The sequence below is a fragment of the Benincasa hispida genome, chromosome 2 (assembly GCF_009727055.1).
Source record: "Benincasa hispida cultivar B227 chromosome 2, ASM972705v1, whole genome shotgun sequence".
In the NCBI taxonomy this organism is placed as follows: domain Eukaryota; kingdom Viridiplantae; phylum Streptophyta; class Magnoliopsida; order Cucurbitales; family Cucurbitaceae; genus Benincasa; species Benincasa hispida.
The window spans coordinates 12,436,207-12,575,349 of NC_052350.1; the positions used below are offsets into that span (position 1 = coordinate 12,436,207).

A 139,143-nucleotide genomic window follows, 5' to 3' on the forward strand; every position below is an offset into this window, starting at 1 on the left:
AACTATCGGTCTTTAGTGGAATGCCTGGCAGTTAATGAATGGTGGATCTCGTGGCTAAAGAGTTTAGTCAGCTATTCACATACTGTTGGAGCTTTGAGCCATAGGTTCATAAGGTCCCCTTGGTAGCTTGGATTCAAGTTGAGAATCAGTTTTTGGGTCAGTTTGAAATGTTCAAATTGACAAGAGGGAGTTCGATTATATATGATATAATTGAACTAGTTAATTATATATGATATGATTGACTTTATGTATGAGATACATTAATTGGAGGAAAATGGATATAAATATGATTTATATCTAGTGGAGGAGAAAATACTATGGTTGATATATGGTATTAAACTATAGGTTAATGAATATTATATGATCATATTTATTATTATTATTTTTGGCAATTATGAGATAATTGACCGTTGTTTTCTCTGTAACTGTGCGTTAGTGGGAAGTTCCATTCGATTTTCATAACTGAAGAATAAAATGAAATTTTTTTTCATTTTGCAAAGAACACTATTGCTCACGAGGGTTTTGCATCCTATCGCTTAGTGAATTGAGAGACTATGCGATAACTCACTTTTTACTACACGATCGCTTACACGTGTGCGCTTCTTTTTAAACGATCGCCTACTTTTTGCTAAATGATCATCTAGTGCCCGAGCTTTACTAAACGATCGTATAGACGATCATCTACCTTTTCCTATTCAATCGTATATTTTAGCTAAACGATCAAGCACTTTGTCTATACGATAGACTTATCTCTCTCCCACTTGCTTGATCATTGTATACGATCTCTTTTCCTCCTCCCCTCTACCAAATCCGAGCAAAGCCTACTCTTTGGATTCTCATACCAAGAATGCTAAGAGTTCCAAGTGGTGGTGTCATCCTCATTCTTCATCTGTTCGTGTGGAGACCGTTCGTGGTAGACGACCGATGGTGTTGTTGAGCGATTGGCTTGCCGATCCAGTAAGAGCGTGAGGAGTTTGTTCACTTGGAGAGAACGAGCTTTGCTAAAGAGAGTCTTCAACTGGTAAGTTTCCTTATTCTCTTGTTTCTTAATCTTAAAGCATGTCGGTAATTTACAGTTTAATGCATATATGTTTGTTTGAATGTAAATGTGGTAATTCTGTCACAATGTTTTTGGAAAGATCCGCTTCTGCTCAGAAGTACTCTTGTATAAGAGTTCCTTCAGTTTCTAGCTCCTCAATCAGACGAATCCCCAAAATGGTAGGCATATTGAGTTGGTAATCTGACCACTCTCACCCATACAAATCAAAAGATACCTTCATGAGTAAGAATTCATACATCACTCAAGATTTAGGTAATGTCACTTGTGGTCATCTTGGTGAAATGTAAATCTATATTATTAACGGTGTTATATAATGAGACTAATCATTTCATGGTCTGGTCTTATACAAACTCTTTGTATAGGATGCCCCCGCTCGCATGTCTCTACATGAATGATCAGGATTAAATCATTTGTAGCACTTTACAACACTTGTAACAACTACAAAGCGGGTCGTATCCGTAGTGTCACCAGGAAGGTACCTAACCTTATCCATCTACTATAGACCATTTAGGTTATCATTTAAACAAGATCCACATGTATGTATCTACATACTTGTTTATATTACATCAAATAACCTAGGATCTTAGTTTATTGGATTGAGTGTATGCTTACAAAATAACAATTATTTTATTAATAACAATTTGTTTATATAATATTTACGGAGGAGCAGTAGTATGGGTGAACACCAAGCAAGGGTGCGTTGCTAACTCTACCATGGAGGCTGAGTATGTAGTAGCTTGTGAAGCTGCTAAGGAAGCTGTGTGGCTTAGGAAATTCCTGACTAATCTGCTCATCCAAATGCGGGAAGCATATAGATCGGAAGTATCATCTCATCCAAGAGATTGTGCATCGAGGGGACGTGATCATCACACAGATAGCTTCGGAGCACAACATTGCTGATCCGTTTACAAAAACCCTCATGGCTAAGGTGTTTGAGGGTCACCTATAGAGTATGGGTCTATGAGATAGGCCATGTTTAGACTAGGGCACGTGGGAGATTTGTATTGGGCGGGTTATGCCCTATTTTATCGTTTTGTGTACTTTGTATATTAGTTTGACTTTTATATTGTATACCCAACTAGCTTTAGGTCAAGTGGGAGATTGTTGATTGATGCCCTAAATCTCATATGGTTCTATAGTTTGTAATTGTATTGTACAAACATCTTATTTATCTAATAAAATATGTGATGTTTTATTTAACATGTAGTTGCATTAAACCCACAAACCAACAAACTAACATCCAAGGTTATCTTGTAGCTTAAACATATATGTAGAGACATACAGGTAGATCATGTTTAAGTGATAACCTAAATGGTCTGTAGTAGATGGATAAAGTTGGGTACCTTATCCTTGTGACACTACGAGTATGACCCACGCTGTAGATGTTACGATTGTTGTAAAGTGCTACAAATGACTTGATCTTGATCATTCATGTGAAGACATATGAGCGAGGATATTCTATACAAAGGAATTTGTATTAGACTGGATCACGATATGACTAGTCTCATTATATAACCCTGTTCATAATATAGACTTACATTTAACCAGGATGACCATAGGTAACATGACCAGAATCCTGAGTGAGTTGTGAACTCCTACCTATGAAGGCAGATCTTTGATTTGTATGAATGAGACTGGCTAGATCGCCGAATCAACAAGCCTACCATTTTTTGGATTTGTTTGATTGGGGAGCTGGGAATACAGCTACATAAGAAGGAATTCACTTCTTCCCCTATGTCAGGGCAAATAGATAAATTGCTCCCTTAAGGGATGATTCTGGGACTTGAACAATGAAGCGCCACACCCTCTCTTTGCTCAAGAGGGGTTTGGTCATAGTTAGACTATGATTTATTGTTCATTCGAGGGATCAGTGGTACTTAAGGAGTTAGATGTAACTACAGGGGTAAAATAGTAATTTTGGCCTATTGTACTTATAAGCAATTTATGAAGGGTCATTGTCACACTTGGCAGGTTGGCGGATTCACCGTCGTTCATAAACTCGTATCTACCAAAATAATATTTATAAATCACCAAACTAACTACTTATACTAACTGGTAGTACAAGTGGCAAGTCTGGGGTCGAACCTTAGGGAAGCACGAAAGATTAGTTCATTAAGTTTGTTTTCAGCTAAAGTGATAAAATTGGGGAGGGGGGAGGGGGAAGGGGGGAGGGATGGTATTGTTGGATATCGAAATTACTTGAAAATAAAAATGCAAGAAAAGTAAAGATAGAAACACAATTAACTGAGATGTCTTATTTAGAGAACAGATTTGCACAACGTAATTTAGATCATCGACCCAATTTATGACTTAAATTTCTTGTTTATACTTAGCCCAATTGATTAGAATCCCAACCAATAGTCCTAATTATCTAATTAGTCAAAATGCCACAGAAAACGAATCCGTTCCATACAAATTAATGGATCTCATTAAGATCTAAGGATTACGCTAAGATGAATGTTAATTTCCATTGTCTAATTAAACAATCAATGCGGTCTTTTTCTAGGTTGCTAGGAACAATCCTTTTTGCCTAACTATCCTATTGCTTCCAATGGGATTATCCTATAAATACGTGTCAGGTATTACAAGGTAATCTCAAAAGCGTTAAAATTACATGATAAAATTATTGGGCGTTAATCAACAATTAAAATCATGCAATTCATACATATAGATTCAGATCAAAACCCATAAACAAATTCGAATAAATCATTAAATTAAAATCTCATAAATTACATCGAGTTCCTTCGAATGCCTAAACTAAGAAACCAAAATCTTAGCTTCCCATGGGAGATGAGAAGTTACAATCTGGAATTACTCGATTAACTACTAAAGAAACACCCCAAAATACAAGTGGATAGGGAAAAGAAAGGGGAAAATCAGTTGGAAGCCAATGGTGGGCGTCCTTTTTTTTACCTAAAAAGGGAAAAATTTATATAGGGCAGAGTCGCAGCGTTGCAACGCTGCCTAGCGTGCATGTCCGTCATCATGTTCATAGCGTTGCAACGCTACAACGCTGTCCTATTTTGTCCAATATGGGAAGTTACTGCCTTATAGCATTGTGCAACGCTCCGTCTAGGGGTGTTTTCGTCCATTCACGCCTCTTTGAAGCCCAGTAGCTCAAATTAGCTTCTAATTGCTTCAAATTAACCCCAAATAGCTCGTAACGACCGATTCTACCTCCAAGATGCTCAATACCTATAAAATCATCAAATAAACACAGTAAACATAGTAATGATCGAGAATTAAGCAGAAAAAATAGCACATTTTTGGTGCTATCAAATCCCCCAACTTAATTCTTGATCATCCTCGAGTAAGGTAAAATAACATATTCATACAAAAGATTATGCTTGCTCAATCACATGGGTCGTTACTCTAGTTTCAATAGTCTATAAGGATTAGATTTTCAATAAAAAAATATAATCAGATTTCAATCAATCAATGAAATACGTTTAAAAATGATTTTAATCATACTCATGCATGAGTGAGTCGGAAGCCTTACTGTTTAAGCTCGTAAAACTCGGAATGGTTTTATAAGGCTCTCAATTCGTTTTTCCCCTATACTAGCTCGAAGGCTCAAGGGCCAAGCTTCTTAGACTCGATTTTGTAATGACACACTTAAGGAAACCATACTTTTATTTTACCCTTTTATATATATATATATATTCCTTTTTTTTTTTTACATCAAAGGGGAAGCCTTATCCAGACACATCATCTTCATTTTGGCTTGCGCACACGGGTATCATGTGAGTCATCTAACTACAAGCAATGTCTCCTAACAAGGTGTCAAAGCTTACTCAATCCTCGGGGTACTTTAGCTCAGAGGGAAACTCCAGGTGTCATAGCCGCCCTAGTTTAATCATAACCCAAGAAAAAGGAGTAATCCCCTTCGAAAATAACATACAACTTGCTTCTACTTTACAACACACTCTGCCTTTTAAAAACTTGCTATTTATATACTCTACATATGGCTTTTATAATACAAAACAAAAGTTTGGCAAAAACTTAGGCATGTATTACTAGGTTCAGTTTTCAGTCACTTAACACGTATAACCTAGGCCTTTCGGGGTGACAATGAAAATATAAGCCCCATAATACGACTATAAGCATGCAAGTCCTAATTTCGTTGGACAAGGGAATTACAGATGCATGAGAGATAAGAAAATATTTTAAAACGGGCTAAAAATCATGATCATGCTCTTCAAAACATAGTTTCATGTAAATCTAATCACAAAATGGGTGTGTCATCAACTACTTCATCGTAACAAACCAAGCAAGAGAGCAAACAAGCAAATTAAGCACACAAACATCGTCCAAGCACAACGCTTAAGGACCCCAACAACCACCACATACCTCCACCCTCAACTTAAAATAATACATTGTCCCCAATGTATTTCCCAAATAAAGCTCAATGAAATAAAATAGTCAAGGGAACAAAAAACCTCCCCTTTTCTACACATGGGATGGTGGTAAGATGGCGGCATTAAGTTGATCTTCTTCCTTTTTTAGAGCAGAAGGAAAGATCCTACAAAAAAAAACAAAAGAAAGAAAAACTATAAAACAAAACCTACAAAACAAAAAAAGAAGTTAGCCAATTAAAAAAGGAAAGAGAAATAAAAAAGGTAAAAGAAAAGAAAAGAAAATAAAGAAACCGAGGGTATATAGTAGAAAGAAAAGACTAGCCTCAGTCAGAATCTGGAGAATCTGGATCTCTTTGAAGACACTCTGGAAACCGATGCTAGCGTAGTAGAGATGGTTTTCCTCAGCAATGAAGTTCACCGTCCTTTCCATACGCCTCGCCCGAGGAGCAGCCTCATGACTTATTCTCAGCGACTCAGTGGCTACCTTAGTGCCTCAGTGGACATCCTCAATGCCTGCTCCGCATAAGACTCCATTGATATTGAAACGTTAGTTTGATCCTGGCGACCAACACGGGGGATCTCTTCTATTGTGGGAGCCTGCTCATCCTCCTCGTCTGGCTAGTCTACACCTCTCCCATGGAAAGTGGCAACCGAAGACCTGCAGATGGGAGCACGACGCCCCATCCTCTCCTCATCCTCTAGAATCTCCACCCCCGACCTCTAGCACAACTCCGTAATCAGGCTCGGGTGACCTAAGCTACGGTTTGTGGAACAACGTCCACAAAAGTGGATCAAAGCCCTAATGAATCGTCCGACGTTAATGAATATTCCCTGGACAAGACAGTAAAGGAGCTTGGCCTAACCAATAAGAAGTCCCTACTCTTGGTGTAGAACTCCTTAACTAGGGGAACAACTGCCTCACCAGAACAGCCGGCCAAAGACTCCCACCCCCTCTCCTGAATCTCTTCAGTGATGTGTGGGTAGTAATTAGCCTCCAAGGTTAAGGCTCTCTCTGGAACTAGACTCCTAGAAGACACTACATAATGGTATCTATATAAAACCTCATTAAAACTAAACCTAGGGTGCCAAAAGCTGCCTCGTGGTTTTGCTCGGCCCCACTGGAACTCGTCTCACTTCTTCCTACTCTTCTAGAACCCATTCTAAAAGATTTTAACAAATGGCGAACACAAAATTTGGTATCCTAGGCATTCCCACAACTCTCCCTCTAAACTATCAACTCACAAACCACCCAAAAACTCTCACACTCAATCAAGTTCAACCTGCACGAAGAAAAAATCCCAACCATTCACAAATATATTCAATATCCACAACATCCAAATCTTCAAACTATATAAAATCAAGGAAGGATCTATGCAATACCAAGAAATCTCCTACCATTCACTATCAATATGCAATAACAAGCAAGGAATGGAAAAAAAACGTACACTCGAAGTGGAGAAACCTGAAAATGCCAAGAACTTGCTAGACTTTCAAGTTTTGAGAAAAACCCACAACAATGGCTTTAGATCTGAAGCAAAACGTGGGGATTTGGAAGAGATTGAAGGGGAAAATGTGTTTTGGAAGTAAAATGATGAAGAAATGGAGAAAAAAACATGGGTGAAGAGTGCTTGAAATCGAGAGAAAATGGAAGAATAATGTGGAGCAACAAAGCAACACAGTGTTATAACGTTGTTCTGCTTCACAGCGTTGCGATGCCATGCCTTAATTTTTTTGAATATATATATACATACACTTTAATTAAGACCTAGAAATTTTAAAACCTTAGAATTTAAAACCCTAAAAATATAATAAATAAATAAATAAATCTAACCTAAAAAAAGAAAACTTTTAAAACCTGGTTGCCTTTAGGAAGCACAAATTTTTAACATTGGTTGCTCGACGTAATCTATCTCTCTATCAAGGTATAAAGAAATTCTCGTATTTCTCTGGTCCCTTCTTGGATGAGTCAAGATAGCTTGTAGGGGCTATAAGGTTTCTCATCTTTTGAAGAGAACCAGGAAGGTTGAATTTGGGTTTTTTGAAATATGGTAAAAAAGAAAAAAAATTAAATAATCGAAAGACTCAAGTGACTCAAAAGAATCAAAAGAAAAAAAAGACATAACTGACTCGGGAGGACTAGCGGAACAAAACTCTAGTATATACGAAATACCAGAAGTTAGAACAGGGCGAGGTCTTTTCACCTCTAACTCTATCACTTGGGTGTCGTTAAATGTAGGCATAGAATTCTCCTTAGCCTCAAAAACTGGCAAGCATAGAGGGACGTCCTCATCATCACTAGAGTAGTAGCACTTTGTAAAGAACTTGGCCTTTGAGGTATAGACGATGCATTGCTCTAAGGTGCTTTCCAGTTCCTACGTGGTCTCTGTTAGCTGGGCAACATGGATGATCAATCCTTGCTGCTGAGCTTGAAGATCCTGCTAAGACTGAAAAGAACTATTAGCAAGTTTAGAAATTGAAAATTCCAAATTCATCTTGGGCACGAATCTTTAGGAAGTGGTTCCTACTCCTCCATCGGGTCGATTTGGACTTCCTCATGCCTATGGGTCTTTAGAAAATCAAAGGAATGGTTTGGCAACAGCTCGTCCGGCCTCCCAATTGAAGTTGCAAGCCAAGCAACGAAGTCATTTAGACTTTGCAAGTTAGTCTTAGCCTCTGCCTTGGGGCAAAGACTCTCCTACTGGATGCATTTGAACTCTTGCTGCCTATGGAGGTTGTTCTGCTCAAGCTTAAAAATTCTGTTAGCAAGCTCCATATCCAAATCCTGTAAAGACATACCTGACCTCGAAGACTGAACGTGAGTCAACTCGTGTGGTATTGTGAAATCTTGGCCGCCAAAGCCCTGTTTCCATCCTGAGTATCTATGGTCAAAGGATTCACCCCGCAAAGGGTCGTGAGGTTCATAATCCCAAGGACCATAACACCCCTCCTCGGTAAATCCATGTGGTGCTGGCATCCACTGCAACCTCGGGCATGCTTGCGTGGAATGCCCTTCAAGTAGGCAAATCTCACACACCTCTATTTGTTGCGATCTTCTTTTCACCAAGTGGCCAACCAAGGAAGTCAACTCGGTAAGCTCGTGGCAAAGGCCACTTACCTTGTCCTCGAAATTTGCAACTTGACCTTTGGACGTCGAAGATTGATTTAGAAATCCTACCATGCTTAACTGACACAAAAAGAAAAGAAATCAAAGCAAAAGAAACTTTAACTAAAAACTAACTAAGAAAAACTAATTTCCTTCTCCAGTAACGACGCCAATTTGGCAGGTCGATGGATTCACTATCGTTCGTAAACCCGCGCCTACGCAAATAATATTTATAAATCACCAAGCTAACTACTTATACTAACTAGTAGTGCAAGGGCAAGTTCAGGGTCGAACCTCAGAGAAGCACAGAAGATTAGTTCATCAAGTTTGTTTTCAGTTAAAGTGATAAATGGGGGGATTGGTATGATTCGATAATTGAAATTGCGTGAAAATAAAAATACAAGAAAAGTAAATTGAAATGCAATTAACTGAGATGTCTTAGTTTAGAGGAACGAATTTACCCAACGTAATTTAGATCATTGACCCAATTTATGACTTAAATTTCTTGTTTATGCATAGCTCAATTGATTGGAATCCCAACTAATGGCCCTAATTATCTAATTAGTCAAAATGCATAGAAAACGAATCCACTCCATACAAATTAACGAAACGCATTAAGATCTAGAGATTACGCTAAGATGAATGTTAATTGCCATCGTCTAATTAAACAATCAATGCAGTTTTTCTCCAGGTTGCTAGGAATAGTCCTTTTTGCCTAACTAACCTATTGCTTCCATGGGATTATCCTATAAATACGTGTCAGGTATTATAAGGTAATCTTAAAAGCATTAAAATTACATGACAAAATTATTGGGCATCAATCAAGAATCCAAATCATGCAATTCATACATATAGATTCAGAACAAAACCCATAAACAAGTTCGAATTAATCATTAAATTAAAATCTCATAAATTACATCAAGTTCTGATAACTGGTAGAAATACAAGTTATTAAAGCTCAAATTATTAAAACAATGGGAGAAAACGATGATAAAATAGGCAATATTACGATTGAATGCGCTAAACTAAAAGAAAATTGTGATCGCTAACGATCATCGCGTAAAAATAGTTACATTGCATTATTCTGTGCAAGTATAATGCGATGGCGCGTTTGAGTTTGCGATCCAAGGGTACCTCAAATATGATCGCGTAAAGACCTTACATAAAGGCGACAACATAATATAATTATTAAAACTTGTATGATCATCGCATCCACACATCCCTACATCGCATGATAAACCAACGCATAAAGTTTTTGGCACCGTTGTCGGGGATTATGGTATAGATTGCACTAACATCAAACCTCTTGATATTTGTTGCTTTCGATCTTTGTTGTATCACCATTCCACTTGCGAAGGAAGAAACAAGCATCGTATGAGCAAAGGACATACTCCGGAGCTCAAGTACGACTCAGAGATTGAAAGAACTTTTCGCGAAAGGCAGAGAAACAGACGTAAACGACAAGGAAGAGGTTACAGAATGGCTGAACAACCTGAGGAACGAGTAGCAAATGAAAACAAATGATGGAAAATCCTATCCTATTGGAAAATTATCGCAATAGACCCATCCGGGACTATACGTGACCAAACTTGTATGATTTCTCCCCAGGAATCATGAGACCATCATTGGATGGATCAAGGTTCGAGATGAAGCCAATAATGTTACAAATGATACAAACAGCAGGACAGTTTGGAGGACGGCGTGGTGAAGATCCGCATGCCCATCTACGAAGCTTCATTGAAATTTGCAACACTTTTATGTTCCCTAATATTTCCCCAAAAGAGGTTCGACTTACGTTATTTCCATTTTCACTATGCGATAAAGTAAGAAAATGGGCTTACTCTCTCAAACCAAGAGAGATAACATCATGGGAGTAAGTTATGGAGAAGTTTATGAAGAAATATTTTCCTCCTACAGAAAATGCCAGAAGGAGGAAATTGATCCCCAATTTCGAACAAGAAGAAGATGAATCACTCAGTGACATATGGGCGAGATTCAAGAGACTAGTACGCGATTGCCCACATAATGGATTGTCGGATTGCCTCCAAATGGAGATTTTTTTATCATGGACTCAACTCTACATCGCAGACAGCTGTCAATGCGGCAACAGCAGAAGGTCTGCTGGACAAAACATATGATGAAGCAAAGAATATTCTTGATCGCATCTCGAAAAACCACAAAGATTGGCAAGAAAGCGATCAAAGAACAAAGCCCATAGAAGATAATGCGAGGGTGCCATCACATCATTACAAAATCAGATGAATGTGATGATAAACTTGTTGCAAGGCATCACAATAAACAATTCAGGAACTCGAAATGGGCAAGTCAATGCGATAGAGTAAACAAGTACCAGTTATATGAAGAATCACATTCTTTTGAGGAATGTCCACGAAATCCTCAATCAGTTTACTTTGTCAAAAACAATCCTTTTTCAAACATTTACAACCCGAGGTGGCGAAATCACCCTAATTTTTCTTGGAAGAACAACCAACAACAAGGCAGTCAGCCTATGGCTCAGAGAGAGGGACCGCCAAGGTTTTTCCANCACCCTAATTTTTCTTGGAAGAACAACCAACAACAAGGCAGTCAGCCTATGGCTCAGAGAGAGGGACCGCCAAGGTTTTTCCATAGAACTAATGGACAACAGCAACAGCAAGCTAGCATCTCTCAAACACCATCCTCATCATTCCTGGAAAACTTGTTGAAGCAATACATCGAAAAGAATGAAACAATTCTTAAAAAATAAGCTACATCCATCCGCAATTTGGAAATTCAAATAGGAAAAATTGCGGGAGAGCTAAAGAACAGACCCTACGGAACATTGCCTAGCTCAACCGAGCTTCCACGCAATCCAGGGAATACAAGGAAAGAACACTACCAAGCAGTCACCCTAAGAAATGGATCGGCGACAGTAGAAGCCATAAAGGAGCTTGCAGAACCAAGTCAAAGGATTAACATGTAATTGAATCAAAGAAACCTCTATCGCAGATTGAATCAAAGGAGTCCGAAACTACGGAACCAGAAGATGTGATCACCTCTAAGCCTCCAGACCATGAAACATTGAAAGTACAGCTACCTCAATTTCCTCAAAGATGAAAAGAAACATAACGATGAAGGCCAGTATCAGTGATTCTTGGAAATATTGAAACAATTGCACATCAATATTCCATTCATAGAAGCGATAGGGTAGATGTCCATGTATGCGAATTTTTTTAAAGACATTGTCTCAAAGAAGAGAAGCACAGAAAGATTTTCCATGGTGGCATTGACACAAGAATCCAACACTATAATCCCACCAAAGATGCTCGGCCCAGGCATTTTCATAATACCCTGCTCAATAGGAGGAATCTATATTGGTCAAGCATTATGCGATCTTGGGGAAAGCATAAACTTAATGTCCCTTTCAATCTTCAAAAGATTGAATGTAGGACAGCTAACACCCACAACAGTGACTCTTCAACTCGCCGATAGATCCTTGGTGCACCCTGAAGGGAAATTAAAGGATATCTTGGTATAATAGACATATTCATTCTACCTATAGACTTCATTATCTTAGATTATAAGGCAGATAAAAATGTTCCATTCATATTGGGACGACCATTCTTGTCTACTAGTCATGCTCAAATAGGTGTGCACAAGGGAGAAATCACAATGAGCATCAACGAAAAGAAGCTCAGGTTCAATATTATCAAGGCAATGAAGTTCCCAGATGAGGAAGGCTTATCAGATTCTAATGATGAACACACTTGCGTTGAAGATTGGGAGTCTGAGTAAGAAAATAAAGAAAGAGAGGATGTGACAACATTCATAGAGACTTGCCATGCAATAACAGAGATATTGAAGAATGAAGAAATGCTGAATTTGAATGAAGAAAGAAAAGCACAGAAGCCCTCTTTAGAGCAACCACCTACACTGGAACTAAAAACTCTACCAACCTACTTGAAGTACGTATTTCTTGGCCAAAATGAAACCTTATCAATCATCATATCCTCTGCGTTACCTGAAGAAAAAGAAACTGCGCTCCTCAGTGTTCTAAAGAAATATATTAAAGCAATCGGATGGACGCTTGCAGACATTAGAGGTATCAGCTCGATGTATTGCATGCATCGAATTCGGCTTGAAGAAAACCAAAAGGGCTAGATAGAACCTTAACGTAGATTGAAACCTACGATGAAAGAGGTTGTTAAAAAAGAAATCATCAAATGGTTAAATGCCGACATTATCTCCTCTATCGCAGATAGCACATGGGTCAGCCCCGTGCAGTGTGTTCCCAAAAAGGGTGGGATGACAGTAGTTCTTAACGCAAACAACGATATGATCCCCATGAGGACCGTCACGGGTTAGGATTTGTATGGACTACAAAAAACTCAACGCGGCGACAAAGAAAGATCATTTCCCCCTACTTTTCGTTGATCAAATGCTCGACCGATTAGCAGTGAATGACTATTTCTACTTCCTTGATGGGTACGCAGGCTATAACCAAATTATGATCGCACTAGAGGATCAAGAAAATACCACGTTCACATGTCGTTATGGAACGTTCGCCTTTCGTCGCATGCCTTTTGGATTATGAAATGCTCCAAGTACGTTTTAAACGTGTATGATGGGGATCTTCTCCGAGTACCTTGAAGACTCAGTTGAAATCTTTCTGGATGATTTCTCAGTCTATGGGCAAACATATGAAATCTATCTGCAAAACCTGGAGAGAATACTAAAAAGATGTGAAGAAACTAATCTGGTTCTGAATTGGGAAAAGTTCCATTTTATGGTTAAAGAAGGAATTGTGCTCAGGCACAAGGTTTCGAAGGATGGGTTAGAAGTGGACAAAGCTAAAATTGAAGCTATAAAAAAACTTCCACCTCCAGCAAATGTGAAAGCTTTGAGGATTTTCCTAGGACACGCAGGGTTTTACAGAAGTTTTATGAAGGACTTCTCCAAAATCGCTCGACCCTTGAATGCGTTGTTGGAAGCTGATAGACCCTTTGATTTTGATTCACACTGTCTCACTGCATTCAAAACACTAAAGGACGCTTTGACTATAGCGCCAATTTTGATCGCACCCGATTGGGCAAAGCCATTCGAACTAATGTGCGATGCCAGCGGATATGCGATGGAGGCAGTCTTGGCACAAAAAGTAAAGACAATATTACACCCTATCGCATATGCTAGCAGAACACTAAACTCCACGCAAGCGAATTACACCACCACCGATAAGGAACTTTTAGCGGTAAATTTTTAGATTGAAAATTCAGACCTTACTTGTTGGGGTCAAAAGTGATAGTCCGCACAGACCATTCGGTGATAAGATATTTGATGACCAAAAAAGATGCGAAGCCTAGACTAATCTGATGGGTTCTCTTACTTTAAGAATTTAATATGGAAATAATTGGCCGAAAGGGAACAGAGAATCAGGTCACTGACCATTTATCGAGATTAGAAAATCCTGAAGTGGATCGCATCCAATCGAAGGTGAACGCTTCATTTCTTGATGAGTAATTGTTTAAGATTGAAGAACTACCCTAGTATGCATATATTGTCAACTTCTTGGTCTACAAACAATTCCCTGAAAACTACATATCCCATCAAAAGAAAAGGCTCATTCATGAATGCAAATTTTACTACTGGGACTATCCGAATATCTACAAAAGGGAACCAAACCAGATATTGAGACTCTATGTTCCAGAAACTGCTTTCCATCACATACTGTTTCAATGTCATGAATCACCCTATGGAGGGCATTTCGGTGGACAGCGCACAATAGCAAGAGTTTTGCAATGTGGGTATTATTGGCACACTCTGTTTAAGGACGCACGAAAATACTCCATGAAATGTGATAAGTGCCAATGCACTGGAAGCATTTCAGAAAAAAATTTGATGCCAATGAACATCATATTGGAGGTAGAACTATTCAACGTCTGAGGAATAGATTTCATGGGACCATTTCCATCGTCAAATGGTCATAAATACATTCTATTGGCTGTCGTCTATATTTCCAAATGGATTGAAGTTGTTTCATGCATTGCAAATGATGCGACAACAGTCTCTAAGTTCTTGCAGAAAAACATCTTCACTCGTTTTGGTACCCCACGTGCCGTAATAAGTGACGAAGGAACCCACTTTGTGAATTGCATTGTTAGTAAATTGTTGATCAAATATAATGTCCAACATAAGATTGCCACCGCATATCACCCCCAAACAAACGGGCAAGCAGAGGTTTCTAACAGGGAAATCAAGTCAATCTTAGAGAAGGTGGTGAACCAATCACGGAAGGATTGGACCATTAAACTGGATGATGCCTTGTGGGCATATCAGATTGCTTATAAGACACCCATAGACATGTCACCAAATGTGTTAGTGTTTGGAAAGGCTTGTCATCTGCCGTTGGAACTAGAATATAAGGCGATGTGGGCAGTTAAGAAACTTAACTTTGATCTTAAGGCTGCAGGAGAAGAGAGAAAACTTTAGCTACTAGAGCTGGACGAGTGAAGATTACAGGCGTATGAGAATTCCAAAATTTACAAAAAACGCACTAAGCGATGGCATGATAAGCGTCTTTGCGAGAAAACCCTCAAGGTAGGTCAAAGGGTATTACTGTTCAACTCTAGGCTGTGTTTCTTTCCTGGAAAATTGAAGTCGCGTTGGTTCGGGCCTTTCATAATCAAGGACGTATTCCCGCATGGAACGGTGGAATTGACCAACGAAGATGGGACCAACGCATTTAAAGTGAATGGACAAAGAGTAAAGATGTATCATGGAGGAGATTTCCAACGCGAAAAAACCTCCATTGACTTGTAGCCAGAATAAAGAAGAAACATTCAGTCCCTGCGATGATAAGCAACATACATTCATCTGGGACGAAGTATATCCTTTTGAGTATCCTTTTTGTTTTTTTGTCAAGAATCTATTTTACTCTTTGCATATTTACTCTTTATGATTGTCAATTTTTTCTTTCATACTTCTAATCTTTTTGATTTCATCATTTTGATTGCAATAAACGAATGCGATGGGGTAATGTGATGGGCTTAAAACACGTGATTGGTTCAATTTAAATAATAATAATAATAATAACATCAGCCTATCGCAATTACAATTTCAGAGAATCACAAGAAAGGATGCGATCACAATGATGCAGGCAAAAAAATTAAAGGGTTGTATCCTTCCTTGCCTAATCTAATCAATTTTTGTACTTCTCACTTTCAATTTAATATTGCTGAATTCTACTATCGCATTCTCTCTCGTTTGGCTCAATCCTGAATTTTTGATTGCTTTATTTAGTCGCCACATTCATTCTTTGCCCATTATGACTTCATTGATGAAATATATGCTTCTTTTTTTATCACAGGAACTAGTGTCAGATTAAATTTCAGGACAATCGATTCACAAAATATTTCTAAAATTTAGTGGTTTACCAGCTTTACTTCAAAACTATTTTTTCCAAAATTTTCTAAGTCCATTGCATGAATTATTTCGTCTTCAGCAATGAGACATTGCTTCATATTAAATTTGGAGGGTTCTATTTTCAGCCTTGTTATTTTCAGATGTTCAATTTAAAAAAAAAAAGAGAGGAGAAAGAAAAATAATATATAACATTGAGATCGGATCCTGCTAGTAGTTGGATGTTTGCATGACACCCGTGGGGGAAAGCTAAAACGAAGGTGGGAATCGTGATCAATGCAGAAGCTAAGTGATCGCAACTTTGCTACCAAATAAAAAGATGGGCATGAGTTTTGACTGAAAAGAGCGCCTCACTCATAGTTGAATGTCCACATGACACCCATGGGGGCAAGCCAAAACGATGGTTGGGCACTGATCAACGCAAGATCACAAAACGTATATCTAAATCATGTGAAGGCCAAAACTACATGAACACCCTAGTTTGAAGAAATTTGAAATAAATCATGCGATATCCTGAGAAATGAGTAAAGACTTTTTTTTTTCTAAGATTAAGCTCGCGGTCCCTAAAGGTTAGAAATATTTTAGGAAGAGATTAGGATAGAAATTAATAAGGCATTAGTTCAACGATTTGAATAAGGCACCATGAGAAGCCTAGACAGGGTGAAGGCGATTAAAATTTTGAGAAATCTTTAGTTTATGCTTAAGGGCAAGCATTGTTTTAAATTTAGGGATGTGATAACTGGTAGAAATACAATTTATTAAAGCTAAAATTATTAAAACAATGAGAGAAAGCGATGGTAAAATAGGCAATATTACGATTGAATGCGCTAAACTAAAAGAAAATTGTGATCGCTAATGTTCATCGCATAAAAACAGTTAAATTGCGTTATTCTGTGCAGGTACAATGCAATGGCGCGTTTGAGTTTGCGATCCAAGGGTACCTCAAAGATGATCGTGTAAAGACCTTACATAAAGGCGACAACATAATATAATGAAACATGATGGGATGTAAAGCTGATAACGGTCAATTCGAAAATATAGTTGACGGGCATTGAAGACCATACCGTTACAAATACATTGAACTTCAGGTGACTATCAGACGACGCAACAGGGTATGGAAATTAATGTTGCCCATCCACACAATCATTAGTGAGAAGAACTGCTTTTCTTAGAAGTCTATAAATACCCAATGTTACCAAACCAACGAGAGCGCATGAGATGGCAAGGCAGAGCCGAGGGAAGGGAATTCGTAAGAAAAAAATTAATTTTCAGAGAGGTCGAGAGACTGCCGAAAACAGCACGAAGAAGAGACACCCAACCCTTGCAAGAGCAAGATTCTACAATTCGGAAAGGAGTTGAAGTGATAAGAGTAGTGTAAAAAGCCAGAGGAAGCAAGACATAGCTTACCTGGCTTGATACTTCTTACTCCATTTATTGTTTTGTACTTAACACTTTATTTGCAATAATGGAAACTTCATTTCAATTTATGATCAGTTTCTCCACACCATACATGAGTACCTAAATTTGTGAATATGTTGAGAAGTATTTGGAGTACTTGAGAGAGTAGTCTAAGGATAGAATCTAGGCTCAGGAGAGTCGGATTAGATCGCATAAGCAAGAGTAGAGACTTAGAAATAAGTTCTATCTGCTACATTCCGTACACACTGCATGCATTCTAGAAATAGAAGATGTGGTATTATGTATTGAGAAATGTAGTGCTTAATATTTGTGTATATCATGATCGCATGACTTGTACAAAATCTTAAAAAATGTTAGCTAAATCTCTTCTCAACCCCTTCATCGCATACTTGTCACAATACCACCTGTTCATCGCTCCGCATATTCCATCGCATTAAAAAATCTAAATTAAATCACCATCTACTTCTTTATCATCATCGCAATAGAATCATAGAGTCCGTCGCATATCTATTTAGTAATCCCTGCGTTCAACCCTGGGCTTACCAGGATCCTAAGAAGGCTTATACTTGGGCTTTGTTAGGAAAACTTGTATGATCATCGCATCCACACATCCCTATATCGCATGATAAACCAACACATCAAGTTCCTCCAAATTCCTAAACTAAGAAACCAAAATCTTACCTTCCCATGGGAGATAAGAGGTTACAATCTGGAATTACTCGATTAACTACTAAAGAAACACCCCAAAATACAAGTGGATAAGGGAAAAGAAAGGGGAAAATCGGTTGTAAGCTGATGGTGGGCATCCTTTTTTGACCTAAAATGGGAAGAGCTTATATAGGGTAGGGTCGCAGCGTTGCAACGCTACTTAGTGCACGTGTCCATCACCATGTTCACAGCATTGCAACACTACAAGCAGCATTACAACGCTGCCCTGTTTCGTCCAATACAAGTAGCTACTGCCCTATAGCATTGTGCAACACTCGTTTGAGCATTGCAACGCCTGTCTCTTATACACATCTAGATGTGTATAAGAGACAGGTCTAGGGGTGTTTTCGTCCATTCACGTCCCTTTGAAGCCCAATTGCTCAAATTAGCTTCTGATTGCTTCAAATTAATCTCAAATAGCTCGTAACGACCGATTCTACCTCCAAGATGCTCGATACCTACAAAATCATCAAATAAACACATTAAACGTAGTAATGACTGAGAATTAAGCAGAGAAAAATAGCACATTTTCGGTGCCATCACACCCCCTCCCAGATTACCCTCTTAATTCAGAAAAGAATGTGACGATAGCAGTTACCAACCCTTTTGTGACACTTACTACCTAACTGACCTCCTTAACCTGCTTTGGAAACCCTAGAAATATATTTATAACATACAGTAAGCTTTTAGAACTTTAAACAACTTTAACAGTCTCTAGGGTTCAACAAACAACATAGTTACATCTTATATACATAAACAAAGTTCAATGGGTCCCAACACTTAACATTAGTCTCTAACACGAGCACACATATGTATAGACATTTACAAGTAAACACCTAAGTTTCTCTTTTTCCTTGTTCTTTAACTGGAGTCTTTGAGTGGTAGAGCAGTAGTGTAGTTAACCTTTGGGGAATTGATCACTACCTAAGGAAAAGAAAACATTTAAAACGAGTGAACTATTAGCCCTGTGAGTGACTAATAAATCATAAACATCATGCTTTGAATTGAAAACCACCAAGCAAACTTATACTTAATACTTTCTTAAAACATAACATACCTAACTGAAAACGTTATGTAACTTAACCCTTTAGTTGAGAAAGAACCCTTTTGCTCAATCTCTCCATGTCATACCTTAGTTGGTGTGGAGTGTTCTCAACACAACCAACGTCAATTCTACATACGTGCACGTGGTAATAATTAAGTATCGTCATACCTTAGGTACTAAGCCCAGATACCTTCTCCTAGTCCTTCAGTATCGACTTTAACATATTCATCATAAAACTCATTCATTGAAGAATTTATACTCGAAAGCATAGTAGCATGAACATGAGCTTTAATATCTTTAACATATAAACATAAGCCTTTAACGCATGTTTTGTGTAAGTAAAGCACATAAATACTTAAACATGCCTTGTGAACTTCGTTTAGTTAATCATGTGTTAATAGCTTTTAAACTTAGTTTGCTTGGGAAAACATTCTTTAAGTAAACTAGCATGAGTCATAAAAGCATGAGTTATTGAAACATTGAGAAAACATTCCGTTTTTCACTCACAGCCTTGGGCGTTCCTCCTAAGGTTGATAGGCTTCTCCTATTGGCGTTAACCCTGTAGAGATAGTAAACATATTTAGCTCATGCTATTGGTTTACTTGTGAGACTATCTCTCCTAAAGAAGCTTAATATTTATCTTTAAACATCTCTTTCTACCTCAATGCATACCTTCTTATGCGTTCAATGCTTAGGAAAATTCTTGGTTACTTGGGCTAAACCATGTGGCCATCTAGCACCATCCATGCACCAACGCATGCCTCATGCATTCACTCAGTCACGCACCTAGAGAAACCTTACGCTTAGCGCCTCGCGCACCTGGTTGCACAGCCTTGCTCTTACCTACCGCACAACCTATCACCTACATAGCGCCCCCTTGCACTCAAGGATTTAGCACACGCCCGTACCTTCTAACATATACCAATGCATCCTTACGTCCAGCTCAGCGCATGCTTTGCACTCAACCTGCAGCCTGCTTGGGTTGAGCTACTTGCTCGCTTAACGGTTGCAACTGTTTGCTTGTTTAACCAAAATTCCATATTAAACTTTGAGCTTGCATAACTAATTTTTTAGGTCTTTTCTTGGAAAACTTCCTTCTACAAACTTGTTTAAAAACATCTCAACTTGCTTACCTTAAATTTGGGCTCTGAATTCCTCTTGGTTTTGCTGGAAGCCTTCAATTTTCACCACTGGCCTAGATTCATCCGAGAGCCTAATCTTCTAGATGATCTCTTCAGATTTCACTTTGAATCCTTTGGAAATTCCTTTTGACAACCCTAGATCTTCAACTATACTCAACCCTTGCTCAAATGGCTCTGAAATCACCTCGAAAGCATGAGTATTTTGCTCAAACTGACCTTTTGAACTGAGGCATTCCTTTATATACTTGAGACTGCATGCCCACAATTCATCCTTAGGCTGAAAACTCACTCACTAAGTGGGTTTAGTTTTCCTAACCTTGATAGCTGGCCCAGTCAAGTCGGTGGTTAAGCTGTGATCACTTCTTAAACCAATGCAAGGCTCACCATCATCTTACCATCGCATGACACATTCAAACGCACACCCTTAATGCATCTTGCACCTGTCGCATTGCCTAAGGTCATCGCTTATCTTTTCTTGCCTGTAGCCTTTGCCTAAATAATGCATAGCCACATCTATATGTCCAAGGCCTCCTTGTGCTGCCGCACACATCCTTTCCCAACTAACCTCTCATGAGATTTGGCCAACGCATAGCCCATGCCTATCACATGGTAACTCACGGCCAACACTTAGTCATTTTCTCCATGCAACACGGCCATCATGCGCTCAACTAATCTCCAAAGGACATGGCTATCGCACACCTCAATAACCTTCAGTGTATGGGCTTCCAACGTATGGCCACATCTAGCTTCCACACTTAACCAAAATTTTCCTTACTAAATGTCATTAATACCTTGCTGCTCGAGAGCCATATTTCTCAATACTTAAAACTTTTCATTCTTCTAACCATCTTCAAGCTTTCCATACAAACATAATATTGGCTTTTACTTAACCTTAATTAACATATTAATTAACTCACTTAAGTAGAAAAATTAGGGTTCGGGGTTTACAGTCATTGTACTGTTGACTGGTTATATCCAATGGATATAAAGATATATCTGTAGTGCCAAGAGTGCAGTTATTGGTCTTTAGTGGAGTGCTTGATAGTTAATGGATAGTGAATAATTTAATTAAAAGAGTTTAATTAATTATTCACGTACGGTTGGAGCTTTAAGCTACAAGTCCATGAGGTTTCCTCTGTAGTTCAACGAGAATTAATGTGAATCAATTTTGGGATTAATTTGAATTATTCATGTTAATTGAGGGAACTAATTATATGTGATATAATTAATTTAATCTAATTATATATGATATGATTACTATAATATATTTGATACATTATAATATAAAGTTTATTTGAGAGAAAACAAATATTTGAATATGATTCAAATATTAATTATATGAATTTGATTCATATAATTACATTTAATATAAATAAGATTTATATTAAATGCCATTGGTGAGAGAATAGAAATTATAGGTTTTATATTGTATTTGATACAATATAGAAACTATAAGTTATGTGTTATATTTGATATAATGTATAGTTTAATATATATTATATGATAAGGTAGTTATCATATAAATATATATTAAATTGATTTATGGAAAATATATATTATAGTTTAATCTTTTCTCTCTTCTACGTGATAGTGGGGAATGTGGAGTGGGGGTTCTTTCTTCTCCTACTGATTTTCACAAAAAAATTTCCAGATTCACAAAAACGTTCTGAGAAAATCTAAATCCCATCACTTCCTCTCATCTCTCTAAAAACCACTTTTTTCAAAAATAGTCAGAGCCCACAAAACTACTGAATTCTCATCATAGAGAATATAAAGGAAACTATTTTAGTAGTGGCCATTTGGGAAAATTAAGGATTTCAAGTTCGTGTTTTTGCGGAGAAGAGGATACGTGAAGAAATCATTCTTTAAGGGTTAGTTCTCTCACCTTAATTCTCTTATTTCCTTTGTTTGCATGCGGTAAATTTATGACTATGCATAACATTTATACTATATAATTTTGATTCTATGAAAATAAATTTTAGATCGATCTCCACGCTTCCACTCAAGGACTTTCAAAGGTTCCTTCACCTCTAATGGCGATGAACCATCCCTGTGCTGGTGTCTGACATTCTGCTGAATTCTCCAAAGAGCTCCGATGGTGTCCGTGCGACGGTTGGGAAATTCAAACTTAACATGGACACGCGTGCCATCTTGACTTGCTATACATTGGACTGGGTGTTGTGATTCAGGATGCTACAGGGGAGGTTCTTGCTGCTCGAGCCTCTTTTAGTCATGGGTGTCTGTGTGAAAGCAAGTGAAGTTCTGGCTTTATTCGAGGGACTGAAATTTGTTGCTTCTTTGGATGTCTAGGCCTCGTAATCGAATCTGATGCTGAAATTGTGGTACACAATCTCCATTATATGAACTTTCCTTTCTCCACACATGTTGTGATTTATGCTAAGTTCCAGCTTTAATGTCAAGTTTGCACATCAAAAGTCTTCCTTTTGTTTCTAGGCATTATAATAGAGTGACCCATAAGTTAGCCCATTATGCTATTTTTGTCAAAAACTCATGTAATTGGACTTTAGACCTACCCATTTGGCTCTCCCAGATTGTGTGTCTTGGGAAGGTTATGGTGTTTGTTGGTGGTTTTGCAATGAAATGTTATTCTCCTTTAAAAAAAAAAAAAAAATTATATGGGGTTAATATTAGAAACATAGAAATATGAAATATTTGTTCAAGTTGATTGAAAATAAAAAGTTACAAATAAAAATAAATTAAAACAATTAAAAAGGAAAAAAAGGAAAAAAAAAAAAAATGGTGCCGCCTCCAAAGTTTGATCTCTAGGCCAGAGTTAAATAGACCAATTCTTCGGCTCTTGTACCAACTATGTAATCTGTGTTTAACATGAGAAAGCAACTAATATTTAATAAAAAAGCAACATACATAGATGTAAACATCATGGTTTGAGGGGGCATGCCGCTGCCTCTTAATAGATCCACTCTCGAGTCATGGTAAAATGTTTTCACTCAGTTTCATGGTTTCAACTTTGTTTGGAATGTTTTAATGAAAATCATTAAGTTTAGTTACCCTTTCAAATTTATTATTTCTTTTCATCAACATTTTTAGGAGATTCTAAACAAAAGTTTTGTTTTAACTCTCACTAAATTATCTTCACAATGTTTTATTTATTTAGTAAAAAAAGTTTTATCTTAAAATTGTCAAATAGTTTGATTTTTTGAAAATTATATTCATGATAGTAATGAGTCCAATTTGAATATTTTACACCATGTGCTGGATTGATCACAATAATCTATTCTTTCCAACAATCTTACTATCCTTTCCTTATTTCATTTTTGTCAAAAGAAAAAAAAGAAAAAAAGAAAAAAATCAATTTATACCCCTAAATTTGGATGTTGTATCAAATTAAACCATAGACTAATAATTGTATCAATTAAAAACGAGTTGTATTAATTTAAACCCCAAACTAATAATTATATTAATTTAAACCCTCTACTATTATAATTATATCAACTTCTTAAACCCTTTATTATATTTTAATACATTTATGAAAGATTAGAGTTTAAATTGTTATGTTTATGAAAATCAAGGGGATTGTTTTTAAATATAGAAAAATGAATAAAAATATTTACAAAACATAGCAAAATAGACATCGATATACTATCAGTATCTATGAGTGATATTGTTAGACACTAACGGAAGTCTATCCATGTCTATCAACGTCTATCGTTTTGAAATTTTGCTATATTTTATAAATATATTTTTAGGAGTTTTATCATTTGAAATAATTTTTGTAATCTATTGTGTAAATTGATACATTTATAAAATTTAAAATTTAAAATTGATATAATTATTAATTATGATTTAAATGGATATTTGAAGATTTAAATTGATAAATTTGAAAATTTAAAAGAGTATAAACCGAGATACGGGGCATGTTAACGAAACGGCCTCTTAAAGCAGGAAGTAAAAGGAAACAAAAAAAAAAGAAAGAAAAAAGAGCAGAGAAGATTGGAAGAGATAGTAGTGGGGTCGGTAGGGAAGGCATAATTCTGTGCGACAGAAAGAAGGGAGAGAGTGAAAGCGAAACCAGGCAACGCAACCGCCTTTTCGCTTCTTCAATCTCCAATCTCCAACCTTGCAATTTTCTTTTTTATTTTTTATTTTTTATTTTCAGTTCTATTAGGGTTCCTTCTCTTCTTCTCATTTATCGATCACTCAGTCACGAAGAAGAAGATGATAGACTTCGCTCGCGTCCAGAAGGAGCTCCAAGAATGCACTAAAGACATCGAGGCTTCTGGTATTAGAGTCACCCCTAAAGCCGATAGTCTTTCCCATTTGCTCGGCATCATTCCTGGTCCTATCGCTACTCCTTATGAGGGTGGAACCTTCCAAATTGATATCACATTGCCAGGTGCCTCTTATTACCCCTTTACTCTTCTTCTTCTTCTTCCGCTTATTCTTTGCTGTGCGCTTAAGCTAAATGGTCTCGATCAGATTTCTATTAGGGTTTCCATTTATTTATTTATTTATTTTGTAGTGTAGCTAATGATAATGATCTGCTTTGTTATCTTTATGATTTGGTACTTTTCCCTGAAAATTGTCATTGACAAGTTCATGATTCTGTAATTATAAATTATAATTTCAGTTGGATAAACATCTTTTGAATAGCTAAATAAAAGACTATGTAAAATAAAGAGATTTTTGTACGAAACACCCATTCTCAAAGCCTTTGTGCGTTTTTTCACTTACAATTATTTTGTTACACTTCTTTGCTTGTTTAATTTTATTGAACCCGCTTATTTAACAATCCTGTTATGCATTTGAGGCATATATAAAATCATTCTCCTGTAAGAACTTTGTGGAAAGAACCATTCCTTGCTCTATTGAAATTTTGTGGTAAAAGATTGTAAATTGTCCAAGTGTCTTCCGCGACTTTTAATCATGTTCCCTTGGTTTCTATAACATATCATTACTTGTTTGACTGGCTGCTTGCTATAATTTCCATGAGTGGAGTCTTTGAACTCAATGTTTTCTAAAGCTTAAGGATAATAATGCAATAGCACTCTAAGTGAGGTACGTTGTTTGTGAGGTGCAATAGAAAAATATTATACTACATAATATGAAAATGAAAAATGTAAGACATTAGAGCTTCTGAAAGTTTGTCTAAAGAAAGTAACGAGGGATTTTGGAGGATATTTCTTGGCTTTAAAAATAAAAAATGCTGAGGCTTTATGATATGCGCTTCAGTGAACACTATATAACATGGGAAACTTGCCTAAGCACACTTCCAAAACACTGCTTTATCTAACCCGTGGGTTTTTTTTCCTTTTTTTCCTTGCAGATGGGTATCCATTTGAGCCCCCCAAAATGCAATTTGCTACAAAAGTCTGGTAAGGATGATTTATGTGTGACTTCCTCTCTTCTTACGTCTGCTGAGCAGACAATGTTGAGATCTCTTAATTGTGCATAGAATGCATTCGTGTTTAGTGGATGGAGTTGCTTTTTAGAGAACATTTATGCTGTCTCTTATACACATCTAGATGTGTATAAGAGACAGATATATATATATATTTTGGAAGTGGAGATTTTGGAGATCATCAATTGTGCATACGATGTTGTGGTTTTCTTTCAACATGTTGACCTAGCTATGCATTTTGAAATTCTCTCTCTCAAAAATGTTTTAATCATAAAGTAGTTTGTGACTTCATATTAATGGCTTAGTTCTATATATGTATATGAGGTTATACTGAAACTTTAGAGTTTGTTTGATCTATTATGTTTTGAAGGCACCCTAATATCAGTAGTCAAAGTGGTGCAATTTGCCTGGACATTTTGAAGGATCAGTGGAGCCCAGCACTCACGCTGAAGACAGCCCTGCTTTCTGTGCAGGCATTGCTATCTGCTCCTCAACCTGATGATCCTCAAGATGCTGTCGTAGCTCAACAGGTATTGTTAAGTCTATCTTCACTGCATGGATGTTCGTTCTTTTTGTTATTGAAGATATTAACTTTAGATTCTATCAAAATAGATTTTAACTTCAGTATGTCATGCCATTACATATTGCTGCAGTATCTTAGAGACTACCAGACTTTTGCTGGCACAGCACGATATTGGACAGAAACTTTTGCCAAGACGTCATCTCGTGGGGTGGAAGAAAAGGTTAAAGCCTTAACTTTGGTTTTGGGTGTTGTGTGCATGATAAATCATATAGTTCTTTCATTACGCGTGTGTTTTTGTGTTCACTGAAGATTGATGTGAAAGAAATGGCGCAGGTTCAGAAACTTGTGGAGATGGGATTCCCGGAGGCTCAAGTAAGGAGCAGTTTGGAAGCTGTGGGTTGGGATGAAAATTTGGCTTTGGAAAAGCTCTGTTCCGGCTAAATTCTCACTCGGCCACCTACGAAACATAGGAGTACATACTTGATCCAAAGGGTCGCATTTATATTATAGTTTTTTTAAAAAAAAATTTAAAATTTTAATTTCTGTTTCAAGTTGCTATGTCCTCATTTTTAATGTGGAGGGTCTCCTTAACCTGTCCCCACCAATTCCCCTATCATTTCTCTTCACGGATCTCGCATCAAGTTCTGATCTGCTGTTGAGTTTCAGTTTTCATTACTTATTTAATTCAAAGTTTCTTTTCTTAATTTGAAAAAGTACATGGATAATAGTTTCCCCCTAAAATTCAAAACAGAGGATATTATCACTAGAAAAGATTGTCAAACATTTTTCTTGTTCAAAAAGTAATAGGTTGTTTTCTTCCAGCTATGAAGATTGGCATTATTGAAAATGTTATGAGATATATAGTAGTAATGGTATTTTTTTTTTTTTTTTTGTTATGGGTTAAGTATCTTTCATTTTCAGGAAATATTATAATTACACATTTAAGTTAGATAATGGTAGTACTGAGGACTGTTTTTTTGTAGTAATGTAGCGTAGTTTGAGTAACCCAGGACAGATATCATATCTTTTTCTCGAAGTAGATTTTCGAAGTTTCAATCATCAATTTGTTGAGTAAAGAAAAACATAGAAAGAGGCAAAATAGTCGAATAAAGTCGGCTTAAAAAAGTTTCAGGAAAAAGAAGTATATACTTTGAAATTTAAATGGATCTTTTTATAATTAATTGTCATGATCATTTTCATTTCCACATTTCTGTCTATTTTAATTCCTCCATTAATCGCTTTCTCCACGATGTTTTCTTAATCCTTTGGTGATTAATATGAATTAAACAAGTAACTTAATCAGTGCTAAAGAGATAAAAATGTTTAGTTAAAGCATGTTAGACGGAATCTTCACTTGTGAGAGCAAAAGTGAAGATGTATCTGTTGAGAGAAGGTTAGAAGAAGTACTTCCAGAGATGGAAGAAACCTTGCGTTCACTACGTTCGTCCTTATTTCACCACAGAGATGTGGGAAACGTAGCCGATCATTGAGAGGTGTACGGCAAGGGAAAGGGAATTGTACTTATATCTTTAATGCAATTAAGAAACTTGCTCTGTTTATATTAATTATCCTTTCTCTTTCTGCTTCGCACATCAGCCTTTCCATCGCATAACACGATTCTTTGTATATTCTTCACAGTCAGTCTCAACCTTGGTATCTTGTATCATGTAACCTGTATCTTGTATCATCATAGCTTAGGTTTATTTTATCGCACTTTACTTTTATCGCAATTTACTTTATTATCGCATTTTTCTCGTTTATCTTTACTTTTCTGCACAATTTACTCTATCGCATTTTTAAATGCCTGTACACACAACTTTTATTAAATTGAAAAACCCCTGATCGCATATATCACAAATATAACGCAATTAACCTAAAACAATCCCTGTGTTCGACCTCGGATCACATCGAGAAACTTACAGTGAAATTCTACTTGGTTTCAACGTAAGGAAACTTGTGACAACGCATGGTATACTACAAGATTCTCATAAATAACGCATATCTAGAAGTAGTATCACATAAATTAAGTGTGTGTGAATAAGTATAACACAACATCCACATTCCATTTCCATTCCAAGTCATTGAGTTTATGGTAACATGAGCTTGTATGATCCATCATTCATCACAATCTATATGCCTATTTAGAATCACCGCATCTTAAGCGTTGTATGGCATCATCACATTTTATTCTTTCTTGCATCATTGTTTAGTTTATGCCATTACAATATACATAACCCACTGAGTATGTACCTCTTTCGTACATCTGGTTAAGTATACACCCCTTTCATATACACCTAACCTACTAAGTATGTACCTCTTTCGTACACCCCAGATCCTCTCTATAAAGGTAGGGATGCGTACACATAGTTAGGCATACACCTCGTTCGTATACACATAACCGATTAAGTATGTACCTCTTTCGTACACCCAGTACCCTCTGGGTATGTATCACTTTCATACACACCAGCCCTAGTACATATCTTTCATGTACTAGTGCCTTTGAACGTGCATCACTTTCATGCAGTCACATAGTCTGGAAAGGAAAAGAGATTACATCTAACTTCATATTACATATAACATTCACCTAATCATGAATCCTCTAAAATCTCCTGATCAAGGTCAGGCTAGTTAACCTCAACGTAATCTAGTATTAATGGATCCACTCTAGTACATCACTTTCATGCACTAACTCATGTAACAATCAAACATTTGAAATTTCATAATACATCATATAACTTACGCACTTTCATAATAAATCACATCAATAAAATGCTCCAACTTTCACCTAACTTTAAGACATTTCCGTAGTGGTGTTGCTTAACTCATAATTTAGGGTCATGCCCAATCGTCCTTTTAATATATTTCATAAAATTCTAAATCATGCTCATACATTAACGTGCTTCAGTCATATTATCACATGCTCATATATTTTTTTATTTTTTTTTAAACAATCTATTAAATCTCAGAACAGTCAAAATTATCCTTGTAACTAGTCTTACAATCCTCAACATCAACAGATCAAATACAACCATATGGAATCACATACCATTTCATGCTAGCATTCACGTGTCTATGTGCATAAATAAATAATTCAGATCTCGTACCAGAACATACTTTGATCATATTATACTATTAGTCTATCATGCTATCATCCTACCATAACAATCATTTATCATGCTAGCATACATCTAATGCCTGGCCCGTGGGCAGTTCCAGTAGTAAGATTACTTACCTCTAATAACAAACTCTAGAAATTAGAAGCTCAACCTCTTTCCTTGCCCAATGGAACCTTAATCAAATAAACATGTAAAATAACTTTAATCCTTGTTGGTTGTTGTTCGAAATTTGGAGCTATTAAGAAGTGGGTAACTCAAATCTAATGTCGAAATAGAATAGGGAACTCTCGAAAAATTGTCAAAAAGGGGAAAAACGTTGTTGTTAGGGTGTTTTGATCATGCGAGATGTTGTTTAAAGTTGCTAGAAGTCGCAAGCGTTGTGACCGTTGAAGTTGTATGCTGCAATGTCAGAGGACATTGGTTGGAGATCCTAGGCATTGCCGTTGTTCATTGGAAGGAGAAAAAACGAACAGATGGGAGGTGGAGTTTGATTTTTAGAAAAAACAACAACAACAATAATAATAATAAAACAAAAAAGGAAATAAGTATAATTACATTTAATTCCTTTCCGTTTTACTATTAAATTCCATTACATTTAATTCCTTTCCGTTTCAAAAGAAAATTAATTCCTGCCATTAATTTCCAATTTGAATAATTTCACGCCAACAATTAAATTCCCGAACTTACACTTGAAGTCCAAAATTCCAAAAATTTCCTCCAACTAATAACAATTACTGAAGTTCCAAATAATAAAGTTACTGAAATTACATTATAACTAAAAAATGTGCGAGGTATTACAACTTTGCATACCGTTGTTTTCCCTCAGCGTTCCTAGGACTTTCCGAAGATGTTCCTCGTGTTCTGCCTCTGTCTTGGAATAAACCAAGATATCATCAATGAAAACAATCACAAATGTGTCCAGGAAATCCCTGAACACCATGTTCATCAAATCCATGAATACCGCTGGAGCATTGGTCAGACCAAAAGACATTACAATGAATTAGTAATGTCCATATTTGGAGCAGAACGTAGTCTTCGGGATATCACTGTCCCTCATCCTTAGTTGATGGTAACCTGACCGTAGGTCAATCTTGGAAAATACAGTAGCACCTTTTAGCTGGTCCAACAGGTCATCGATCCTAGGAAGCGGGTACTTGTTCTTGATGGTCATCTTATTCAATTCCCTATAGTCTATGCATAAGCATAACGATCCATCCTTTTTCTTCACAAACAACACTTATGCACCCCACGAAGAAACACTGGGTCGTATGAACCCTTTATTAAGCATTTCCTGCAACTGGACCTTTAGTTCTTTGAATTCGATCAGAGCCATTATGTACGGAGCTTTGGATATGGGAATAGTGTATGGCTCCAACTCGATCCCAAAATCAATCTCCCTTGGTGGAGACAACCCTGGAATTTCTTGGAAACACATCGAGATAATCTCTCATAACTGGTTCAGAGGTTAGAGCAATCTGGGCTTCACTAGTGTCAACTACAGTAGCCAAGATACTTCAGACACCTTGGTTAATCAACCTCTTGGCCTTTACAGCTAAAATCACCTTGGGCAAAACTACAGTCCCAACCCCCTTAAACTTAAAACTGGATTCCCTAGAAGGGGTTAAAAATCACCTCCTTACGAGAACAGTCTATGCTAGCATAGTTGGCAGCCAACCAATCTATGCCCAGAATCACATCAAAGTCATGCATGTCTAACACTATTAGAGTCACATCAAGTGTGCGATTCGCTATTTCTAACTGACACACTTTTATCTTTTCACTTGCTATCATAATTTCTCTTGACGGTGTAGATACTGATAAAACATAACCTAAAGGTTCTAAAACTAGCAGATCATGCTTTAGAACAACGATGAAATGAAAGAGTGAGACAAGCTAAATTCAAATAATGCCAAGGCATAGTGCCCCAAGATTGGGAGCGTACTTGTCACTACTGTTCCCGAATGCTAAGCTTCCCGAAGATTGATGGCATAGACCCGACCTTGTTGCTACTGTCGGTTTGAAATACCTTGATGTGAACTCGGAGGTGACCCCCTGCACTTCCAGAACCACTACTAGGGCATTGGTTTGCCGTATGCCCTGCCTGCGTGTTGGGGTTGGTGCCCTAAAGTCTCGTGTCCTGTAACAATATGTATGAACACTGGTGTTGTTAATATATGATATTTACTTCACATCTTGTATTTTGCTCGGTTATTTGTTTTATTTGCTTTACCACAAACCAATAAACATAAAATCCCTGGTTATCTGTATGTGACTCAAGCATGTATATGGTGATATACAAGTGGATCATGTCTTGAGTGATAACCAAAATGGTCTGTAGTATATGTGGATATAGGAGGGAAACCTTATCCTGGTAACGCTACGGACGTGGATCGCTTTGTAGAATGGTCACAAGTGTTGTGACTTGTCACAGATGGTCTGATCTGATCATTCGTGTTGGGGACATGCGAGCGGGGGCGTTCTATACAAAGAGTTTGTATAAGACCTGACCACGAAATGTTAATGTCTCGTTATATAACACCGTTCATGACAGAGACTTCACTTCACTAGGATGGCCATAGGTAACATGACCTCAATCTTGAGTGAGTTGGGAACTTCTGCCATTGAGGGCGGTCCTTTTGATTTGTTTTGGATGTGAGTGCCAAGTTGCCGATTCAAACCTACCATTTTGGGGATTCGTCTGATTTAGAAGCTGGGAACTCAGCTACACAAGATAGAATTCACTCCTTCCCTGAGGTAGGAGCAAGTAGATAGATGGTTCCCTTAAGGGCTGATTCTGGGGCTTGAACGATGTGGCGCCAACACCTTCTCTTGGCCCGAGCGGTGTTCATACATAGTTGGACTATGTTGTATTGTTCATTGAGGAATCAGTAGTACTTAAGGAGTGAGATGTAACTATAGGGGCAAAAACAGTAAATTACCCAGTTGTACTTACTAGCATCTTGTGAAGGGTCATCGTACTCATGATTGGTTATATCCGATGGACACACAAAAATATTTTGTGGTAAGAAGAGTTCAGCTGTTGGTCTTTAGTGGAATCACTGACAGTTAACACGATGTAGATTCGTGGCTAAAGAGTTTAGTCAGCTATTCACGTACCGTTGAAGCTTCTAGCCATAAGTTCATTAGGTCACCTAGGTAGCTTGGATAAGATCGAGAACTAGTGTTTGGGTTAATTTGAAATGTTCAAATTGACAAGAGGAAGTTCAATTATATATGATATAATTGGATTGGTTAATTATATATGATATAATGGGCCAAATGTATGAGATACATTAATTTGGAGGAAATTAGATATAAATATGATTTATATCAAGTAGAGGAGAAAATACTATAATAGATATGTGATATCAAACTATAGGATATAAATATAATATGATTATATTAATTAATTAATTATATGATAATTAACTAATTTGTCCACCTTCGAACGTCGGAAGTGACTGCGTTGGTTATGGTAACCGACGGGCTAAAAAATGAAAATCGTTTTCATTTTTCAATATCGTGCATTCATAATTTCTCCTGCCCAAAAGAATTCGTGAAAGCGATCGCGAGAGCCTATACGATAGAAGCTCTGCCGTCTAAACGATCATCTACCTCACGACTTCTCTAAATGATCGTATAGGGTTTTCCTAAACGATCGTCCAGCCCTTTCCTACACGATCATGTAGCTTTTTTATACGATAAGCACTTTCGCTATACGATAACACAGTTTATCTCCCACTTGCTTATCGTCTACACGACGCGTTGTCCTCCGTCCTTTACCAAACTCACCAAAACCCACTCTTTGGGTTTTCACTCTGAGGATACTCGGGTTTCACTAGTGGTGGTGTCGTTCCCACTACAGTGTTCGTGTTTATTTTGATCATGCTGTTGCAGTCGGCATATAGCCGGGTGTTGGTAGATCCATTGGACGGTTTTCGCTGCTTAGGGTTCAGACGTTCGAAGAGAGTCTTCAATTGGTATGAACCATTTCCCTGTTAGTTATTGTGTTCTGAGCATGCTGATAATTAGGTTTATATGCATAACTGTATGTATTGAATGTATATCTTTTGTATTTCGGTCACTGTGAAATCGAAGCGATCTGAACCCGTTCATGGAACTCTCGGTATGAGATCCTTCACTGTGTACATCTGAAGCAAGTCCCTGTGCCAATCAGACAGCATCCCCAATGCCGCTTCTCACACGACTTGCACACCGGTCTTTCCCTCCAAACTCCTCCTAAAGTAGTAGCTTGCCTTTGGACATGCCCTAGCGACCTGTCTATACTTTGAACCTTCTATGAAGGTCCCGGAGCTTTTTGCTCAGCTTTCCTCTTCTGGCCTAGGGCAGGTTCCTCCGTCAAGGACTTCAGGAACTCTATCCCTGAAGAACAACCCAAACATACTGTCGCTCGGAATGTTGTAGCGTAGATGGGAGGCTCTAGAACTTGCACAATACCTCGCACCCTATCTCGACACTAGATCAGGGGCGAAGCAAGACAACCTGTCAAACTCATCCTCATACTCCTCTACTGTCATGGTCCCCTACTTCATATTCATAAACTCAACCTGCTTGTTGTACCTCACGTGAGCAGAGATGTACTTCTCGTAAAATCACTCCTTGAACTGGTCCCACATGGCTTAGCCCTTACTGGCTTCTATCATTCTTTCAGCTGATCGCCACCAGCGCTTGGCATTATCGATGAAAACAAAAGCGACAAACTGCAACTTCTGCTCCTCCGGACACCTCATGTACTGAAAAATCCCTTCCACAGTGGACAACCACAACTCTGCATTTGTAGGGTCTTTCAGGGACCTATTAAACGTCGAGGGATCATACTTCTTGAAGTTTCATAGATATCCGGCCTTCAAGGAAGGGCTTACCACAGTCCTGTTCGTAGCCCTATCTTGATTCAGAACTTGTGGTAATGGGATCGACGAGGATGGCACCTATTGCGACTGTGTGTGCTGAGTTATCTGCTCGACCACCATATCCCTTCGCCGCCCAACTACGTCCTATGTGACGACATTCCTAATAGTCGTAGCCATGGCCATATATTCTACTAGAATTTCTGAGGATGATGGTCCTTGCGAGGGCACAGTCGAAGTTCGAGGCCCGCTTCTTGGTCTAACCCTTTCTTGGTACTATATGTGAATGATATCCTACTCATTGAGAATGATGTAGGGTATCTGACTGACATTAAGAATTGGCTAGCTACCTAGTTCCAAATGAAAGATTTGGGTGAGGCACAATATGTTCTAGGGATCCAGATCATTCGGGATCGCAAGAACAAATGGTTAGTCCTGTCTCAGACATCGTACATTGATCAAATGTTGATCAGTTACAGGATGCAGGATTCCAAGAGGGGTTTGTTACCCTTTAGGCATGGTATCGTTTTGTCTAAGGATCAATATCCTAAGACACCACTAGAAGAAATCGGGCTTTCATATCGGTTGGAAAAAGTGAAATCGGATGTATAATGTCGGTTTAGAAAAAAATAGATCTTTAATGTCGGTTTTAAACCGACGTTGAAGATGGGCTTTAATGTTGGTTTAAAACCGACATTAAAGGTGTAATTTTTTTCTTATTTTATTAAATAATATATCCCTAAATTGCGCACTCCTTTTCGATTTCTTTATGCCCAAACCCTTTTCTGTCGTGCCGTCATTAAATCTTACCTCGCCCAATCCCTAAACCTTTCCCTCGCCGTCCGTCGATCGTTCTTCAGCTTTCTTTGCTCGTCATTGATCGTTCTTTAGCATTCTTTGCTCGCCGCCGATCGTTCTTCAGCTTTCTTATTGTTTTAGAGGTATGACTTGAAATCATCAGCTTCTATGAAATTAGGGGGGAGAGAGGGGAGAGGAAGTTATTAGAGTGATTTACCTATTCTTTTGTGTTTCTAAATCATTAATTTGTTTACAAGAAAAAAAACATGTTATGTAACCTTACTCCCATTGATTTAATTTGCAATCTATGTTTTTAGTTGAAGTTGATTTTTACTGCAAGGAATTTGCAATCTATGTTTCTCTTAACTGAAGGAACTACATGAATATTGATTGACAGATTAGAAAATTTTTTATTTTGCTGTGCTTCCAATATGACATTCAATTGACAAATTTGAATAGAAGGTTATGTGAGCTCTATTGAAACAAAATATGATTGATTACTTCTGTTAACTTGTGTTGTGGAGTTTGGATTTTTGGTTTGAACATTTTTTCAGTTTTTCAAGTTTTAGAACATGACATAACAGAAGAAAAAGTTACGAGCACGAAAAGAAATAAGTACTTTTGCTAAACTTAATTAAATTATTTTGGTATAATACATTTAAAATAGTATTTTAAACCATCAATATACTTCTTTTCTTTACACTCTTTGTTAAGTCTACTATGGCTTCTATAGTGCAAGTAGGATGTAACTACCAACTTATGTAACTACTAACTTATGGGTCAAGAACTATGGAGTAATTGTTTTGATATGTAGTATGTAATATTTTTCCTATTGTTAATGAAGTTGGATCCTTTGTAACTACTAACTTTGGGTCAAGAACTATGGAGTAACTACCCAGTCATATATTCCCTTTTGTAATTGTTTTATGATATTTTGTGAAGGGATGACCTCATTTTTCTTGTGATTAATAGTTCCTTATCTGACTCTTTGTTAAGTCTACTATGGCTTCCATAGTGCAAGTAGAATGTAACTACCATCTTATGTAACTACTAACTTATGGGTCAAGAAGTATGGAGTAGTTGTTTTGATATGTAGTATGTAATATTTTTCCTATTGTTAATGAAGTTGGATCCTTTGTAACTACTAACTTTGGGTCGAGAACTATGGAAGAACTACTAACTCAATCGTATATTCCTTTTTGTAAATTATCCACCATATGTTATAATCTTTGCTAAGGTATGTAGTTTCGAGATTCTAGTTTAATGGTTTGAGATTATAGCTTAATTATGTAATAGCTCTAAAAAAGAGCTATTATTCCTTGATATTAACTCATACAAAATCGAAGGATACGGTTTATTGTGATATTTGTTTGGATTGATATTTGTTTTGATTCAATTCTTGATTTTGAGAAGTTTTTCATTTGTTAGGTTCAAGTTTGACGTGTAAGGCTAAATTTTGATTGTTGGGGATTTAGAAGGAAGATAAGAAGATTGCATTTGACGTGTTTTAAGAAGGTTGACAAGTGGAGAAGGTGCACCTGATAGAAAAAGGACTTCATAACAACATTAATAACAAAGACAAGGTAATATTTATAAGATGCTTATCTTAAAAGTCTAGATGTTCTAAATTTGTTGATGTTGCATATTTTACAATCATAATTTTATGCTTTTAAATTTTTCCTTGTTATTATTATTATTATTATTATTATTTTGTAGATTAAGTTGCATATTTTGCAATAATGGATAAATCATGGATGAAAATGAATAGAACGTCAGCTGAGTATGGTTTAGGGGTCGAGGTGTTTATTAAAAATGGTCTACAACATTCAAATATACCAAATGTCATGAGTTGTCCATGTTTGAAACGTGTTAATGCAAAGACTCTAGATGTGAACAAAATAAGAGAACACTTGTTTTTTAAGGGTATAGATCAAAGTTATCAGACATGGATTTTTCATGGTAAATCATTACTGATTAAGAGAAATAATGAAAATGTGTCTACTAGTGAAAGAGACGAAGTTGATGAGGATGATGTTGATGTTGATGACACAATTGGAATGTTTGAGGCTGCATACAATAACTATTTTAGTGGAAAATTCGATAATTTTGAAGAATTATTAGATGATGTGAAGAAACTATTGTACCCAAATTGTAAAACTTTTTCCAAAATATCTACATTGGTAAACTTATATAATTTAAGTTATTTTTAATTTTCATTATACACATACTAATATTTCAAATTGTTGCTTATTATAGTTATCATTGGATATTGATTGTAATCAATCTACAAGAAAATTGTGTTTATGTTTTGGATTCTCTTCGAAGTAAGGTTCAAGAGGATTTTCATGGAGTTATAAATATGTAAGAGTAATTAAACTTTCTTAGCTCTTAATTGAAGTATTTATGTTTAACTAATATTTTAGTGGATTGAAAACATGGCAAGCCAAGCACGATCTCCAACACTATCGGTCTTCTCCAAAATGGAAACCTGTAAAGGTAAATTTGTATTCATTTTTTAACAATTTATGTTCATTCAACTTCTTTATAAAAATTTAACAATTATTTTCAACTTCTTTATATGCAGTGCCCTTGTCAATTAGATTCTGTAGGAAGCGGGTACTATGTGCAAAAGTATATACATGAAATAGTGCATAATCCTACTACTCCCATTACTAGCCTCGTACGTAAATTATTATTTTTTTTTTTATAGTACTAGCTTTAATTTAATAAATGGATGTAAACTTATGTTGAATTTATCTTTTCTTTTTTTCCTTTTTGTAGTACAATACAAAAGATGCATATACGCAAGGAGAGATCGACGTAATTCGGACCCAATGGGCAAGTTTTGTTGGCCGATTTGTATAAGGATATAATTTTTGTTTTTTGTCTCAATAGAATGTAAATGCTAGCTTAGAATGAATGTAAATTTATCTAACCATGATCCTTGTGAATAGAATTAGTACTAATATGATATTTGTGAATGAGAGAAATGATGGCTTGGACAAATCTAGATGTGTATAAGAGACAGGTAAATGCTAGCTTAGAATGAATGTAAATTTATCTAACCATGATCCTTGTGAATAGAATTAGTACTAATATGATATTTGTGAATGAGAGAAATGATGGCTTGGTGTAAGTATTCTATGAAAGTCTGGTTGTGGTATTGTGATTCTTGTTTGTAGATAAATTCATAGGTGGAAGACATGATCTGTTTATTATTGAAAGTTATATTCATGGTATTGTGATTCTTGTTTATTCATGGAATTAGTACTAATTGATATTTGTGAATGAGAGAAATGATGGCTTTGGTGTAAGCTGTATTCTATGAAAGTCTGGTTCTAGTATTGTTTTGCAAATTTTGGTGGATAAATTCATAGGTGGAATAAAAATATTGATGAGTATATGTAATGGATTGGAAATATTGATTCTTGTTTGTGGATAAATTCATAGGTGGAAGACAAATATTGATGGGCTCGCCATGCAATTTTTTTATACCTTTTAATATAAAACAATGACGAACATTTCCTAACCCAACACGAGACATATAATGTCGTTTTTAACTTATTTGGCCAAAAAAATGGATTCGGCAACGGAATCTTAAAAAAACGGACAGATTCGGGTTTCAATGTCAGTTAAGAATTAAAAAAAAAAACAGGCAACCGACATTAAAGTTCAATGTTGAGACCTTTAATGTTGGTTGCAACCGACATTGAAGACTATAATATTGGTGTTATTGAATCCTTTTAATGTCGGTTTAAAACCGATATTAAAGGCTTTTAATAACACTATCTTTAATGTTAGTTGCCAAGCAATATTAAAGCCCTTTAATGTCGGTTTTTAAAACCGACATTAAAGCACGAATTTCTTCTAGTGCACCTTAAGAAGTTGAGGAGATGAGACGGATTCCCTATGCTTCTGCTGTAGGAAGCTTGACGTATGCAATGTTGAGTACCAGACCCAACATCTGTTATGTAGTAGGGATTATCAATCGGTATCAGTCCAATCTAGGATTCGATCACTGGATGGCGGTCAGACAATCCTCAAGTATCTTCGGAGAACGAGGGACTACATGCTTGTGTATGGAGATAAGAATCTGATCCTTATAGGATACACGGACTCTAACTTTCAGACCCATCGAGATTCTTGCAAATCAACATCAGGGTTAGTTTTCCTTCTGAATGGAGGGGATGTATTCTAACAAAGCATCAAGCAAGGATGCATCGCCGACTCACTATGGAAGCCGAATATGTAGACACTTATGAAGCAGCTCAGAAGGCTGTTTGGTTGAGGAAGTTCCTTTCAGATTTGGAAGTTGTTCCAAATATGGATTTCCCTATCACTCTTTATTGTGATAATAGTGGGGTTGTGGCAAATTCGAAGGAGCCTCAGAGTCATCGTCGGGGTAAGCAAATCAAAGGAAAATATCACATCATCAGGAAGATTGTGCATCACGGTGATGTGATAGTCACAAAGATCACGTTGGAGCACAACGTTGTTGATCCCTTTACAAAGACCCTCACGACTAAAGTGTTCGAGGGTCACCTGGAGAGTTTAAGTCTACAAGACATGCGACATCTTGTCTAGGACAAGTGGGAAATGATATTGGGGTCTGCCCTAGTTTATTGTATATTGTACATTTTTATATTGTATTGTACATTAGTCTGCCGAGTCATTAGGACAAGTGGGAGATTGTTGGGATTGGTGTTCTAATTCTCCTGGAGTCTCATTATTTTGTAAGGATACACATTGTTTGATGAATAAAATAAATGTTATTTAATTCTAGCATNCACATTGTTTGATGAATAAAATAAATGTTATTTAATTCTAGCATTTACTCATATCCAATAAACAAAGCTCCTTGGTTATCTTATGTGAACTTAAGCATGTATATGTCATATACAAGTGGATCATGCCTTAAGTGATAACCTAAATAGGTATGTAGTATAAAGATTATGGTGGGATACCTGATTCTGGTGACACTACGCATACGACTCACTTTGTAGAGTTTTGCAAGTGTTGTAAACTACTACAGATGGTAAATCCTGACCATTCATGTCGACACGTGCGAGCGAGGGTATCCTATACAAAGAGTTTGTATAAGACCTAGACCACGAGATGCTAGACTCTGTATATAACGCCGTTAATACTAGAGACTTACATCTCACCTAAATGACCATAGGTGACATGATCTCAATCCTGAGTGTTTAGAGAACTCCTGCTTTTGAGGGCGGTCCTTTGATTAGTATGGGTGAGAATGGCCAGATTGCTAACTCAACATGCCTACCTTTTTAGGAACTTGTCTGATCTGGTAGCTGGGAACTCAATCCACAAGATGAAATTCACTCATTTCCCGAAGTAGGGATAAGTAGAGAGATTGCTCCCTTAAGGCTGATTCCGGGGCTTGAACATAGTGGTCACAACTTTTGTTTGGAAGAGATGACTCAGTCATAGTAGGACTATGACTTATGTTTATTAAAGAGATCAGTGGTACTTAAGAAGTTAGATGTAACTACATGGGCATAACAGTTATTGGCCTAGCTGTACTTATGAGCAATCTGTGAAGGGTTGTCGAACTTTTGATTGGTTAAGATGGACACATAATATATCTGTAGTAAGGAGAATTCAGCTGTCAGTCTTTAATGGTGTGTCTAGCAGTTAACGGATGGTGGATCATGTGACTAAAGAGTTTAGTCAGTTATTCACGTACCGTTGGAGCTTCGAGCTACAGGTCCATAAGATCCCCTTGGTAGCTCAATGGGTTCAGTTGAGGATTAGTTCTTGGTGTTGATTTGAAATGTTCAAATTGACAAGAGGTATTTTGATTATATATGATATAATCGGTATGATGTATGAGATACATCCAGTGGAGGATTGATGTAAATGAGATTCACATTAAGTATCATGGAATAAAAAAATAACTATGGTTTATATCTTTCATGAGATGAAAATAATTAAAACTATAGGTTATAAATATAGTATGATAAGTTGGTTATCATTTATACTTATAATAATATTAATTATTGGATAATTAAATCTTTTTCTTAATAACCAATTGAATGGGAGGTTATTGGTGGTTTATGTTAACCGTGAGTTAAAAAGGAAAATTGGTTTTTCCTAATTTTAGTAAGTTTTTAACAAAAGGTCAAAAATTGTTTTGAGATTTCTCTCGGAAAGAAGAAACTCACGAAAGCTTGTCAAGTAAATACAAATTTACTAAGCGACAGCTTAAGCGAAGTAAACGATCGTGTAGTGTTTTGTAGGCGACAGACAGTGAGCTAAATGATCGCTTAGCTTTTGCTAGATGATCGCTTAGCTTTAGCTAAACGATTGGGAATTGACCTATGTGATAGGTTTCAGCCATCTCACCTTGCCTAATCGTGTACACGATTGTTCATTCCTCCCTTCGTCTGTCTCATACCAAGTCAAACAGAGCCACCCTTTGGATTCTCACACCGAGAATACCAAAATAGCCTTCTTGTGGTGTCATACACTCACTCGATGTCGTCGATATTCTGTGGAGGCCGTTCATTTTCTTGCTGAGGAGTTCGTGACCGAGGCAAATCTGAGGACGAGCGTAAAGTGTTCGTGCAGTGTTGTAGTCGTTTTGTTCGAGCGTTCGAGGTTGTTGTTGTTCGAGCGTTCATGAGCAAGGAGCGTAGAGACAAGTTGACAAACGTTCATAGCGTTTATCCTTGTTCATTTTATTTTCATGCTGTAATTTCTGTAAAGATTGCATAACTGTATTTTTTGTTTAACGATTGTAATTTGTAGGTTCATTCATGATTGTAATTTGAAATAATCTATTTTCTTTTCTTTTCTTTTCTCTACACACAAACCGAGGCCACTTAAATCCTCATTTATAACCAATTGTTCCCCTGCTAAACCCTAACTCCTCCCTTTTCGTTAAAGAAATATACATATAACTTTATATATATATATATATATATTATATATAATATATATATATATATATATAAATAAAAGTATCTTTTTTCTTAAACCCCTAATTCCCTCATTTAATTAAATAACCAACCCCGAACAAGGTAAAATCCAAAAATTAACTCAATTCCAAAATCCCAAACCACTTATCACGTATTTTCAAAACCAAAAATAAAAAAGAATAAAAAAAATTTTACTTTACAATTTTTGGGATGTCACAACTACGACATTTATAAAAAAAAATGGAAAGTTTAAAATATAAGTGTAATATTGGCCTATAATTAAGGGTAGAAACCTAAAAAACAATGACCTGACAAGGAATTGGTCTAGAGTGCCTGTAACAACTCATTTGATTTTTTTCTTACGTGAAAAATAAATAAAAATGAATAAAAATGTACTTGAATCTGAATGAAAAAGATAATTAAGTACAAAATCATGCTGAGGGCATTCTCGAAATATCCTTCACTGGGAGTGTAGTTCATGGGGTCGAAAGCGGAAAAAAAACATATAACGATTGACCTTCTCAGTCATTTCCAAGAGGCTAAAGAATTGGTCCAATCGGCGTCAATCCGTATGCTTTATTAAAAAATTATATATAAAAGAAAAAGGTTGTATGGAAATGCTTCGTGACCAAGTTTTTCAATTTCAAAAGCTAGGAATTTTGTTAAGTGGAAGTTTGTAGCTTTTTTGTTCCCTCTTTCCTAAATAGCAACAAAAATTATAAAAGAAATATAATAATATGATAACAGGAAGAAAATTTATAATTATTTTTCAAAAATTAAAATTTTATAGAGGAAATATACAAACCTAAGAGGATTTAGTAATAATTGTTGGAAGAAGAAGAATGAAAAGATGATCTAAGAGACAAAGAATAAAAAAGGGAGAGTGATTTTCTATAAATTCTTAAAAGAGAAGAGAGCAAAATTTTGAGAAGTATTAGAAGAAGAAGACGACCATAAAGAGCAACGGAAGGCAGTGAGCAAGGTGGATGGAAAATTGTGATATGGGAAGCTTATGGTGTGGTTTAAAAAATTGTAGGTCAAGTTTTCAAAACTCAACCCAATTGAAGTTTGACGGACAGATGAGATGTGATTGTGCGTTGAGTGTTGAAAACTCGACATATGTAGGTCGAGTTTTCAACACAAGATCTCACTATAATCTTTATCGCCGAGTTTTGAAAACTCAACTTAGTCCTCTCTCTCTTTCTCGAGTCTGCCAAACTACAATATATCTCTAAATAGTTTTCAAGCTATCCTAATTCTCTAAACATTTCTCAAAACTACAATATTTCAATAAAACCTCCCTTAGAAACATGTATCTTTATGCATCCGACAAAATTGTCATAACACAAGGTGACATGTATCAAACTATTTTTATCTGTTTTTTACAATATTTTAATTATTATTATTTTATTATATATGAGTGATTAGAGACGAATGGGTGTATCTTAAAATAGATTTTAAGTATTACCCTTTTTCAAATAATCCCACGCTGTGACACTAAAACGCGGAAGAAAAAACTCTTGCCTCTCTGCCTTATCTTCTTCAGCGGCAAGGAGTCTCTCGGCCTTCTGCTGAATTGTGTTCTTTTATGGACGAGTCACCACCCATGCTTAATAGGAAAAAAACAATGACCCGACAAGGAATTGGGTTTAAGTGCCTGTAAGAACTCATGCTGAGGGCATTTTCGAAATATCCTTCATTGGGAGTGTAGTTGATGGGGTCAGAAGCGAAAGAAAACAACTAACGATTGACCTTCCCAGTCATTTCCAAGACGCCAAAGACCTGGTCCAATCGGCGTCAATCCGTACCATGTATAAAAGAAAAAAAAGTGTATGGAAAAGGAAATGCTTCGTGACCAAGTTTTCGAACATCGTTTGTTTTATAAGTAGTACTGCTACTTTTCTCTTATTCTTCTTCATTCACTAATTTGGTGGAATTATTGAGATTGAGAATTGAGATGGCTTCCCCTTCCCCTAAACAGCACATTGAAGACATAAGGCGAAGCAAGTTTTCGATAGGAGGTCCGGCGAATCCCTTAACAGAGGATCTCCATCAGGCTGTCAGGAACCTTTCTGCGGAGCTTTACACCAAGGACGTTCACTTTCTCATGGAGCTTATTCAGGTGCGTACTATGATCTATCAATTACGAATTAGGAAGCGCATTGGATTACTATTATTCTGATCATTTCATAATATATATATATATATATGTAATGAATGTAATATGTTTATTTTCTTTAGAATGCTGAAGATAACGAGTATTCCACCTCCGTAAAACCCTCGCTGGAGTTCATTCTAACATCACGAGACGTCACCGCAAGTGGAGCTGCTACCACACTTTTGATTTTCAACAACGAGATTGGCTTTTCTTCTAAAAATATCGATTCCATTTGCAGCGTTGGCCGCTCCACTAAAAAGAACAACCGGGAACGCGGTTATATTGGCGAGAAAGGTACCCCACCCTTAAATTTATTTATTTGTTTATTTATACTTAATGCCATTGTATAAGTAACATGCATATATTTATTATTTATTTTATTTTCCAGTAACATTTTTTTTTTTTGTCTTTAAATGCTAATCTTTTTATATTATTAATTAAAATTACGTTTAATCTTAGTTTCTTGTTTTAAAATAAATAATAGATATTTTACCACCAATAACATAACTCAACTGACATTATGTTCCTATTATCAACTTCGTGTTTGAGGTTTGATTCCCTCACCCTGCACTCTAATCATTGATAGGTTGAATTACGTCTCTAGACTTTGATTTACTTTTATTCTTATTGTTATCCTTTCATTTTGAAATTCGTTTGGGGAGATATAATAAAACCTAGCATAAGGTTGATATTTGGTATGATTTTTAAATATTTAGATATTGACCTTTTACTTTTTCTCAAAATAAATAAATGACTTTATAAATTCAAAGTCCAATAAATTGATGGTTTATATTTGATTGCCTTATTATCTTATTGGGTTGAAGAAATGTACAACTTTAATAATTGAATTTGGTCTAAAAGGCATATCAGTTCAACCCGAACTCAATCATGAATATTTCTACTTATTAAACATAGCAACTTTTAAATACTGAAACCTGAAATTTGATGTTTTTTTTTTTCTAAAGAGAGTTCATGGTTGAACATGCAATTTAACCCCCCAAAACAAAACGAATTTTTATAAATTCCATTCATTATTTGATTATTCACTGTTATATATGTAGTTTTGATCTCAATATCTTCATCAATATCGATATTTCAATGAGTTAATGATGCTAAGCTAAACCTGTGTGGTGTGTTATACAATTTAGAAGTCCCCTGAATTCATAAGTTTGGGATGTTTACGCATTGTGGTTTGGTTGCACAGAGTTTAGAATGGTGCCATCAAATTGATCAATTCTTGATATTGATTGTGGTTTCGTTGTTTGGTGTGCAGGAATTGGATTCAAAAGTGTTTTTCTGATTACTTCGCAGCCTTACATATTCAGCAATGGATATCAGATACGCTTCCATGAACAGCCTTGTCCACATTGTGGGGTTGGGTTCGTTGTTCCTGAGTGGGTTGAAGAGAATCCAATTCTTTCTACCATCAAGGAAATTTACGGTCGACAGTCTATACTGCCAACAACCACAATAGTCTTGCCGTTGAAGGCCGAGAAGATCAAAGCTGTGAAGCAGCAGCTTTCAAGCATTCACCCAGAAGTTCTATTGTTCCTTACCAAAATTAAGCAACTTTCGGTGAGGGAAGTGAATGAGGATCCCAAGTCCAATACTGTAAATGCAATTGCTATTTCAAGTGAGACAAACTTCGTGTCGAGGAAGAACATTGATGCTGAGTCCTACACTCTCCATCTCTCTTCCGAGGAAAATGTGGGTGGAAAAATGGATTCCCAATGCTCCTACTACATGTGGAAGCAGAAGTTTCCAGTGAAGGAAGAAAACAGAGTGGAGCGGAGGAGGGGAGTGGAGGAATTGGTTATCATATTGGCTTTTCCAAATGGAGAACGTCTCAACAGAGGAGTTAAGTCCCCTGGGGTCTACGCTTTCCTTCCCACCGAGATGATAACTGACTTTCCCTTTATAATTCAGGCAGACTTTGTTTTATCATCATCCAGAGAAACTATTCTTCTCGATAACAAATGGAATCAAGGCATTCTCGACTGTGTTCCCTCTGCTTTTGTCAATGCTTTCGTTTCATTGGTGAAAAATTCGAATGAAGCTCCCTTGTCTTCTTTGGCTCTTATGTTCAACTTCTTGCCCACCATTTCTTCTTCCTATGATAACTTGAATGTTGTGAGGGACTTAATCAAGGAAAAGTTGCTCCAACAAAATATTGTTCCAAGTCATTCATTCTTGAAGCAGAGGTTCTTTCATAAACCTTGCGAAGTGGGTAGAATTTTGCCCACCTTTTGGAATATCTTAATGAAGGCACACACTCAAGGGGTGAGTTTGCTTAATCTAGCGTCCCATGGAAAGCACATCTTAAGTTTCTCACTCGATACGAAGGAATACGATCAGGTCCTCAGTTTCCTTGGCGTGAAACTAGTCGATGATGAATGGTATGCAAAGTGCTTACGGGGTACCAACATTGTGGAGGGTGTGTCTGACGATCTTTATTTGGAGCTTCTACAGTTTGTTGCAGAAAATTGGAGTTCAAGATTTCATGTTTCAAGCATGAAGAACGTGCCACTTATAAGATATGTTGGTCTTGATGGGAAAGTTTCCCTCTGCAGTTTAAATGAGTCCACGGGGAATGGTGGAAGAAAGGTGTGTCTTGCTCAACATAGCCATCATCTATCTTGGCTTAGTAAATCGAACATGGAATTCAGATCTGTTTCCAACTGTTCTTTTATGCCGGAAAGCACGCATAAGTCCATCCAATCATGTCCTAGGAATAAGGACATGTTGTTGCAATGGCTTCGGGACCAGGTTAAAGTCGATACCATCACCGTATTTCAATTTGCAAAGCTCCTTGTCTATTCTCTTGGGAATAACCCAAAAAACATAATAACCTATCTTCACTTCCTTTGCCACTCATCATCAAAGCGTTATCTGACGGATATGGAGGTTCAGTCTCTGTGTGGTGCTATGCCTGTAGTAGACACATATGGTGGTGTGATTAAAAATAGGCAGGAGCTTCTCATCCCAGCAGGTGTTAGCAAATGGGCACAATTGCTTGATTCAAATCCTTGGCAAAATTATGGCTATGTTGAGTTGGGAGCTGACTACATCTGCCCAGTCTATTTTGCAGGTGAAACTATGACTAAAGAACAGTTAATACATTTTCTCAAGACTCATATCGGTGCTTCTGATATTCCTTCTATTTCTCCCCCAAATATAGAAATTTCAGTTTTTTCTTCACCACTCACTGTCCAGAATGTGCTTTTGCTATTGAATTGGATTCGTTGCTTGAAAACTATTCCTTCCAAGTTTTTGAAATGCATAAAGGAAGGTTGCTGGCTAAGAACTACTTTGAATGGATCTTCTGGCTATAGGTCACCATCTCAGTCTTTTGACATCTCCTCGTCATGGTCAAATGTTTTGCAACGTGGGTCAGTTCTGGTGGACATCCCCCAAATTGATCACCGATTCTATGGTAATGAGTTAAAAGGCTATTCTCAGGAGCTGAAAACTGTTGGTGTCATGTTTGAGTATGACGAAGTTTTAAAATTTATTGGGAATCACCTCATGTCAGTGGCGACTTTATCAAGTTTGACGAGAGAAAATGTCTTCTCCATGTTAAAATTCATCCGGTTTTTGAAAAATCAATATCCTGTTGAAGGCTTTATTGCAAGCATAAGAGAAGGGACATGGCTCAAGACACGTCGTGGTTATACTTCTCCAGTTGGATCAGTATTGTACAATAAGGAATGGGCGACGGCTTCACTTCTGAGCAACATCCCTTTTATTGACGAGGATTACTATGGCGATGAGATACTTTTGTTCCGGGAAGAACTTAAATTACTTGGCGTCGTGGTTGACTTCCACAAAGTTTCCCAACTTGTTGTGGACAATTTGAAGCCACCTTCTCAATTAACTTGTCTTGGGGCTGAGGCATTTTTGTTGATTCTTTCCTTTATGTTGAAACTCAGATCAGGTGTTCTTGTTAACACATTCAAAAGTGTGAAATGCGTCAAGACAAATCAAGGCTACAAATATCCTGGTGAATGTTACTTGTCGGATCCTTCTTGGGGTTGCATTCTACAGGTTTTCACTGGTTTCCCAGTGGTTGATTGTGATTTCTATGGAAGCCGTATTTTGGTTTTCCAGAAGGAATTGAAAAATATGGGAGTGGTGGTTGATTTTGAAGAAGCAGTCAAGACATTTTCTCAAGTGTTCAGGCAAAGAGCGGCTGCAAACTCCCTGACAAAGGAAAGTGCAATATCGTTTCTGTCAAGCTACAAACAGCTAAAATATTCAACTAAAAAGTTTCCTTCAGATCTTAAGAAGTGCATTCATGAGTTGAAGTGGTTGCGGACTCGACTCGGTGATTACAGGTCTCCTAAAGATTGCATATTGTATGGTCCAAGTTGGAAATCTATATCTGCAATTACTCTTCTCCCTTTTGTCGATGATAGTAAAAACTACTATGGAGACCAAATTCACAAATACAAAAAAGAGTTGAAGAGTATGGGTGTTATTACTGACTTTAAAGATGGTGCTCATATGGTTGCTGCTGGGCTTTATCTTCCACAAGATCCTACTAAAATTACTTCTGAAAATGTCCATTCACTTTTGAACTGCATCCGAACTCTGCTGGAGAAGAATCTTTCCTTGCCAGACGATTTTTCTGGAAAGGTATCTCGGAAATGGTTGAAGACCGCTTATGGTTATAGGTCTCCAAAAGAGAGTTTGCTCTTCGTTCATGAGTGGGATTCTTATCTGAAGCCGACGGATGGGCCATTCATTGATGAACAATTCTACACATTTGACATCAAGTTGTATACAAGGGAGCTCAAAGAGATCGGGGTTGTAGTTGACTTGGACCATGGATGTCAACTAGTTTCAAGATTTCTAGACTCTCAGGGCCAGATCTCTACTATTGTACGAATGTATACGTATTTGAGTGCATTCAATTGGGAGCCAGACACTGAAGCTGCTGCAAGGATTTGGGTACCTGTTGGAGATGCTAATGGACTGTGGATCAACCCAGAAAATTGTGTGCTTTTTGACAAGGAGAATCTTTTTGGCTTGCAGTTGACAGTTCTTGAGAGATACTATGAACAAGAATTACTCGTGTTCTTTTCCAAAGCCTTTAAAGTAAGATCCAATCCTTCCACTGAAGACTACTGCAAACTGTGGAAAAGTTGGGAAAGTAATCAAGATAGACTTTCTGATGACAAGTGCTTTAAGTTTTGGAAATATGTTACCAAGCACTTCAATTCAAAAACCGAGCGAGCTTTCAGTGATGCAATTGTCAAGGTGCCTGCAATTTCTGGCTTAGATGGAGTTTCTTTGTTTGATAAGCGTGACATTTTTATTGGCGATGATCTACAACTGAAGGATTTATTTGAACGAATGTCTCCTCTTCCGATTTTTGTATGGTATCCTCAACCAAACTCACTTTCCTTGTCTCGGACAAGGTTATTGGAAGTTTATAAGAATATCGGGGTTCAGAATATCTCTGAGTCTGTTCGGAGGGTGGAGTCAGCAATCGTTGACGGGGTCAATCTCAAGCAAGTGAATCCAACTGACATTTCAATTGGAAAAGAGCTGATCCGGATCATTCTTGGTTTCTTAGCAGACCCTGGTAAGAAAATTGAAGCAGCGAAGAGGCATGAAATTGTTCAATGTCTCCTCAATCTTACTGTTCTTGAGACTGGAGAACCTGTCATGATAAACTACAGTTTATCCCTAACTTCAGGGAAGATCATCAGTGCTAATGCAACCCAATTGATACGTTGGGAAAGGGAGAGTTCAAAGCTGTTCACTCGGAAAATGGTAATGTCAGGTGGACATAAGGAGATAATAGAGTATGCTACCTACTTTTCTGAGGTCATATCTGAAGGTGTCCTTTGGGAGTACAATGATTATATATGTGCATTATCTGAGCTCATCAAGTTGGCATTTGTTTTGAATTTTGATGATGGAGCTGTTAGTTTCATACTGAAATCCAAGAATCTGGAAATCTTGGAGGAGGATGAGCACTTCCTCTCTTCTGCTTTCAGTGAGCAATCCAATTAATTAGGTGAACTTTTAATTCTGCATCTTTTAATTTCCTTGTGTTTTTATGTGGAATTTTTTTGTGTATCTGTGGTGGAGACTATTTGTGGTGTTATGGAAAATGCTTAAAAACGTGTATATAGTGGATGTGTCACAACGTTTTCTGGTATTGATGTTAAAGAGATGGTTGATGAATTAACAAGGGGTTTGAAATGAATGAATTCATATTACATTATAGGTACAAATTCTACCTATATAAATATGATGGGTTTGATCACATTGAGGGACTAATGACCTAAAAAATCAGCATGAAACCTCCGTTCTCCAACCCCTTGAAATGGAGAAAGGAGGGATACAAACTATCCCTTCCATTGCTAGGAAAATCTTAAGCTTCGGCTTTTCTAGCTAGAAGATTGGCTCTGTCATTTCCCGAACAACTTAAATGATAGCAAGATTTAACATTCAACAGATTCTTCACTCCAACGCCAACTGGTCTTTTTTTACTGATGACTCTATTGAAAGTCGTTCCTTTTTTCCCTTTCTTCATCACCTTGTTCTCCTGGTCCTGTTCAAGTGAAATCAAAATCAATGAGAGAAACACAACAAAAATCCCAAACATCAAATCTTCTAACCCACCTCGGCAGATTTTGCACTAGTGGCGCTCTCAACGCTCTCATGACTTGGCGACTTCTTGTGTGAGACATCTTCAATACCTGCATCTTTCATTTCAACTGAACAATATGTATATGCTACTGTGTTGGTCATAATACACAATGATTTCGATATTTAGCTTCAAAGTTCTGTTTTGTTTTTAGTTTACCATTTGCTTTGTCATCTTGTGTTTCTTCAACAAAATAAACTCTGAAACTGGGAGATCCAGGACAGATGAAGCCTCGATTCTCTTCGTTTTCAGGCCTTCCCTCTTCTCCTTCTTTCTTGTTTTCATCTCCTTGTTGGATACATTTATGTTCGTCCATGGTTTTGTGTTGTTTGAGTACAAGATCAGGAGTGTCATCAGGGTGAATAGTTTTCATTTGTACTTGTGGCAGAGGCTCTTCCGCCAAGAGGTGTTTGGTTTGATCACCATCTATGGTTGCATTGTTAGACTGCTCATCCTTATGGACAATGTTGGTGTGTTCATGTTGTGAGGCCAAGCAATTTGTGGTTTCCTCATGTGAACAACTCATGCTCTTCCTGTTATCAACAAGCATGGAGTTCTCTTCTTCTGATTCTCCATCTTTCAGAAGCACTTTCTTTGACAGCGTTCCATCTCTTAGATTGGTTCCATTCTTACGTCTCCTCAACTCCAAAAATTTACTGCGCACAAGAAGTGGGCGAATCCTTGAAGGAATCAATTCTCCTTCCGGATTAAGCTTGGAGTTTCCACACCCCATTGCCACACAAACACACACAAAAAAGAAAAGGAATGAGATGAGATGGAAGAAAGCGTAGAGAATTTGAAAGAGAATTCACAACTGTTTTTGAAACAAGAATAGGACATGTAGCATTGTGACAGTCTGTTGGTAGAAAATTAGATGCGTTAAAAATAGTTAATAATAAAACCAAAAAATAATAATATTAAGGTGTAAATGAGCTTGAAATGCCACCTCTTCTTCCATTCTCCTGTGATCCTTCCCCCATTAACTACTTCTAGATACTTTGTTATCTTTCCTTCTGGATATTCAACCACATTTTCCTTTTTCTGTTCTCAATTTCCCAAAATTAGAGGCCACACAACATTTCCAACTGTCCACACCTGTTCTTCCATTTCATTCTTTTATTATAAGTATAACCCTAATATTTACGTTCATATTACCTTTAGATGAAAGATTCTAACTTTTTATTCTCTTTTCCCTCAAATCTCATTACTTCCTATTCTTCTTTGTCTTTTCTTTCATTTTTTTTCAATCTTGTCATGCCCTAAGATTGTTAACAACTTCAACATTCTTTCAACTTCAATCTTTTTGAGGTAAAATTTTATGATTTCTTTTTATTGTTATAAATTTTTTTTGGCCCCTCTACTCTTATTCTTATGTCGATGTTGAGTAATGTTAGGTTAATTTTTTTTTCTCTTGAACCTGAACGTAGAATCCTAAATCAATCTTTTTATACTTGTTTTAAGTAATTTTTAAATTTTGCAAACATATTGCAATATCTCGAAACAACTTTTCAACTTTCAAATTAGAAATATCCAACCACAAATCATTATTATATGTGTTTTAGGTGATTTAGGGTGGGTATAGAAATCTTTTAGATTGTATTTTAGGTAATGTTTTTTTTTTTAATCTTGTAACATCTTACAACAACTTTCCAACTTCCGAACTTGAAACGTCCAACTCCAAATCATTTTTATAAGTATTTTAGGAGATTTAAGATGAGTTTAGACATGTTCTAAATAGTTTTTTAGGTATTATTTTTTATCTCGCAATAACTTTTTAACTTCTAAACTTGAAACACCAAACTCTAAATCATCCTTTTGTTTTGGTTTGGGTTTTACAATTGGCCTTCCAATTATGGAATAATACTTTTATTTATTGAGACTCGTAATTCATGTATATATTAGAATTCAAATATAATGTGTATATCTTATCATAAATATCTTTGTCTTGTTATTTGTTTTCCTGACATAGTATTACAAAATCTGAACCAGATGTTAGATATTCAAAATCTGAACAAGATCTTTGTCATATTATTTGTTTCTTGCTTTATAAATACTTTCCAAACTTATTTAGAATTGGCTTACTTTTATTTTGTATTAGTTTGTTTTTTATTTGTTTTAGGTGTCTAATCATGGTCCATTAATTGCCTTTAAATTATGCATGTGATGTATAATTATTTTATTATTATATGTCATATTGTATGTCATATAGTATAAAATCCCACCATAGGTAATGCATTTAATTTCATGCATCATTTATATTATAATTGTTATAATATATGTTTAGATGCATGATTTAATTTTATAGCATGCTCATGCATCATACAGTATAAATGTTATAATATATACATGCATGTATTAAGAACATATACATGCATCATTTATATTATAAGAGTTATAATATTTATTATGTATGTATGTTTACAGTATGTTATTGATAATTTCATTACTTTAGTATATAATTGTTATGTATGTTATTAATGAAATGAAATTGCATAAAGCATACCACCACTTTAGGGTAATTTATAATTGTTATAAAATTACCTAAGCATGCTTTACTTGCAATGTATGGTTTTAATATATTTCATTTGCTTATAATTCTGATAACAAAGATGGAATTAGAAATTAAAATCAACAAATCAAAATTGCATGCAAATCTTAGGTTAAATTCATTTTTTAAAATAGTTTTAAAATATGAATAATATAGACCTAAGATCACTTTTCTAATGAGATTAGAATTTTTAAGTTTAATCTTTTAATCGGTTTAATAGGATTAAATTGATTCTTAATAAAAGATTAACTTTGTAACAAATATATCTATAAGAGACCTTTTGTCTACGACTAGTTTTGTCTAGGCTGAGGTATTTAAGTTGACGGAAGCATAACACCCTTACCTGGAAACTTACTTGGAAAGGTGAATTAGATAGATTTGTAACAAGCATGTACGTTTGATTGAAGTTTGTTAAAGAGTTTAACCGATCTTAATCAAAATTGTTTAACTATACAAAGACAAGTGTTATTTTTGGGCAAATTAAACAATCACTTAGTTAAAATCAGTAACCAAATTTTTCTAAGTTAATTAACCCTAGGTAAAATACTTAGTGGGAGGAAAATGGGTATATGATACTTCATTTTTCTAGAAACCTATTTAGTGGAGAATGATGATTCAGCCTGGATAATTAATCCAGGTTCTACTAACCACGTTTGTTCTTCATTTTAGGGAATTAATTCCTGGCGGCAACTGGAAGCTGGGGAGAGGGTTGGAACTGGACACGTCATCTCAGCTGTGGCAGTGGGAGGTCTCCAGTTAACTTTACAAAATAGATATATTTTGCTAGAAAATGTATATATAGTTCCTGGTTTGAAAATGAACTTAATTTCTGTAAAATGTTTATTAGAACAAAATTATTGTATAAATTTCTCTATAAATAAAGTGTTTATTTCAAAGAATTGTGCCAATATTTATTCAGCTGAACTGAAAAATAATTTATATGTGCTAAGGGCGTTAGCAACTAAATTCCTCCATAATACTGAAAGGTTAAAACTGCTGTAACTCAACATAAAAGACTTAAACTTTTTCCTAAAGAAAATTCCCAACTTTAGCACTTGAGATTATGACACATCAATCTCAATAGAATTGAGAGGTTGGTGAAGAATGGACCTCTAAGCGAGTTAAGAAAAAAAAAATCTTTATGTGTGTGTGAGTCATGCCTTGAAGGCAAAATGACTAAAAGACCCTTTACTGGAAAAGGGCATAGGGCCAAAGAACCTCTAGAGCTGGTACATTCAGACCTATGTAGACCGTTGAATGTTAAAACAATGGGAGGTTTTGAATATTTCATCATTTTTACTTATAATTATTGAAGATATGAGTATGTTTATTAATGCAACATAAGTATGAATCTTTTGAAAAGTTCAAAGAATTCAAGGCTGAAGTTAAAAATCCATTAAATAGAACAGTTAAGACATTTCAATCTGATCGAGGTGGAGAGTTTTTGGATCGAACATTCCAGAATTATTTGACAGAAGATGGAATTGTATCCCAACTCTCAGCACCTGGTACAACTCAACAGAATGGTGTATCAGAAAGGAGAAATCGAACCCTGTTAGACATGGTTGAGTATATGATGAGTTACACTTCCTTACCTAATTCGTTTTGGGGTTTTACAGTACAAACTGCAACATACATTTTGAATTATATTCCATCCAAAAGTGTTACTAGAACACCTTTGGAATTATGGAATGCTTGTAAAGCTAGTTTATATCATTTCAAAATTTGGGGTTGCCCAACACATGTACTTGAGGCAAATCCTAAGAAACTAGAACCTCGTTCAAAACTATGTCTATTTGTAAGCTACCCCAAAGGCACAAGAGGTGGTTACTTCTTCGACCCTAAGGAAAATAAGTGTTTGTATTGACAAACACTATTTTTTTGGAAGAAGACCACATAAGGGAGCACAAACCCCGCAGTAAGGTTGTGTTAAATGAACTTTCCAAGGAATCTACTGAACCTTCAACAAGAGTTGTTGAAGAACCCAACACTTCAACAAGAGTTGTTAAAGTTAGATCATCTAGTATGTCAAATCCACCTTAAGTGTTGAGGGAACCTCGACGCAGTGTGAGGGTTGCGAACCCACCTATTTGTTATATAAGTTTAATAGAAATCCTAACTATGATAACTGATGGAGATGTTGAGAATTCATTGTATTAGAAGAAGGCAATTGAGAATATTGACAAAGATGAGTGGATCAAAGCTATGGATATCGAAATGGAGTCAATGTACTTCAATTCGGTTTGGGATCTTGTTAATCTACTTGATGGGGTTAAACCTATAGGTTGCAAATAGATCTACAAGAGAAAATGGGATGCTCATAGGAAAGTGCAAACCTTCAAGGCTAGACTAGTGGCAAAGGGTTATACCCAAGTTGAAGGAGTTGACTATGAGGAGATTTTCTCACCTGTTGCCATGCTTAAGTCTATCCGGATCCTCATGTCCATTGCCTCATATTATGACTATGAGATTTGGTAAATAGATTTCAAGACTGCCTTTCTAAATTGTAATTTTGAGAAGACCATTTATATGGAGCAGTCCGAGAGATTCATAACCTATGGTCAAGAGCAAAAGGTTTGCAGGCTTAATAAGTCCATGGACTGAAGCAAGCTTCTCGATCTTGGAACATAAGGTTTAATACTGCAATCAAATCTTATGGCTTTGATCAAAATATTGATGAGCCTTATGTATACAAGAGGATCATCAACAGTTCAGTACCTTTCCTAGTGTTATATGTAGACGATATCTTATTCATTGGAAATGATGTAGGTCTACTGACTGAAGTTAAGAACTGGCTAGCGACCCAATTCCAAATGAAAAATTTAGGAGAGGCTCAATTTGTTCTTGGAATTAAGATCTTTAGAGATCAAAAGAATAAAATGCTAGCTCTGTCTCAAGCATCGTACATTGACAAAATGCTTGTCAAGTATTTGATGCAGAACACCAAGAGAGGTTTGCTACCATTTAGGCATGGAGTTATATTGTCTAAGAAATAATGTCCTAAGGCACCTCAAGAAGTTGAGAAAATGAGACGGATCCTCTATGCATCGACTATTGGCAGCTTGATGTAAGCGATGTTATGTACTAGACTTGACACCTACTATGCGGTGGGGATAGTTAGTAGATATCAGTCTAATCTAGGATATGGTCACTGGACCGTCGTTAAGAATATCTTTAAGTATCTACAGAGAATGAGGGATTACATGCTCATGTATGATTCTAAGGATTTAATCCTTACAGGATACACGGACCCTCATTTCTCGACTGATAAGGATTCTAGGAAATCCACATCAGGGTTAGTGTTCACTCTTAACGGAGGTGTAGTAGTTTGGAGGAGCACCAAGCAAGGGTGCATTACTGACTCCACTATGGAGGCTGAATATGTAGCAACTTGTGAAGCTGCTAAAGAAGTTGTTTGGCTCAGGAAGTTTTTGATTGATCTGGAAGTTGTTCTAGACATGTCAAAGCCCATCACCCTTTTATTGTGATAATAATGGTGTTGTGGTTAATTCTCGAGAGCCTCAGTCACAAACACGGGAAGCACATAGAGCAGAAATATCATCTCATCCAAGAGATTGTGCATTGAGAAGACGTGATCGTCACACAGATAGCTTCGGAGCACAACGTTGCTGATCTATTTACAAAGGCTCTCACGGCTAAGGTGTTTGAGGTCACCTGCAGAGTATGAGTCTACAGAACAGGCCACGTTTAGACCAAGGCAAGTGGAAGATTTGTACTAGGCGTGTTATGCCCTAGTTTATTGTTTGTGTACTTTGTATATTAGTTTGACTTATATATTGTACACTTCACTAGCTTTAGGTCAAGTGGGAGATTGTTAGGGTTGATGCCCTAAATCTCATAAAGTCATATAGTTTGTAATTATATTGTACAAATATTTTATTTATGTAATAAAATATGTGATATTTTATTTCCAAATTAGTTGCATTAAACATAAACCAATAAACTAACATCCAAGGTCATCTTGTAGCTTAAACATGCATGTAGAGACATACAGGTGGATCATGTTTAATTGATAACCTAAATGGTCTGTAGTAGATGGATAAGGCTGGATACCTTATCATGGTGACACTACGAGTATGACTCGTTTTGTAGATGTTACAATTGTTGTAAAGTGCTACAAATAATCGGATACTGATCATTCATGTGGAGACATGTGACCAGGAAAATTCTATAAAAAGGAGTTTGTATAAGATCAGACCATGAAATATTTAGTCTCATTATATAACGTCGTCCATAATAGAGACTTACATTTCACCAGGATGACTATGGGTAACATGACTTGAATTCTGAGTGAGTTGTGAACATCTATAAAGGTGGTTCTTTGATTTGTATGGGTGAGAGTGGCCAGATCGCCGACTCAACAAGCCTACCATTTTGGGATTTGTCTGATTGGGGAGTTGGGAACACAGCTACATAAGAAGGAATTCACTAATTCCCCAATGTTGGGGTAAGTAGATAAATTGCTCCCTTAAGGGCTGATTTTGAGGCTTGAGCAATGTGGTGCCACACCCTCTCCTAGACTGAGAAGGGTTCGGTCATAGTTGAACTATGGTTTATTGTTCATTAGAGGGATCAATGATACTTAAGGAATTAGATGTAACTACAGGGGTAAAAACGGTAATTTTGGCCCAGTTGTACTTATGAGCAATTTGTGAAGGGTCATTGTACTATTGACTGGTTATATCTAATGGACATGGAAATATATTTGCAGTACAAAGAGTGCAATTGTCAATCTTTATGGAGTGCCCAACAGTTAACAAATGGTGAATAATTTAATTAAAGAAGTTTAATTAATTATTCATGTATCGTTGGAGCTTCAAGTTACAGGTCCATGAGATCCTCTCTGTAGCTCAACGAGAATTAATGAGAATCAAATTTAAGATTAATTGAAGCTAATTATATATGATATACTTACTATAATGAATTTGATACATTATAATATAAAGTTTATTTGAGAGGAAATAAATATTTGAATATGATTCAAAGACTAATTATATGAATTTGATTCATATAATTAAATTTAATATAAATGAGATTTATATTAAATGTCATTGGTCAGAGAATAGAAACTATAGATTATGTGTTGATATAACATATAGTTTAATATATATATTATTGAAGGAACTCTTATTCAAGAGTACCTATGAGCGGAAGCGGATCTTTCCAATGCATTATGATAGAATTACCGCATATACATTCAAACATACTTTCATAATGCTAAAGAGATCAAGAAATCATACCAAATGAAGATTTCTTCTTTACAGCGAGTCTAAAGCCCAACCGTCTACCTCAAACAATCACCACTCGGACAGAAGGAAACAGGGAAGACAACATCACTCAGAGCCCTTAGTATTCTTGGAGTGAGAATCCAAAGTGTGGGCTTTGTTCGGATTTGGTAGGGAAGGAGGAAGAAAGACCGTACACAACGATCATGGGAGATGCGGTCATCTATCGCATAAACAAGATGCTTGATCGTTTAGGTGAAGTATACGATCGTGTAAGAAAAGGGTGAAGGATCGTTCGAACAATCGCGTAGGAAAAACTAAGCGATCGTCTATACAATCGTTTAGTAAATATCGAGAGCTAAACGATTGCTTAGGAAAAAGGTAAACGATCGTTTAGATAATAGCGCGCGTCGGTGTAATCTGTATGCGATCGCTTAGCAATATCGTATATGTAAGCGATCATCCAATCACTATCGTATAGACACTGATTTTCTAAACGATGACATTATCTTTTTCACAATATCTGCGCACACCGAGATCAACACACCGTCTGCTATTTATAATACATTCATCCGTTATTTAGAACGAAGAGGCGCCTTCCCATTTCCTTTATAACTGTCCAATGAATGTGATCTTATCACATTCATAACTTATAAATTAATATCATATATTAATTATAATATTATTCTTCTACTAAATATAAATCATATTTATATCCAATTTCCTCCAAATTAATATCTAGTAGTGGAAAATATTATAATTAATATATGATATTAATTATATGTTATGAATATGAGAAGATCACATTCATTGGATGGTTATAAAGGAAATGGGAAAGCGCCTCATTTTTTCTAAATAACGGATGAGTGCCTTATAAATAGTTGGATGGTGTGTTGATCTCGGTGTGCATGGACATTGTGAAAAGATAGTGTCATTGTTTAAAATCAGTGCCTATACGATAGTGACTGTACGATTGCTTACATATACGATATTGTTAAGCGATCGCATACCGATTACACTGTCACGCGCTATTATCTAAACAATCGTTTACCTTTTTCCTAAGCGATCGTTTAGCTCTCGATATTTACTAAATGATCGTATAGACTATGACTTAGTTTGTTCTATGCGATTGTTCAGACGATCCCTCACCCATTTCCTACACGATTGTTTAGACGATCGTTTACCTTTTCCTACATGATCGTTTAGACGATCGCTTAATTTTCTTACACAATCATATACTTCACCTAAACGATCAATCATCTTGTCTATGCGATAGATGATCGTATCTCCCATGATTGTTGTGTACGGTCTCTCTTCCTCCTTCCCTCTACTAAATCCAAACAAAGCCCACACTTTGGATTCTCACTCTAAGAATACTGAAAGCTCTGAGTGGTGTTGTCTTCTCTGTTTCCTTCTATCTGAATGGTGATTGTTTGAGGTAGACAGTTGGGCTTCAGACTCGCTGTAAAGAAGAAATCTTCATCTGGTATGATTTCTTGATCTCTTTAGCATTATGAAAGTATGTTTGAATGTATATGCGGTAATTCTATCACAATGAATTGGAAAGATCCGCTTCCGCATGTAGGTACTCTTGAATAAGAGTTCCTTCACCCCACCCTCTCATTGGCCTCAGAGAGACTCGGTTTAGTGATTGGATCACAAACCATTTATTCATTAAAGGATCAGTTGGACTTAAGGAGCAAGATGTAATCTCGAGAATAAAACAACTTTTGACCCGGTTGTTATTACGAACAACCTGTGAAGGGTTAACTTACTAATTATGATTATATTGAGTGGACATAATATATCTACAGTGAGGAGAGTGCAACTACTGACCTTTTAATGAAATGACTTGGTAGTAAACGAATAGTGGTTAATTAGATTAAAGAGTTTAGCCGGTTAATCTCGAATCGTTGGAGCCCATGATCTCTAGGTCCATGAGGTCCCCCTACTAGCTCATATTGGACTAAACCTTAGAATAGTGTGACGAACGAATTTGAAGTGTTCAAATTCGATTTTTAGAGCAAAGTGGTAAATATATACGATATTTAACCTAATGTTTAATTGTGAATTAAACATAAAAAGAGAGAAAATAGGAGATATTTAAATAAGATTTAAATATTAAGATTATGAATTGAGATTCATATTCATTGGGATTATTGTTGGATTTAATATTAAATTAAATTAATTAAACTGTTTAATTAATTATTTCATATTAATTTAATTTTAAAATTGATTATTGGAATTAATTTTGAAATTAAATGGAATTGGTCAAAATTACATTAAATATCAAATTGTTGGATAGGTAAAAAATGCAATGAAAGTCAAATGAATTGACTTTTGACTTTGAAAGTAAAAAAAAAAGTCAAATTTGTTGACTTTGGACTTTGAGAGTCAAACTTTGATTATTGACTAAGTTAGTGGAAAGATCTAACAAATTGTGAATGGGAAATGCCAACTTTTGCATTGCTAAGTGTTGTCTTCATTTGAAGACACTTGCCCCACTAAATCTCACTTTGAGTTAGTGGATTTTTTAATTTCAAATTCTCATCAAACTCAAAGTTGTATGTTTTGCATGTAATGGTCTTTAAAAGAAAAAGTTTATGATTGTTTAGAACTCTTGGCCATAGTGGAAATTGATGAGATTATGTGATAATCTCATAACAATTTTCACTCAAAGACTTAACCTTTTCCTCTTCAAATTAGCACTTACCAGATTCAACATTAAAGATTTTGATGGTTTTCTCGGTTTCGAATAGTATATGACGTTCTAAGGTCGGAGAATAGTCGAGAAGAATCTCGTGGTGGTCTACAAACCATTCATGAGGAGAGTGGAGCTAATTTGAAAAAGATTCAAAGTTTACGAAGATTGTATTTCTACTTCCCCTTTTACTTTATTTAATTGCATGTTTATCCTTTGTCATTAACCTAATTAGAGTACTTTAGATTCGTTTTTCTTCTGCTGTGCATATGTTAGTTCCATCAAGATAACTGTTGAAGATTAACCTAAGAAACTTTATCCGTTACTGGAGTTTACATTGTTCTGAATCTTATGATCAGGCTCTCGGAAGGGGTGGTCACTCCAAAACGACACGCAGATGGACCATAAAAATTTTACGGTGCAACCTAATGGAGGAGACCGTAGGATACGTTGACACTCGTACTTCTCCCACTTACTATGAATACTTTCCTTATTCACCTTGGTATTGACCCATGCAAACACTTTCCGAAGGGAGGCCACGCCCAAGGAAACACAAAGCCAAGCATGGATCTCATAGTATGAACTCTTAGAGACGTGAGAGCTAAAAGTTGCTATATCCCATATAGCATTTTTCTCCCACTAAAGTGTTCTACCATTTTAGTGTTTTATTATACTTAATTAAATTTCCTCTAATGAATCTATCTAAGTCAATGCCTATTATAACTCTTATAATAAGGTCTTTACTCTAATATTCTAGGTTAATTAAACCATTTAATTAACCTAGTGACATTGCATGCTAATAGGACTAAGGTTAATTCAACTCAAGCTTCAGGTCAGTTCCCAGATAAGAGGTGTTCCGTAAATACTCATCTTAAGAACCCTCAACCTAGACAAAACTTCACCGGTAAAGTTCCCTTATAACCTAAAGTCCTATTTGTCCTATTAATCATATTTTAAATCTATTAAAACAAATAGGACATAATTCTAATCTTATTAGAATTAATGTGATCTAAGGTCTAGATTAATTTTAAACATTTTAAATTAATTCCAATTCCCTAAGATTAGAGTTTGCATGCAACTTTTTATTATAGGTTGACGATTACTAAATATCAATTTTACAACTATTACAAAATTAATTATTAGCCTTACAATCATGCTTTCTGTGGTTTAATTCATTAACAATCAAATGCTAATTAACAAGAAAACCATATTACATGCATTTCATGACTTTAATATAACAATTATATTAAACTATGGATGTGTCATGCTCAATGAAAATTGATTTTCAACTTTATTAATATAACACTTATATTAAACAACTCATAAAAATCCACTAAGCATATACAAGACATTAATATATATAACTCTTTATATTTACCTAAGTAATGTCATGCATCATGCTTTTCAAATTTCATATATTTAATATATCAAAATATATTAATTAACTTATGAAATCATATAAACATCATGCATTAAAACATACATTATAATGCTTATAATATATTAAAATGCATGAACATGCTTAACACATGGTAGGATTATCTAAATGACATCCACAAAGCATTTAAATAGCAAATGAACTGGTAATTTGGTCCTTAGGATAAGATAAAGCAATAAATTACAATAAGTATGCTAATTTTATCCTAAAACTGCTTCCACTGCTCCAAAACCGGACCAGACCAACTCGAACCAACCCAAACCACTTCGAACCAATTTGCAATAAATTACAATAGCAAATGAACTGATAGTTACAGTAACAAGAAATTCTATATATTGGTTGAGAATGTCTCATTTTAGAGAAGGGGCACCTAATCACCTTATGTGGATTTTGTCCTACCTCACTGAAATATCATTGAAAAATAGATGTCACATAGGGTGCATTAACTGAATTTGCTAAACTTGATTGGTTTTTCCAAATGAGTGAATGCATAAAATAATAATATAAATAAATTGTATGTTTTTGCAAATTTCATTATGACATTCTCAACATTGAATTTACTCTCTACCGACAAACTTACCGACGAAAATTATACAACACAGAAAAACACAGTCAACACAATACTAATCATCGACGACCTGAGATTTGTCCTAATGGAGGATTGTCCTCCTTTTCCTTCAAAATGCCACTTGAAACGTTCGAGAAGCATACGAGCGTTGGATAAGGGCAAATGAAAAGGCCCAAGCATATATTTTGGCAAGATTTTCAGAAATCTTGGCCAAGAAGCATGAGCCTATGATTACTGTTTGTGAGATCATGAAGTCCCCACGGGGATGTTCGGACAATCGTTCACACAGTTCATATGCGACGCTCTTAAAAACATCTTCAATGCCTGTATGCAAAAAGAGGCATCTGTTAGAGAACATGTTCTTAACATGATGGTCCACTTCAATATAGCGGAGATGAATGGGTCAGTCATTGATGAGGCTAGTTAGATTAGCTTCATCCTAGAATCTTTATCTGAAAGATTCCTGCAGTTCCGTAGTAATGCTATTATGAACATGATTGACTACAATCTGACCATCTTGCTTAATGAGCTACAAACTTTTCAATCCTTGATGAATAGCAAGGAGCAAAAGAGAGAGGCAAATGTTGCCTCATCCTTTAAAAAGTTGTATAGAGGATCGCCATCTGGAACTAAATCTGTGCCTTTTTCCTTAGGCACCAAAAGTGGAAGAAGAAGAAAGGTAGAAAGGGGAAACCTAACTCACCAGTTGCTACCTAAAAGGGCAAGAAGACCAAGGCTGCAAAGGGAATCTATTCCCATTGCAACCATGAAAAATACTGAAAGATGAATTTTCTCGAATACTTGGTAGAAAAGAAGAAGGCCAAGCAAGATAAATATGATTTACTTGTATTGGAGACTTGTTTAGTGGAGAATGATGATTCTGCCTAGATAATTGATTCAGGCGCCACTAACCATGTTTGTTCTTCATTTCAGCGAATCAGTTCTTGGCGGCAACTGAAGGCTGGGTAAATGACGATGCGTGTTAGAACTGGATACGTCGTCTCAGCTGTTAAATGGGAGGACTTCGATGCAGTAACTCAAAATAAAAGACTTAAAATTTCTCCTAAAGAAAATGCTCGTCTTTGGCACCTAAGGTTATGACACATTAATCTCAATATGATTGGAAGATTGGTTAAGAATGGACTTTTAAGCGAGTTAGAAGAAAATTCTTTGCCTGTGTGTGAGTCATGTCTTGAAGGCAAAATGACTAAAAGATATTTTACTGGAAAAGGTCATAGGGCCAAAGAGCCCTTGGAACTTGTACATTTATGTTGGGAATGTCCTAAAACTCGCAATTTGTAAACATTAAGCATATTTATTCACAATAAAGTTATTATTGAAATTTCTATCAATAAAGGTGTTATTGTATTATACTCTTTTATAAATCCAATAAACTAACCCATGACTATAATATAAATACTTAAACTTTATGCAGAGACATAAAAGAGAATCAAGTTTTAGTATATAGTCAAAAAGTTCCATAAATATATGGATAGGGTTGGGTACCTTATCTTGGGGACACTATTGATGCGGACCTCTTTGTATATTGATACAAATGATGTGATCCCAAAACTGTTCATGTAGAGACATGCGATTGGGGATATCTTATGCAAAAGATATTTGTATAAGATCATACCATGAAATAGTCACTTTTCTTTATAACGACCATTTACCATTAAAGCTGACTATTTCAATTCGATGTCATAAAGTAACTTGATCTTAACCCTGAGCTAACTATGAACTCCTATTTATACGAGATTATCCTTTAATTTGCATAGGTGAGAGTGGTTCAATATCACCGCTCAATAAGTCTCCTATTTTAGGGTTAAGATCGGATAAATAGTTGGGGACATAGTCTTGCAAGAAGGAATTCACTCCTACCTATCTTAGGTGCATACAGGTTTTTCCCTTAAGTACTAACTCCCGGTCTTGAACAAAGGGGCCCCGCCCTTTCATGGCAGAGAGGGATTTGGTTTATTAGTTGGATCACAAATAAATTATTCAATAGAGGATCAGTGGAGACTTAAGGAGCAAGATGTATTACAGGGGTAAAATGGTAATTTTGACCTAGCTGTAAATACGAAAGACCTGGGAAGGATTAACTTACTGATTATGGTTAAATCAAATGGACAGAAATATATCTATAGTGAGGATAGTACAACTACTGAACTATAGTGATATGTCTCGGTAGTTAACGAATAGTGATTAATTCGGTTTAAAGAGATTAGCCAGTTAATCTCAAATCGTTGGAGCTCATGATCTATAGGTCCTTAGGTCCCTCTACTAGCTCATGAAAGGATTAAACCTTAGAATAGCGTGTTGAGAGAATTTTGAATATTCAAACTCAGTTTAAGGTTTGGATTATTATTGATATAATCGATGTTTAATTAACGAATTAAACATTACGGTTTTAGTGAGTTGAGAATATTTAAATATGATTTAAATTTTTTATGAGGCTAATATTAAATTAATTTTATTACATTGGTTTAATTATTTTTAAAAATTAATTTATTAAAATTTTTGATTTTTTGAAATTCAAAATTATGAAATTAATTGGATTAAAATTTGATTTATGATTTTTAAAATTATAAAAAAAATTTAATTAAAATTGGTTTTGAAAATCAGAATTTACTTTTAAAAATTTAATCAATTTTATGAAAAACAAAATGGATAATGGGTTTATCCCACTTTTTCTATTGAAGACCACATCATGCCACTAATATGGAAATGGAAAATGAAATGGCTTCTTCTTGTTTCATCCATATGCATGATCATCTTCTATTTATTGAAGTTATTGAACTATTTTTTCTTTATGAAACTAAAACTCTGAGATTCACAAAAGCTAAAAAATTGTTTCTGCCTTTCTTCAAACTCTCCAAAAATCACCTCAAATTCTCCTTAATTTGAAAACCACACTTCAATCTAAGGCCTGAGGATAGTAGAGAAAGCTTTGGTGGTGATCTACTACTGAGATTAGAGAAGAAATTGGAGAAGAATCAAGCAATTTGGTGGAAACTACGGAGGTTATATTCTATAAACCCTATTTCTGTTTTTTAATGAACATGCATGCTTTCCTTCAAAATTGATGTAATTAGAGTACTATCCTTAATTGCTTACATATGTTGAATGCCAACTCCATCAATTCAGACCTTTGTGGTCTAATGAATGTTAAAGCAAGAGAAGAGTTTGAATATTTCATCATTTTTATTAATGATTATTCAAGATATAGGTATGTTTATTTAATGCAACAGTAGTTTGAAGCTTTTGAAAAGTTCAAAGAGTTTAAGGCTGAAGTTGAAAATGTATTAAATAAAATAATTAAAACATTCCGATCTAATCGAGGTAGAGAGTTTTTTTATCTTACATTCCAGAACTATTTGATAGAATATAGAATAGTATCTCAACTCTTAGCACCTGGTACTCCTTAGCATAATGGTGTATCAAAATGGAGAAATCGGACCCTATTAAACATGGTTTGATCTATAATGAGTTATGACTCCTTATCTGGCTCGTTTTGGGGTTTTGCAGTACGAACTGCAACTTATATTTTGAACTGTGTTCCATCTAAAAGTGTTACGAAAACATCTTTCGAATTATGGAATGGTCGTAAATGTAGTTTACGCCATCTCAGGATCTAGGGTTGCTTAGCATATGTGCTTAAGAAAAATCCTAAGAAACTGGAACCTTGTTCAAAATCGTATCTATTTATAGGCTACCTTAAAGGAACGAGAGGTGGTTACTTCTACAATCCTAAAGAAAATAAAGTGTTTGTATTGACGAATTCTACATTTTTAGAATAGAACCACATAAAGGAGCATAAACCCCTTAGTAAAATTGTGTTGAATGAACTTTCCAAAGAAACTACTGAACCTTCAACAAGAGTTGTTGAATAATCCAACATCTCATCAGGAATTGTTGAAGTTAGTTCATCTAGTATGTCACATCCACCACAAGTGTAAGGGAGCCTCGACGTAGTGGGAGGGTTGCGAACCTACTTATTCGTTATATGAGTTTAACAGAAATCCTAACTATGGTAGCTGATGGAGATGTTGAAGATCGATTGTCTTACAAGAAGACAATAGAGGATGTTGATAAAGATGAGTGGATCAAAGTTATGGATCTCGAAATGGAGATACTTTATTTATGTTTGGGACCTTGTAGATCAACCTGATGGGGTTAAACCTATAGGTTTCAGATGGATCTACAAGAGAAAATAGGATGCTAATAGGAAGGTGCAAACCTTCAAGGCTAGGCTTATAACAAAGGTTATACCTAAGTTGAGGGAGTCAACTATGAAGGGACTTTCTCACCTGTTGTCATGCTGAAGTCTATCTGAAACCTCCTGTTCATTGCCTCATATTATGACCATGAGATTTGGCAAATAGACTTAAGACTACTTTTCTGAATCGTAATCATAAGGAGACCATTTATATGGAGTAGTCTGAAGGATTCATAACCCAAGGTTAAGAGAAAAAGGTTTGCAAGCTTATCGGTCCATCTATGGATTGAAGCAAGCTTCTCGATCTTGGAATATAAGATATGATATTATGATCAGATCTTATGGCTTTGATCAGAATGTTGGTAAGCCTTGTGTTTACAAGAGAATCATCAACCGTTCAGTAGCTTTTCTAGTGTTGTATGTAGACGATATCCTACTCATTGGGAATGATGTAGGCCTATTGACTGAAATTAAGAATTGGCTTGCGACCCAATTCCAAATGAAAGATTTGAGAGATACGTAGTTTGTTCTGGGCATCGAAAGAACAAAACACTAGCCCTATCTCATGCATCATACATTGACAAGATGGTTGTCAAGTTTTCGATGTAGAACTCCAAAAGGGGTTTAATCCCTTTCAGACATGGAGTTATATTGTCTAAGGAACAGTGTCCTAGGACACCTCAAGAGATTAAGGAAATGAGATGAATCTTCTATGCATCGGTTGTTGGCAGCTTGATGTATGTGATGTTATGTACTAGACCTGACATCTGCTATGCGGTGGTGATAGTCAGTAAATATTAGTCTAATCCAAGATTTGATCATTGGACCGTCGTCAAGAACATCCTCAAGTATATACGGAGAACGAGGGATTACATGCCCGTGTATGGTTCTAAGGATCTAATCCTTATAGGATACACAAACTTTGATTTCCAAACTAATAAGGCTTCTAAAAAATCTACATCAGGATCAGTGTTTACTCTTAATAGAAGAGCACCAAACAGGGGCACATTGTTGACTCCACTATGAAGGCTGAGTACGTGGCGGCTTGTAAAGCTGCTGAGGAAGCTGTGTGACTCAATAAATTCTTAATTGATCTGGAAGTGGTTCTAGACATGTCAAAGCCTATCACCCTTTATTGTGATAATAGTGGTGCTATGGCTAATTTTCGAGAGCCTCGGAGTCACAAGCGCGGGAAGCATATAGAACGAAAGTATCATCTCATATGAGAAATTGTGCATTGAAGGGACGTGATCGTCACACAGATTGCTTCAAAGCACAACATTGCGATCGATTTACAAAGGCCCACATGACTAAGTTGTTTGACGGTCATCTGCAGAGTATGGGTCTACGGGACAAGCCACATCTAGTCTAGGACAAGTAGGAGATTTTGTACTAGGCATGTGTTATGCCCTAGTTTATTGCTTTGTGTACTTGTATAATAGTGTGACTTTTATATTGTGCACCCCACTAGCTTTAGGTCAAGTGGGAGATTGTTGAGGTTGATGCCCTAAATCTCGTAGAGTCTTGTAATTTATAATTGTAATGTACAAACAATTTATTTATTTGATAAAATATGAGATGTTTTAATCGACATTTAGTAGCATTAATCTACAAAACAATAAGTTAACATCCAAGATTATCATTTGTAGCTTAAACATGTATGTAGAGACATACAGGTGGATAATGTTTAAGTGATAACTTAAATGATCTGAAGTAGATGGATAAGGTTGGTTACCTTATCCTAGTGACACTACGAATACGACCCACTTTGTAAATGTTATAATTGTTATAAAGTGCTACAGATGATCTGATCCTAATCATTTATGTGGAGACATGTGAGGGGGGGTATTCTATACAAAGGAGTTTGTATAAGACTAGACCACGAAATGACTAGTCTCATTATATAACGTCGTTCATAATAGAGACTTACATTTTACTAAGATGACCATAGATGACATGACCTAAATTTTGAGTGAGTTGTGAACTCTTACCTATGAAGATGGTCCTTTGATTTGTATGAGTGAGAATGGCCAGACCGCCAACTCAACAAGCCTATAATTTTGGGGATTCGTCTGATTAGGATGTTGGGAACACAAATACACAAGACGAAGTTCATTCCTTCCCTAACGTCGGGGTAAGTAGATAAATTACTCCCTTAAGGGCTAATTTCGGGACTTGAACAATGTGGCGTCATACACTCTCTTGGCCTAAGAGAGGTTTGGTCATAATTGGACTATGATATATTGTTCACTAGTACTTAAGAAGTTAAATGAAACTATAGGGGCAAAATAGTAATTTTGGCCCAGTTGTACTTACAAGCAATTTATGAAGGGTCATCGCATTGTTGACTGACTGTATCCAGTGGACACAAAAAGATATCTGTAGTGTGAAGAGTGTAGCTGTTGGTCATTAGTGGAATGCCCGACAGTTAATGGATGTTAAATAATTTAATTAAAAGAGTTTAATTAATTATTCAAGTACCATTGGAGCTTCAAGCTACAGGTCCATTGTTGGGTTTTATGTCCTAAAACTCGTGGTTTTGTAAATATTAGAACTTATTCTGAGAATTCAACTAAGTTGTTGATTGAATATATTTTTTTTTTTTTTTTTTAGAAATCCAATAAACCTAAGTCCCTTGACTATTATATGAGTACTTAAACTTTATGTGGAGACATACAAGTGGATCGGGTTCGAGTAAATAGTCAAAATGATCTATAGTATATGAATAAGGTTGGGTACCTTATTCTGGTAACACTATTGGATGCGGCCTACTCTGTAGTTGTTACAAAGTGTTGTAAAGTGCTACATACGAAGTGATCCTAATTCTGCACATTGAGACATGAGAAGTGGGGGTGTCCTGTGCAAATGAGTTTTGTACAAGATCGTACCACGAAATCTGTCACTCTTACTTTATAACACTATTTACTATTTAAGACTGACTATTTCAAAGCGATGACATAGGTAACTTACCTTAATCCTGAGCTAACTATGAACTCCTATTTGTTCGGGATTATCCTTTGATCTGCAAACAGTGAGAGTAGACTAATTTCCTCTGCTCAATAAGCTTACCATTTTGGGGATAAGACCGGATAAATAGTTAGGAACATAGGGTGCAAGAGAGAATTCACTCCTACTTGATTAGGGTTACTAGAGAAGTTGTTCCCTTCAAGTGCTGATTCTGGGTTTTGAACAAGAGGCCTCACCCTCTCATTGGCCTGAGAGGGATTCGATTTGTTGATTGGATCTCAAATCAATTGTTCATTAGGGGATTAGTAGAACTTAAGGAACAAAAGGTAATTTCGGGGGTAAAACAGAAATTCGACCCAGCCGTTATTACGAACAACTTGTGAATGGTTAACTTACTAATCATGGTTATATCGAGTGGACATAATATGTCTACAATAAGGAGAATTCAACTATGAGCTTTAGTGGGATCACCCATTAGTTAACAAATGGGGGTTAGATCGGTCTAATGAGTTTGGTCGATTAATCTCGGATCGTTGGAACCCATGATCTATAGGTCTGCGAGGTCCCCTTACTAGCTCGTAAATGGGTAAGCTTTAAGGTAGCTTGAGAAATTAATTTGAAACGTTCAAATTAACGGAACAAGAGAATAAATATTTAAATATGATTTAAATATATAAAGATGATTATTGTGCAAAAATTAATTTAATATTTGATATTAAATTAATTTATAAAATTAATCTAAGAAAACCAATTTTTGAATTAAAAGGATTTAAAATTCATTTTATGTTTTAAAAAGAAAATGGATAAACAATTTGCATGGTTGCACAAAATGGAAAATGGATTTTCTCTATTACCATCATCTTTAGGCTCACATAAAAACTATTATCTTCTCTACTTTGATTCTCCAAGCATGAGCTGCAAGCATGCACTCCATCACTTTGCATGTTCATCTAAATATATAAAGAAGATTGGAAAGGGGAATACATAATTTTGAGAGAAAAATTACGATGAAGAAGAAACTGTCTTCTTTAATTTGTTGTTGTGAGATTTCCTTGTTTCTTCACATCTTCAAGTTGTTCTTGAGTCCCATAACTCTACCTAAAGTGGGAAGGCTTTGAGGTGGTTCACGTTGATATCAAGTGAAGACAACAGCTGAACAGACATTTTCTTGGAGAGTTCATCAAAGGTATGTTCTGAAAACCCATTTTTTATGAAGTGCATGCTTTAGTTTTTGTCAAAATTAGTGAATTAGAATACTTATGGATCGTTGATACTTCCGCTGCATGTTGTTTAACTCTTACATCTATGAGGTTCCCTCTGTAGCTCAAAAGAGATTCATGACTATCAATTTTGGATTAATTTAAATGGTTCAAATTAGTTAAGATAATTAATTATATGTGATATAATTAATTTAATTTAATTATATATGATATAATTAATATAATATATTTGATACACTACAATATAAAGTTTATTTGAGAGAAATAAATAGTTGAATATGATTCAAATATTAATTATGTAAATTGGATTCATATAATTAAATTTAATATATATGAGATTTATATTAAATATCATACATTGTTGAGAGAAATCAAAACTATAGGCTATATTGTATTTGATACAATATAAACTATAGGTTATGTGTTATATTTTTATATGATCGTGAGGAGTTGGTTTGAGTTTTGACATCTTCATCTTCTTCATAGAAGATTGAAGAAAAAGAGAACTCTCTGTAATTTCCCAAGATTCTTCTTCTCCTCCTCTCAATTTCATTCCCTCTTCCAAAACTAAGAGCTCACTCAACTCCTTAAATATTTGTATCCCTACAGAGAATACAAAGGAAAATATTTTAGTGGTGGTTAGATTGGTTGAAGGGAATGTGTCTATTCGTGACAGATCCGAAGAAGGGGTTTTTTCGTGAAGAAAGGTTATCTTAGTTTTGTGTTCTGTAAAAATCAAAAAATTAAAACGATCCACGTTTCTGCTCAGAGCCTTCACAGGTTCCTTTAGGTACATTCGTTGGTGAATAGGTGGTTCTTATTGACATAACGTTTTGTATTATATAAAAGGATTCTCTAGCCAAAGTGTGAGACGATATCCTAGACTGTTTAGGACTACGAGACATGTCTCTAGTGTGCTATGGGAAGTGGAAAAGCATGTAGGGTATAGTGTATGCCCTATGATACATGTCGCATCGGCTCATATTTTTCCTGCTTTAGTGCAAGTGAGAGATTGTTTGGGTGTGTGCTCTAAAGCCTCGTAGTTTTATGTTAGTTGAATCAATGGTTGATTAATTTTATATTACATGTGCAATAATCCATTAACCTAAGATTCAAGGTTATCTGATGTAACTTAAACATGTATGTAGAGACATACAGGTAGATCGTGTTTACGTGATAACCTAAATGGTATGTAGTATATGGATAAAATTGGGTGCCTTATATTGGTAAACTACTGATACAATCCGCTTTGTAGTTGTTACAATTGTTGTAATATACTACGAATGACCTGATCCTGATCATTCTTGTGGAAACATGTGAGCGGGAGTATCTTATATAAAAGAGTTTGTATAAAGACTGAACCACGAAATGTTAAGCCTCTATTTATAACGTTGTTGCTAGAAAGCACTTACATTTAACCAGGATAACCATATGTGACTTGACCTTAATCCTAAGTGAGTTGTGAAATCCTGTCTTTGAGGACGACCTTTTGAGTTGTATCGGTGAGAGTGGCCAGATTCGTCGACTTAATAAGCCTACCATTTTGGGGATTTGTCTGATTGGAGAGCTGGGAACACAGCAACGCAAGAAGGAATTCACTCCTTCCCTATATTTAGGGTAGGAAGATAAAATGCTCTCTTAAAGGTTGATTCCAGGACTTTAACAATGAGACGCCTCACCATCTCCTAGCTTGAGAGGGGTTTGGTCATATTTGGATGATGGCTAATTGTTCATTAGAGAGATCAGTGATACTTAAGGAGTTAGATGTAATTATAGGGGTAAAACGGTTATTTGACCTAGCTGTACTTATGAGCAATTTGTGAAAGGTCAACACAATGTTGATTGGTTATATCCAATGGACATAGAAATATATCTATAGTGTAAAGAGTTTAGCTGTCGATCTTTAGTAGAGTGACCGCAATTAACGAATGTTGATTAATTTGATTAAAAGAGTTTAATCAATTAGTCTCGTATCATTGGAGTTTTAATCTATAGGTCCATAAGATCCCCTCGTTAGATTAATGAGGACGGGTGGGAATCAAATTAATTTTGATTTAATTTTAATTGTTTAAATTAATTAAAGAAAATTAATTGTATAAGATATAGTTAAATAATATATATTGATACATTATATAATATAATATATGTTGATACATTATATAATCTTATGAGAGAAATAAATATTTGAATATGATTCAAATATTAATTATATGAATATGATTAATATAAAAACTATATGTTATAATGTGAATATGATTCATATTAAATTTATATAGTTTTATAAGAGAAATAAATATTTGAATATGATTCAAATATTAATTATATGAATACGATTTAAATATTAATTATATGAGTATGATTCATATAGGAGTTATATGTCAAAATTAATTTGAATGTGATTCATATTAAATTTATATATTTTATTCAAATGTGTTATAATTTGAATATGATTCAATTATTATTTATATGAATGTGATTCATATATTATAGGTTAAAATTAATATGAATATTATTCATATTAATAACTTAGGTTATTTGAGAGAATAATAAACTATAGTTTATATTATATGTGATATAATATTAACTATAGGTGATATAACATATACTATAAATATATATATTAAAGTAGTTAATATATATATTAAATTCAAAATTTGAATTTGAATTTAATTCTTTCATATTTAGTTAAATAAAGGGGAGGGAACTATAACTCTCTCATCCTTTAATCTCTCATTCTCTCATGTAACAAAAAAAAAAAAGGGCAGAGAGATAAAATGTTCTCTCTTGTGGTTTCTTTCTACTCTCTGTGTTTTTGCAGAAGAGTTTTTGGGCACATAATTTTTCTCTCAATCGTCTCCTTCCCTCCAAAATTGAGTGCAAGCCCACACCTCTGCACGATTCTCGTCCCTGAGAATAACGAAAAAGACCCCATGGTGGTGTCCAGTTGCATTGTTCATGAGATCGGGAGAAAACAACGAGATTTGGAGAGGAACGTGAAGAATTGGTCTTCAACGAGTATATGATTGCTTAATCATTCTTCTCCATTTTCACAATAGTAGCATGCTTGAATTAATAATGTTTATCAATGGTTTTCGTTACTCTATATTTTATATGTTCTATAAAATGAATTTAATGACCGATGCATTCAATTGCTTCTGCTATGGGAAATTCCAATCCCTTCATGACCTTCCCATTCCAAATTAGGATTTTTTTTTTTATTTTCTTGGATTTGATTATTTAAAGAGAATTACGTTGTCCATTTAGGTTAGCTGTATTTTGTTTTCTTGAGCAAGACGATTATTGTTTGATGGTCGAATTGTTCTACATTGTGTTCTTGCTCGTTGCTCACTATTCCGCTATTCAAGTTCTACATCCGTTGAAGTGCAACATGCTGAAGTTAATCACGATTTTAGGGGGAGCCTAAGTCGTTGCTGTTGAGAAGGGATTCTCAGTCTTAGGGAGAGCCTAAGACTCAGTTGTAAAGAAGAAATTTTCCATCTTAAGGGGATCCTAAGAGTCATCAATGAAGGGAGTTCACCGACTTGAACGAAAGATAACAAAGTTAAGAGGAGTCTCACACATGGTCGGAAGCCAAAGTGTTCAACATTAATATTATTAAACTTAGGGGGAGCCTAAGCACATTTGAGAGGGAGTCTCACATAAAGAGGGAGTTTAGGTGATCAGTGAGTTGAGCTCTACGTGAATCACTATAACAGTTATATATTGCAGATAAGTATTACATTTTAATTGTTTGACTCTTTAATATTAGTGGATTATTCTTTCTGGGCACACTACCCTCTAGACATAGGCATAGTATCGCCGAACTGTGTTATCAACTTCTATGTGCCTTTACTTGTTTACCTATTGTTAATATTTTTGTTGTTATAGTGTTTTTTAGTGCTTTTCATTTAACATCTATATATCGAGTGACGAGCCATCCTTTCAAATTTTCATACCTTTTGAATAAAAAGAAAAAAAAAATGTTTATTTTAGAGAAATTTTCACAGGTAAAAAAAATGTCAATCTATTTACAGAAATAGCAAGAAAAAATATTGATAGATACTGATAGACTTCTATCAGCCTTTATCAATTATAGACTTCTATCAGTTTGATAGATACTGATAAATTTTTATCAGCTTCTACCAGTGATAGACTTGTATTAGTTTCTATAACGGATAGAAGTCTATCAACGTCTATCTTAAGAAAATAAAAGTAAAATGCGAAAGGATAGATAAAGTATTGAGGCTGTGGTCATCTGAAGCTCAGTCGCCGCTGTCGTTGTCGTCGAAGTGTCCACCTCCATTGGGTGTGCCATTGTCTGAAGCTCCATGCTCGCCATTTGCCATTCGTCACAATCCTCATTCACTCGGGAGAATTGCGCACAAGGGAGTGGGAAAAGGAATCACTACACATTCACTTTTAGGTTTTTTATTTTAAACTACAGCGTAATTTGGACTTTTCATATACTTATTTGTCCCAAAACTCATTATTTTGAAAAAGCATCTCAAAAATCTTTACCCAAAAAAAAAAATAAATCCTATCTTTTCCAATTTTCCTTTTTTAAGTATGTTAACATTTATAATTCTCTCCTCATACCATGTTGAATAACCATTTTATTTTTTGTTATTAAAAATTAAGTTTATAATCAATATTGTTTCTATCTATAGCTTTATTGTTGTATTACCCTACCTTTAAACATGTTTTAAAAACTCAATGCAAAATTTTAAAAACTAAAAAACTGTAACTTTTAAAAAAATTGTTTTTTTTTTTTTAAGAATTCAAATGTGTTTTAAGGAAGGTGAAAATTTTATCAAAAAAAAAAAAAAAGAGTGCAAAAATAAGTAAAAATTTCAAAAACAAAAAACGAAATGATTATAAAAGAGGGTCATAATAATTATTGTTCGTATCAAGTTTCTTCAATGCTTTATAAACATTTGTTGAATTAACTAGAACATCTTCCATTTGACAAATGAAAATACATATTCTAATGAAATTTCAAAATAACTTACGTTTTCATTTTATTAAAATATAACATGAGGGTATATTTTTCTTGAAAAAAAAAAGAAGAAGAAGAAGAAGAAGAAGAAACAATGGTAAAATGAATAAAATAGCCGATTAGCCAGTTAGAGGCAAACTTAATATTTTGTTTTTTAAACCAAATTTTTATCAAATTTATTCACTAATTTTAACCAATAAAAAAAAAGTAACTTTCACTCATTCATTTCAAAAAAAAAAAAAAAAAAAAAAATCTTCACAGATATGCACCCCACCTTGATCTTTTATATGACTTAGGTCTCTAGAGTCACTATATATAAGATGTCAAAATAAAAATTAAAAGAAAAAAAATCATTAAACTACAACTGAGTTCTTTCTTAAGATGAATCTAACCAACTCATGAATAGATAATCTTGGAGTCTCACAAACTTCACTCAATCCTAAACAAAATTTGAATTGGATGGTTTTTTAGGAAAAAATGGGGAGATGATGATCAATTGAGTAAACAAGTTGATTTAGCCAACTTATGTGAATATAACATTCTAAGTCTCTATTGGAAAGTTAAATGAGTATGAGGCTCCATCTCAAAACCGATTAGCAATGAAAGGAGTAACTCATCTATCTTATAAAGAGTGTGAGTCCTCTTAATTTTTTTCAAGGTGTGATTCTTAACAATGGAGATGCATGCTAATAGATAATTAAGTAAGGTTGTTAGCTTCATCATTTGGGTGCTATGATTCTGATTGGATACTTCTAAAAATGACACATTTCATTTCTCTTTTAAGTTTCATTAGTTATTATTATTGATGATGTTTTAAATGAAAGTCCATAGAAGGTAAAAGAAATATATTTTCGAAATTAAACATATACATTTTTAGTTTAAAAGAAATACCGTTATCAAGTAATTTTTTTAGTACAAGAATGGTAGAGACGAGGGATCAAAATTTCGACGCGTTTAATTGTGTTAAAAAGAATGATTAAATTAGTAGATGCATGTAATTGAGCAGAATAATATAAGACAGAGTGATGAAGTAGTTGTTTGTAGCAATAATAAGATTTGAAAGAAGTTTGGAATTGAAGGGAATAAAGAAGGAGAAATATGAGAATAATAGTGAATTAATTAGAAGGGGGGAAAAGGATTTGAAGTTGTAGTGGTTGGGGAGGTGAAGTCGGTGAAGGCGGCGGAAGTGGAAGAGGATGAGGCGGTGGAGGAGAGGGAATCATCGTCGTCGGAGAGGGCGGTGATGGTGCAGTGGCGGTGGTCCAGATCCTGATGCTGATGGTTTGTGGAAGAAATAGAGTAATGGAGGGGGCGGTGAGTAAGGTGATGGTGATTGAATAATTTGTTGCAGAAGATGCGGCAAAGAACCCAGTTGTTATTCACCAAATTGGTAGCAGCAGCGGAATAATGTGATGAATGTGGTCGGAGTTGGAGACGATATTGATGCATAACCCACCCCGTCTTCTTGGTGTTGCTGTAAAAATCAAGAGTCTTCTTCATTCCCACCAATCGAACTCCAATATCACTGCTTAATATTTCCTTCTCCCACCCTCTCGCCTTCCAGTAACCACTCCGACTCCATCCAACTATTCCCATATTGTTGTTGTTATTATCGACATATTCCTGTTCATCTTCCGCCGCCGCCTTCTTGCTGAACAAGTATTTCTCTTCCTCCCTATCACCACCACCAACGCCGCCGCCGCCTACAAAAACATTTCCAGAAATACCTTACTATATTAAATCATATAACACATACCAAACGATCCAAAGCATAATTAATTAAAAGAATAAATTTACCTGCAGGAATATCCCAAGGATCCAAATTCCAAACACCATTAATGTCTGGAATGATAGAAGCAGGCAAAGCAGAGGAGAACACCTTGCATTTTAGATACTCAAACACAAGCTCTTCTTCCGTTGGCTCAAACCGAAAACCAGGAGGCAATCCCCTCATCGTTCCTTTCCTAATCTAATCCTCTCTTTCCTTACTTCTTACTTCTTACTTCTTCATATATATATATATATATATATAACACATCCTGCTACGCAACAATGGGATTGGGATTGGGATTTGTGAATGAACAGATAAAAGCCGCTCTAACCAAACTTTTCTTTCTCCCTTCCATTTTTAATGACCAAAATGGTGGCCGATGGGACGCCATTCTTTTACTTTAATAATTTCCACCCATTATCTATATCTTTTTATTTTTATTTTTATTTTAACACAAACTAAATCAATTAATCTGTGAATTTTTCTCAGGTCTGTTCTGTGAGATGCTATGGAAGCTTCAATTTGGAGTAGTTAAGTTTTCTTCGCACATTGGGTTTGGTTAAGGATTTTGCAGATTTGCATGTGAGTGCGATTGGGTGTTGTAATTAAGGAAGGGGGAAGTTAATTTTGTTGAGTGGAAAGATGACACATAAAGCTCTTCCTAAGTGCGACTTTGGCAAATCAAAACAGCGGCATACTCTTCTTTCACAAACTTTGTTTTATGAATTATGCATTTTCAATCCCAAAAGTCGGGTCAGAAAGAGAGGATACACCTTCAAAGTTCTTGTTTCTTTTCTTCCCTTATCTATTTTAAATTTTCCAGGGACAAAAGCAGATTTTTTTTTTTTTTTTTTTTAAAAAAAAGGAGCCAAAAAATAAAATACTTCATTGAAAGTTTCCTATAAAAGTCAATTTTCCAATTCTGCTTTTCTTCGTGATGAAGATGTCGCCTTTTTCTTTACCAATTACTATCTACGTGTACAGTAGTACTAAGTAGTAGTAGCAGAAGACTACTTTTTAGTCTTCCAAGCTACAACACTACAACTACCACCTCTCTCTCTCCTCTCAATAGGGCCAACATTGTGCAAATATCTCTACACTATGTCCCATTCTATAAAAATAAAATAAAATACTTTAGGTAAGTGGAAAAATTAAAAGGATATTGTTATTTTAGAAACTATTTAGGAAAATATTGTTGTTTTCAAGCTATTTGTAAAAATATTGTTTTTTTTTTTTAAAAATAAGTCAAGGGTTGAAAATTCGACCTTTGAACCATCGACCTTCCTTTTATTTGTACGTCGAACTTTGAACCCTCGACCTTACCTTTCCTAACATTATTATTGAGTCGGTTTAATTATCATTCCGGAGACCTTCCTCTATCAAAAGATCGTATTTCTAAATTTCCATAAGATCCCCCTGGAATTCCTTCCAAAGCTTGTTGAATAATTTTTACGGATTCTGTCATCTCAGCAAGTCTGACTAAATAACAAGCTAATGAGTCTCTTTTTTGCCACTGAACTTCCCAATCAAATTCGAGAGTGAGAGCAAAATTTTGAGCGAGAGCGAGAGCGAAATAGTGAGATTTTGATAGAGAGCAAGAATATCGTAAAAATTTTCCTTTTTTTTTCCTTTTTAATTATTACACATTCCACCTTCTTCTTTCTAATCCCTTTTTTTTTTTTTAATTTTTCATCTTATAAAAACAATTTCTAAAAATATTTTATTATTTTATTTAAACTCTAACAAGAATAAATTAAAAAAAAATAATAACTCATAAAAATAAAAAGAATGTAAATTAAATATCTCATTTATATAAAAATAATTACACAAATCAATGTGTCCCACAAGACGTCATCGATTTCGAGCTAGTTGTCATTGTCGTCGTCGACTTCGAACTTGAGGTTGCTCGAGTTCTCTTGATGTTGCTCTGGTACCTCTGCAGGCGCTTCATAATATAAATATTCATTATGCTCTCCACGACTCCGACCATGTCCATGCAAGTATGAAGACGAAGAACCAGCCTCTGAGTCATAATGTCCTGAACCAAATACTAGCATCATCATCATCGAATTAACATAATCAGTTTGACTCTACGTCACGTCATAAGGGGCAAATCTTCCACATTATGTGTAACCTCATCAAACTCATCCTCTTCCCAAAAGGTTCTCTACGTCTAGGAGCTGGTGGAGGAACAATAGGTATATCGTACATATAATGAATTTCCCCCATATAGCTTTGGTTGTCACTACATATAGCAAGAACCTGGTTCGGATCATTCGCAACCTCACGGAGTCTACTATTGTTCGATCTCTATGAATTATAAAACAATTAGACAACATTTAAAATAAATTTAAATTAAAAAAATTAGATAATATTCATTCATTTACCAGATGACCCACAGCTGCTCCCGGACAAGTGACGTAGCACCTTGTGATATTTATTTATACCAATGAATATATTCTGGAGGACATCTGTGTCAAACTGTTCAAGAGAAAACCCCCACTACAACAAAACCTTGCACCATAGTGCCATTGAACTACCAAATGTGCAACTTTTTCGGACCCAATCTCCAATCCTTAGGTCAATATCATGCAGTAGGGGTTCAGTATTACAAGGCGATGGGACATCCTGCTGAAAATCGAATTGTCTCATCACCCTGTTAGGAAGATGCCACTCACCAATTGTGGAAAACATATGAGAGGACTCATCATCTGCCATAGTTTTTGATCATTCGTACAAAAATTAGGCAAAGTATGCACAATAATTTTGTACGACTCCCAAATAACCTGAGATGCAAAATATTTATATTAGAGAATATTAAAAAACAAATACAATAAAAATGTGAATAAAATAATCAATTAGGTTCCTGTTCAGGTTGAAGCAGATCAAACATGTATCTATTACTAATTGACTACATGTGTGGCTGTCCTAGTCACACAAAATTTGTCTCTCCACCTAAATTTTTAAATTGATAATTTAAAATTAACTAGATAGTGATAATGAAAAATTAAAATTGAATTAGAACAACATACCGAAACTATAGGTTCGTTTAACTAATTGAGCGTCATTAACATGATGTAGTTGTTGAGCCATTGTTGGAAATCGCTCCCAAGTCTATAGTTGCAAAAGTATGAGAGGCTCAGCTATCTCTCGAACCTCAGGTCTTGTTGCTTTGCATAGTTGTCTATACAACCATGCCAAGCATGCTCCACCCACGAATACTGCCCCGCATCATGGAGGTTAACTAACAGTGGCAAGAACATCAAAATGAACAATATGACTTAGTGATCTCGAACAAAGCCATCATATCGAGTGGTACTGTTCATGTAACAAGTGGCAAAGCATTCGGCAATTCCATGCTCGCATTTTTATGGCTGTTTGCTCACATTTTAACATGAACTACGAAGATTTTATTGAGGACTACTACAAATTGTCAACGTATGTTGAATGTTACTTTCCTCAATTTCAAACCTATACCGCATGAAGATTACTGGATTCATGCACCCTAATATGCCTATCTTAATCCATCGTTGTTGAGAAGACCTGGTAGAACCGAAAAGTTCAGTTATCACAACGAGATAGATTGGACAGAACCAGCCACTCGACAACGATGTGGATTTTGTAACCAGTTAGGACATAATCAAAGGAAGTATCCTCATTACTAAGACGGGCTCCAGATAGTTAGGGATTGAATAATAAATAATTTTTTTAATTATATATTCATTATTGTATATTTAATTTTTTTTTATTATAATTTATTGTATATTCAATTTTTTTTATAATAATCTACTGTATATTCAATTTTTTTTTGAGATCAATAAAAGTTTACATTATATAATCTAATATATTTCAATTTTATATTAAATAATCTATATAATTCAATTTATTGTCTAATGAATATTCAATTATAGTATAATAATCTAATATATTCAATTTGTTGTCTAATATTATTCAATTATAGTATAATAGTCTAATATATTCAATTTGTTTCTAATGATTATCAATTATAGTATAATAATCTAATAATTCAATTTATTCTAATGATTACAATTATAGAATAATAATCTAATTATTCAATTGTAGTCTAATGATTATTCAATATAGTATGATTATTAGCTTTTTTTTCTCTTTTTTTTTTTATATATATTTCTATGGAAAGTTCAAATAAAGTGAAGACTCTCGCTCTCTCCTAAGATCTCACTCTCTCACTCTCGCTCTCTCTCAATATCTCGTTCTCTCACTATCGCTCTCTCCTAATCTCGCTCTCTCCTAAGATCTCGCTCTCTCCTAAGATCTCGCTCTCTCACTCTCGCTCTCTCTCAATATCTCACTCTCTCTGTTATTGTTGTTATTTTTTCATTAATGATTACTAGCTTTCATTTCTTTTGGAACAATCACAAACATTTTTTTTGATTATGGATCTACTACCAGAAACTCAATGCGTAATCTTAGCATTCAATGTGTACTCCTGAATAATCTCATTTTTCAATTATTCAACCATTTCATTTTACCATGTTCAATGTTAGTCAGATTAGTCAATATAAACTAAATCTCGCTCTCTCCAACATTCTCGCTTTGAATCTCACTCTCTCTTAAAATCTCGTTCAACATCTCGCTCTCTCCTACTATCTCGCTTTAAATCTCGCTCTCTCCTTAATCTGCTTCAGCCCGCTTATCTCCTTAATCGCATTGAAGTTTCAACATGTGTGTAACCTTCGACAACCTAATATACAAAATTTTGTTCGTAGACAAAGCTAATTCGGAATTGTCTTTTATTCCAAGACATAACTTGTATCCATGCGCTTCATATTCACCTTGAGTTCGCTCCCAGAAATATAGCCATCCCCACCCCCTCACGTCAATCCCACAAGCCTCCGTTTAATTCGAAATGATAACAAAATGCATAGGTTGTTAGAAGAAGCTCGAGTACACAGATACATATAGTATACCATCTCATTACTTTATTTCCTCTATGAGAGAAAAAGAAAAGTAATAAACCTGCAATCTCGAGTGTGGATGTGTATTGAAACTTCAACCTTCGACAACCTAAGCGAGATTCGCGAGATTTCCTTTGTCGAGGGTTGAAGTTTCGGCTTATGTATTGTTTCCAAGTTTTTCTTTGTTCGTCGAGTTCTCAACGTTCGACCTCCACATTAGTCGAGTTCTCAACGTTCGACCTCTAGCCTTGAACTCCCAAGACAACAATATTTCTCTAATAAGTTTCAAAACAACAATATTTCTCTAATAAGTTTTGAAAACAACAATATTAATATTAAAGGTCCTTAAGTAAGCACTCATTTTTTTTTTTTTTTTGCATCACACAAATTTTATTATAATATGACATGTGCCAAATTATTTTCCTTTATTTTTTAAAATATTTAATTATTTTTTTGGTACGAGTGATAGGAAGGAAAAGCATAAATATTGGTATATCCAAGTATTACACTTCCGCAAATACTTTCTTTCTTAAACAGCACATTGTCATTGCTTGCCTCCCCACTTTTATCAAGTCCCTTTCCACACTGGATTCACCACATAAATCAAATACAAAAATTGGTACTGATGGTTAAAATCATAAGGCACATTTTTAAATAAAATCTCTAGGGTATTTGTCTCACCAACATGAGTCGAGTTGATATAATATATCAACTCAATGTTTGGCCCACCAACTTTAAATATTGGTGGAGTTGAGTTCTCATATTTTACTAACTCTTCATTCTTCCAATGTTTTAAATCACTCCACCCATCGACACTATTGACGACTATTGCTGCCACACTCTAGGAATCAACTACGAGTTCCGACAATCACCTCCGATAAAAACTCCAATGACCAATTCCAGCTTCGGTAACCACCTCCAATGATAACTCCGGTGACCCAAATCCGATGACCACCTTTTACGTGACCAACTTCGACAACCAATTTCAAACTTTGATAACCACTTTCATAGGCTCTAACAAAAAACTTCGATGACCACCTTCGAGCAAGCAACTCTAACGACCAACTCCAAACTTTGGCAACCACCTTCGACTACAAACTTCGACGAAAATCATTTTTAATGATCAACTTTGACAACCACCTTTGCGTGACCAATTTTGACAACTAACTCCGAGCTTCAAAAACCACCTCTAATGGCAAACTTCATGCTCTAAAAACTACCTCTGAAGACAAACTACAGCGACCAACATTAATACTACCTTCATGCGACCAACTTCAAGCTCCAACAACCATCTTCGACTACAAACTCCAGCAAAAATCATCTTTGACAATCAACTTCAACAACCACTTTCGACTATTATAAGATTGATGACTGTTGTATGTTCTAGTGATGTTGATTATATAAATAGTAATTTTTTGTCGCAATATTTATAAGACGTAGAAGTTTTTAAAATATATTGTTATTTGATTATATTCGTATATCAAATATATGTTAATAATATTTGGAAAAGTATGTATGTAGTTAAAAAGTATGTAATACACAGCAAAATAAATAAATAAATAAAATGAAGATTTTTTTTTCTAAAACAATTTCCAGCAAGAACTAGAGAAAAATGCAGATTTGTTTTGTGATGATCCTCCAAATTTGGAGAAAATGAAAGTGAAATTATTAAAGATATGTGGTGACATTCCATGGGTGCCTAAAATGATGGGAGAGATTCCGTTAAAAAAATTTACGATAGAGTAAAAATATAGAGCAATAAGAAGAAGAGGATGATGAAATTTATGGAGAAAAAATAAAAATCAAAAGTTTTGATTTTTCTTTGGTTTCCTATTTTATTTAACCATATTTATGTAAGAAATATAGTGGATAAATTTTTGTTCATTAGTCAAAAAAGAAAGAAAGAAGGAAAGAAAGAAAATCTTACAAATAAAAAAAAATGTCATTCATATTTTATTCAAACAAAGATGGGTAGAATCCATAGTAATCATAAAACCAGATTATTTAGAGTTAAAAAAATTGCACCCAAAACATGTATATGTGAACTCAGACCAAATAACTTTGCACCCCAAATATAGACATATGGACGTCAAACATCATATCTCAACTTAACGCCTCAAACAGCCCCTCTAAGTTTACATTTCACTTGAAAATGTCTATAAACTGAATAAGAGGAACTCACTCAACAATGAGGGTGTATTTGCCACTTTTACCTCATGTACCTTGTGCTGCATTGTTTTTCATGGAATATGTATGTGAAACTGCTGCTTTTTGCTGAATTTGAAAACAATTGCTACTTGGTTTGGAAACTAAAGATCATATTTTTTTTAATTAATTAAAATAGGTTTACTAGTTGTGTGATTATTATATCTAAATAACTTGAGACCCTTTTTCTTCATTCTGTGAGTTTTTGGATGACAATCTTCCTCATCATGGATTCTAGGACGACTGCTTCATACCAAACAACGATGGAGGTCATGAGTGCTGCTTAGAAGGCCCTCGCCAAAAAAAAAAAAAAAAAAAAAAAAAAAAACAAGTTGAAGGAAGTGTAATTGAAAACCTTTATTAGTCAATACAAAATCTAACGAGACCGAAATGAGCTTTTTTTTTTTTTTTTTTTTCATTTCTAACCGACGAAGCATTTCCACTTCTAAAAGATTAAGGAGGAAGCAACAAAGAATCCAAAGACTTATCTAAGCCAATAATGCTGTGAATCATTAATGAAATGGTAGAGTGGATATGATATGACAGAGGAGCTGCTAGAATTTGTTGGGGACAATTGTTAGGAAATTGGAAGATCTTTAGTGTGGGAGAATTTGATGCATACCTGATTTTGTCTAGGGTTTAGGGTTTATTCTTTCATTTGATTGTTGTTAGGTGGGTGTTATGGCCCCTCACGATCACAAGATACCATTATCGGCTTTATTACATTTTACAAAAGTTATGAAACCACGTACTACAGAATAATTAAGCAAATATTGCATTCTATACTGCTGTTAACACTAACAGGCCAAGTGGAGATAACCTAAAATTGTACAAAATATTCTAACAGTAAATTCAAACGGTTCGTAGCAAAACTTTCATTAGGAGTGATTCAAATTACACACAATTTTGAAAGACAACCAAATCACCCCCTCTTCTTACTCGAAGTATGCCTACGCCGTTCAACCTCTTTTTCTGCAGTGAGGACAAAGAACTCCGAACCAAGCATTTCATGCACATCAACATTCTGAGAAATACTTAGACTAACTGTCTCCATAATGACTTCTACTGTCATTATAAAGCCCAAGCTAGACAATACTCGAATCGCATTTGCAGTTCTGCATATATTCTGTCGTGTATTTAATGGAGTATATACTCTTTCCTGTTCAGCTTTACTAACTTGATCTTCTATCATCATGTCCTCTGTAGAATCAACATGTTCCCCGATCCAGATAAATCCATTGCATCCAAGTATTAAGTCAATACCATACTGCTCCAAATGATGGAAGTGTTGTTTGCGTCTCTTTACTAGATATGGTGAAACTGTTAAAAGCTGACCACGTTCAAGCTGGATACAAACGCACAAATCTTATTCACAAGTCATAAAGAAACAAGATGATATGATGCCAGAAAAGTTATTAGAACAAAATAACCAATAAATAACCATTGCATCAAAGATATCATATCAAATATAGATACCCTCGAAGATTTTGAACTAATCATACTGAGCAAAAAAGTAAAACGTAACAATTAGACATAATTTCTATCGTTCTGTTTGTTGTAGCCATTCACACCTTAGCAGAGGACCAGTGCTTTTGCATTCTCTACCATCACTTTTCTATTACTATCTTTTACATTTTTGCTTCCCACCCGTCTGCTAGCTCCTCTATATAATCACTGAATATTTCCACCAGTCAGTCTTTTCACCTTAATGACATCCCTTCCTGGGTTTCTCCCTTATTCATGTGCAACAACTTTATCATCATTTCAGCAATTCGTTTTAACCACTAAAATTTGCCCCAGAGGATTCGTCTATAAATCAGTATTCACATGCTATCAAGAAACTTTCTATGGGATCTCTGCCCTAAGAAACCAGTGAAGATGTGGGAGTCGTACAAAATTTTGATTTTAAAACCTATTTTGTTTAAACATCAACAGGAGCTTAAGAAAGAGACTTTTTACCTTCCCATACTTCTGGCTTCTGGCTTGAAGGTGTAGCCCATCATGCTGAAAACCACGTACTTCTGCCTGAGAAAAGGTGGGGTGATGTCAGTGTTTTCAAAGCGCAAGGCGCACCTCAAGGCGACATGTTCCTTGATCGCCTTAAGGCAAGAAGCGACAAAAAAAGACAACACCCGAACGAAGCGATGCGCAATGAATAAATAAATTAATAAATAACATATGTAGAAGTAGAACATAAAATTAAATACAAATGTCAAAGCCTCAACGATTAATAATAGTAATCTAATCAATAAAAATGAATGGAACTCTACGAAATAAAAGCTTTGAACATGATTGAATGTCAAATTCATCACCATCCTCCCCATCTAAATCTAGGTTTCGTTCATTGCTCCTCCTTGGTCATTGTCCTCAATGTCTATGTTAGGATCCTTCCTAACAAGAGCAATACTCAAGAATATAGAATAAACTCAATAACAATTCAATTATAGAATTATAGTAAAATATATTGCATTACACTATAATGTTGCAAGCAAAACAAGGAAAATTACCCAGTAGAACAATGTCAAACCAGCACTTTCAAGAGGGCTGGAAATCCTCTCCCAATATTCCCAAAACTAGGAAATCCCACTAAATTCTTCACACCCTCCTACCACTCCCACTCCTTCTATTTATAGCCATATTCACTAACTAACTTCCTATCTAATTACTCTTATACCCCTTACTAGTACCAATACCAATATTCTCCTAATAGACCTACTATTTCTATACAAGGGGCCTTACAATACTCCACCCTTCGAAGACACCTTGTCCTCAAGGTGTGATTACAAAACACAATCACAAAATTGGGCAACTTTTTTTTTCTTTTTTTTCCAAAAACCATAACCCCAGTCGTGTGCTCTTCAATCTTGATAGAGGAATTCTTCTCTTCAGCTTTGGAAAGCTATTGGATCCAATTAGTTCCCTTTAACTTCAGCCCATAGCCAGGATCATCTTTCTTTAGCCCATAGAGAAGCCCAAGAAAAGAAGCTCCCCTCTTCCTCAGCTTTTGACATGTGTTGAGCCCCATATTTAGAAGAAAATTGTTCCACTTTAGTAGCAAAAAAAATCTGCCCTAAATTACTTCTAGAGCAAAGCAAGAATTGGGCTTCTTTCCCCATTCCCAGCCCATCATCCCAACCAAAATTAATGCTGCCTTTTTCTCCAACTGCTGACCCATTGCTTGATAAAAAAATTGGTTGCATAAAACGAAATCGGCCCAAAAGCCCTTGCTGGCTTGCAGAAAATATTGGGCTTCTCTCACTAGCATATTAACCTACACCTTTTTTTCAGCCTTGGAAGGATAATGGGCTTCTCCTTGTACTTCAGCCCATGAACCAGACACATGGATAATGCTGCAACTTCTTTTAACACCTGATCTCATCACCTGACAGGATTAATTTTCCCACCACAAAACTGCAGCAGTCCCAAGCCTTCATCTCCCTCCATCGCCGACAACCTTCCTCTGCACATTTCAGCAACTTCACCCTCTTCTTTTTCTTCATCCCTGACAACCTCCACCCTCGCTGCCGTATACTACCATCCCCAACTTTTTTCGTCTTCAACGCCATTCTTCCTTCTTCTGGAATCTACCGTCCGATGCCAATGCTCCAATTGTTTGGCCGTTCTTCTCCGCCGCACAGAAACTCGACTCCCGCTTCTATAATTTGACATAAGTTATTTGCTAATGCCTGGCCCACCATCTTCCTCTGCATTTCTTTTTTAACACAAAACTTAATATTTATCCCAAGAAAGAGGATCGGCACCGAGCAACACCCATTACATAGTGCCGCTAGGGTCAAGTTAATCCCATGGGTGTTGTAATTCCATGTCGGGTCGGGTCTTGGATCAAATAATAACCGGGCCAAAAACCCATCTTTTAAATCTCTGATATTTCCTTCTTTTATAGGAGAATGAGCCTCACCCAAGCTATTTAATATTGCCCCATTACCGGAGAACCTAACAAGGCCCAACCCAAATGTAACCACCTTGCTTCTTTCCTCTTACCGCGCACGTATGAGGCAAATTTCCTTCCCACGATTTTTCACAAAGATGGCATGTGTTTCCTACCCTATGCTCCAACTCCGTTCGTAGCTTCATCTCTGTTTGCGCCTTCACTTGCCACCAGCGAGGGCCTCCAATCAATCTCCACCTTCCTTTAATTTCCTTCTCCGACCACAATAGCTCAACCTCGTCTTCCATGTTTAGTACCTCCGATCTCACCGTCCTCTCATTGTCTTCAGCTTGCACAATCGTTAATGAGTCCTTCTGTCGTCGCCGCTTCGCCCGTCGACCACTTTGCCATCTCAGCCAATCAACCGCCAACATCTTCTTCCTCCGCTGCGGCCTATCGTCATCTACTTCTCTAAACCATAACTGTTTCTTTGCCCGAGTCTTCATCTCCGACTACGTTGTTGTTCCTCGTTTCTCTTTCCGCTTGTCTCCATATTTTTCCGTCGTTATTTTTCTCTTACTCTCATTCCTTCGCCTCTAACTTATTGCCCTTCGATAAGTTCTCTCTCTGTTTTTCCCAATCCATTCTCATGATTATACTTCCACTCACTGATTTCTTCTTCTGGCTACCAGTGACCACTTCATTGTCATTCCTCCGCTGCGACTTCTTCCCTCTTCTACCTCGATTTTCCGACCATGTGGATGCCGGTGTACTTTTTTTACCCCATTGGTTATCCTCCCATCCGCCGCTGTGATCTATTTCCTTTCTTCTCAATTGCGACCATTCTTCCTTTGCAACGGTTGACCACAACATTTTTTTCATCTCCATTCGCGCCTTCGCTTGCTACCGGCGAGGGACTCTAATTGATATCCATCTTCCTTTAGTTTCCTTCTCTTTGACCGTCGGCCGCCAATTCCTCTACCATCTCTACATGTCTCTTGAGGTGGCATTTTCTTTGACGATTCGCCTCTGCCCGCCCTTGCCAATGATGTCGACAACGGTCTCCCCCATCCTTTTCTCTTTGTTCCTTTCGGAACTTGCAGCTAATGAACCATTGTTTCTTCCACCAGGGCCGACGACCTCCCCTTGGACAACCAACCTTCGACATGCCAGATGCAAACTCAGCCTCTCTGATTACTACCGCTGAACTCAACCCCGATACAAATCTACCTTTCCGATCCTTCCCTTTCCAACGGTAACTCATTTTGATCCCTTCTATATCTTCTCTGCGCTTTCGTGTTCGCTTCCTTATCACATCAACACTGCAATTTACTCGTTCTCTGCGTCTTTGTTCCTCCCTCTTTTTTTGCTTTGCTATGCCGAACTTTGCTGATGAGTCCCTTTTTCTTCCTTCTTGGTTGATCGATCGACTTTACTCTTTTCTGGTGGTGCCCTCTGGTAAGATCTTCGTCTTCCAGCCACATTTCGAACTCGATCGGATAATTTTCGAATAAATTTTTCCTTCTCTGCTACGATGATTGTTGATCTTCTCTCTTTTCTTTCTCTTTCTCTTTCTCTTTCTCTATCTTTTGTTGAGACTCCTTGATCCTCTATTGTATTACCTTCATTTCTCTCTGTATGTCTACTAATGCTTCAATCAACCGATCATGAATCATTTTTGAAATTGATGTTCCCGGATGAACGGCTCTGATACCAATTTGTTAGGATCCTTCCTAACAAGAACAATACTCAAGAATATAGAATAAACTCGATAACAATTCAATTATACAATTATAGTAAAATATATTGCATTATACTATAATGTTGCAAGCAAAACGAGCAAAATTACCCAGTAGAACAATGTCAAACCAGCACTTTCAAGAGGGCTGGAAATCCTCTCCCAATATTCCCAAAACTAGGAAATCCCACTAAATTCTTCACACCCTCCTACCACTCCCACTCCTTCTATTTATAGCCATATTCACTAACTAACTTCCTATCTAATTACTCTTATACCCCTTACTAGTACCAATACCAATATTCTCCTAATAGACCTACTATTTCTATACAAGGGGCCTTACAATACTCCACCCTTCGAAGACACCTTGTCCTCAAGGTGTGATTACAAAACACAATCACAAAATTGGGCAACTTTTTTTTTCTTTTTTTTCCAAAAACCATAACCCCAGTCGTGTGCTCTTCAATCTTGATAGAGGAATTCTTCTCTTCAGCTTTGGAAAGCTATTGGATCCAATTAGTTCCCTTTAACTTCAGCCCATAGCCAGGATCATCTTTCTTTAGCCCATAGAGAAGCCCAAGAAAAGAAGCTCCCCTCTTCCTCAGCTTTTGACATGTGTTGAGCCCCATATTTAGAAGAAAATTGTTCCACTTTAGTAGCAAAAAAAATCTGCCCTAAATTACTTCTAGAGCAAAGCAAGAATTGGGCTTCTTTCCCCATTCCCAGCCCATCATCCCAACCAAAATTAATGCTGCCTTTTTCTCCAACTGCTGACCCATTGCTTGATAAAAAAATTGGTTGCATAAAACGAAATCGGCCCAAAAGCCCTTGCTGGCTTGCAGAAAATATTGGGCTTCTCTCACTAGCATATTAACCTACACCTTTTTTTCAGCCTTGGAAGGATAATGGGCTTCTCCTTGTACTTCAGCCCATGAACCAGACACATGGATAATGCTGCAACTTCTTTTAACACCTGATCTCATCACCTGACAGGATTAATTTTCCCACCACAAAACTGCAGCAGTCCCAAGCCTTCATCTCCCTCCATCGCCGACAACCTTCCTCTGCACATTTCAGCAACTTCACCCTCTTCTTTTTCTTCATCCCTGACAACCTCCACCCTCGCTGCCGTATACTACCATCCCCAACTTTTTTCGTCTTCAACGCCATTCTTCCTTCTTCTGGAATCTACCGTCCGATGCCAATGCCTGTCTCTTATACACATCTAGATGTGTATAAGAGAGAGCTTTCAAGAGGGCTGGAAATCCTCTCCCAATATTCCCAAAACTAGGAAATCCCACTAAATTCTTCACACCCTCCTACCACTCCCACTCCTATTTATAACCACATTCACTAACTCTTCCTATCTAATTACTCTTATTCCCCTTACTAATACCAATACCAATATTCTCCTAATAGTCCTACTATTTCTATACAAAGGGCCTTACAGTCTAATTCCTCCTCATCGTCGTCGTTATCTTCATCACTAACCACTTGTATAGTTGATCTTTGCTTTTGAATTCTAAAAGTTGTGGCAGAGGTAGTTGACTTTCCTTTCGATCTACTGTATGTGATGGGTTCTCTAACACCACTAGCACGAGCCACATCTCTCCATGTGAGGTCCTCACCATAAAAAACTAGCTTATTGTCAACTTTAGCTTCATTATTTTCTTCATCCGATGTTCCGACCAACTATTCATTACTCTCGTCGATATAATCTAAGGAGATTGAATCAAGTCGGTCCCTTAGATCAAAGCGTTCTTTAAGTGCTTGATTATACTTTATATAAACCAAATCATTTAAGCACTTCTGCTCCAATCTATTTCTCTTTTTTCGTATGAATCTACAAATTATTAACCAATATAGAGTTACAAATATATTTTAAATCTTAAATTAATAATGTAGAACATAAAATAATCACTTACGCGTTCAAAAACACTCCAATTGCGCTCACACCCAGAAGCGTTACAAGTTAGATTAAGAACTCTCATGGCTAACTTTTGCAAAATTTTAAAGAAACCTACCATGATGTTCACACATTTTGACATGATTTAGAACTTTAATACTAAATATACTTATATACACTATAAATGTAGTAGGAAATGTCCTTACCTGGCGTCTTAACTTTCCTCGTGTTGATTGCTAAATCAATCTCAACATGCCTTTAGCTTCAGAATATAATTCTAACTCCACTATGCTTTGATTTTGATAACTAGTATATGGTATCAATCTTTGCACAACTTTAAAAAGACCACACATGACTTCAACATCTTGAGTAATTCTATCATCGTGGTCACAGAAAAGTGATGGATTCAAATAATATCCAACAGCATGTAAAGGTCGGTGAAGACAACAATCCCATATTCTATCAATAATCTCCCAGATTACCTTGTACTTCATCTCATTATCATTAAACCCACTCTTAATGGCCTCTTTTGCCATATCTATAGCCTCATAAATATATCTCATTGCAAGTTTATCGCCATCGACTAAGTACTCGAACTAAGGGTCTAGATGTCTTTAAAGTATCGACCATTAAATTCCAAAAGGATGACATCAAAACGGTGTCGACTGCTCTCTTTCCCTTTGGATCTTTTGCCCATTTGGAAATAATCCATTTCTCAGAAATAAAATCTTTCTCAAATGAGCCTTATTCTTATGGGTACTTGCTAGGGTCAAAAATGATGTTGCAAAACGTGTAACCGCTAGTCTTACCAATTCATGTTGATGGGTGAACTCTCTCATCATGTTAAGTACGTACAAGGGATTATAAATAAAACCACTAAGTGTTATAACCCTTTTAAGACATCTTTTGATCTGATCAATCTTCCCAATATCCTCCTTTAATATCAAATCTAAATAGTGGGCAGCGCATGGTATCCAATATAAATGTGGCCACTTTGGGGCATCATCAATCACAACTTGGATAACATTCTCTTCTCCTATCTTCTCCACCATGCCATCTAATAGTTCAAATACTTTTTTCTCCAATTTTGATATAGGAAGATGCATCAATTGATTCCAAAAACAATGTCCCAGCAGCAAAATGTACTAAAGAGTTTATCATGGTCCTATCGCCTATCAATCCATTCATCATACATCAAAGAGCAACCATTTCTTTTTCATTCAGCTTCATGGTTACTCATTAAATTTTTTGTGTTCTACTTCCTTTCTCAAACATGTTACTCTTGCCTCATGATAAGGAGGTATCAACCAAGGCCCAAAGTGTCATATGGCTTCAACCATTGTTTGAAAACTTTTCAACCGAATTGTATTTGAAGGAATACATGTTTGATAAATCGAACGCATGATAAATTGAACGGTAGCATTTCTCCCTTCTTTGCTGTATTTTCCGACGATGGTTGATTGCTTCATCTTCTTTAATCTATTCTGATCATTGACGACCTTCGTTGGATTTGGTTACACAAATTTATCCATTGCTCCCTTAGCTCATGGGGGCTTTGCTTGCGATTGCGATTGAATTGCTCGTTTTTTAGATGCTCCAGTACTTGATCCACCAACTTCCATCTCATCCTCCATTAATAACATTCAAATCATAAGCACCATAGTCAAGAGGGCATTACTTTCCTCCCTCTTTGCTTTTGTCTTCGTTTGATACTCCTTCATTTCCTCACTTACATTAGGTGGACATTTTAAGCGCACTTTAACATTTCGATTTCCACCAACTAAATGTTGTGTTGCCCGAAAAATGCCACCCTTGATGTTTCCACAAAACATACATTTGCACATGTTTGTATCCTTTTCATTTTCTAATATCACATATTGCCAACTAGGATGTTTGCGGTTTTGCTCTCCCATCCTACTATAAAATAATAGAAACGACACCTTAAAAATCACCTAGTGCTACTGTCTACAATACTACAAATCTATAATTTTAAAACTTAGCTTACCAAAAAAAACTCAATCGGTTTTTCAAGTTATCAACTTTTTTAAAAAATAAAAATACACCAAAAAAATTTTAAAAACAAATGAAAATAAACCCAAAAGAACTAACCTTTCTTGGAAAAATATTGAAGTATCTGCCGCAAAAACAAAAACCTAACCTTTTTCAAAAAACAAGTTGAACAATCTGCAGGAAAACCACAAATCAAAAAATTGTTTTTTTTTTTTTAAAAAAAAAAAAAATCCACTCAGAATCTGCCGAAAATCTTTATACTAAAAAAATAATAAAAAACTAACCTTTTTAGAAAACAATTCGCCGAAAAGAAGAATAATGAAAGGGGGAAAAGAACTGATTTTTATTTTTTAGATGTATCCACTAAAATCAGAATCTGCCGGAAAGAAGAAGAATGAAAGGGGAAAAAAATACTAACCTTTTTTGTGAATATTTTACTCCTTTGAAGTGCAGCCAAGATTAAGAAGTTGAAGAACTGAAGAAAAGCTTTTCCTTTTTTTTGGAAGTCCCTCAAAAACTTACGATGAAAAGGATAATTTCAAACTTTGCAGAAAATAGCTAACGTAAATGAGGAGAATTGGAAGAGTCACTAACATGTTTTCCTTTTTTGTTATTTTTGCATGATCACAGACGGCTGTATAATATTAGGTTGAATGGTTATGGTCGGCTTGTTTACGTGGGCTTTAGGTTATAACATTGTATTGGTTTAAATGTGAAAAATTAAAAACTACAAAAATTCCAAATATAACTCAGGCGTGCCTTGGCCAAGGTGCAAGGTGCACAAAGGCGCCACTGGGCAAGCACCTTATTCAACTCACTCGCCCCAACTACATATGAGGTGCATGGGCCCCTAGGCACCTCGCCTCTTGCCTTAGGCATGCACCCAAGGTCGCCTCAACAACATTGGGTGATGTTATTTTTCCATAAATGGAAACTTATGCATGATCAATTACTGATCAGAGTGGTTGTTATCAATTATGGTGCATGGTTAACTGAAGTGCCAAAGTACATCTCTTCAAGCCTTTGCGAAGGCACAAGGCTTGACATGATTCTCAGGGAGGTGAGAAAAGAAGCAATAATGGATATATATTGCATCACTTGCATAAAGTAAAAGGAGAGAAAAGTAGAAGAAAAATCTTTCAAAATGGCACTTCAAGATGCACAAACAGACACTTGAGTTAAGGCACCTACAGCAGCATTAGAATGTCACGAAAATTTTGGGACCTTGGTGAAGAGCAACAAAGCACGAAAGAAAAAGGCACTAAAGCTAAGCCTAAGACACCTGGCCAGAACCAGGCAAGGTGCCAAAGATGCATCTATCTATCTAACATGCCGGAGCCTATGCACTATACTTTTTACAAGTCCATAACCACCCTTCTTTGGCTTAATGGTCAAGTGGGAAAAACTTAAGATTTCGGTTCTAACTCCGTGGTACCCACCAACCACATCCTATGTAAGAGCAAATTTTTTTCTTTTATATCTATTAATTAGTGCTCAGGCTAGCTTGGATACACTTCATCTATTCTCACAGGCTAGCTTGAAAATAGGAAACTTTCTTTCCTTTTACTCTAAAGATATTTCCTTCACTGTAATTTCCTTTCTTTTTTATTTGTTTCCTTACCCTCATTGTTTATTGGATAAGAAACACACTCTCATTGTTGCTGTTGATACATTGCCTTATTCATTTCCCCCTCTCTTTAAATTTAGGCTGTAACCACCGTACAGAGATTAATAAGAAATATTTTGTCAAGCAAATCTTCAGGCTAACTAAGAATTGTCAACCCCCTACTCCGTCTGCCCCTTCCCCCAAGAAAAAACATCAAAAGTTTAATTCTTCAAAAATGTAAAAAAGTATAGGAGAAAACCTTATATTATATGTATGGCACTTGAGAAACCATATACTTATTCTGATGGAGATAAGTGAAAGTAAAAGCTATAAAACTTACACAAATAACATCATTTTCTTCAAAAATGCTCCGCATGTTGAGTTCATCAACTGCAGTTCGCCTCCTCTAGAAATAAAAATAATACAATTAACCCAGAGTTACAACAAATGCAACCACTCTTTGGAAGGAAAAAAGGAAGAAAAAGAGGAGGAGGAAGATCAGTTGCAGCAATTTTGCAGTAAAATTTTCTATAAAGTTCAACAGAAGACATAACCAAGGTTGTTAAATAGTGAAATGAAACGTGAATCGAAATGATATTATAGTGAATTGTGTATTAGAACGTATCGTGTATCGTAAGTTTCAATTTGATACATTATATTAAAATATAAATATAAATAATAAAGCAAAAAATAGAAAAATAAATAGTTCAATATTAAAAAACTTCAAAATATTGTGCTTGATAGCCGATTGCCTTCCTTATTATAGGATAACTTTTAAAGGGTCCAAATTAATGAAGTTATTTATACTTCTTAAGGAGAAAAAAAAACAGCTGGCCAACATTAAATAAAAAAAAACAGAATAGTCACCTTATCACGAACATGTGTTTAGAGAATGAGACCTTGTTTAATTGGTATTTTAAATGTTTATTCATTCCCAATGAGAGTCTTCTCAATTTTCTTATTATTTTTCTTTTTTTAATCTCTTTCTTCTTCAACCCTCTTCAACTTCTTTTAAAAAGAAAAAGAAAAAGAAAAAAAGAAAAAAACCCTCTCCATCTTCCCCACTTCCTTTCTGAAAGACTCCTAATGTCAAGAAGAATACAGAACAGACCTATAATTCAAGCATTTAAATACATCCTTTCTGACAGCCCACTTCCTTTTCGTTCTTCTCCTCCTCTAGCTAACAAGGGATATTCTTTTGCATTGTTGTCGACCTGTTCACTAACAGCCAGCAACACCTAACATAGTGTTACCATGGTTTTTTCATTCTTTTAAGTTTTTGATTTATTGATTCTTGAATCACAATGTTGCAATTCATGATGATCCGTGCTATTCAAGATCTTGAATCGTACGATACATCTCATTTTCAATTCAAATCCACGAGTTGAATCGTTTTTCCTTAGTTTCGTTTCGAATCGTACGATATGAATCGTGTATCGTACGGTTTTAATAACCTTGGACATAACTAATTTACCCTCTAGTGCAACAGTATGGACCATAATTTCCATAACAAAAGGGAATTCTCCAATACCTGAATACCATCGGGCAAGTTCATCGAAGAAAGCATCAAAACAGCATATTGACTATAATTTATATCCAATCTCCAACGTTTTGGAGCAACCTGAATAAGATCGCATCAAACAATAAGAAAAAAAGACGAGGTGGGTGAGGCTTTGTAACACATTTTCCTATTTACAACATCAAAAGCATGACTCCCAAATAAATTTTTCTTGTTTATTTTACTCACCAATGTTTCTATGTTACATTTTCTAAAAACCCAAAAGAACTAACAAAAAGCATTTGGTTTTACCTCTGTAACACGTCCCACCACGATATCACCAACCTCCGGTTTATATCTAGTAACCAGTACAGACAATTATTATTACATCAGAAAAGAGATAATAACAATAAATTACAGAAAGGGAATCATTAAACTATCGTCCAGATAAACCAAATTACAAAGTTACATGGACAACCTGGCACGTAAGGCACGTACATAGATAAGCTTATTGACTCGCTCAACCACTCCACAAATAGTGGCAACTACTTCTCCATTCAAGTCAAGGGTCCCATGTCCCCTGTATACAAATTTCAATTATATCTTAATGCATATAATCCCCTAGCAAGCAAACAATCCGAGCTTCTATTATATAAGGATGGTGAGGAATAATATACTTGAGGACACCATCCTCGTAATTGAGAGGAATAGTATCAGCAACTATAACCGAAGCATCAGAATTGGCCTTTGAAGAGAGAGATTCGAGCGTTTCTCGGGCTTTCTGGAGCCGAATATTCTGGGTATGATTCAAAGAAATCTGTAGACCTCTCATATCTGCATTTAGATAATTTCTAGGTTAGAACATGGATGCTCATTACCAAAATCAACGTACTATAATGAAATATTTGCAAACATATGGCACGTGATAAAAAATAAACAATGGTCATCAATATTCTAACATAATCATATGAAATTCATTGTTTTGTTCACTTTTGTATGCCCATGTATTCTTTCATTTTTTCTCAATGAAAGTCATTTCTATAAAAAAAAAAGGGAAGACAAGGAGAAGTGGTGGACCAACAAACCAAGTGCAGTGATGACGGGAACCACAAGCCAACCAGGTGTCATCTATGTAATGACAACAGTGGACTTGAAACAAGGTGATTTGGAGACGAAAAAGTTTAAAATGTGGACAACCAACAATGTCAATGGTTGCAAAAGAGGGAGGGGAGGGAAAAGAAGTGGACCAAATGGTTTGATGATGATGTTGAACATACCTGAACGGTAGCAATAAAGATATAGGTCTGCATTGAAGAAAACAGAAGGCAAGGGAAATGAAGGGGAAAAAACAATGAGTCTAGGCAAAGTGGTGTGATGACGATGATGAAGAAAGTGGTGAAACGACGATGATGGCTTCTTAGCAGGAGCGGCAACAAAAATATAGGGTTCTTTGTGGAACCTTTTTCCCTTTCTTGTTACCTGTTTTGTAAAAAGTTTAATTGCAAGTGGACAAATTTCTTCTTGCTCATTTTCTTTCCAAAATAGCATAAAATCATTCTCACAAACATGTATGCACTTATAACCTAAACTTAAGTCCTGTGATGCCTTTTTTGATCATAATATGATTTTGGAATTTTGGTACCATCAAGTAAAGCTTCTTTGAGTACTTCCAATGACATATCAAATGACAGGCTCCAATGATTAAGTCTATTGATGTGCATTAATTTCACCAAAAAAGTGTAAAGTAGAATTTGTCATACATTCAAGATATAATTTTTCATTAACCTCATCAAATATTGATTTAAACTTATTGCTTCAACCTCAAATACTATCAGTCTATCACTTGTTTCAACCCCGATGAAATTCTTGTCACCACGATGTTCAATGCCTCCCCCATTGGTCAAATCATTCGACAATTCAAGCACTAGTTCCTTTTGTGTTTTATCAATTTCCGTAGGTTTCTCAAAAAAGACAAATTTGGAGTTTCTCCATGATAATATCCATCTATTGTAGGTGGCAACTGGCAACCATTATATACGTGAAAAGATCATTTTCAACGTCGTTTCACTATGACATTATGACAATTATTGCACGGGCAACATGCAATCCCTTTTTTATCAACATGCTTCCTATCTCTTTTTAAGATTTCATCCACAGAAAGTGATAGGATTGAGAAACTTCATAGAAAATTCCTTTGGAATGGGCACAATGACAAAAGAGGTATAAACTCTATCAATTGGCAACAAGTTCAGCTTCCAATTACCAAGGGAGGCCTTGGCTTAACTGACTAGAAATAAAGAAACAAAGGCCTATTGGCAAAATGGATTTGGAGATACCAAATCGAGACAGATGCTTTGTGGAGGCACCTTATTGATGCTAAATATGGCTCACCTCTCCATCCCATAGTAGATCCATCAATCTTTTCAAAGGCCCATGGAAATAATGGCTGATTTGATTCGTGATAACATTGAGAAGGTGATTGGAAATGGTGAGAAAACATCATTCTGGAACGACAATTGGTTTGGATCTATCCCTCTAAAGACCACTTTTCCTAGGTTATATGCTTTATCTAGGAACAAGAGGCATCTGTTGTCAATGTTGGAACTCAACCTATCAAGCATGGGATCTTGATCTAAGAAGGCATCTTAATGAGGTCAAAAAGATGAATGGACTACGATGTCCTCCATTCTGCTTGCCCCCAGCAACCCCGCGGATAATGACACACGGAGATGGAAATTGAAAAAATCTGGTAAATTTACATTGAAATCGATGATCCTTCATCTCGCTCGAAGTGATAGCGACAATAATGTTGCCCTACAAGCATATTTGGAAAGGCCCCATTCCTAAGAAAGTTCAATTCTTCCTTTGGGAAGAAAGTCATAGAGGCATCGATATCGCAGATGTTCTTATTAAAGAGGCCCCTTGGCTGATTTCGACTCCTAGTTGGTGCGTCTTATACCATAATAGTGGGGAGACTATTATGCACCGTCTCGTTTTCTGTGAATATGCCCGAGCCTTTTGGAAAAAGATTCTCACATGCTTCAACTACCACATGATCTTTCCAAGCGATCCTTTCACTCTTCTGAGCATGCTCCTTATTGGCCACCCATTCAAAAACAAAAAAGAGATATTCTGGTGCTTCATCATCAAAGCCTTCTTTTGGCTCATATGGAGCGAGTGAAATCATCGTACTTTTGAAGATAAGGAATATGATTTCACCCACTTCTTTGATCATCTATTGTATATATCATTCGCTTGGTGTAAATTCACTCAACATTTTTGTGATTACAATCTTACTTCTCTTGCTACACAATGGCACAGTATTATGTAATCTCTTTCACGGCTTATGTGCCTTTTTGTAATTTCATCCCATCAATGAAATTATTCATATGTTTCTCATCAAGAAAAATAATAATAAAAATTTTAAAAATATATATCAGCATGTTTCTTTGTCAAACTAATAAATGATCTTATTCAATCAGTATATTCTATTTTCAAATTTTATCGAACTTTAATTCATATCTTATCCTATAAGAAAATATCAAATGGCAACTTATCGTGAATTTATTTAATACCATTAACTTAAACAAAAATATACTCCTAATATATATAACTAACTTCCAACATTCGATAAACACTAGAATCATCAATAAACATATGAGTAATCACACACTCCAACTAAGAGAATAATAAACTCCAACTAAGAGAACAAGATCAAAGTCTAAAAAGCAATATTTTAATCAGATTTTAATGTTCAACAGGCTCATTAGCACAAATATCATAATTTAATCACAAAAATCATCTAAAAGGAACTTTAATCACATACTGACTTCCAATTTGCACTTAAAACACACAAAGTAACCTCGAAATCAAACTTCAAACACATAGTAGGCTCTAAATCACAATTGAAGTTACATTTTGAACACATAATAAACAAAGAAAATTTTTAACTTAAGACTCGATAACGAAGTTAAAATCTTCCATAAGCTAAGAAAAATACAGTCAAATTCTAGTTTAATTACAAACGTCAAATCATGCAATAAGCTCCAAGTAAAATTTAATCACTTAAATAAACAACAAATCACACTTTGAACGCACAATAAACTTAAAATCATAATTTAATCACACTTTAATCAAAGAATAAGTCACAAAGAAAAAATTCATTGACATAAACAACATTCAAATCATATGACACAAATATTCTCAAAATCAAAATTTAAGCTAAAAAAAAAACAATGCAAGAATCTACATACCTCCAGCTACTCAACCAAAGAATGAAACCGAGCTACCATGGAATCTCTGAACAAAAGAAACAACAAACAGATGAATTTCTAGTCTCTTAACTCCCCGGAATCAAAGGCAGGAAAGGTGGAGAATGGCGTGATATCTCACTGATGACGGCGGCTGGCGGCTGACGGCTGACGTTCGTGATGGCCCGACGGTATGGGCAAATGGACAGAAGTTCACCGTGGGCAGCTAGGATTTATTGTCTTCCCATATTGCCACGCTTGGTGAGGTTGTAAGTTGTAAGTTGAAACCGCAGAGCGCAAAACAAACCTAGCCCATGTCCCTTTTTTCTTGCTTCCAGCCTTTAAAGTATGGGCCCGGCCCAGCCCAAATCCAATCTGCCCCCTTTTCAGCCTTTGAAGAATAATGGGCTTCATCCAAGTTATTTTAAACCGGCCCATTAAATGATAACTCACGCGCCTATGTTTAAGAAGCCCATCGTCACATCCCTTTCCAAACCTTCTGATGTCACGTAATTAGGGTTAGGGTTTATCCGTCCCACTGAATTTCGAGTTTTCCTCTTTTCTTTCTTTTTTTGACTCATTGTCTCCCTGTTCCTCTCGAAGGTTTCTTCATTGTTGCCCCTCTCTGATCTCTTCACCCTCTCTTCACGGAACTTCATCCGTTAAGTGTTTGTCAGGTTTTGCAGATCACTACTCACGGTCAGGCAGATTCACGGGCTTTAGCCACTCATCAACCTTCCTGAGTTTGCATGGATTCCTCGTCCCTTAACTCCCCGGAGCTGATGAATTTTATCAATGTGAGTTCATTTTCGTGGTTTTTAATTACCACTTCTAGGCTCTGATTCGCGTGCGATCGAACTTAAAAAGGAAATGTTGAATCATTTCTTGTATTTGAACTTAAAAAAAAAAAAAAAAAATCCATACTTCTAGTTTTCCTTCCCACGAATATGCTATTGGGTTGCTTTTTATCGCCTTTATGCATCTCCTGCTTAGTTCGTAGAATATCCGAGGATGGTGAAATTGATATCAGTCATGTTTATTTCTTGTCAACTCAATGTCTAATAGGTATTCATATGTTTGCAAGAGACTATTTTGTAGAAGCAATGAGCAGAGTCCTTGTAAAACAGAGGTTTATATTGATCCAGTCTAAAAACAAGTCTTAAGAAATGCTTTGATGTCATCACAACTCATCACTCACCAGAGCTAACATTCTTGAAGTTGAAATGTGCATATTATGTCTACAGATTTGAGTTTCTCTGTAAATCTGAAATGAATTAAATGTGTTCTCCATCTTTCTGCAACATGAGTATAGGAGAAATATATTTAGTTGCATTTTTATACCAAAGAATTTGAACAGTAGGTTGGAGGAGTAACTTCTCTTACTTTGCTCCTAGACGAGCCTTGAAGGTGTAAATTTGGTCCGAAGACTTCAGAGATGCCTCTTGATTGTACTGCTGTGTGGAATATCTATATATAAAAACAAATTTGGAAACAATAAATGCTCTGTGTTTTTTCTATTTCTTTTTCTTGAAAACAGAAAGAAACATTTATTCCGGATAAACATATTCGATGAGTTTATCAGCCATGCAAGTAATAGTACTTCTTTGGAATTCCATGGGTTCATATCACTTATAAAGATCGGAGTTTGTCTGAACTTGGGGGTTACAGCTATATGTCATTTTAAAGTATGATTTAGTTAATGTAAGATGTTCGGTTTTATTTGTCAACCAACCATAGGTGGCAATTAGTTGACTACTGAATTGTGTGTTGCCTACTCTTCAACCACACACCCTCCAACTTTTTTCATATCTGGATTTGACCCCTCTTCTCCCTCGAGTTTGATGGCTGGATGCCTTGTTGTGTGACTTATATTTGTCGCAGTGTGACAAAATTTAATTCTATTGGTAAATTATTTGGTCATTTTGTTAACAGGAAGAGAAGCAAAGAGCTATGGTTGCTGAGATGGTGGCTAAGCTTACCAGTGTCTGTTGGGACAAGTGCATCACTGGTACACCAGGGAGTAAGTTCAGCTCTAGTGAATCCAACTGTCTATCAAACTGTGCACAACGCTATATGGATATGAGCATCATCATTATGAAACGATTCCAAAACAGTTAATGGATCCAACATGTGAGGCGTGCTTTCTTGTTACAAGACTGTATTTTCTTGGATCTATTGTTCAATTCAAACCGATAGGAAAAAGGTTCTGAATTTCTGGAAATATTGTTCATTTTTTTGAAGTTGATGCATTCCCTATATCAGATTATTTTACACATCTTGATGAGAAGAGTAATAAACTGAAACGGGGTTTCTGTCTTAGTTTTTGTTATATCAATATATGTGTTGAGTTTATAAATTGGAATGTGCTTTCGTTCCCGCAGCCTGCTGAATGCTTCTCTGACATCGCAAGAGGAAGTCGCTCAACGTGGAGCACTGCCTCTTATGTGTGGATGAAGCTAAACGGTAGGCATTCCATGTAAGTGGCTAACATGGAATAGTTTTTCATCTTAATAAGATGACATGTCATAGTTGCACAATATGAATCATTTTAACACCTAGACATTGCTTCCAACCTAAAAAAGCAATATCCTCTACTTTCAGCCATCTTTATCTCTTTAAAGGCGGCTATAGTTTAAGACCAATAAAACTAAGGAGCTGTGAATTTGTTTGAGCATATTTTTCTAATTTATTATGGGTTTTTTCTTTTCTTCTTTTTTAATTGTTCAAGGTATCTCAACATAATAGCATAGTTATTGTTGTATTTAAGAACATTACGTTGTGTAGTTTGATTAATATTTTCTAAAACAAAATTAAAGGATAAAACGTTATATTATATTCTTTGCCGTAAAAGTTATCTTTCATTGGTTTTTCCACTTTGTTTACAATTTACCCTAATTCCCACTATATCAGCTTCCAATTAATCTGATAATGACAGACTGAAATTTGATTAGTAGAAGCAGACCAACCCACGACGAGTTTTTAATAATACAAACTAAAAGAGGAAGGAGTTGGAAAAGAGCTGTGATGAATATAAAGTAATAAAGAGAGATTAGCATTTAGATGTTCAGAGTTTAAAGGAATTGCGTATGGAGTTGCTTGCAAGAGCATATCCGCCATTTGGAGTCTCTTCTGTCTACCATTCTAAATGTTGGGCTCTTATCTAGTCACACACGGAAAACAGAATATAGCCATTTTTGTGTTTATAAACCAACAATTAATTATTAATACAAAGTATAAGTAGGAAGTCATATATACTGTCTATTATGGTTAATTTCTATTGGGAAAACCTTATGAGTGGAATCTCACCTTTTAGATGTAATACGAATAAATCAAATCAAAATGAATCATAACAGAAAATAAGGAACAAGTCAAGTTGTGTTCTTGTGCGAATATGTTGGGTATTATTGTGTAGACGTTCAACATAATAATAATTCCATTACTGGATGAGAAAAAAAAAACACACACACACATATACTAATAGCTACCTGTATTTGGACTACTACAAAAAAGAAAACCCCACACTAAAGTTGCATACGAAATCACCTGATGAATATCTTTGGATGTAATTCATATTATAAACATTAAGTGATTAGTGGTGATTATTATATTGGCATAAATGTTTATAAGTTCGAATCTCAAAACAAAACAAATTGTAAATCTTATCTTTAAAGGTGTAATCGTCCCCAAACTGAACACCTGGCATACCCAACTAATAAGCCCCTCTTTACCTGCTAACCAAGACCAATCAAAACCTCCTGAACTTATAATTAATATCTCTTGCTTTCTTCCTTTAATGAAAGATATTAAATAATGAAAGTAAAGAAACATTTTTGAGACATTATTGATATTCTTATGTTCGTGGGGGTTGGATGCATATAGTTTTCATCAGTTTACATGGTGACACCTTGCACAGAGGAGACTTTGAATTCTCTGTAGCACACGCGTGAGTTCCAAAAGCTTCAAAGATAGAACGCAATAACTGCAATGAAAAAACAATTAAACCTCCCCCTTTTTTCCATTGAATAATAATATTATATCTAAAACTTGGTGGATTTCATTTCATGTACGTTTTAATCTTTAAAATTTGTTCACGGCTGCATATGCGTGAAAGTTGAAGGCCCCAATTGTACGGCACATGTAACATTTTGGGGTCGAGTTGGGCCGGCTTTTGGGCCTTTCAAGAGCTCCTTTCGTAAAATGAATAATTAAAAAAGACAAATTAAACAAATATATACATATGTATTATCATGTAAGTATACATAAAAAGTTGGGAGAGGGGGGCGAGGTGAAGTGGATTTTGGGTAGGAAGGCTTTAAGGTGAAGGATATGATAAAAATGTAGTATCGAAAAGGTGGAGTTTTGGCACTTTTAAAATACAATAAAGTAATCATGGTTTGAATTATTCATAATATTGTTCATGCAAAAGCACATAATAACACACATGACATGAAATATGAGTTCACCCACACTATAAATAAGCCTCCTCCTCATATTAATCTTCAGCAAGAGATTTGAGGTTGCATACAGAGATAACTCAACTCCTCTGCCTCGACCTCTATCAATCATCTTGCTCCCTCAAATTACTAACATAATGGCTCTTAGTTTTGTGAATCACAACCCTTGGATTTTTGCGTTTGGTCTTCTAGGTATGTACACATATTCCCATTTCTGCCTTCCAATTTAATTAGCTGATAAATATACATATAACTAATGATGTATATTTGTGTTGAAACTTTGTAGGTAACATTTTCTCGTTCATCGTATTTCTGGCCCCAGTGTAAGTAAACATATTTAGGATTTAAGAAGGAACTATTTTTGTCAGATAATTAATATTATTATTGGTTGAATGCAGGCCTACATTTATAAGGGTGTGTAGAAAGAAATCAACGGAAGGATTTCAATCAATTCCGTACGTGGTTGCGTTGTTCAGTGCTCTGTTATTGATATACTATTCCACGCTGAATGCGGACGAGTTCTTTCTTATGACTATTAACTCAGTGGGCTGTTTCATCGAGACCGTTTACATCGCTTTATACATTGCCTATGCTCCCAAGAAGGCTCGGGTTTGTTTCCTCGAATTCGATAGTTATATGTAGTATGCCATATAATTGATAATATATTAATGTTATTAATTAATTAAACGCAGATATTCACCGTGAGGTTTGTTCTGCTGTTGGATGTATTTGGGTTTTGTTCGATTCTGTTGGTGACCCAATTTTTAGTGAAGCGGGCTTACAGAGCCCGCGTGATTGGGTTCATTTGTGGAGGTCTCTCCGTCAGCGTTTTTGCAGCCCCTCTCAGCATCATGGTATATTATTTAATTTACGAACCCATTTAATTAATTTAACTCCTTGTTACTTAATTAAATTATCAATTGTAGAGGAGGGTTATCCGTACCAGGAGCGTGGAGTACATGCCTTTTTCTCTCTCTTTTTTCCTCACACTCAGCGCCGTCATGTGGCTCTGCTATGGCTTGTTCCTCAAGGATTTATACGTTGCGGTAATTAAATTGATCAATTAGCTACTAGTTAGTTTAATCATCATCATTTCATGAATAATTATATTATTATTACTTACAGCTTCCAAACACGTTGGGATTCACATTCGGGATGGCTCAGATGATTCTTTACGCCATCTACAGAAACGCCAAGCCGGTGGCTTCTGATGAGCAGAAGCTCCCACAACTCAAAGCCGATATCGAAACTCAAATTGTAATGACGACGACAACAACGATGACGACTACTCCCGACAGTGGGGACCAGCAAAATCAAGATCAAGTTGTTCCTCAATCCAACGGTGGACATGCATCGCTATCCCCAACAACACTAATATGCAACAATGACAAATATTGCATGGACAATAACCAAGCCCCACCCATGGTCAAATGTGAGGCTTGAATGTTGTTTCATGCAACATACAGAATCTCCTCCCTCTCAACCGTGCTCCATCTGTATTATTATAATATAGTGTCGTCGTTGTCTTCTTCTTCTTGTTATTAGTTAGTAACTTTAATTTTTACGTATTTCTAAACTCGTTCGTCGGGAGAGAGGTTCCATATCCATGTACAATTTATATATTTATATATATATAAATGTACCTAAACCTAACTTTGTGTGTTTCCTATGCTTTAATCATTTAGTAGTTTCCCTTTCTTAAACCCTTGTCTTTCTATTCTTTTTCCATATCTTACTATTCTTAATTAAAATTCCTCTTCTTTTTGTTTTGCACAGCCCTCCCATCGCATTAAATTATTTTATATTGAACCGCATCCTAAACTAAACAAACGAATTTTATTTTCTACTCATATCCATTAATAATAATAATAATAATAATAATAATAATAAACTAGAGAAAACGAGTTCAATCAATGGCATTCATTCTACCTACCTAAAATTTAATATATTATGAAATTTTTGGCATCTAATTATTGTAAGATCACATACAAGTTGTTCCATAAAATTAGTAAGGTATATACAAATTGACTCTGACCCTCCATATAAATATTGACAAGGTTTCAAGATGACACGTGTAATTTTCTTTTTAAAAAAATCACGATTTTTTTTTTTATCATATTGTGTTGTGACGAACGTAAATTTGTATGGGACTTGATAAAATTCATTTAAATGAATCTTTGAGAGATTTGTTTTGATTAAACAAAAATATGTAGATTTAAAATGCAATTTGATGGTATTAAACATACATGTAAAGTGAAAATGGATTAAGTTGGGTAAATTTTGCTGAAAATTTCATATTGGACTGAGGTAGGTAGGGAGAAAAATTAGTTAAACTTGAAGATCCCATCGGTCTTGTCCTTTGTGATCCTTAGCTGATTTACTATAGCTGCAAAGTATCTTAATTAGGAAGACTAAATATTCTGTGATATTAATGATTGGATTATCATCATATTTGATTTAATTAAGGTTCCACTAATCTTGTACGTGATGCAATCTTTCGTATTTATGTGTATAGATAATAATAAAGTAAGATACATGAAATCTCTTTCACGAGTTAATATTTTCATTGCATGGTGGCTAATTAATAACAACTTCGGCGAAAAGAGACGATGCATGTAATCAATTGCGTAGTTCTCCCTTAATCATAAACGGACACAATCCTTCCCTCTCCAAAATAATTTTTATAAGAAATCATCATTTTAATGTTTATTTTGAGCTCGATGGAGCCTTAGGTGTCATACCAAAATTTGGTACCAACGATATGAATTTTTAATAAATTTGAAGAATAGAACGATCACCCTCAAAACACCAAAATCCTGCACTAGTGTGATGTTTAGCCACCAATACTCCCACAATCAAGTCACTATTAACTTAGAGAGAAAGCTAGAAGGTAGATAATTCAAAGTGTTTTCAACCTACCTTAAATATCTCGAACCCACTTGACCATGTATATAGAAAAATGATTTCGTAACGATCACTTAACTAATTGATCTCTCATATAGTTAATTTGACCATTGATAATTTAGCTTAACATCATTATGAATCGCTAAATTAAATTAGCTACAAAGTTGTGTTTAAGTACTTAAAGCATATATTGTCCGTCGTAGCCAACTCCAAAGGCCAGCTTTCATGGGGCACATGACATGCATGGTTGACGATCTTCAAGTACTATCTAGACCTCCATGACCAACCCCCTATGCATTGGCCCACCATATGGTGCTTATTGATTGATTATTCAGTTGATCTCTTTAGCCCTTATGGTTAACCACCATGCCAAACAACTCAACTTCTTTTAAAATAACCTATTAGGTCATCTTGTAAGGTCAGATACTTACCATATTATTTACCCATCTCTTTCAAATAATTAAAATCCATTACATTATTGTGAGCTAGCCAATGATTTTTGTTTATTTTTAATGATAAAATAAGTTTGTTTTCTAGGTTAACTATTGTGATTTTGTTCCTAGATTTTAGGTTTAGTTTTTATTTGATCTCTAGATTTCAAAATGATACATTTTTAGTTCTTAATTTGGATTTCTTTCAATTTAGTCCCTAGGATTTTCATATGTTACAATTTTACCAATGAGATTTGAGTTTTGTTTCCATTTGGTTCCTATGATTTTAAGATTTACATTTAATACTTACTTTCCTTCTTTAGTGGTAATGTTTCAATTCTTTTAAATTGACTAATAGACATTAACCACTAAAGGGTAAAGAAGTAAAGTGAGTACTTAGGTTAAAAGTGTAAATTTTTAAATCTATGGACCAAATTGAAATAAAACCCAAATTTAAAGAGTGAAATTGTAACTTTTTGAAATATAGACTAAATTGAAATGAAATTCAAAATTAAAGAACTAAGTGTAAAATTTTAAAACATAGGAATCATTATTAAAACAAAAAACAAAATTAAGGGACAAAAATATATTTTTATTTAAAAAAAAAAAAAAAATCATGATTCATTTACATCGCTATAGTTCCCATCCCACCAACTATATCCTTTTGGGCCGAGGAAGAAGAAGGAGAATATATAGTTAAATAGTTGGGTACTATAACAAACAAAGCGAAAAGAATTTTATTGAAAAATAACTAATTAGTGAAACGAAACCTAGGCTTGTTATAAGTAATTTGGAAGGACCCATGTAAGTCAATTTTGTTGTTTTAGTAGAAGGAAAGAGAAATTAGTGAGCGATCCATTAATTAGAATTATTCCTCCAACCAATGAATATCAAAACTGGTAGCTGGCTGTACTATATCCCTGGTTCGAGTTAATGCCATAGAATTTCCCCTTGAATCTTCCAAAACTCCATTACTACTAAAACAATTTGGCAAGAATGTCTATTTTGGAATTTGTACTGCCACACCCCCATTTAAAATTTTGCCAAACTTCATTTTGCCGTAATTGAGCACCTAATCTGTTGTAATCCTCACTTTTTCATTATGTATGTATGTATGTTTGATATATATAATTCATCACTAAAGGTTAAAATTGTGTGGTTCAGAAATATTGTACCTTCCATAAGGAATTTGATAAGTACCCTGTTGATCAGACGTTTAGTTAATTACAAATTTTGACCTTTAAATGGAGAAATAATTAGGTAATAATAATAATAATAATGGAAGTTGACTGGGAGAAGTGTGTAGAAGAGGGGATTTAATTTGAGTAGTTGTTTGTAAATTAATAAGGTAAATATGTGGGAATTAGAGGGGGCATTTGAGAATGGAAAAATATAAAATAATGAGGAATGTAAAAAAAAAAAAAAATAGGAGGGGGTAGTATATATATATGTTAGGAAGTCAACTAGGAGTACAAGAGGTAGAATAATAAGAATATTCTAAGGAAAGATGATGATAATGATGATGGGTGAGAGTTGGGATGTGGGTTTTGCACCGTCTGATTAGGTTAGAAATGTGATGGGGATCAGCACCATCAAGTGCGATTACACATCAAAAAGGCCTTCCAAGAGAATCTCTGGGTAAATCTTGTTGGATCAATCCAAGATGCGAACACCCCCCCAAGTTGAGCAAGTGGCCATATCTCTCTCTCTCTCTCTCTCTCTTTCTCTTATAAAATATCTACTCACTCAAATTTTTATTATTCTTCAGTAAGAATTAATATGATTCCAATTACTAGGAGTAGGACTGAAGTGGTGTTCCCAATCACAATTCACAACATATATACACATATATATCAAAAGAAAAAAAATGAATAAAAGGCGATGGAGTAGCATATAATTAATTTCCGATCCTGCAATACAGGCCTCTCATTCCTCATAAAATTTATTAAGGGGTTTGCTTGTAACGGACTCTCATCTCCCCCCTAGTGCTTCACATACACATTATTAGCAATATTTCCCATTTTCGTTTCTATGTTATCAACAAATTTATCTTTCCATAATGCAAATTAAAACCAAACAACTCTCTCAATCACAGTACCCGGTTTTTCATTGGTCAAACGCAGATGCATGCTCAATCCACCCTTTCTCATATTTATGCAAATATAACCACAAGTTGTGTGTCTAATTTAGAAACAAAAGATACAATGTGTGTTGTGTGGCATATTAATATGATGGGAGAGTTTCCTTTTCTATGGGGTCGTAGCTAGAGCTAGCTGTAAGCCAATTCAAATGCATAGTATTGTGTAATAAGAAGGGGGAGGGGGGGGTGGTAGTACTTAGGGGAAAAGGGGATATATATTACATAATGGTATTGATTTTAATTTAGATTCCAAGTATATATATGTGTATATGAGTTGGAGGGCTTAAAAACCATTTGGTGGGTGACACATCAGAAAGAAAACATGGGTGGGGATGGACTTATTTGTGTGGATGTACCATCCATTGGTACTGACAAATAAGCATATTATTGCTGCTCAAGAGTTTACATAATTATAGGATGATATAGGGTATTAATTAAGGTAAACTAAAAGAGGACATAAATAGATGTATATGTAGGCCGGATCTATATTAAAAAGATGAGAGGCCCAATGTATATAATTATATCATAGAGCCAATATGGTAAATACCAACTCCGGTATTGAACACATACACAACTGGAAAAGGGGTAGGGGATATAGGCTTAATTAAATTTAAGTAAAAGTGTTAGGGGAAGTTGGTGTTACCCACTTGGCATTTGGTGAACTCAACCCGGCCCATTCCCTTTTCCTCACTATAAAAACCCTCTCTTCCCCAACTCTTATTTTCACTGCCAACCCTTGATTCCATCTCTACTCTACTTCAATACTTGAAACACAGAGAGAGATCTAGCTAAAGCTACTAGCTAGCCAATGGCCATCAGTCCCCAAACCCTGGCTTTTGTCTTTGGCCTTTTAGGTATATACCAACTCTTCCTATTATATCCTCGTATGCATTATTGTGTTGTACGTAAAACCATTTAGCAGCAATGCTAAGTGTGTTCTGCATGCATGCGTATCATGTATATATGTTGTATTAATTTTGGGGTTTATTATGTGTATATGCAGGCAACATTATCTCGTTTATGGTGTTCCTAGCTCCACTGTAAGCACAAGCTAAACTTGCTACCATAATTTAATTACATTATATGATTTTGATTACTAATTGGATTATTAATGCAGGCCAACATTTTATAAGATATACAAGAAGAAGTCGGCGGAAGGGTATCAGTCTGTACCTTATGTGGTTGCGCTTTTTAGTGCTATGCTTTGGATTTACTATGCTCTTCTCAAAACAAACGCAACCTTTCTCATTACCATCAACTCCTTTGGCTGTGTCATTGAGACTCTTTACATCCTTCTTTTTATTTTCTACGCCCCAACAAAGTTAAGGGTAAGTACTGATCGTCATTTTAATTTAATTTCATTATTGGAATTATGATATAATATTGATGATCTTTGTTTGGTGCATGCAGTTCCAAACGGCTAAGGTGATATTGTTGTTAAATGTGTTGGGGTTCGGGTTGATGCTGGCTTTGACAATGGTGTTGGCCAAAGGAGAGAAGCGTCTCAAAGTTCTTGGGTGGATATGCTTGGTGTTCAATCTCAGTGTCTTCGCTGCACCCCTTTTCATCATGGTAATGTGTGTATATATATATATATATACTTGAACTTCTGTTGATTATTATTAATCTTATATATAGATCAAGGGAATAATTAATAAATGGATATGCACGTGCAGGGAAAAGTGATAAAGACGAAGAGCGTGGAGTACATGCCTTTTGCGCTCTCATTCTTTCTCACACTGAATGCAGTCATGTGGTTCTTTTATGGCCTTCTTCTCAAAGACTATTACATTGCGCTACCAAACGTGGTTGGCTTCGTGTTTGGCATAATTCAGATGATCCTCTACGTAATATTCAAGAATTGTGGTGCAAACAAAGGCAATAATAATATCCCAATCAAGGATCAGGCGGCCGCTGTAGCAAAGCCGCCGCAGCTTCACGAATTGTCGGAACAAATAATCGATGCCGTCAAACTTGGAACCATGGTTTGCACAGAACTAAACCCTGTCGCGGTTCTTCAGCCAAACGTCGACGTGGTCGACGTCGTGGTAGAAGCCGTCATCGACAATATTCAAAAGAAGAAAGATCAAGACATCATAACTAACTAATTGAATGCCAAATGCACCGGTCACCGGTCAAATCAATTAATTGCTGTTCTTAGTTTAGTTTAGTTTAGTTTAGTTTAGTTTTAATTTGGGTTCATGGTTGGTTCACTACTAATTAGTAATTAGTATAGACTATATAGTATAGTAAGTAGTATTATTGTGTTTGTTTTGTTTGTAGCCTCCACCTCCGACGTCGTATCGTAACCCACAAAATGTACAAAGAGAGGCCTTAAACCCAATCCCCATGTCCGGTGGGGCCTCTCTTTCATATCTCTATGTTTGCTGTTTGTATTATTGTATTTGTAATCATTTCTAACTTTTTACGTTGGTTGGTCTTTGGGTTTTCTTAATCAATTAACGTTTAATTCTTCCACTTTTTTGGATCCCTATATTTTTCCTTCATTCCTTTTCATTGCCTTTTTATATATCTTCTATCTTCCTTGCACCCTACGCTAAACGCAAATTGTTTCAACCCTACCCTACTACTTCACAATTACCTCATACTTTTCCTTTCATATATCTATATATATCATTTTCAAAAATAGAAAATTAAATAAAACTATTAATGTCTGTCACTGATAGAAACTGATTAAAGTCTATCATCGTTAAACACCGATAGAAATCTATCAATATCTATCAATATTTTTTTGTAACATAGTTTACACAATTGGCTTCCCTTCATCTTCTTCATAAATATCTAATCGGGTAACATAAATATTTAGGCCGTATATATCACCCAGTTTGAGAAATAAATATTATTTTTTCAAATTCTTTTTTATAAATTATCATAGACAAATTTTTTTTGTTTTTAAATTTAACAATACGTACGAATGAATTACATTCAAACTTTTAAACTTTGAGCCAATGAGATAATACATTAATAAGTGATCAGCTGTATGTCACCAACCGGTTGATAATTAATGGACATTAATTTCCAACTCATATATACAAAGCTAATGTGTGTAATTTCTAGTTTTCTAGATATAGATATTGCTGAGCTTCAACGATAATCTATTTTGTCCCAATAAAATCATTAGGTTTTCCTAAACAATCTTAACGTTTACTTGCTTCTAATTTAGACGCATATTCCAAAAATAAATCAAATATATTTCTTTGAGCTGGATATAATTGTCTCGTATTCAATAATCATTATTTTCAAAAGAATTAACTAACAAAATTCCAAAAAACGCAACATTCTATATATATATATATATATATATATATACACACACATATACACACACCCTATAGTCCCATGATTATAGATTAGGTTTAAAATATATATTTTTACTCGATAAATCTGTTTAAAACAAGGTTTTGAGTACTATTTGCTATTTCTGTAATTTAGCTATGACCTAATTTTTTACCTTTTTTTTAAAAAAAAAAAAAAAACAAACAAACAAACTTGGATCAAGATTATAAGACAAAGAAATAATTTTTCAGAAAAAACGAATTGATAATAATTTTCTTACAAATAGATTATTGAATAATTCGGCTGAAGTAACCTAATTAATAAGATGCTTGGGATAAATTGGTTTGGCCTGTTATGGTTGATTTTAAAAAGTTACATTTATGGTCCCTTCAATTAATTAATCTCTTATTTTCTATCACAATTTCAGTACAATTTCAATAATTTTTTTTAATATAAGCTTGTGTATATTGAATGTGTGCTAAAATTGTGCTAAGTTACAAAGATCAAAATAATGTCACTTATTAAAATTGATATATATATATATATATATAAAGATCATATTGTAAGGGTGTATATGTAGAAAAAAAATGAACGAATCTCAAAATTAATCAGTAGCAAGAAGAGTAGTTCACTTATCTTATAAAGAGTATGAGATTCATTGATTTTCCCAATGTGAGATGATGGCTTTAAAAAGATGCCCTTTTTGGGTTCCCATTATCAGGTCCCAATTTTAATTTTTTAATTGGGTGCTCATTCGAGTTTATGGACTATGATACCATAGATAACATTAGAGGTAATTGATTTTGAGATGGAACATCATAAGTCATATTATATCTAGATGGTATTAGAGCGTCTGAAGTCATTCGGTCTAAAAAAATTGAGATCCGATTCAGTAACAGTGAATTGGATGAGGCACTATCTTATGGGCACATTAAAAAAAAAAAACCTATGGACCTCAATTTTTTATAAGAAAGAAAGGTAAAAAATATAGATGAAATTTGAATATTATCTAAAAAAATTTAGATCTCAATTACATATTAGATATGAGAGGCAGGAATTTATGTATGCAGACTTCTACACAAGGGGTTTGGTTGTGCAATAATACTAGTTTAATGTTAACACAACGAGTAATTAAAAAAAAAAAGAAAAGGGGAAATGATTATAGGTATTCCCCTAAGAAAAGACAAGGATGGATTAGGGCATTGGAAGCAAATTAAAAAGAAATAAACTCGGAATTAAGTGAAAACTGTGAGCGAAAGCAAAACAGGTGGAAAGGAAAGGAGAGACATTTGTCTGTAAGGTCTTAGAAACCCATGGTGGAAGCACTAGACAAATTGACGGCAGGTGATAACAATTTTAGGTCAAGGCAGCAGCTTTAAGCTAAAAAGAAAGCATTTCCACATTTTGTTGGGTCCAGGTGCAAGCTCAGTGCAAGGATTAATTTGTTTGTTAATGTTAATAACGGACGGCCGGCAGTGCAGTGCGTGTGTGAATCTAATGCTTAGTAGGGAATCCAATTAATGAGCCTCCTTTCCGTCCACTCAACATAAGCCTGCCTGCGCTGCTGCCTCTGCCTTGGCTAACCTAGCTTCATGATCAATGTCGTTAGTTTCTCTTGGAATCTTTGACCCTCCAACCTAACCAAAAGCCTAATTAACCCAAAAATTCTCAATTAATTCCAAATCCCCTTTTTCACTTTTTCTTTTTAACCACGCAATCCTCCGAATCTTTCATCATAAAATAACTCATTTCTGGTGTGCTTTACATCAAAAAGTGCCCTCAAAAGGTCTAGATTCCACTTTCTCATGGAGCAACCACATCATTCGCTCCCCAATTTCAAAATTTTTATTAATTAGTAGGAGGAGTACGGATGGGGGGAGGGGGGTTGAGAAAAGAAAAAGGGGAATTAATTGAATAACTAGTTATGAAAGTGGCGGAAACGTATTTGACCATAAAATTGGCTTTGGGTGAGAAGCGAATATACTGGATGAAAGGCTTGGAGTGGTATTCACAAAATCAGAATCTTGAAAAGACGCAATAAACATGCCCAATGGGGTGTTTGAGTATAATACAAAAATAGTGGCCTGACTCGGATTGCGGAACACTAAGTTTTGGAAAACAGATGTTGCCTTCGGCTTTGGCTTCGGAGTTGGGTTTTTTGGTTTTAGTCTGATTGGATTGGAGATGTTCTTCAAAAATATACTGCTCCAACCCCAGTGTGGCCACCCGAACGTTCTAAATAAGGCCCATCAAATCAAGTTTAAGCTAATGTAACTGTTACGAAATCGACAATTAAATAGTAGAGATAGAGAAGATCGACACACAGATATACGTGGTTCACTAACGGTGTGTTAGCTACGTCCACAGGCAGAGGGAGAACGGTATTATTAAAGAGAATGTTTTCAGAAAATTACATCAAACGCCACCTCTAAGGTTAGAGAGTTTATATAGTGCACTACTCTAAACTCTAGGGTCATAATCGTAAGTAACTACAAATAAATAAATATGCTAAATACGAATTCTGAATAGGTTCAGGACATTGCTCCCAAACCCCACCAGGACGTGTCACCCTTAGATCCCGACTCACTGACCCCCGTACTTAATTGTTTGAAACGCCAACAAACAAAATTCAAAGCATCTCAATAATAACTCACTCTCCTCTCATCGTCCAATCACTCCAGCTCTTTTTATACTTTTTTAAGTTTTTATTAAGTTTGTACTCACTCGTTATGTACAAGTATTTCTCTTAAATTATTATCCAAATCTTCAATTTTTCAAAGGATGATAGACCACCTATCTAGCAAATTTTTCTCAAACATCTTTCTAACTTAACTAGTGTGTACAATTACTTCATTTTCAATTAAATTATGTTCATTCAAGATTAAGTTTGTTTCGACTCGTTAGGAAAAAAGTACTTTTTAACGAGTCATTTCATTTAAATAATTTTTATAAAAACTATTTAAAATAAAAATGCTCATATGTTGGGTTACAGTTTCTAAAAATTGATTTTATATAGAATTTTGTTTGGTTTGCTATATGATTTTAATGTCAAAACACTATAAAGGATGAGTGTTAAAATAGTTTCATTGACCATGTTTTTTATAGCATATGATCAATCTAAATGGTCAATAGTGTTAGTCAATAGAGATAACCAATGTAATTGCCTAATGAAATTGGTCAACTGGAGTTAGCCATTAATCATAGTCGTTTTTTAAGTTGGTTATTAGAGGTGGTTGTCAGTGGTTGTGACAAGAGTTGAGGGTCTTCAAAGGGTAGCCAACGATAACCATGATGAAAGTTAGGTAGAGGATTAGTGAGTAAGGGTATTTTGATACTTTTTTATATTATATAAATTAAGGGAAGATTAACCATTAAACAGTCAAAAATGATTTTTCTAAAAGTTGATTTCAAGTGTTTCTCTCAAATCATTTATTCGTAAACTCTTTTTTTCAAATGCTATTTTGAGTCGTAGCCAAACATTCCAACTTTTTTCAAAATAATTTTTTAATTTAAAAAATAAAACACTTGAAAAGTTAAATTAAAGACACCCTAAATTTGTTGATAGATCCATAATCAAATTGTGTCCAAAATGTACTGCCCACAAAATGTTGTATGGTAAATATACTCAACAATTCCCTCCCAACTTAATTTGTCTCCAACAAATGATTTGTAAAGTTTGATGATTCTGTACATATTAAAATACTCTTTATTTTCTTAACTTTAAAGAAGGTAACAACTTTGACTCAAAAAAAAAATGTAACAACTATATATTTGTTTTTTAAAGAAGACAATTTTTCTTAAAGGACGCATGAGAAAAAGTTTAAAATGACTGTCCAAACATGTTTTTCCTTTTACTATTAATTTTGAAAAAAAAAAATGCTACTTTGTTGGTAATGAACCTATATATATTGCCATGGTTAAATTAGAAGTTGTGCAATTCAAGATTGTAGATTCCAATTCTAAGTCACCTATCAATTTTAAGAAATAAAACATAATTTGAGCTCCTAAGAATAGGTTTAGAATGTGTGTTTTGGAGTACTTCAAAAATATATTTCAAACAAAATTGCTTTATATATAAGTATTTTACTTAATAAAAATCAATTTAATGTTCAATTTACTCTAGATATTTATAAAGATACAAAATACTTTTCAATTTTACTAAGATACTTTTAAATTATTCTCAAATATGATGATTTTAAATTACGTGTACTTATTGAATTATAAAATCTTTAGAATTTTGGACGAAATTCAACTTAAATTGATTAAGTACTTTTGGAACGAATGATAATGTTTAGAGAGGCATCTTTTCATAATTTAGCCAAAAAAGTACGGTTAATCATGTCATAATAAATACACTTAGACATATAAATATCAATCAAGAGGATAATTTAATAATATAAAGCACTTTTCCTAGCAATTAAGTGCGTGGATCTTTAAAATGAAAATAAAATAGAAAGTAGAGTTAAGTACATGTTCCGTAGCCACTTTCCACACTGAAGTCATTTTTCAAGCTCATCTTGTCCTTTTGTGGTCTATTCTAATTTTTTTATTTTAATATCAAAATATCAACTTATATCTCTAAATTATAGAATTGTATCGATAAAAATACTCATATTTATATTAATTTAAATTATAAAACTTGTAAATATGTCGATTTATACCATATATATTAATTAATACGACTGTTTTTAAATATAGAAAAGTGTCTATCAGCGTTTATCATTGATAGTTATAAAATTTTCATATATTTTTATAAATATTTTCAACAGTTTTACCATTTCTCTAACGAGTATTGTGGGAAGACTTACCATTTTCGTTAATTAATTAAATGCATAAATTTTCATTACCAAACTAATTTCACTTGAGATTTATTTTGAAAATGTCTGTACATTAATTCGAAAAATCACACATATTTAACAGTTTATAACAATAATCTTTAATATATGATTTAAATAGAATTATGAATGACAACTTAAAAGTTTAACTTATACAATAGCGAGTTTTATATTTTTTGAATAAAATTTGAAGAGAGGTGTATACAATGGTGTTTAGATATTTTCTTCCGTTATTAATTTATATGAATTCTGTAATAAAATTTGGGATTGTTGGTTGTGGGAAGTAGGGAGTAGAGTTGTTATTTTGGTATGTTAAAAGAGTTATAAAAGTTGGGTCGCACTAAAACGTACAGCTGTCTGTTATGGAATTGAAATAAAAAAATAAATAAATAAATTATGGGATGGGATGGAGTTGGGGTGGAGTGACATCACACATTTAAATAATTTACTTGTTAGGACAAAATTACAAATACATATATATAACCCATAAAAACTCTGACACTCGGCTTATACTTCAAATTCCAAATTTCAAATTGAGGCACATGCAATGCAATGCAATGCAACTATTCCCATGGATTTCCAACAAGCACCTATATCTCGGATCCCTTTTTTTTATGTACCCAATTCAAATTTTCTACTACTAGTTTACACTCTCCCTATACTTCTTTGCCCATATATCAAAATAAACCCCTAAAATTATTCTTCTCTACGATAATTATTATCCGACTCTTTTTAAATAATGCGAAAACTCGCTACCTACCCACAAATTTTAATATTTTAAGTTACTAACCACCTCTAATTTAAAACATGTTGAGATAACTTTATGTGCACGACGTATCCATTGATTATTTTGTTAAGTTGAAGCCTAATAAATTAATTTGGGCTTTGACACAAACTAGTCCTCTCTCCTAATCCCAAAATGAACCTTTTATTTTCTTGGTCTTAATGTTCTCTTCTTATTTTATGTCGATTATATTATTCGGTCCAAAATCAAACATTACATTATCCAACTCAAATTTGAATGCATTGAGATACATTTATATTCTTTCTTTCAACACATACTAATAATTTTTATTGAAAAATTAATTTAGTGCATCTCAAATTGCGCTCATTCTTGTGCAATCCAATCACAAATTATCATATGATAAATGTTTTTTTTAAGAAAAGAATTTTTTTTTATATTTTCTTTTGTGATTAAAGATGATGCATTAAGACAAATGCAATCAAGCATTACTCATTTTTAATTGCACTTTTTTTCCCTAATTACCCTTTCATTGACTCTTTCACCGTCTCTCACTACAAGAAAAATGAGTTCCCCAACACCGTAAAACACCGTCATGAGTTCTTTGGAACTTCCAACGATTAAAATAGGCATCGGGAGTTTGGAACTCCTGACGCCTTATGCTAACTGTCAGGAGGCCTGTCGAGTGGCATCAGGAGATGGGATCTGGTAAAAACCATATCCCCTTCTCCTTCATTTTTTCCCTTATTCTTCATATTAAAATCCTAACCCCCCCACCCACCACCCCATTTTCCCTCTTCACCACTGCTCCCCCTCCCCTGTCGGTCCCCCTTCACGCTCGTCGTCTCGCTCATACTCCGTCGCCCCCGCCCCATTCAGCCCGTCGCCCCATTTTCCTTTTTCCCTTCACGCCCTCGTTGCTTCCTCCCTCTCGCGCGTCGCCCCCTTCACAGACGTATCCCAGGCGCGTAATCTCCCTCCTTCGCGCCGCCACCCGCCGCCTTCTCCTTCCTCCTTTGGCCATCATTCCACCGCCGCCTTCCCCTTCATTGCTTGCGAATTTGTTGTTTTTTCAAAGCTTTCAACAAGGTCTGTGTAATTCCTTTCATATTATTTCTTCATTGTATATTAATTTAAGCCATTGTTTTTTAATTTCTAACCAGTCTGTAAGTATAATAGTTGACTTCGAATTTACGAGCGTCTTCTAGCAGTGATTTAAGGTAATCTAATTGCAATTATATCATTATAGATGGTTGTGGATGTTATTGGTAGATAGTTTTTTTTTTTTTCCTTTTAATTCTTAAAGGTTATAGATAACTTAATTTACCATAATCAGATGTGAACAATTTTCTGCAATTGGTGTTACTTATTTGTGATGTGGAATATGGATGTTATAATTATCAATTTGGTGGAATTATGGAATGTTCAGCAAATTTACTTAAATAATTGGAAGAACCCTTAGTTTAGGGGCAAAAAGAAAAGATTTCAATCAACGATTAGGGCAAAAAATGTCAAACCACCCTATTATTTAAAATTATTTTAAAATTTTAATAATTCTCCGAACAAACTTAGAAATTGGTTTTATTAAAATTAATCAAAATCCATGCTTAATATAAGATTTTGTACTTTGTCTCCTAATTTACATTATTGTTTTGGATTACAAGTTGGTCTAAAAAGTTTATTTTTAAGGATAAATAAGAATGGATTAAATTAAGGAATAAGTTATCAGTGGAGTATAGAGAGAGAAGTATCCCAATTTTTAGATATGGCGAGTTTTCATGCTAATGATTCCAGACGAATAAGGATGTCCATCGCAAGAATTGTATGAATTCAATTTGAGAAAAAATAGATATCGTGGAACGACATCTATTAAACATATGGAATATCTCCCTCATACTGTAAATGGGTATATCATGGAGAGCCAGTAAACTTATCTAAAAGATTTTTGAAAGTCATACAACTCATTTCAGTACATTATGTTGAAGTAGATAGTATAGAGGGTAATGTTGTCGAAGAAAATGAGATGTTGAATCTTATAAATGATTACAAGTTTCAATTGAAAATGAAGATGCAAATAAAGAAAGGATTGAGAATGAAATGTCCTCTAATGGTCAAAAAAGAGATACCACGAACTTATTTGAGGATTTAATGACCGAAGCACGTAATAAATTATAACCTGGTTGTTCGCAATTTTCGTCCTTGAACTTTTTAGTGAAGTTGATGCATATCAAAGTTCTCAACGGTTAGAGGAACAAATCGTTTGACATGTTGTTGGAATTGTTAAAAGCAGCGTTTCCAACTAGCACCACTATACCTACTTCCTTTTATGAAGCCAAACGAAGATTGCGTGATTTAGGCCTAGGTTATGAGTCTATTCATGCATGCAAATATGATTGTATATTGTATTGGAAAGAGTTTGCATATTTGCAACAATGCCCCATTTGTGGTGAGTCTCGATACAAATTTAATGATGGCAAGGTTAAAAAAATACCACACAAAGTATTGCGTCATTTTCCATTGATACCAAGATTAAAATGATTGTTTGCATCAAAAGAAGGCGCTTCTGACATAAGATGACATAAAGATAAGCAAGTTGAAACGAAGGATGTATTACGACATCCAGCTGATGCAGAGGAGTGGAAACATTTTGATCGTGAATTTTCTCATTTCGCTTTAGATCCCCGAAATGTTCGTTTGGGATTAGCTTCAAATGGGTTCAATCCATTTGGAAATATGAGCACTTCTTATAGTATGTTGCCGTGGTGATAATTCCTTATAATTTTCTCCCTTGGAAATGCATGAAGGAAACAAACTTCTTCATGTCTTTGCTCATACCTGGTCCAAAATTTTCTGGAAAGGAAATTGATGTTTACTTGCAGCTGTTGATTGAAGAGTTGAAAGAGTTATGGACAATTGGTGTGCGAACTTATGATTATGTTACTGGTGAGTTTTTTCAATTATATGCTACCTTATTATGGACGATTAATGACTTCCCTGCGTACGATGACCTATCTAGGTGGAGTACAAAAGGTTATCGAGCATGTCCAATATGCAAAGAAGATAATTCGTCCTTCGGGATAAGAGAAAAAATATCATTTATGGGATATCGACATTATCTTCCAGAGAATCATAGTTGGTGTCGAAGTAGGCAACATGATGGAAAAGTTGAACGTAGACCTCCTCCAGTCGTAATGAATGGAGAAGAGATCTTACAACAAATAAATACATTAAACTTTTCTGTGCTTAGTAAACATTCATCGAAGCAAGATAAAAAAAGAAAACGAATTCTAAACTAGACTAAGAAAAGTATTTTTTTTCCAACTTCTATATTGGTGCAGACTATTGTTACAACATAAATTGGATGTAATGCATATTGAAAAAAAAACATATGCGACAATTTGATGAGCACATTGTTAAATATTGAAGGAAAGACAAAGGATACAACAAACGTTTGATTAGACTTACAAGATTTGAAGATAAGAAAGGACCTACACTTGATACAGGTCGATAACAGATTTGTAAAACCACACGCAGCGTACACATTAACTAATGTTGAACAGATTTTGTTTTATAAGTATTTGAAATCAATGAAATTTCCTGTGGGATTCGTGTCCAACATATCACGACGTGTAAATGACAAAGATGGAAAAATATTGGGACTGAAAACACACGACTGCCATGTGTTGCTTCACAGACTACTCCCTATTGGTATTTGATAGGGTATAAAATTGCGATGCATTGCTATAAACTTGTAAAGACATAAAAATGCCATAAACTTGTTGACGTATAATTTATTCTAATCTTATGCCATACAACGCATGGATGAATGATGACTTTATTTTCTTTATGCGATACTACTTCTAGATATGCGTTATTTATGAGAATCTTGTAGTATACTATGCGTTGTCANTGAGCACATTGTTAAATATTGAAGGAAAGACAAAGGATACAACAAACGTTTGATTAGACTTACAAGATTTGAAGATAAGAAAGGACCTACACTTGATACAGGTCGATAACAGATTTGTAAAACCACACGCAGCGTACACATTAACTAATGTTGAACAGATTTTGTTTTATAAGTATTTGAAATCAATGAAATTTCCTGTGGGATTCGTGTCCAACATATCACGACGTGTAAATGACAAAGATGGAAAAATATTGGGACTGAAAACACACGACTGCCATGTGTTGCTTCACAGACTACTCCCTATTGGTATTTGATAGGGTATAAAATTGCGATGCATTGCTATAAACTTGTAAAGACATAAAAATGCCATAAACTTGTTGACGTATAATTTATTCTAATCTTATGCCATACAACGCATGGATGAATGATGACTTTATTTTCTTTATGCGATACTACTTCTAGATATGCGTTATTTATGAGAATCTTGTAGTATACTATGCGTTGTCACAAGTTTCCTTGCGTTGGAACCAAGTATAATTCCACCGCAAGTTTCTCGGTGTGATCCGAGGTCGAACACAGGGACTGTTTTAAGTTATTGTGTTACATTTGTGATATATACGACCAAGGGTTTTTCAATTTATAAAAGGGTTGTGTGTACAGGTATTTGAAAATGCGATAAGTAAAGGTAAGCGATAAAAATGCGATAATAAAGTAAATTGCGGTAAAAGTAAAGTGCGATAAAATAATCCTAAGCTATGATAATACAAGATACAGGTTTCATGATACAAGATACCGAGGTGGAGACTGATTGTGAAGATTATACAAAGATCGTGATATACGGTGGCAAGGCTTATGTGTGAAGCAGAAAGAGAAAAGATAATTAGTACAAACATTGCAAGTTCCTTAATTGCGTTAAAGACATAAATGCGGTTCCGTTTTCCCTTGGCGTACACCTCTCGATGATCGGCCGCGTTCCCACATCTCTATGGTGAAACAGGAACAAACGTAGTGAACGCAAGGTTGCTTCCATCTCTGGAAGTGCTTCTCGCTTTAGTTAACGCATTCTTCTAACCTTCTCTCGACAGATCAAAATGGCATCTTCATTTCTACTATCACAAGTGAAGATTCCGTCTAGCATGCTTTAGCTAAAGACCTTTATTTCTTTAGCACAGATTAAGTTACTTGTTTAATTCATATTAATCACCAAGGGATTAAGAAAACATCATGGAGAAAATGATTTATGGAGGAACAGAAATAGACAGAAAAGTGGAAATAGAAATGATCAAGACATTCAATAATACTATTTAGCGTATGATACATGGTTGTGAATGAAGAGATCAAGAAAATGAAATACAATTGATGAATGAGAGTTAGAAACAAATACAAATAAGCACCAATGTCTTGGCATAGATCTAGAATGGAGAATCTCTTATCAGCATCGATGGAGTGAATGGAAGGATGAGCTTCATTCTCAGGCTTGCTCAACCGATAGAAGGGATCTAAGTATAGAGCTTCTCGGCGGGGATTTGGCAGAATTTCACTAAGACTCTCTTCTCGGCCTTGTCTCTTCTCTTCCCAAATTTCCTCCAATCAGCACTCAAATCAGCTCACTCTTAATAGCCTCGTATAAATTATCCCCCGTATCAAGTATATCTCTTCAGTGAATTCTATGAAGGTATTTATAGGCTGAAGGCTTTGACTCTCTAACTTGTGGTCCCCACTTTATTATTATGGAAAGTCCGAAAATAGTGGAATAAATATTCCTTCTGTTATTCAATCAGTCCATTGAATATGCACAACGGTTAGTTGTATACGTATCACAATCCTCTGCATTTGCATTGCTTATTTGCATCTTTCGATCGTGTGTCCGTATACGGTGTTGTTTTTATTACCGCATGCGGTTGAAGCTCAGCTCTGGATCGACTGTCGCATTGCGTCGTCATTGCGTTGAACAGCTCTTCAGTATTGATTTGACGGGCACAATGCGACGAAGATACGTTGTTCAGTTTCTCTCTGAGCCTTGATCCTAAGCAGTGACTTGGTTTCCCGTAAAACAGACTTGAAATATTCTTTTCTACCATCTTAATGGTCTTAGTGGGTGTATTTGCGATAATTTATAATTATTGTATTTCTTAGCTAACTTTCATACAATCGACTCATATTTTCTCTCTTTTGGCCGCAATATCTGAATAAGACAATATAAATAACTTGTATTTCTACAAGTTATCAGTATTCAAGCATACCTACCAAAGAACGCATTGCTATTATTGAGTTGTGTACATTCTTTCGCGACTTATGTGCAAAGACAATATGTGTAAGTGATTTGAACAGACTACAAGCAGACATCATAGTCATATTTTGTTAGTTGGAGAAAATATTCCCGTCTGCCTTATTCGATGTAATGGTACACCTTGCTGTTCATCTACCATATGAAACCAAAGTGGTGGGTCCAGTTAGTTACAGTTGGATGTATTGAAAGAAGTTTACAAACATTAAAACAATTTGTACGGCACAAAGCACGTCTCGAGGGGTTTATAGCGGAAGCACATGCAATGAATGAACAATGGAACCCCTACTTGCAATATCTAAGTGGGATTGAAACGAGATTCAATAAAGATGAACCAAATGATGATAACATTCCCGATCATGAGATATTTGGTGAATTTTAATTATTTAGGCAGAGGGTACGACCATTAGGGGCTTCAACTTTACGGACGTTGTCATCGAAGGAAAAGCGTATCGCACATTGGTAAATTCTCAACAATTGTAAAGAAATAACAAACTATCACAAGTACGTTTTAAACTTTATAAATTTCTAAGTTCTAGGGTAAATCCTTTGATATAACATTCAAATGATCAATTTTGTAGGAAACACTTGAGGTTAATTCGTCGTGAAGCTCAAAGCACCTCTGACTTATATATAAGACATCAATACAAATTTCCCGATTGGTTCAGATCTCAGGTATAGATGATTCATTTTTCATAGTCATTTTTAATGTATAACTAATTATCAGATTCTACAACGACGCGAGAGAGAAGATATCTCCGATGATTTCTTTTCGCTTGGAATGAGACCTTCGTCTGAGGTGCGCTCTTACAATGGATGCATTGTTAATGGGGTACAGTTTCACACTGTAGAGCGTGATAATCGTTGAGCTACATAAAATAATGGAGTCCTAGTGACCGAGGAGATCAGTGGGAACAGAAGTATGGATAACAATTTCTACAGTGTTGTAGAATAAGTATTAGATTTCCAATATGCGAACAGAAGACATGTTTTTTATTGTTGAAGTATAGATGGTTTGACATGGATAACAACAAAAGTAATAGGACACATGTGGATTTAGGATACAAATCGATCAATACATCACACTTTTGGTATATCGATGAGCCCATCTTTGCTATCCAAGCACAACAAGTCTTTTACATTGATGACATCAAATATGGTAGCAATTGGAAAGTTGTTCAAGTAGTCCAAAATAAGCGAATATGGGATGTACCAAAAGTGGATGATGTTGAAAATGCACAACTGGATTTACTAGAAATTGTTGGATGGAATCTTAGTGGATGAAACCATTGAGGAGGTTACTTTATGCAGAGTTAACGTTGATCCTATAGTTGTGGAAATACCAGTTATTGGACATGGCGATGATGACTTCATAAACGATGATGATGAAGAACAATTATCTCCCAATAACAGTTCAAGTGCAGATGAATAATTTGAATTAGATTACGATGATAAGTAATCATGTATCTACTCAATTCTCTTTTTCTCTGTTTACACGTATTTCATATTAATTTAATATTGTTTTGTCTCTTTTGTGTTTGTATAGATACGATGTCAACCCCTAATAGGTAACAAAAGGCTGATGAAGAATTCCAGAAGATATATCTAGGCAACACGGGATCTTCTGTGATAACACTTCAGGTTAGTATATTTTGAAATATATTTTGTTAACTGAAATACATCATAAACTGTTTTAAATTCTTTTGTTCCTCAGATAGTAGCTCAACATCCACTTGGAGGAAACGCGAGCATTTGTGGAACAAAAATATGTCTAAAAACATGGCAAAATTACAATCGTGATAAATGAAGGGGAGACGAAGCTAGTTTCTCAACATTCGGTACGATTTAGTAATGCGATTGGTGCGTCGTGAGATCTGCATTTTCAGTACAATGTCTTACTTTTGCTGAGGTTCCAAATGAGTTTATAGAATTGGCTAAGAGTAAATTGTTGGTAAGTAATTATAAGTTTATTCTTTTAGAGTCAATTATAAACTAAGAGTCATGAACATCATATATGTTAATTCTTCCTTCATTCTTTTGTAGCCTTATTTCGAACTTGATCTGTCCAGTCAACGAATTAACCATTTTATAGAACATCAAATGCAAAACTCCTTCAAAGAATTTAGAGCAGATTTACACAGACATTACAGAAAATGTGGAGATCCTCAGTAGGCACGTGCCAACTTGCCTAGCTGGCTTAAAAATAGGCCAGAAGATTGGTATTTTTTGTGTGACCGTTACGAGAGTGAAGCGTTTCAAGTTAATTTAGGGCGTGTATCATTTACTGCATTTACTATTATAGAATATTTGTTATTTATTTTTTTATTGAAAATTTAGGAAATGTTGGAGACAAACATGAAGAATAGAGAAAAATTACCGTTCGACCACGTAGGCGGATCGAAGTCATTCCTGCAAATTCAGGCAGAGTTACAGGCAAACGAAGGTCGAGAAATAGGACGTATTGACCTATTTAGGGAAACACACTCTAAAGGTGGCTAGTTCGTGAACGAGGCAATTGAAAATGCACATGTAACATTTTTTGTTTTTCTATCGTGTTGTTTTTCATTTCTAACTTCAATCGCTCGTACTTACACATTTAATTAAGATGTCTAGAATAAAATGTTAGAATTACAATCTAACTCCACTCTAGAAGGTTCTCAATCACTAATAGGGGATGAAATCTGTGAGATGATTTTGGGTAGACGAACCGGAAATTCAAAAGGCCTAGGTTGGGGCCCTAAACCTAAGTCAAGAAAAGGTAGCAGTTCATCGAGTTCTTCATCTACTCAAGGAACAAAGAGAGGGATGAAGGAATTGAGAGCCAATTTTGAACAGTCTCAGACGAGGATCAAGGAACTTGAAGACGTTTAGAAACAAATGAAAGAGAATCATGCAAGAAAAATAGAAGAAATGAAAAAATGATTGAAGACATGATACAATCACTGAGAGGAGACTCATCGAATTAGGTATGATTACTACATTATTTAGTTGTCTAATATTTTGCTATCCTGCAATCATGGTAGCAAAGTAGTTATGTCTTAAGTAATTTTATGATAAAGAATTGTTGGCTATCCTACAGTTATGGTAGCCAAACAACTGGATTTTGATGTATTTTTTGTCGTTTTATCATTTTTGTGTGTTTTTATGTGTTTTTTTATGTTCAGGAGGTTTCATGTTTGTCGTGGGGGGTGGGTAGAGTTTATTATACTCTTTTTGTCGTTGAACTTGGAGTTTTGTGTGTTTATGAATGTTTATGAAGTTCTAATGTGTTGTAAGGAATGGGTTGAGATTGGATTTGATTGTTTTGGAGAGAAAGTTTGAGTTTTATGTGTGTTCGTTCTTGTTTATGAAGTATGAATATGTTGTGGGGGTACATAAAGTTCGGTTGTAATCGTTTTGGAGTTGAATTTATGTGTTTTTGTGTATTTTTTTTATGTTCGGGAGGTTTCATGTTTGTCGTGAGGGGTGGGTAGAGTTTGATTATACTCGTTTTTTCGTTGAACTTGGAGTTTTTGTGTGTTTATGAATGTTTATAAAGTTCTAACGTGTTGTGGGGAGTGTGTTGAGATTGGTTTAGATTGTTTTGGGGAGAAAGTTTGAGTTTTATGTGCGTTCGTTCTTGTTTATAAAGTTTGAATATGTTGTGGGGGTGCGTAGAGTTTGGTTGTAATCATTTTGGAGTTGAATTTGTGTGTTTTTGTGTGTGTGTGTTTTTTTTATGTTCGGGAGGTTTCATGTTTGTTGTGGGGGATGGGTAGAGTTTGATTATACTCGTTTTGTCATTGAACTTGGAGTTTTTATGTGTTTATGAATGTTTATGAAGTTCTAATATGTTGTGGGGGTGGGTTGAGATTGGTTTAGATTGTTTTGGGGAGAAAGTTTGAGTTCTATATGTATTCATTCATGTTTATGAAATCTATGAAGTTTGGTTGGACGATTATGAAGTTCTTGTCACACCCCGCTCTAGACTACCCTCTGAGCCTGAGAAAAGGCATGACTGCAATAGTTATCGACCCTTTTGTTGACACTTACTGCCTGATAACTCTTGTGAAAATAACTCTGATACCAATGAACAAATTCAACTACCAACTGAATAAGTAGGCCCATTTTATATTACAACAATGTAATGTTTATACAACTCCAAGACTTAACAACAAAGTTTACAATCAACAACTCTTTAAAACCCTCCGGAAGTGTAACTGTGGCTTGTGGCAGACCTTGACCATAGCAGTACCCTGGAACTCCTCACCTTTCGCTACCTGGGGGGGTAAAACATAAAACATGGAAAACATGAGCTATAAAGCCCAGTGAGTGGTGCCTTTAGATAAACAAATAACTTTGACAACAGAAATATACTTTTTGGAAATCAATGCATAGTCAACAAGAACATTACCACAAGTTCACAATTATTTATCCAGCCAGACTGCTGGATTATCACCAGCTCAACTGCTAGTTAAAACAATCAACCTCAGCTTGACCATTGGTTATTACATAATATGAAGATCCCTAACTTTATCGTTGGTTATCCCTAGCATGATCATACATTTTCCCCCAGCACTTTCACACTTATACTAAAGCAATGTATCAACAATTCATGTAGAAACTTTTCCTGTACCCTATTATCCCGCCAATGTGCACATCGACTCTTTTCCCGCTAGCTATGCTTAGGTAACTTGACTATATTTCCCACCGGTCGTCACCAACTATCATTTCCCGCCGACCGAAGCCGACTATTCCCACCAGCTGAAGCCAACTATATTTTCCCGCCAAGTACCTTTTCAAGCATGTTAACTATATATCCTAGGTACAATTTCAGTTTCCAAAACAAACATACAAACAATATCTTAACAAGCATAGTAACAAGATAAACACATATACCTGATCATGCCAATTTAACATTATCTCCTATATATATTTACCTATATATAGAAATTACATCCACAATACAACAACACAATAACTACTCACCTTGATCGTTTAGGAACCTTTCTCTTTAGAATTTCCTTGGTCACCTCGGGCTCCCTTTTGAACCCATAAAATCTTAGCTCAGAAATCCTCGTGGTTTGGCCGGAATCTCAAAATCTTTAAGACTGGCCCAAGCTTACCTGACAGCCTGACCCTTCTATCTTTTTCTCAATTTCCAGCCCGATCCCTTGGAGCTTCTTCTTCGGCAGCCCTACCCTGAAAACTAGACTCTCCTAGCTTTCAGATGGCTTTGAAATCACTCCAAACGCACGAGTATTCTGCTAGAACTCCTCGTTCCAAGTTGATGTTATTTTCTGTCTTTTCTGCCCGACAGCAACTCCTCTCTTGGAACTTCTTGACCAATGCATAGTCTTGCTACTAACGCATGTGTTCTTCCAACAATGCAAAATCTTCTCCCAATTAGTCCTCACATACTCTTCTTTATGTTCTTTGAAGATAATTTGAGTTCTTATCTAAAGTCCTTGGCCCTATTTATAGGCGTCCAAAATTGCTCCATGGCCGACACCTCCTACTTGGCCGCATGTCCAAATGTCTTTTCCTTACACCATCAACACATTCTTACATCAGTGCAAGCAAAGGTGTCTTCTTCTCCTTTCACTAACACATAACCCTCAACTTTGCATGTCTTCTTATGCATCCACCTCTTTTACTTAAGGTTTAAGAATTCCTCCTAACAAGCCACATGTCCGGGTGACGTCCTTGAATGCGTCCATCCTTCATATGTGTTTATCCAACTTCATATGTGTTCATCCTTCATATGCATCCACAAACCCTTGGATGTTCAACATATAGTATGCCATCAGTGTATAGTTGGCCATCAATGCATAGTGTAATCATCAACGCATAGTGGGTCATCAACCCATAGCAACCCTTGGTTCCACTTGGTTTTCAATACAACACCATTGCAACCCAACTTACTCAGTCATCGCAAGCCTTAACCATCGCAATAGCCAACCACCATGCGTCCAACCTAGCCCATTGAATGGCCTATGCCTTAACAAAGTTGTAGCATCCAATGTATCCATCGTGCATGCCATCGTCAACTTCCAATGCCTAGCACGGTTGCATGGCATCGACGCATAGGATGGTCGCTCGTCCTCGACGCATAGCTTGCTCGGCATCACCGAATGGTCGCTTGGCATCGATGCATGGGTGCTTGGCATGGGCGCTTGGCATCGACGCATAGGACACTCGGCTGCATCGACGCATAAGACACTCGAACCGCATCGATGCAATAAGACACTCGGCCACATCGACGCGTAAAAACACCCGGCTGCATCGACGCATAGGACACTCAGCCACATCGACGCATAGAATGCTTTTTTGGGCTTTTTTAAATTTTTTCCCAAAAACCCAGCAAATCCCAAAAAATCCGGAGGCCCCCCCCCCCCCACCCCGGCCCCCCGACCCCTCCCCACGCGTCCGTGCATGCCCTTGTGCCGCGCTTACCTCGCGCCATACCAATGCATCACCCTCGGCTGCCTTCCTTCAGCCGTATGGACGCATACCACCACATCCAACGCATCCATCGCCTCCAACGCATCCATCGCATCTAGTGCATCCAACGTCCAACGCCTTTGGATGCTCAACTTGAGGCTGCCGCATGCATTGTTCTAACCTCTTTAAGACCTTGGCTACTGCATGCACTACTAACCTCCCAAATAACCTCTCAAAGTCTAATGGCCAACGCATGGCATATACTAATGCATTGTCAAGTACTTAGTCAAATTTCATCAATTAAAGCTTAACTCAAAACTACTCAAGAAAATTCTACTTAACACTTAGAAATTTCCTTCTCTTCAACATAGGATTTAACTTACACTTAGTTAATTCCTTTTAACACTTGCTTAAGTAGGGAAGATGGAAATCTAGGTTTCACAGTTCTAATGTGTTCTTGTTTATTTTTGAAGTTTGGGTAGACGATTATGATATTTGTGGATGTTTTGTTTATGAAGTTTGAACGTGTTGTGGATGTTTAAAGATGATGACATTTGAATGTTTTTGTTTTATTGTAGGATACTATTTGTAGATGAAGTTAGACGATTGTTCAAGATGCTGTGTTCTAGACGTTGTTTTCGTTTTTGTATCTATTGACGTTGTTTTCATTTTAATTTTTCTATGTATTTGTGAAAACAAATTTCTTTTATTTAGTATCGATTTTGTTTTATTGTTGGACATTGTAATTTTTCATTTATTTGTTATAGTATGGACTTCATTTTCTTTGTTTTATTTATTATGTGAATCTATTTAAGTTGGTTAATTATGTTTTACAGATTATTCAGATCAAATTTAAGAAAATTATAAATTATAAATTAAAAATATTTAAAAGACAATTTTTAACTAATGAAGGAACTCCCCACGCATATTTACTACGTCGGGAGTTCATGTAACTCCCGACAAATAAAACAAACCGTCGAGAGTTCTCGAACTCCCGAAGCATGAAACAAACCATCGGGAGTTCGAGAACTCTTAATGCATAAAACAAGGCATCAGGAGTTGTTGAAGAACTCCCGACGCATGTATAAGGTGTCGGGAGTTCACTGCCGATGTTGTATATAATGCATCGGTAGTTAGAGGAACTCCCGACGCCCTGTACATGTGTCGGGAGTTCTTCGACAACTCTTGATGCCTTTGTTTCATGCGTCAGGAGTTTCTTTCCTTACAGATTTTTCCCGACGATCCATTATTCGTCGGAAAAGGCTCTCTCGATGCATTTTCCACCATTTCCCACCAAATAGTAACGTCAGGAGAAGTTCGAATTCTTGTAGTGTCTTTCTTTACCTATAAAATTTCTCACAAATATTTTTTTACCTGCTTAACTCCTCCATATGTATGGGTGTGATTTCTCTCACCCTATTCTATTTTAACAATCATAGCTTCTGTTTTATTACATTTCTCTTATTAGTCTCTCTCTAGTTCAAATATGTGTCTATTAGTATCTAAATTTTAAAAATGTCTAATAAATCGCAAACAAGTCTAATAAATTATTGACACATTTAAAACTTTAAAAAAAAATAAAAGATCTATTAGAATTAGAATTAAATTTCATGTTTAATATAGACCTAAATTTTCCTATCGATGTTGTTTCTAATAAATCTATTTAGAACGTATTTCATATAAAATTGAAAAATCTAAAGATTTACTAGATTAAAACTGAAATTTTAAAAAGTATTAAATAAAATTGAAAAATCTAAAGATTTACTAGATTAAAACTAAAATTTTAGAATCTATTTGACACTTTTTAAAATTTAGGAGTTGTTTAGGGCGCTAAGATGATATAGGATGTGGGGAGTCCTGATGTCTGGAGAGTTCTAATGTTTGTGTTTGGGTGTGCAGAGCTGTTATGTCTGAGTTGATATGTTTGTGTTTGGGTGTGCAGAGTTGTTATGTCTGAGTTGATATGTATGTGTTTAGGTGTGCATAGTTGTTATGTCTGAGTACATATGTTTGTTTTTGGGTGTGTGGAGTTATTGTGTCAATGCTATTTAATTCATTTTTTGTACTCTATAATAATTTGCTTGTATGAACACTGTTTTTTTTTATAAAAAAAATCGTATAATCTAATTATTATATCCATCCTATTTGGAATAAGACATTGGTTGCATTTTTTTTATTCTTTCCAATCTCAAGATATGATATACAGTTCAATTTTATATTATTTATTCCAAACTTCTCCTAAAATAAAGCCAAATGATTTTACAAAAAAGTGTTAATGTAGACTGGATATGAAATTCATTAAATTCATTCCTCTCAAAAGATTTTACATAATTTGATGGCCTTATACATGATCATTTTACAACTTTGTTAGAAATATTTGCTTCCATATCTAAGGGCCACATGTCACAAGCCATTTGTACATGTTACAAAAAAAACAACAAATATATGATACCTATAGAATAAGAGACTAGGGAAAGTTACAGAAAATAATAACAAATCAACTTGAAAACATTGAGAACGTAATTAGTTACTCTTGCCCAACAAATGCATGCAATATCTTTTTCTTAATGGTAGTGGAATGGCTAAAAAACCCTCTGTTCGCTGAATATCATTCACCAACAGATCTATGAGGGTCAACTGATCGTCTTCCTTTAAACCCTTAACTTGGTAGATCTGTTTGATGACCTCCTGACGCCTCTTGAGCTCCAATTCATATTTCTCTTTCTGCCATTGTATAAGTTTCTCCATTTTACTTTCCTGCACGTCCATTACTATGCGTACAATGTCAAACATTTCAAATTGGAAGGAAGTCCTCTTGCATTTCTTTCTCTCTTGTATCGTTACTTGATCCAAGTACGCTTGTTGAATGGGTGTATCTGGGAAAAAACCTTGTCCATCCCATCAACGGTCAATATGTTCCATGTCAGGTATGTTCATGTCAAGTATGATCTTTCTTATGTGCTCCATTAACATGTGATCCCAACCGAATATCCTCCAAATATTCATCTGCTGCAGATTGATCGTACGGGGGTTTCACTTTCTTCACCAGTGGCCCTATCTTCCCAAATATGATTGAAAGCTCATCATAGTGGGGGAATGGTTTGTGTCTCAAACCCTTTGTGTTGGGATGGGACTACAAATAGGAATGTATATTATGTTAGAACATAATATTATATTAGAAAGAATTCACCATTGTAAGATAATAATACTATAATGTGTTCTCTTACCCGAACCCATACATCGAAAACCTCTTTCTCTACTTCCACACATTTGAACTCATCGTTCCAACCAAATCCACTACATGAATTGCTCAGCATCTCAACAATTACACAATATTGTCGCTTTAAAAGTCTAACTTTGCACTCTATTTTCGACAGCCCGATGGAACAACTAGGAATTTTTCGGTAAGTAGACGTTGTAGCTGTTGTAGATAGCTAGGTTTGAATATTCCATTATCATCTTGCCAACCTGTTTCTATAAGTGCAGTAGTGACTCCACTAATAGTGCATCTTTAACCTTTGTCCAAATGTGTTTTGTCATTTTCTCACATCCTGCCATTTAGCTACATACATACGTATAACTTAATAAAATAAATCGAGCATAGTTAGATAAACAAAGTTTGAGTACGAATAGCATAGAACATGTTTCATCATTCACATAAACCAATTAACACAATATAAATTAAGATAATTTAATACAGTAGATTGTTTGAACCGAAAGATAACATAACCTAAAAGTAGGAGGAAGTTATTCATAGTAAAGTTAATTGAACAAGAAACTTTGTGCTCATGATGCTTGTTCCCATTCATCAAACATTCGCGTCACTAACTCATCCCTGAAATTGGTCCATTCGTCGGATGTTTCCATAAATTGTATATTTTCATCGTCGAGCTCGTAGATGTATAATCTTCATCATCCCTTGTTCCGGACATTGTAGTTTGGCTCATCTCCCTCGTTATCAGGTTGTGCAGCAAGCAACATGTCGTTACTGTCCTACATTGGATCTTAACTGGGTAGTAGGACTTCCCAGGTAGTATCACCCAACGACCTTTGAGTATGCCAAATGCTATTTCTATGCAGTTTCTAGCGGATGAATGTTTCATGTTGAAAAATTCCCGTAGATTAGTCGGTTCATTTCTAGCACCATGCCATTCTGAAAGATGGTGCGCTCTCCCCTATATGGAGCCATCCCTCACCATTGGGATTTCCAACATCACATAGGCAATAATAACCTGGCATGGTATGCATATAATTAGTTGGCAAAGTATTTGCTCTTGAATCCAGACAGTGCAATCACAAAAGTCTATACCATTGGGAACCTTCAATCCGTGTGGTCGAGAAATTGCATCCCTAAGCACTCCAGAATCGGCTGTAGACCCTTCCCACCCTGGTAGCATAAATATGAACTCATCAGTTGGAGAACAGACGGCAAGTACATTCGTGGCTATCTCACCTTTTCGGGTATGATATCGGGTGCGATCGCCTGCATTTACATTGACCTTGATGTATATGTCATCCAATACACCCAAACAATTCTATATGGGATCATACATTGATAAAGGGATAAACATTTCCTAGTTTCACAAAAATCTAGAACCTAATATGTAACGACTCGACCTTTTTGAGTACTCTGACAAGGGTTGTTACTCATAACTACAAATTTACATTCAAAACATTTCGACCATTGAGGAAAATAAATTTCATTAAAATAATAAATATAGTTTTCCAAAATAAATAACAAATAAGTAAAGCCTTTGTTCGGGGCCTCTAAAATAATGAAGAAAAAAAAATAACTTGAACAAATAAAATTTTGACCAACATCGAGTTTCAAATCAAAACTTTTAAATAGCTTGAAAACTTAAACTGAGCGGAAGCGATTTACATGTCCCATATGGCACGATCACAGGTCCCTCTCGTCACCCGCCGGTCCGTTCCTATCATTACCTAAAAAACATAAATTAAGAAAGGTTGAGTATAAAATACTCAGTAAGTGATCCCATTACCGGGATTAGGCTATGCATCCACGAGCAAAGAAAAAATAGTCTGTGGCTCATACAGCTACATCGATTTTTTATGATGAAAAGAAAACCAAAAGACGTACTATCTTGCCTTGAAACACACGTCTAGCGGCCTGTAGGCATATCGTCAAACATGATAATAACATGAGCGTGAACCCGTCGACTCATGCATGTCTAGTGGCCTGTAGGCACATCATCAAACATGATAATAACATGAACGTAAACATGTCGGTTCACGCATGTCTAACAACCCATAGGCTCGCCGTCAAAACATGAAATATGAAAATAAAAGTAACATGAACGTAAACCTATCG

At 35.5% G+C, this 139,143-nt stretch overlaps 8 protein-coding genes and 1 non-coding gene across 13 annotated transcripts; 5 read left to right on the forward strand and 4 right to left on the reverse strand.

Annotated features, from left to right (window-relative positions):
- Positions 1 to 10,446: 10,446 nt before the first annotated feature.
- LOC120072372 lies at positions 10,447 to 10,553 on the reverse strand. Its single transcript, XR_005480436.1, has one exon. It is a non-coding gene; the product is annotated as a small nucleolar RNA R71 (small nucleolar RNA).
- Positions 10,554 to 24,158: 13,605 nt separating this feature from the next.
- LOC120071417 (ubiquitin-conjugating enzyme E2 27) lies at positions 24,159 to 26,849 on the forward strand. Its single transcript, XM_039023693.1, has 5 exons — positions 24,159 to 24,605; positions 25,536 to 25,584; positions 25,981 to 26,140; positions 26,264 to 26,353; positions 26,467 to 26,849. The coding sequence occupies exons 1-5, from the start codon at positions 24,428 to 24,430 to the stop codon at positions 26,572 to 26,574; spliced, it is 585 nt and encodes a 194-aa protein (XP_038879621.1). The 5' UTR covers positions 24,159 to 24,427; the 3' UTR covers positions 26,575 to 26,849.
- Positions 26,850 to 43,758: 16,909 nt separating this feature from the next.
- On the forward strand, positions 43,759 to 54,030 carry LOC120071283. Of its 3 annotated transcripts, none has more exons than XM_039023471.1 (4): positions 43,759 to 43,978; positions 44,098 to 44,308; positions 45,288 to 50,039; positions 53,893 to 54,030. In XM_039023471.1, exons 1-3 carry the CDS (start codon positions 43,814 to 43,816, stop codon positions 50,033 to 50,035), a joined length of 5,124 nt encoding a protein of 1,707 aa, XP_038879399.1. In that variant the 5' UTR covers positions 43,759 to 43,813; the 3' UTR covers positions 50,036 to 50,039; positions 53,893 to 54,030. The 3 variants fall into 3 exon arrangements, with proteins under 3 accessions (XP_038879399.1, XP_038879400.1, XP_038879398.1); XM_039023472.1 differs by lacking the exon at positions 53,893 to 54,030 and adding an exon at positions 51,064 to 51,930; XM_039023470.1 differs by lacking the exon at positions 53,893 to 54,030 and having other exon boundaries at positions 45,288 to 50,231.
- Positions 50,370 to 51,028, reverse strand: LOC120071284. 2 transcript variants are annotated; one of them, XM_039023474.1, is made up of 3 exons: positions 50,835 to 51,028; positions 50,651 to 50,727; positions 50,370 to 50,579 (listed from the first exon to the last, which is right to left on the reverse strand). In XM_039023474.1, exons 1-3 carry the CDS (start codon positions 50,989 to 50,991, stop codon positions 50,400 to 50,402), a joined length of 414 nt encoding a protein of 137 aa, XP_038879402.1. In that variant the 5' UTR covers positions 50,992 to 51,028; the 3' UTR covers positions 50,370 to 50,399. The 2 variants fall into 2 exon arrangements, with proteins under 2 accessions (XP_038879402.1, XP_038879401.1); XM_039023473.1 differs by having other exon boundaries at positions 50,651 to 50,745.
- Positions 54,031 to 77,495: 23,465 nt separating the features above from the next.
- On the reverse strand, positions 77,496 to 78,713 carry LOC120071614 (NAC domain-containing protein 83-like). Its single transcript, XM_039023962.1, has 2 exons — positions 78,376 to 78,713; positions 77,496 to 78,281 (listed from the first exon to the last, which is right to left on the reverse strand). The coding sequence occupies exons 1-2, from the start codon at positions 78,530 to 78,532 to the stop codon at positions 77,698 to 77,700; spliced, it is 741 nt and encodes a 246-aa protein (XP_038879890.1). The 5' UTR covers positions 78,533 to 78,713; the 3' UTR covers positions 77,496 to 77,697.
- A 7,514-nt stretch (positions 78,714 to 86,227) lies between these two features.
- LOC120071294 (exosome complex component RRP4 homolog) lies at positions 86,228 to 102,668 on the reverse strand. Its single transcript, XM_039023486.1, has 9 exons — positions 102,531 to 102,668; positions 102,392 to 102,437; positions 98,816 to 98,972; positions 98,617 to 98,718; positions 98,451 to 98,496; positions 98,172 to 98,261; positions 96,981 to 97,046; positions 87,451 to 87,516; positions 86,228 to 86,836 (listed from the first exon to the last, which is right to left on the reverse strand). The coding sequence occupies exons 3-9, from the start codon at positions 98,968 to 98,970 to the stop codon at positions 86,414 to 86,416; spliced, it is 948 nt and encodes a 315-aa protein (XP_038879414.1). The 5' UTR covers positions 98,971 to 98,972; positions 102,392 to 102,437; positions 102,531 to 102,668; the 3' UTR covers positions 86,228 to 86,413.
- A 213-nt stretch (positions 102,669 to 102,881) lies between these two features.
- LOC120070594 (mitochondrial import inner membrane translocase subunit TIM8) lies at positions 102,882 to 105,062 on the forward strand. Of its 2 annotated transcripts, XR_005479993.1 has the most exons (3): positions 102,882 to 103,185; positions 104,321 to 104,591; positions 104,770 to 105,062. XR_005479993.1 is itself a non-coding variant. In XM_039022402.1 (2 exons), the coding sequence occupies exons 1-2, from the start codon at positions 103,138 to 103,140 to the stop codon at positions 104,504 to 104,506; spliced, it is 234 nt and encodes a 77-aa protein (XP_038878330.1). In that variant the 5' UTR covers positions 102,882 to 103,137; the 3' UTR covers positions 104,507 to 104,744. The 2 variants fall into 2 exon arrangements, 1 of the variants encoding a protein (XP_038878330.1); XM_039022402.1 differs by lacking the exon at positions 104,770 to 105,062 and having other exon boundaries at positions 104,321 to 104,744.
- A 166-nt stretch (positions 105,063 to 105,228) lies between these two features.
- On the forward strand, positions 105,229 to 108,529 carry LOC120070593 (bidirectional sugar transporter SWEET12-like). The gene is made up of 6 exons (XM_039022401.1): positions 105,229 to 107,034; positions 107,129 to 107,165; positions 107,241 to 107,451; positions 107,535 to 107,696; positions 107,769 to 107,888; positions 107,968 to 108,529. The coding sequence occupies exons 1-6, from the start codon at positions 106,980 to 106,982 to the stop codon at positions 108,283 to 108,285; spliced, it is 903 nt and encodes a 300-aa protein (XP_038878329.1). The 5' UTR covers positions 105,229 to 106,979; the 3' UTR covers positions 108,286 to 108,529.
- Positions 108,530 to 113,015: 4,486 nt separating this feature from the next.
- On the forward strand, positions 113,016 to 114,741 carry LOC120071579 (bidirectional sugar transporter SWEET10-like). Its single transcript, XM_039023916.1, has 5 exons — positions 113,016 to 113,171; positions 113,321 to 113,357; positions 113,435 to 113,645; positions 113,728 to 113,889; positions 113,994 to 114,741. The coding sequence occupies exons 1-5, from the start codon at positions 113,126 to 113,128 to the stop codon at positions 114,423 to 114,425; spliced, it is 888 nt and encodes a 295-aa protein (XP_038879844.1). The 5' UTR covers positions 113,016 to 113,125; the 3' UTR covers positions 114,426 to 114,741.
- The last annotated feature ends 24,402 nt before the right edge of the window (positions 114,742 to 139,143 follow it).

Coding starts and splice junctions, on each gene's coding strand:
- LOC120071284 (XM_039023473.1), bottom strand. CDS start 50,991: ATGGACGAACATAAATGTATCCAACAAGGAGATGAAAACAAGAAAGAA. Junction 50,746..50,834: donor ACAAGATGACAAAGCAAATG/GTAAACTAAAAA, acceptor CATATTGTTCAG/TTGAAATGAAAGATGCAGGT. Junction 50,580..50,650: donor CTAGTGCAAAATCTGCCGAG/GTGGGTTAGAAG, acceptor TCACTTGAACAG/GACCAGGAGAACAAGGTGAT.
- LOC120071294 (XM_039023486.1), bottom strand. CDS start 98,970: ATGAGAGGTCTACAGATTTCTTTGAATCATACCCAGAATATTCGGCTC. Junction 98,262..98,450: donor TGGTGGGACGTGTTACAGAG/GTAAAACCAAAT, acceptor GATCTTATTCAG/GTTGCTCCAAAACGTTGGAG. Junction 86,837..87,450: donor GAAGCCAGAAGTATGGGAAG/GTAAAAAGTCTC, acceptor GTTTGTATCCAG/CTTGAACGTGGTCAGCTTTT.
- LOC120070593 (XM_039022401.1), top strand. CDS start 106,980: ATGGCTCTTAGTTTTGTGAATCACAACCCTTGGATTTTTGCGTTTGGT. Junction 107,697..107,768: donor CAGCCCCTCTCAGCATCATG/GTATATTATTTA, acceptor TATCAATTGTAG/AGGAGGGTTATCCGTACCAG. Junction 107,889..107,967: donor TCAAGGATTTATACGTTGCG/GTAATTAAATTG, acceptor TATTACTTACAG/CTTCCAAACACGTTGGGATT.
- LOC120071417 (XM_039023693.1), top strand. CDS start 24,428: ATGATAGACTTCGCTCGCGTCCAGAAGGAGCTCCAAGAATGCACTAAA. Junction 26,141..26,263: donor ATGCTGTCGTAGCTCAACAG/GTATTGTTAAGT, acceptor ATATTGCTGCAG/TATCTTAGAGACTACCAGAC. Junction 26,354..26,466: donor CTCGTGGGGTGGAAGAAAAG/GTTAAAGCCTTA, acceptor GAAATGGCGCAG/GTTCAGAAACTTGTGGAGAT.
- LOC120071283 (XM_039023471.1), top strand. CDS start 43,814: ATGGCTTCCCCTTCCCCTAAACAGCACATTGAAGACATAAGGCGAAGC. Junction 43,979..44,097: donor TTCTCATGGAGCTTATTCAG/GTGCGTACTATG, acceptor TATTTTCTTTAG/AATGCTGAAGATAACGAGTA. Junction 44,309..45,287: donor CGGTTATATTGGCGAGAAAG/GTACCCCACCCT, acceptor TTTGGTGTGCAG/GAATTGGATTCAAAAGTGTT.
- LOC120070594 (XM_039022402.1), top strand. CDS start 103,138: ATGGATTCCTCGTCCCTTAACTCCCCGGAGCTGATGAATTTTATCAAT. Junction 103,186..104,320: donor AGCTGATGAATTTTATCAAT/GTGAGTTCATTT, acceptor TTTTGTTAACAG/GAAGAGAAGCAAAGAGCTAT.
- LOC120071614 (XM_039023962.1), bottom strand. CDS start 78,532: ATGAGGGGATTGCCTCCTGGTTTTCGGTTTGAGCCAACGGAAGAAGAG. Junction 78,282..78,375: donor TCCTTGGGATATTCCTGCAG/GTAAATTTATTC, acceptor ATGTTTTTGTAG/GCGGCGGCGGCGTTGGTGGT.
- LOC120071579 (XM_039023916.1), top strand. CDS start 113,126: ATGGCCATCAGTCCCCAAACCCTGGCTTTTGTCTTTGGCCTTTTAG. Junction 113,172..113,320: donor TTTTGTCTTTGGCCTTTTAG/GTATATACCAAC, acceptor GTGTATATGCAG/GCAACATTATCTCGTTTATG. Junction 113,890..113,993: donor CTGCACCCCTTTTCATCATG/GTAATGTGTGTA, acceptor ATGCACGTGCAG/GGAAAAGTGATAAAGACGAA.